The sequence below is a fragment of the Leucopleurus acutus genome (genome assembly GCF_964270905.1).
Source record: "Leucopleurus acutus genome assembly, chromosome: 16".
Lineage (NCBI taxonomy): Eukaryota > Metazoa > Chordata > Mammalia > Artiodactyla > Delphinidae > Leucopleurus > Leucopleurus acutus.
The window spans coordinates 31,489,210-31,602,663 of record NC_139158.1 but is presented as its reverse complement, the minus strand read 5'-3'; the positions used below and the strand labels follow the sequence as shown (position 1 = coordinate 31,602,663).

The 113,454-nt window shown below is 48.2% G+C and overlaps 1 protein-coding gene across 1 annotated transcript; it reads left to right on the top strand.

The window, feature by feature from the left end:
• Nucleotides 1–16,550: 16,550 nt before the first annotated feature.
• On the top strand, nt 16,551–104,869 carry ABAT (4-aminobutyrate aminotransferase). Its single transcript, XM_082858082.1, has 16 exons — nt 16,551–16,661; nt 66,210–66,324; nt 71,693–71,790; nt 73,494–73,523; nt 75,537–75,654; nt 80,106–80,155; nt 87,320–87,400; nt 88,016–88,108; nt 88,593–88,655; nt 91,103–91,166; nt 91,689–91,837; nt 95,463–95,600; nt 96,411–96,578; nt 97,817–97,963; nt 100,179–100,290; nt 101,632–104,869. Exons 2-16 carry the CDS (start codon nt 66,255–66,257, stop codon nt 101,751–101,753), a joined length of 1,503 nt encoding a protein of 500 aa, XP_082714208.1. The 5' UTR covers nt 16,551–16,661; nt 66,210–66,254; the 3' UTR covers nt 101,754–104,869.
• Nucleotides 104,870–113,454: the final 8,585 nt, after the last annotated feature.

The window sequence follows — 113,454 nt, the reverse complement described above, 5'->3', positions numbered from 1 at the left end:
TTTATGTTCTCTTCTTCTAACTGCTTACAAATGAGTTTAATACCAGCTTCACAGTTGCCGTAATACCACCCCGCAAAATGGGGCACAGAAGCCTCCTTGCCTTCCACGCTGCGTGTGCCCTGTCCCTGTCCCTCTGCTGGGGGCCCCTTCAGAGGAGGAGGCAGGAGCTCCCAGACTGGACGCCTCTGGCGGTGGCCCTTGTTTTATGTTTTAACCCTTTGTAACCAAAATCGGGCGTGCGTAGAACAAACATAAAAGCCACTCCTTTGGGTCCTGCAGCTGCCTAGGGCTGGGGTCCGCGCAGCCACCCGCCTCGAGGGCATTTCCCTTACTCGGCCTGGCCTTGTTCCCCCTGTGCCCTCAGTCTCTCCACCATGCGCCACCTGTGCACGTGTTTGTCTGTCTGTCTGGTTTTTGATCTTTTTGTCTGTGCCTCTGCTGTATCTCACCCCCTCCTTCTTGCTCTCCCCCTTTACCTTGTCTCTTTATGCCCCTCCCACCACCTCTCCCTCCTTCTCCTTCTTTCCAGTTAGGGTCCCTCCCACCCTCCCGGAGGCTCCATTTCCCCGCCTCGCTGCTCCTGCCCGCTTTCCACCAGGGCCCGGCATGCCCCTTCCCCGGCTGCCCCTGCAGCTGCAGCTCAGCTGCTCCTGCCCACGTCGCTTCTCCCCAGGCACAGGTCCGATTGCCAGGCCCGTCGTACCCCCCACCCCTGGTCATTGGCCTATCCTGACACCGTGGGCTAGGCTTTTGCAGGTCTCAGTTCATTTCATTTTCCCAACAACTCTAGGAAGTCAGCAGCCTGGTTAGACCCACTGAACAGTTGAGAAGACTAAGGCTCCAAAAGGGAAAAAGTCTCCATGAGGTCAGGGACCCTGTTTGTCTCATATACCAGTGTATTCCTGGCACGTGGTCCTGGCCCAGAGTAGGTACTCGGCACATGTTGTTGGTTTTTTTGGGTTTTTTGCGGTAGGCGGGCCTCTCACCGTTGTGGCCTCTCCCGTTGCAGAGCACAGGCTCCGGACGCACAGGCTCAGCGGCCATGGCTCACGGGCCCAGCCGCTCCGCGGCATGTGGGATCTTCCCGGACCAGGGCACGAACCCGTGTCCCCTGCATCGGCAGGCGGACTCTCAACCACTGCGCCACCAGGGAAGCCCTCGGCACATATTGTTGAATGAATCGTTAGTAGGAATTACTGCTTAGGATGGTGGTTTTCAGTTGTGGGCAGTTTTGCTTCCAGAGGCATTTGGCAAAGTTTGGAAACATTTTGGGTGGTCACCGCTCGAGGAGATGGGTGCCACTGGCCAAGGAAGCTGCTAAACATCCTGTCCTGCACGGGAGCCCCCCCCCAACAAAGAATGGTCCAACCCAAAATGTCAGTGGTGCCAAGGTGGAGAAACCGTGACCTGGAAGAAGAGAATTAGCTACTTTAGGAAAGAAAAGTGGGCCTCCGCCGTACCTGCCGTGAAAGCAGTGCAGGAGAATGAGTCCCAGCCCTTCCCTCTGGGAGTGGAAGGAAGTCTACACACATCATCTCTAAATCTTACAAAGATCCCAAGAGGAGGAAGTATCCCCATTTTAAATGTGAGAAATCTGGGACTTCCCTAGTGGTGCAATGGTTAAGACTCCATGCTTCCATTGCCGGGGGCACGGGTTCGATCCCTGGTCAGGGAACTAATATCCTGCATGCCACGTGGTGTGGCCAAAATAGATAGATAAATAAATAAATAAATGTGAGAAGTCTGAAGTTCAGAGAGGTTAAACAATTTGCGCACCATCACACAGCTGCCAAGTGGCAGAGTCAGGCTCCCAGCCCGGGCCTGTGCTCTTCCCACATCCCCACAGTGCGGTGCCTGGACCGGCAGCACCGGCGGCAGTGGCATCACCTGGGAGCTTGTTAAACATGTAGCAGCAACACGAGCCCAGACCGGAGTCAGATCCGCATTCTGACAACACCCCGGGTGATTTGTGAACACAGTGGTTTGAGATGCATAGCATTTGAGCTACTCCCACTTCCCAAGGTTCCCACACACATACAAAAATCCCTGATAGACTCGCCATAATCAGGCATAATCCCTGATAGACTCGCCATAATCGTGCAGATCACGATGGGATTTATTAATAACAAGTCTTCGAAATAGAACCCCCACCCCCCCAGACAGAGCCCCAGCTGGTGATGTATCAGCATTACCGGTGACATTTTCCTCGTGCTCCTGGGGACAGGCCTATAAATGTAATTGACACCCAGCAATAGAGTTTGTCACGCCTTTCACCTGGCACGTTAGGGCAAGTGCTTTAATGTCCAAACCACTTGGCCTGAAAGCTTCCTCTAAGTGGAGCCTGGAATTAATCTTGATTCACTATAGTTCAAGGCATCATCAGATTTTCACTTCTCAGAGTGGAAATGCACCCTTATCGCCGTGTTTTAAGGCTTTGCTTGAGCTTCTGTAAGCGCTTGTTTGGCAGTGCTATTTCAGAATCATCAAACCATCAAGGTGTTCTGCTAGAGAATTAACCCAGGCCATTGGACTCAAATTTTTTTTTTTTTACATATTCTAACATTTTCAGAGGATATATGGCCCAGGGAGGGGACTTGACTTGGTGATTCAAGCCTACACGGGAAAGATTTGGTAAAACCAACAAATAGTAACGCTGTGGGCCCAGCACTTCTGATTCTATGCACGTGAATCACCCAGGGGTTGTTTTTTTTTTTTAATTAATTAATTTATTTTTGGCCGCATTGGATCTTCGTTGCTGCGTGCGGGCTTTCTCTAGTTGCGGCGAGCGGGGGGCTACTCTTCATTGAGGTGCACGGGCTTCTCATCACGGTGGCTTCTGTTGTCGCAGAGCATGGACTCTAGGCGCGCAGGCTTCAGTAGCTGTGGCTCGCAGGCTCTAGAGCACAGGCTCAGTAGTTGTGGCGCACGGGCTTAGTTGTTCCACGGCGTGTGGGATCTTCCCGGACCAGGGCTCGAACCCGTGTCCCCTGCATTGACAGGCGGATTCTTAACCACTGCGCCACCAGGGAAGCCCCTTACCCAGGGTTTTGACAGACGCAGATGCTGACTCAGTCCCGGGTGGGGCTCGATGCTGCAATTTACCAGGCTCCCAGATGATGCTGATGCAGGGACCACACTGTGAAGAGCAAGACTGTAATGTGTCATCCCTGGTTAAGGGCACAAACTTTGGGGTTGGGCAGACCTGGGTTCAATCCTGGCTCTGCCACAGACCAGCCAGATGACCTTGGACAAACGACCTAGTCTCTCTGAGCCTCAGCTTCCGCATCTGTAAAATGGTAAGTCTCCCCCTCTTCATGGAGTTACTGTGAAGATGATATTAGATAATCTGAGTAAGATGCACTGGGGAAATTTTCAGTAGATTGCAGGTATTGTCCTAATGTAGAGTTGTTTGGTTTGGGAGCATCTTCAGTTTGTACACCGTGGCCTGGGTGATTTATAAGGTCTGGTTGTCTGTCATCGTCACCTGCTAGAGGAGTCACTGAGAGCCATCTCTACCTCTCTGTGTACATAAAACGGATCCTGGGAATTCCCAGGCAGTCCAGTGGTTAAGACTCGGTGCTTTCACTGCTGTGGCCCGGGTTCAATCGCTGGTCGGGGAACTAAGATCTCACAAGCCACAGTGTGCAGCCGGAAAAGAAAAAAAGAAACAAAACAAAACAGATCCTGTGTGTTACCTATCCTGCCACAATAGCTGGGCAGAGAGCAAATTTGAAGTCATACTGAACAGCCCTGCCTTAAATTCCAGGCTCCGTGTTACACACAAAGGTCACTTTGGAGGACCTGAGTGGCCCTCAGAGGAATAGGCAAGTCACCCTCAACACCACTGGTGGGGGAGACCACTGCCTGGGGAAGCGATCTCAGGGTCCAGGTATCTCATACAGGGTGGAGCTGGAAGTGGGATGTCGTGTCTGCCCCATCCGAGGTGAAAACTAATGCATGGGGCTGACCCTAATTCGGCAGGCAGATCCTGGCCCTCCGTGACTCTGATGTAAAGCATCCTGGCAGGAGCCCCAGCTTGCTGTGTCTCTGCATCAAGGTGACCCGTAGGCCTCTGGGCTCTGGGCTGCAGCAGCCGTACTGGGTACCTGGGCGCTGGTCCTCCCGATGGGATGACGACACTGTCGTCATGCTATGACGACATGCTATGTTCCCTGCCCTGCAGTCTTCTAGAAAGCTACGCAAGTGTGGTATTAGATCTCAGGAATGTGACTGCGAGGTCGAACCCACCTCGGCCAGCGCACGGGCTGAGGTGCTGAGCAGGTGGTCACACTGCAGACAGTGGAAGAAGGCAGGGGTTCACCCCTGGTCCCAGCTAGAACCCAGGACACCTCCCAGACTGTGCCGTTCCCCACCCGGCGTGGCAGCCCCGTGCCCCAAAGCAGGTGTCAGCCAGGACTTGGTGACCCAACACTGCTGAGTGGTTTTTCTCCACAACACTGGGGCAGCCAGCTGGTGGTTCTGAAATCCATGAACTATTCAGTGATGTTACAGTCTCTCTACCAACAGACTGAGAAATCAACCTGATGGTTTTGTGCATTTTAACCCTCTGTTAAAACCACAGGGAATTCCCTGGCGCTCCAGTGGGTAAGACTCCACGCTTTCAATGCAGAGGCCCGAGTTCAATCCCTGGTCAGGGAACTAGATCCCGCACGCATGCCGCAACTAAAAGATCCCTCATGCTGCAACTTAAGACCCAGCGCAGCCAAAATAAATAAATAAATATTTAAAAAATAAATAAAAATAAAACCACAAAGGGACAGGGTCAGCCCCGCAGACCAAAAAAAAAAAAAAACCTGTGGGCTTGGGTGATGGAAGATGCCCTGGACGCTTGGGGGCAGCCCTGACCTCTGTCCCCACATGGACACTCTTCTCGTCAGAGCAGTCTGGCATCCAGTGAATGTGAGTTCTGTGCTGATAGGAAAAAAATCGATGGGATGATTGGAAAGAGCATAAGAATCAGAGGAAGAAACAGTACCACCATTGGTGATTAAACCCGTGGGAAATAAAGCTAAATGCAGTGCAGTGGACAAATAAATGAGTAGAAACACCAATCTCTATTGATTGATAGATGCCTGGTCAAAATGGGTCTTGAATTAGTTTCCCATGGGAAACACTAGGTGATTTTAAGCAGCAGAGTTGTAATGATTAAAATCTAACTTTATTCTTAGCTGCCATATGTAGTAAAACCTTAATTAACTAGAACTCAATTCATTAAGCCTGCTTCCCCATCACTTCCAAGGCTCAAGCCACGGGGAGAATTAAGCATAGGAGGGAACTTGAAGAAGGATCACAGCACATCAACACCCTCCCCTAAGCACCTGGGCAGTGAGGAACCACCTAGAAAGATGATGACCTCAGGGGAGGAGAAAGCCTTGCTTCAAAACCAGGCCTGAGTACGATGCTGCTGTGGGAGCCCTGGAGTAACAAGGTAGTAAAAGCCAACTGTTCTGAACACTTTGGAGGTGTTAGCTCAGTAAATCCCCCGGCATGCACATGAGGCAGGTAGTATCAACCCCACTTTATGGCTGGGTAAACTAAGGCATGGGGGCAGGCCAGGTAACCCTCCCAAGGTCACATAGGTGGTAAGCGATGGAGTCAGAAATTGAACCCAGGCAGTCTGGACCTAGAGTCTGAACACACCCACACGCCATCCACCCCTCCAAGTAATCTGCCCACCACGGCACTGCTTATAAATGGCAACTCTAAGGTATGTGTTTCTACGTGGAAAGTTACACACTGCACCACGGGCTTGGGTTAATCCTGGGGCGTGGGATTGAGGAAGGAGTTGATAAGAGACTTTGCCTTTTGTACTGTGCACACCTACACCTGACCTTTGAACAGCACAGGTATGAACTGCCTGGGTCCACTTATTCTCGGATATTTTTCTATAGTAAATACTACAGAACCTCACAGTCCATGGTTGGTTGATCCGTGGATGCGGCAGGACCGCGGATACCGAGTGCCGACTAGAAATTAATTATACTTGGATTAATTCCCACATTGTTCAAGGGTCAACTGTACTTTGTTTTTACAACCAGCGTGGGGTATTTTTGTGTTTTTCTTTTTTACTGCAAATAAAGATAAAAGATAATTAAGCTCACGCACGTGCACCCACGCACGCGCGCGCACACACACACGCACACACACGCACACACACACCCTCAAATGCTGCCTCCACCAAGAGACACATTTGAATGCAAATGGGTCAAACCATGCTTTTGGAATGTGGCTCAGTAGCCAATCTCGGAAAATAAAATCAATTTTGACCCAAAGGCTCTAGAAAGACTTAGAGAAACAGTTACCCGTGTGGAGGCCAAATCATGCCTCAGGTGGCTCTGGGGCTGCAAGTCCCTGTGCTCCGTCCTCCTCCAGCTGAGACCCAGATGACAATGACACAGAAGGAGAGGACTCGGGGCCAATTAATAAAGCTCCACTTGTCCAGTTTTCCTGTTTGGGAATTTGGCATATCCAAGCCCAGGAGAGCATGGCCACCGTCTGCGCTAAAGGCTGGAGTCGCGCCATAGATTTTATCCACATTTCTAGCCCATTACTTTTTCAAGGAGAGCCCTCACGGACATGGCAGCAAACTGAAGGTGGGCGTAAATCCAGCCACCACAGGGGGAGTGACTCAGACCTCTGAGCCTCTGCCCAGTGGCTGGAGAACACTAACATAAGCGAGGCCCTCTGTAGAGAGCACAGAGGTTGTATTAGTTATCTATTCACTGCATAACAAAATAGCCCCAACACTTAGAGGCTTAAAACACAAACATTTATCCTCCTACAGTTTCTATGGTCAGGAATCTGGGTTTGGCTTAACTGGGTGCCTCTGTCCCAAGCTTTCTCACAAGGGGTTCAGTGTCTTTGCTCTTTAGGACATTAACCAAATTTATGTCTAAAATGGCAACTTCATCTCACCATTTTCCCAACTTTGAAAATCTCCGGTTTTCGTATCCTCTTTTGAACCAGCTCATCCTGCTTAGTCCCTCTTTAGTGAATTAAACAAGGTTCTGCAGCGTGCTCGCTATCAATTTGAAGAGAATTACCTTTTAGTGCTTTGAGAATTATAACGTCCACGGGGTTGATAAGCGCTACGAAGAAAAGTAAAGCCATCTAGTAGAGCGTTAACGATGGGGGAGGTGATGGGGCGGGTCCTGAAGACAGAGGAGCCGGCAGTGCAGAGAAAGGAACGGAGGAATGAATGAATGAATGAACCGCAAGGGAACCAGAGCTCTTCGTCCTCCTTGCTCTGCCCCAACCGGAGGTGAAGACGGGGGCTGGAGCTACTTCTTAGAACCCGCAGGTCCTTTTCTCCTCCCACCTCACCTCCAGGCTGGCTCCCCGGAGGACTCTCGCCGCGAGGTGGCGCCCCAGCCTCATGAATCGACAGCGGGAACTGCAGCGAGGAATCAAGGGCATAGTCATCTGTCCCCTTGGCCACTGGCAGCCGCTCCCAAGTGGACCCTGGGAGTCACGAGGGACTCTCTACCCAACCTGCGCTACATTATCCGATGGCACATTAGTTCTGAGAGCCGCCAGGGCCTAGTTAGCCCCACACCCTAATTCAGGTCAAACCCACGTTTATTAAGCACTTACTACTGCTCTCATTTATCAGTACATCAACCCTGAACCCATTTTAGAGGTGGGTAAGCTGAGACTCAAAGAGCACACGTAGGCTGTCCGAGGTCCCAGGACTCAGAAGTAACAAGGGTGGGATCTAAGCCCGGGTCTGCCTGGCTCTGTAGTCAGCATTCTTACAATTACCCCCTGCCCAGGGTGGGGACTGTTTGTCAGGAGGCAAGCAGGAGCCCTGTGGATCAGAGAGTTTGCTATGCTATTTTGCTGGGATAGATCCAAGGGTTTGATATGCGAGGACTGAGACACCTGCCTTAGGCTTTAAGAAGCAGTGCACATTGGAGCCATACAGGACCGTTTCTTTGGGGGCAGCAACGTCTGGATCAAGGAGTTAAGCTCACAAATGGGTTGCATGGGCAATTGCGGAGTTTCCAGCTTCCAGCTTACCAAGAAGAGAGCCTGGAGCTAATGGTTTGGATGCTGGGGCCAGGGACAAAAGGAACTGAGCTTTCCCCATACACCCTCTTCCACTGAAGGCTCCTGAAAGGCAATAAGCCTGGTGGTTAGAGCATGGCACCAGGTGTCTGAACTGGGCTCAAGCCAGCCCTAAAACTCACTTCTCCAAGCCTCGGCATTTGTGTCTGTAAAAGACTGTACTTGATAATGCATATAAAACACGTGGCACATAACCTGGTTCAGGAGAGATGCAAGAGCTGGTGGTCATCATCATCATCACTTGCATCACCACCGCCATCAGCATCATCGCCATCACTATTATTAATTGTTCACTGTTGCATTTCTACTAACTGCCTGTCTCAGTGGGGGATGGAAACTCCCCAAGCAGCTGCCTTGCTCAACAGTTAACGATGCTAAAACAATCTCACTTGCCTAACCACTTCGCCTAAGTGTTATTTGACTGACAGGATGGGTTATTTTGGGGAGAAAAATAAATCATAGGAGCTCTTGAATGCACCATCCCTGAAAGGTTTCCATGACAACCCACACCTGGATGTTCCAGGGAGAAGGCAGCCATGTGGGGAAGAGTGAGAACTAAACTCGAGAGATGGGGAGGGGGCATCCCCCCAGTCCTATTTTTCTGGCTGTGTTTGTACAGTAGGACTCTTTACATAGGTTCTCTCTTTTAAACCTCACCACAATCCTATGGGGCTAAGTACTATTATTCTTACCCCCATTTTACAGATGAAGAAACTTCGACTCAGAGAGGTTAAAACTTGCCCAAGGTCGGTCTTGTCAAACTAGAGGAGTTATACTAGAGCAGGGTTTCTCAGCCGCGGCACTGTTGACTTTTTGGGCCAGATAACTCTTCGTTGGGGCCTGGGCTGTGCACTGTTAGATGTTTAGCAGCATCTCTGGCTTCCACTCAATTGATGCCAGCACCTCCCTCCTCCCCTGGTCATGACAACCCAAACCGGCTCCAGACCATGGCCAGGTGTCCCAGCTGGTCACCCCCAGGCTAGGCTAGTAGTCATTCCTTACACTTGTAGGGTGCTCTACATGTATAATGCTCTTTCACAGGACCTGTCTCATGGGATCACATGTAATCATGTAACTCTGAGGTCCTTAATGGCGAGGATCCTGGGATCCTGGGACCCAGGGTGTGAGCCCAGTGGCTGAACCAGGGGAGGGACCTGGGAAATCAGGGTGAAACTCAACCGTCTAACCTCCTCGCTGAGCAGACACATCTTGCAGTACCACCCCGTTTTATGGGCAGGGAAAGGAGGGTCAGAGAGGAGGGGGAGCCCCCAAGGATCCCGGGGCCTGTGAGCGGCAGTGCTGGGTGAGTGGTTTCCACTGTAGACTCTAAGGACTCCAGATCCCAAAGGTCACATTTGTTCAATAGGCTCGCCCAGCTCAGCTTGCTGTGCTGTATCACAGACTTGAGGACGGACTGAAGCAGCCTAGAGTCACAGGCACCCCACTCAGGACCCAGCGTGGCAGACGTCAGGCCCTCGGTCACACATAGGACCGTGGCATGGGGGGAGGGCTGTCACCTGCCTGCGGTTACAGAGGAGAGTGGAGGATATTTCAGTGAAAGTAGCTTTGGTTCGGTGGTCCTCATAAAGAGGGTGGGACCTCACGTGATGCGAACACTGATTTCCCAAGCTGTATGCACAAGCTACCACATTTAATCCTCTCAACACCCAGCGAGGAGAAATCATCATCCCCACTTAGAAAGCTGAGGCTCAGAGAGAGCCAGTGACAAGCTCAAGGTCACACAGCTGGGAAGTAACAACCGGTCTGGGACTGGAACCCTGGTGAATGCAGGTAAGGAGAGGCCCGGGAGCTGGCATGTCATCTGGTACCTTCCAGGCAAGGCTCCTCCCTCCACTGCCTGTGAATTCAGCAGGAGAATGAGTACTTGCGTGTACTTCATGTCTGCAAACTCCCAGGGACCCCCAAGATTCGTTTTCATGAAGACCTTTTCTGTGGGAAATGTATTTGAAACATCAGTCAACCAAGTGTCCGCTTCCCACAAACCCTGGATTTTTTTTTTTTAATTTACTTATTTTTGGCTGAGTTGCTGCACGTGGGCTTTCTCTAGTTGCGGTGAGCAGTGCAGGGGCAGGTGGTGCTACTCTTCGTTGTGGCGCACGGGCTTCTCATTACGGTGGCTTCTCTTGTTGTGGAGCACGAGCTCTAGGCGTGCAGGCTTCCGTAGTTGTGGCATGCGGGCTCAGTAGTTGTGGCTCGCGGGCTCTAGAGCGCAGGCTCAGTAGTTGTGGTGAACAGGCTTGGTTGCTACATGGCATGTGGGATCTTCCTGGACCAGGGATCAAACCTGCATTGGCAGGCAGACTCTTAACCACTGCGCCACCAGGGAAGCCTGGATCTTTATGGCCATGTTCAATTCAGGAAGAATAAAAAGTAAAAATGATACTGTTTCCTCTACTTTGTTTCAGTTCAATTAGATACATACTGAGCCCTGCTCTGTGCTCAGTAAGCCAGGCTGGCTCCTGCGTTCCCCAGCGGAATGCCTCTCTGCTCGCCCCGTAGAAACCTTTTTATCATCCACCTTTCCTTCTCTATCTCACCACCCCACCCTGTACTGGGGTCTCCTGGGATCACTTCCCAGATAAAGCTATCAAATCCTGGTTCCAGGAGGAACCCACACTGACTGTGATGATTTGATGATGTTCATAATAATGGCTAATATCGTGCAGTGCTTACTGTGTGCCAACCATTCCACTATGTGCTCTGCAGACATTTCTCCCACTGAACACTCAGGGGACCCCGGTCATGCAGGCATCATGATCATCATCCCCATTTCACAGATGTGGAACTGAGGCTGGGAGAACTTAAGTTGTCTATGTAAAGTCATACCCCTCTTAACTGTCAGAGCCAGGATATGAACCCAGATCTCTGTTGAGATTGGCTGGGACCTGGGACCTGGGACCCTTAACCAGAGTGCTTGCACTTGCAGGAGCAACTAAAAATAACTGCATGCATGCGCGGTTGGGGCAATTAGGAACAATAAGGTACAAAAAGGCCACAAACCAACTGTCATTTCTGAGGTGCTGGGTGCAAAAGCAGCATACTACCCATGATCCCTGCACAGCACCACTAAGAAGGTGAGCAGACCACCTAAGGCCACACCCCTCTGGCCCAACCCACCGATCCACCCCTACCCTCACCTCATTTACAAAACCAGCTCCCAGGGCTTCCCGGGTGGCACAGGGGTTGGGAGTCCGCCTTCCAGTGCAGGGGACACAGGTTCGAGCCCCGGTCCAGGAAGATCCCACATGCTGCAGAGCAACTAAGCCCAGGTGCCACAACTACTGAAGCCTGCACGCCTAGAGCCCGTGCTCCGCAACAAGAGAAACCCACCGCCGTGAGAAGCCTGCGCACTGCAATGCAGACCCAACGCAGCCAAACAAATAAATACATACATACATACCTAAGAATTTCACACAGAAAAAGGAACCAGCTCCCTCCTCAGGGAGCGAGCAAGGGCACATGTTCCTTGCGGTTGTTTTGCTCCCTTGTGCTGCAGTCCCAGCAAAGCCTGGCCTGAACTTCTCGTCTGACCTCTTATCAATTTCTATTGATTAAAGAGTCCAAGGACCTGAGTCAGTACCGAGGGGAGGATGAGGGGGAGAAATGACTTTGGAATTGCTGGTCCTGCGGGAAGTTTGTTCTCACTTTGGGTTTTCTCCTCCTCATTAGGGAGTTGTCAGGGCCAGGTATTAATAGAGTGCCTACTGCATGCCAGGTACTGTCCTCAAAGACCTCAGGAAAGACCTAAATGCTTAGCTATTTTCTCCAGCAGTGGAGGTTAGGGGGCAGCCACACCCCTCCATCTGACCCCCAGACATGCCCTTGTATGTATTCACCAAGAAGAATTGGGATGAATAGGAGGACGTCTCCAGCCACAGGAGGAAGGGACCTCGTACACAATACGTTCCTTCCATATTCTGGGAACGACATAAACATCACCTAGCACTAGGTTTCTCAGCTTCGGCACTGTTGACATTTGAGCACGATGATTGTTCTCAGGGGCTGCCTTGTGCATTTCCTGCCTCAGGGAAGCTCTGCAGGGCATGGGGCGGTGGGGGGCACTAGGGAATGACACAGTCCCCCTGATGTTTCAGCGTGTCCGGAGCTACCAGGGTAACTGCACTGTCGTGTCTCTTTCTGGCTGGCAGCTCTGAGGGGCCCAGACATCACAAAGGCAGCAGAATAAAGCATGTCTGTGACATAGCAGATGTGGCAACTGCTTCTGTTGGTTGTGGCACACCTCCCCACACTGTCCCCGTTTTACCTGTCCTTCAGGTAAGGGAAGTTGCAGGCAGCCCTGGGTCTTCCAGGAGCCCAGCACAAGGAACAAAATGTATGGGAATCAGTGCAAGGAAATCCCATCCAGGTTTGCATTCAGGCGTCCACTTATGTCCCAGCCTTCCAGGTGACCTCTGGCCATCATGGCTGACGTACCTGCTCCCACCCTGGGAACATCATCCTGTGTTTGCTTCTAAGAGTTTTATAGTTTTAAGACGTATTTAGGTCTTTGATCCATTATGAGTTAATTTTTTATATGGTGTGAAGTAAAGGTCCAACTTCATCCTTTTACATGTGGATCTTGTGGTAGGTACTTTAATTACCCAGTTTACAGATGAAAACACAGAGGCTGAGGAGGGGTAAATGACTTGTCCAGTGTCACATGGCCACTGGAAGGTGAAACTGGAAATCAATATCAAGTCCCAAACTGGTCCCCTTTCCCTTATACCCAAATGCCCTCTATGACACCCCTTTATTAGTTTGTGAGCAGGGAGTATGGAAAGCACAGACCTCAGAAATAAGGCACACATTTTAATCTGTCTCTGGGCAAGTTCATCCTCATCTCTGAGCCTCAGTTTCGTTTTCTGTACAGTGAGTTGCTGATTGCTGAGGGTCTTTCCTGCTCAGAGCCCCAAGAGCCTCAGGCTCCATTGTCCTCATTTCTCCTCTCAGGAGGTGCAGTGGGAACCCTCACAGGCAGAGCTGCTTTTCTGGCAGGAGTTCCCATCCTGGGCCTCAGCCAGCCTCTGGAAGACATTCTCAGCATCCCCTGGAAGACACCTGCAGCCCCACAGGAAAGCCTCAGAGCTGAGGAAAATGCAAGCAAAAAAAATGCTAACGTGAGCAGGGCTTTCTCTACCTGCTGACAGTTTTCTTCATAAGTGTTACAATGAAGCTATTTGAGAACCAGCTTGCAAAGCCCCTCGCTCTAACTATCCCTCTCACACCCTCCCTGAACCAGAAACAACGCAGCACCTCCTTGGATGCCCAGCACCAGGGCCTAACCCACAGTGGATGCGCCGTACACAGACGCATGAATGAATGAACAGATGAAGATGACTCCACACACTTTGTCTCCCCTGACTGCCTTAGACCAGGGCCTGGCAAACTTTTCTAAAAACGCCAGATGGTGAATATGTTTGGCTTCGCAGGCTGTGTGGTCTCTGTCGCCAGTAGTCCTCAGCTCTGCTGTGGTAGCACAAAGACAGCCACAGACATGCAGAAGTGGGTGGGGATGGCTGTGTTCCAGTAAAACTTTAGGCACAACGAAATGTGAATTTTACACAATTTTCTTGAGATACAAAATATTCTTCTTCTTTGGACTTTTTTCTACTATTAAAAATGTAAAACCTATTTTATATCCTAGCTTGCAGGTCATATAAACAGATGGTGGGTTGCATTTGACTTAGACTTCTGCCTTTTGTTTTTCATTTTAAATACTTTTTTCTTAGCACAGAAGCAATATATATTCATTATAGAATAATTAGAAATTAGTGACATGCAGATAAAGTAAAATTATAATCATCCACAATTTCAACATAAAGAGGGAACTACTTCTGGGCATTTATGTTTTCAGCCTATCTGTCTATCATCTATCATCTTTTGGTGCTGTCCAGTGTGATAGCCACTAGCCATGTGTGACTATTTAACTTAAAACTAAAATTAGGGAATTCCCGGGCGGTCCAGTGGTTAGGATGCATGCTTTCACTGCCGAGGGCCCAGGTTTGATCCCTGGTTGGGGAAACTAAGATCCCACAAGTCGTGCGGCACAGCCTAAATTAATAAATAATAAAATTAGATAATATTTTAAAATTCAGTTTCTCATTCAACTAGTGACACGTCAAGTGTTCCGTACCTACCTATGGCTGGTGGCTACCATATTGAACAGCACAGATAAGAACATTTCCACCATCACAGAAAGTTCTATTGGATAGCACTGATTTATCTGTATCTATTTATATAAATTTACCAAAAATAGAACAATACCAAATAAACTTTTTAGGTGAATATCTTTTACTCACTTAATACTTTGAATCAACCATTCAACATCCAATACTATGTTTTATTCAATTCCATACCATTCAATATTCAACACCTATGCTTTATTGGAGGCATTCAGTATCATGTAACAGATGTCCCTTCCGAGTCCCTGTTGTACATTTAAGTTGTTTCCAGTTTTTTGCTACAAGAAACAAAGTGACAGTAAATCACTTTATCACTAAACTTATGCATCATTCATTGTTTTAGGATAAATTCATAGAGGTTTAACTGCTAGTTCAAAGGGTAAGCTCATTTTTAAGATTTTTTTAAATAGGAGTACTCAGTTTCTTTCCAGAAAGGCTTTGAACATTGATACTCCCAACAGCAATTTATGAAATTGTCCACTACCTTGAAACCTCCACAAATAATGGTAATTATAATAAAAACGAGGCCATTTTTGTAGATGAAATTTTCCATCTCTTTAATTTGCCTTTCTCTGACAAACTTTATTTCCTCCCATATTTACTGATCATTTTATTTCTTTGAGTGTGTCTTGGGCAATAAAAGGGATTACCTGTGTGGCTTAGGTTTTAAGGAAAAATTGCTCGATTTATACCCCAGGCCTCATAAAGTTCTGCAAGGTGAGAGGATTAACATACCAAAGAGACTGGCAAAGCTCAGTTTTAGTAGAACTGTAGATCAATTATACTTTGTCTATTCCTTCGTATTACTCTTATTATTTCTTTTGGTGCCTACAGTCACAGACCACACTAGGGGTCAGGTGGTTTGTTTGAGTTGTTTTTTTTTTAATATTTATTTATTTGGTTGCATGAGGTCTTAGTTGTGGCAGGTGGGCTCCTTAGTTGAAGTATGCATGTGGAATCTAGTTCCCTGACTAGGTATCGAACCCAGGCCCCTCGCATTAGGAGCGTGGAGTCTTATCCACTGCACCACCAGGGAAGTCCCTGTTTGGCGGTTTTAAAATGTATTTGTTTGCTTTATATTTATCTTAATTCCTAGGACTATAGTCCTGCTCACCTAATCAGAGATAGGGCAGCCTGGATTCATGGAAGGCAGGAAGGAAGGACCTCAGGGTTTTGCAAGATTCCAGCAGACTAAGGAAATAGTTACCTGATCATGCTGAGTGGGAAAACCCAAGCTGTATTCTTCCTTGGCCTTTTAAGTTCTGGAATCCCCATTCATCCATTCATTATGAGCACTTGGTCATCTCATGTTGTTCTGATGGGTAGTTTCTTGTGTTTTGATTTTACCATTGAATGAACGCACCCTCTTTCTAAATACCTTTAGAAAGCTACCGGGCTATCAGTCATTCACACTTTAGTATTAACTAGTTTTCATACAGCATTTTAATTTTTATAAAAGCACCTTTATCACATCTACCACCTCCCTCATGCCCATGAAGGAGGTACTATCACAGCTGTCTCCACTTACTATTGAGGAAATTGAGTATCAGAGGGGCGGAGTGACCTGCCCTAGATCGTGCAGAATGAACCATGGACTCCTAGTCCAGTGATCTTTGCATTGACCCCAGGATGCACTAGCTATTCGTCTTCCGGAGTCGATGGGCTAGGAGGTGTTAAGTGAATGGCAGCTCTTAGGGCAGAGAATGAGAGGGCCCTGAGCACCTGCAAGGGTGGGGGGGAGCACGTGAGGCGGGGTGGGGTGGGGGGGTACGTGTAGGCAGGGGAGGGCCCGATGCTCTTTCCCCTCCCTTTCATACGGAACCTTGTCTGACTCCGAATCTAGGTTTCCAGAGCCCGGAATCCGGGCCGCAGGGTGCAGATGGGGCAGCTACACTAGCCCGCAGCCGCGAGGGTCCAGAAAATGGTCAGGGGGTGATTAAAGTCTAGGTGAAATCAAACTATAGAGCCACCCCGCTTTTAGAGACGGGCTCCCCACCCCTCCATCAGATAGGCTTGGTGGGGGCTCCTCGCGGCAGCCGCCACAGTCCGGACCCTCGCTCCCGGCCCTCGCAGTCCCTCCTCCAGGCCCCCAGTTCTTCCGCCCCCGGAGGCCGGACTGTGCCCCCGTCCCTCCTTCCCCCTCCCTCCCGGGGGCGGTGGCCCGTGGCGGACGCGCTGATTGGCGGCGGTGCGAGCGAGGGCCGGAACCGGCAGCGCTGATTGGCCAGAGCCTCTCGGCGGAGCCACGGAGCCCGGCGAGTCGCTGGGGGAAGCTGGGCAGAGACCGGGAGGAACCGGAGCTCAGGGCGCGGATCCCTCAAGTCGGTGCCTGGCAGGTCGGAGTCCGAACGTTGAAGCAGGGGCCTGGAGGTAAGGACCTGGCGCCGGGTCGCGTGAGACGAGCCCTTCCGCGGGAGCTGAGACGGAATCCTTCGGCCCTGCCCCAGGGAGCAAAAACGGGGCATCTTCTCACAGAGACGGAGCCCTCATCTTCCCGAGACGCGGGTCTTCCCCCCCCCCCGAAAAGAGAGGGTCTCTCACCTCCCAGAGAGCAAAATAGTTTACTTTTCCCTTCAGAAATGGGCCTTTCCTTCCTGGCCCCCGGCTCTAGAGATAGGATTCCTCTTCCTACTTTACCCCTTGGAATGGAACGTGCCCCCTCAAAGTGGGTTCCAGCCTCCCCAGGTATCTAGGGCCCCTTGATCTCTTTGGAGACCCATGCCCCTTCCCCTTCCCTAAAAAACTAAGTTTGGATTCTTCTCCCCACCCAGCCTTCTCAGCTCATAGATAACAGTGTGTTTCCTCCAGGAGGGGAAATAAGCCCCTCCCTAAGAGAAGGATATCCCTCTCCAGAGATTCTGCATGTCACCCTCAAACGCGATACAGACCTCCCTGGGCCCCCCAACTCAGAAACTGGACTCTGCGATTTGCCTTCAGAGGTGGATGATTACCTACCTCCTCCCACCCCCCCATCCGTAAGAGAGAGACGACGGTTGGTTGTCTCAGACACCTCCACACTGAAGGCATTTGGGGGATTTCCCCTCTTTCTCCAGTCAAGATGTAACAGAAGGGGTTTTCATACTCAGAAACAGGGCCAGGGTCTGGTCACCAGTCTGGAACAGTCACCCACCTCAATCCACCCCTCTGTAACCCTTTTACACAAACCCCATCCAACTAACACCCCCCCGCCCCCATCCACCAGTCCCATCCTTCCCACCTAATTCCATCTCACCTTTCCTCACCCACCCTGGCCAGAGGTAAGGCCAGAGGATGAGGTTTAGTAAGACTGAAACTCTTAAAGCTGGGATCCTGAGCCTAGAGATCATTCCAGGAGCCTCCAAACTGCCAACAGAGATGGGCTCTGAGGCAGCAGGACCAGCAGGGACCACCCCCCGCCAACACACACACACACACACACACACACACACACACACACACACACACACACACACAAAGGACTGTGTTCAGAATATCCTCCCCTGAGGCAGGCCAACCCCTCTTCTAGAGAAGAGGGTGTCAGTGCATACAGAAGGGCCCCAATTTGCTCCCTGGGGCTGCCCCTCCCCCAGCTCCTGTGGGCATTGCCTGGTGGAATTCCCTAGGCCCTTGGCCAGGGGAGATGCTGCAGGAACCATCCGTTGGGCTGGCTTCAGTGAAGCTGGACTAAGGGGCAGGATGTTGGTGACCTGAGCGGGGCTGGGCACCGCTGTAATCTGGCAGGCCAGGATGGGGGCGGGAGGCAGGGGAGAGAAAGGCAAGGAGCTTTGCTTTGCTCTTTGGAGTTCACCCTAGAGGTGGAGGAGGAGAAGCGTGTGTCCTGGACGCCCAAAGAGGTCAGCCCTGGAGAGAGAAAAATGGCCCAGTCGGGAGTCCTTAGACCTCCCAGGGACTCCAGATCAAAGATCTTGCTCCTTCATTTGACAGTTGAGCAAAGAGAGGCACGAGGAGGGGAAGAGACTTGCTTAAGGTCACCTAGCCAGTGGGTAGTGAAGCTGGTCACAGCCTCTCCGGGACTCCTGGGCTAGCGGGGTCCTGGACACTACCTCTTGCCCTCATATTTAGAACCGGGACTTCTGGGCACTGTGGTCCCCACTTACCAGAGGTGGTACAGAGGCTCTGCCAATGTCACGCAGCTAGGAGCAGACAGAGCTGGAACCCAGCGCCGTCCCCCAACAAGCCACCTTGTAGATCCATTCCCAGGGCTTTGCACTTCACCACCCAGCCCTTGGGATCTTTGTATTGAGCCCGCTGCCCAATCTAGGCTTGCCAGAATACAAATGCACTCGGGATAGCAGATGAGATCAGTTGCAACAGTCTGGAGCCGACGCTGCTGCAGGAATATCTGCTGCAGGTGAGGCTTGCTCCAGGCACTTTGGGCAGAGCTCCCCCCGAGACCTGGAAGTCACGGCCCCTCCCTCCAGGGCCCCCCGCCTCGATCCCTGCCTTTTCCCTCCGGCCCCGAGTTCCCTGCCGCAATGTCGCACCCCAGCTTAGAGCCCGCTCCTTTTCCTGAGGCCTTGGATGCCCACCAGCCCACTGGGTCAACAGCAACCAGGTCCCTACAAATGGGAGGGTCTTGAGGCAGAAACTCCCCCTGCCTCCAGCGAAGGGGTTGGCTATTGTGTTCCAGTTTAGAGCAGGGATCCAAGTCCAAGGTGCCGAGGTGAAAGTTCAGAGTATGAGGGAGAACTGTAGCGCATGGGGGTTGAGAGATGGGTCTCTGAACCCCTCTTATCAGGGTCTAGAGCCCAAATCTGCTACTTAGTATGTTTCTTGGAGGAATTATTAAATTCTCTGTGACTCAGTTCCCTCAATGTCCTTATCAGGGTAAAATGAGCTAATCTTTGTAAAGTGCATGGCACAGGGCAAGTGGGCAGAAGCAGTGATTATGATTACAAGTCATAAAACCTCTAAACCTGGGTAGGGAGGTTGTGCTTTTAGGTAAAACTTATGACTCACTGTGTAGATAATCTGTCAGGGGTAAAGGCAGCGAACAGTCAGCCCCTGTTTGGAGACAAGGGTGATGTCTTCCCAGAGAGACCGTACAGTATTTGGAATGCACCGCAGACCCTAAAGTCAGATGGAGCCGGGAGTCTACTCCCATTACTGCTGACGGGGGACCTTGGGCAGGTCATCCACCTCTCTGAGCCTCAGTTTCCTTATCTTTGAATTGGGTTTGTTGGGGGGTAGGCATCAGGTAAGAGAGAGGTCTAGAGCAGGGTTTCTTATCCTCAGCAGTGTTGCCGTTTGGGGCCGGATCATTCTTTGTTGCGGGGGGCAGGGGGCTGTCTTGTGCACTGTAGGATGTCTAGCAGCATCCCTACCCTCTACCCAGTAAAGCCACTTGCAACCATTTCCATTTATGACAACTAAAATCATCTCCAAGCATTGTCAGATGTCCTCTGGAGGGGGGCGGCAAAATTCTCCCCCCTTGAGAACTGCTGATCTAATACAGGTGCCCCACTCATAGTGGATGATTGACATAAGAGAGCATCCTTCTTGTTCAGGTTCCTCGTTCTGGTTTGTGCGTCATGGAAGCGGTGTGTTCACCTGCTGAGCCTCCCGATATTGAGGGCAGTATTAACCCCTCACGTTTCAGCAGGAAAGTCTGGAGCACCTCCATGTATATTACTGTAGGTTTCCCATTTTACAGGTGAGCAAACGGAGGCCCACAGAAGTGAAAGGACTCTTCTAAAGGCATTACCCCCTTCCCTGCTAGAAGTCGAAGAAACATCCATGCAAGAAACAGTTTTAGAAATCACTTAGTTCTGGGGCCTTCTCAGATCCTTCGGCAGTCTCTTTCAGAATTTAAACTGCGTGCCCTTGGGCCCGGCCATCCCACTTCTAAGAATCTCCTGTAGAAATGCTCACACAAGCACACAGTAGAATGCAGGAATGTTCGCCTCAGGGCTTGGCAATCCAAGATGGGAAGGGGTTCCATTACATGGGAATATAAGCCGTCTTTTTAGAAGAATGGGGGAGAGCTACATTCCTGACCTGGAAAGACATGATTTAGTGAAAACACTAAAGTTACAGCATCAGTATATACAGTATTTTAGTAAGTATATGTAAATACATACAGGGAAGCAAGGAGCATGAAATGGGCCTGTGTGTCTGTGTATATACCTATACATATATATGTAAATGAGTCTATCCAGGGGGGAGGAGAAGGAAGGGAATCCTCTAGCCAGCTTCCTGTGCATTACAGATGAGCCAAGCACAGTCCCCGGAGGTTGAGGCTTGCTCAGGGTCCCTCAGCCAGGAAGGATGGCAGGGGGACTGTAGCCCGAGTTCTACAGCCCAGGCTGGGGCTCTTTCAGCTGCCTGGCCCCCAGGTCAGTGTGGCGGGCGGGGTCTGAGGACTGGACATTCCTGCATACCCTGGTCCCTCTCTCCTGGGAAGTGGTCAGGCCAGAAGCTGCCAGTGGCTGAAACTCAGGCCTTTGAGCTTCCTAAGAGTTCTGGGGCCAGGAGACAGGAATCTGAGGCCTCATGTCCACAGGCCGAGCCTCTGCCCTGGCCACAGCGGATTCTTTCTACCAGCATCCCAATGGGTCTTGAGGTCACACTGACCGGAGAGAGGGAGGAAGGAAGGAAGGAAGGAAGGAAGGAAGGAAGGAAGGAAGAAGGAAGGAAGGAAGGAAGGAAGGAAGGAAGAGGGAGGGAGGGAGGCAATGGTAGAACCTACCTCTGGGTTACTCTGAGGATTAGCTGAAACCCTGTTCAAACACCTGGTACGTGGTCCCCCTTAAGTAATGTGAGTGCTGGCTCTCTCCATCTCTGTCTGCTTGCCAGCCCCCCTTGCCAGGATGCAGGGGAAAAAAGCCTCGTGGGAGCCTGAGGGCTTCAAGAACGCCCAGGCTGAATCACCAACCCCCCTCCCTCCACTGCATCCCTGCAGAAAGTCCGGGAGGGGTTTCTAAAGGTGTCTGCACTCCTCCCTCTCCCTTGTGTCTGACTAGCCCAGGCATCTCAGGCATTAAATTGTCTTACCCATCCCCGGAATGGCATAGCGTGATATGGCCTCTAGTCATACATTCTTTCCATAGTGGGCTCGACTCCCCAAGGGCAAATTGCCCTCCTTCTTCAAAAGCTCTCTCCCTGACCCTCCCTGGCCCCAGCCTGGAGATCGATTTTTCCTCGGAACTCCCAGCACTTAAATCTGAGGCCTCCTTGGGTCCATGACTGTTTGCTGTCTTTTCTCCCCTTCTGTATCCCTGGGGAGTAGAGATCATACAGTCAGGTCTCATTCCCTTCTGTCCCAAGTACAGAGCACCTTTCCTGGCACACAGTAGAGACTGGACGAGCATTTATTGTGCAATACATATAGCATAAAATTTGCCACTTTAATCATTTTAAAGTGTACACTTCAGTGACATTAAGTACATTCACAGTGTTGTGCATCTCTCACCACTCTCTAGTTCCAGAACTCCTTTATCACCTCGAAAGGAACCCTTGTCACTCCCTTCCCCCAGCCCCTGGCAACCACTAATCTCTTTTTTGATTCAATAGATTTGTCTATTCTGAATATTTCATATAAATGGCATCATCCAATATGTGGCCTGTTGGGTCTGGCTTCTCCACGTTGTAGCACGTATCAGTACTTCGTTCCTTTTTATGGCTAAATAATATTCTGTTGCATGGATATACCACAGTTTGTTTATCCATCTGTCAGTTGATGGACATTTGGGTTTCCAACTTTTGACAGTTGTAAATGCTGCAGCTCTGGGCATGTATGTACAGCTTTCGGTTCACAGATCTGTTTTCAGTTCTTTGGGAAGTGGAACTGCTGGGTCATAGTAATTTTTTGCTTAACCTTTTGAGGAAATGCCAGACTACACCATTTTACATTCCCACCAGCAATGTGTGAGGGTTCCAATTTTTCCACATTTTTATCAACACGTTATTTTCTGATGACTGTTATTACAATGTATTATTGTCATCCTAGTGGATGTGAAGGGGTGTCTCATTGTGGTTTTGATTTGCGTTTCTCTGATGATTAGTGACGCTAAGCATCTTTTCATGTGCTGGTTGGCCATGTGTATGTCTTCTTTGGAGAAAGGTTCATTCAAGTCCTTTGCCCATTTTTGAATTGGGTCGTTTGTCTTCTTGTTGCTGTTGTAAGACTTCTTTATATACCTACGTATATCTTTGTGTTGCCATTTCTTCTTGCATTTAAACATTTGCTCAGCTCCTGGGGGTCACGCACTGTCTTGTGACCTCGGGATGTCAAGGTGACTACACTATAGTTCCTGCCCACAAGGGGCTCCCAGTTTATTTATTTATTTTTATTAATTTTTGTTGGAGTATAGTTACTTTGTGTTAGTTTCTACTGTACAGCAAAGTGAATCCGCTATACATATACATATATCCCCTCTTTTTGGGATTTCCTTCCCGTTTAGGTCACAAGGGGCTCCCAGTTTAGAGCAAAGTTTCTTGACAGCACTAGTGCCATTGCTGGGGTGCGTTTGGGGGTGCTGTCCCTGCACTATAGGATGTTTAGCAGTATTTCTGGGTTTTACTCCACTTGGTGACAGTCGCATACTTCCCCCCAAGCTGTCACAACCAAAAATGTCTCCAGACATTGCCAAATGTCCCCTGGGGGGCCACTTGTCCCCTGGCTGAGAATCATTGGTTTAGAGGCTTAGACAGTTGTGTGTATCTACAACTTCAGTCATATGTCTTGTGCCTAACAGGGTACATAGTGGGCATTCAGGACTTATTTGTTGGATGTTGGATGGGGGGATGGATGGATGGATGGATGGATGAAATAATGAATGCAATTTACAGGGTTTGGACATGTGCCTGAAACTCTAATATGTGAAACAAAACACTCTTCTTCCGACTGGAATATTCTACCCCTTTCTGCCTAGCGCAATGGTTCTCACACTTGAGCATCAGAATCCCCTGGAGGGTGTGTTAAAACAAAGATTGATGGGCCCCACCACCAGAATTGCGGTCCCACCACCAGAATTACGTTGAATCGCTGCCCCCCAGAATGCTCCCAACCCAGTTTCCATGTCCCTTGGGAAGCCTGCACCAGACTCCTCCCACCTCCGCCAGCCTGTCCATCCTCAGAGGTCTCACAGCCTTAACTGCCAGCATCTCCCACTTGGGTGCTAACATTTACTGCTTTGGACGGTCAGCAACATGCTGGACATCTGTCGCTCAGCCACTGCATTGAGAATTCCTTCAAAGCTGGAACCCACCATGTCCTAGCACCCCTAGAACCCTGCTACGCAAGTGTGGTCCAGTGCCCAGCAGCATGACATCACTGGGGAACTGGTTAGAAATTCAGGCTCTTGGGACCCCCTCAGGCCTACAAAATGCAGTCTGCATTTTAACACCATCCTGGTGGGATGGGGGGTTCATGTGCACATTCACGTAGTTTGGGAAGCCTGTCCTAGGCCGTCTCTACAACCCTCACAACTCAGAGCTAATCCCTTGCAACTTCGCTGATGTGTTATATTGACAGCATCTGTTACACTGTACATGGTGTCTGGGCTGGAACATCATTAGCGCGTTACTGGCCATTCATCTCTTTGCCTGATGTATTTTGTCTCTTGGAATGGCTAAACTGACCTTGCTTTACCCCCTGGAAAACCGGAGGGGCAGCGTCTCGCTCAAGATCAAATGAAGACCGTGAGGCAGAACAGAGAGACGGCCATCCATTCCTTAGCGGAGAGCAGTTGAAGCACCATGGTGGTGACACATGAAAATATGGGGTGGGAGGGTAGCATTCTGAGGCTACTAGGTTTGCTTTTCAAACGTGGAGAGCTGGGAGATGATTCAAAAGTAGGCCAAAAACAGGGGCTGAAGTGCTATCTTGCCATTTATTCAACAAATATTTATTGAGTACTTCGTAGATGCCAGACATCGGCATCACGTGTGTGGTATTAACAAGGAATACAAGGTCTCCCTCTTAGTGGCTTCTGTCTAGGTGGGCAGTCTAGCCATCTGCATTCATTCATTCCTGTGAGCGTGCCCATTTATTGCACAACTTCCGTGTTTCCTGACAGAACTAGTGGTGTGTGTGTGTGCGCGTGCGTGTGTGTGCGTGTGCATGTGTGTGCATGGTGAGGGAGAGATGAACACCCAGCTACTACACCAGAGGATCTTCTAGGCTAGCTGTCAGGGGACAGGCCTATAAACAACGATTCAGAGAGATGAGTGCCAGGTGTGTGTGTGGGAGCGGTTAGTGGTCAGAGCTCAGAGAAGGAAGAGGTTCCCTGTCCCTGGGGATGCTGGGAAGGAAATTTCAGGAGGAAAAGTCAGAAAAGCCAGGAAAGATATTCTCAACAGATAGAACATGAACAGGGGCTCAGAGACTTCATGGAAAACTGTCAAAAGAAAATCTTCAGGGAAAAGGTGCCGGGGGCGGGGAGGGGGGAATAAAATCATGGTTCCAAATACAGATGCAAAAACAAACACTTGTCAGTGATTTTAGTAAGCTCATTCAATGAGAGAACCAAGCAGATGTTGGAACTGGTTCAAAGGAAAAGTCAAATAAAGCACAATTGTCTACCGAGTCAAGGAATGCTTAAATGCATTACAAATGGAGACAAAATAAAATGGTTGGACAAGACGGAATTGGCTTCTCTATCAGATTCCTACAACTTACAAAGAGTTGAAAAAAATAGCTCGAAGATAATGAACAGGGCTAGAACCAGATATCTTAAAAGTTTGTGTTGTATGCAAACGATGCATAGTTTTCCATGGAGATGCAATTTTTTTTTCTATAAAACCAATGTTCAGAGGATGGGGGAGGCCTATGGCGGAGCCCGCCCAGGGTGGATGGGCAAGGAGAGGGAAGCTGCAGGGGGGCCAGATCATGGACAGCCTGGTGACCCTAGGTAATGAGTTCAGACTTGACCTAGAGACCCCTGGGGAACCTGGAAGGGTTTTAAACAAGGAGGTGACCTGATTTGATTAGCACTTGAGCAATATCCTTCTGGAAGATTCGTGGAGAGTGGACTGGTTGTAGAAGGAGCAGACAGAGAAGCCTGTTAAAAGATGAGGTGGGGGGGGCTTCACGCAGAGTAGGGCTCGGCAAATATTTTCTTTAAAGTGCAGGTAGTAAATATTTGAGGCTTTGTGGGCCACACAGTTACGATCGCAACTGCTCAAACTGTACCGTGAAATGTAAGTGAATGGACGAATCTGTGTGCTAATAAAACTTTATCTACAAAAACAGGCTGGGGGGCCAGATGCCCCCCCACCACAGTTTGTCAACCCCTCATCTAGAGCAGCGTTGGAGAGGCTAGAGCTGTCCATGGTTTTGACAGGCCTCCTGCATCCCTTCCTCGAGATGTTTAGAGGCCATTGGCAGCTGTTGGTGGGAGTCCAGGGACACTGCTCCCCTCCCTTTGAGTGTGGGTTCCCTGAGGGAATCAGACAATCCCTGGGGCGGATCACTGGCCTTCTAGCAAAAGCTTTCAGGACCTCGAAGCTCCTTCAGGGCAAGATTGGCCAAACAGCCTCTTAAAGCAGCCAAAAGAGCAAGCCGTCACCTCAGCAGGGCTTTCCTGCGTAAGATCAGAGTCTGCCTCCCCTCTTTGCCCAGAGCTGTAAATAGCTCTCTGCTGGCTTTGCAAGTGCCATTCTGGGGACAGGCTGGAAATGAGCACACCAAGGAGCATTTGTGCAGATTACTGCCTGCATGCGAATTTGCATGCTTGGCATCCTGCCCCAGCCCTAAGTGCACAGTCCTCCCAGGGGCTGAAAGCAAGACTCAAAGAAGAGCCACACACAGAAGAGCATGGACGTTCTGACCTGGGGACAGCGTCCAGGAGCGATCCAGAGTTGGGCTGCCAGGGTAATGATAAGCTAGAGGGACAAGAGGAAACATTCAGAGGACCCTGGACGGAGTTTCAACTCAGGCTCTGCCCATCCGAACGCAATGTCCCATAAACAGTGGCAACTCATATTTGCTGAGAATTTGGTGGGTGCTAGGGCTATTCTGAGGGTTTTATGTGTATTTTGTTCGTCCCATTGCTCACAACAACCTAAGGAGGAAAGACTGGTCAGGTTACAGAGGTAGGAAATGGAGGCTCAGAATGGATGACTGACTCCCGGGCTCTCATAGTAAAAGCAGCAAGTCTAGAGAGAAACCCAGGCTTACAGACCCCGACCCCTGCTGTCTAACACTAAGCCACACGGATGCCTCTGGGTATGCCCACTGCTCTTGCTGGCCTCAGTTTACTCATCCATCAATAGGAATAATAATGTCTTATCCCTTGATGATCACAGCAGAGTTTGGGAGGACCAGCTGCCACAGCAAATGAGAAAGCATGGTTCGAAAGTCAAAAATGCTGAATAAAACTGGTGGTGGGTGGAGAAAGCCCAAAGCACTTCCAGCAGCAGCCGCCCACCAGCAACTCGGATCATTTGCGTAATTGATAGATTCGACCCTGTGCAACCCCTCAATGTCCTGCTGTGGGCTTGGGGTGGGGTCTGTTTCTTAGACCCTCCTATGGGGTCAAGGAAGAAGTCCTGTATTTGGAAAGCAGCTGTGTTGCTGGCCCCCTGAGCGCCCTGGAGGTTGTGACTTCTGGGTCTCAGTTTGTTCATCTGTAAAATGGCAACAATACTGCCCTTTGAAACAGCGTATGGGTGGTTATTAGATTGGATGATAAGGGTGAGTGGTTGAATGCTTTCTACCTGCCAGGCACTGGGCTCTATTTGGATTATCACATTTAATGCTCCCAATAATTCAGATGGGGTTGACCTTTCTGTGGACATGGAAACAGAATCAGAGAGTTTTAAGTTTCTTGGCCAAGTTCACAGAGGTAGGAAGGGCCAGAAACTGGACATGTGAGACATAATTCAGTCCATAGCAAGACTACTATAAATTGTGTTGCCATGAACATTCTAGAACAAAGTGTTTTAGACTCCACCAGCAGTGTGTATGAGGGTTCCACTTCCTCCATACCCTTTCCAGCTCCAGCACCTCTACTTGCTATTATATTTTAGCCATTCCAGGGGGTGTGTAGTTGTGGGGGGTTTTTTTGTTTGTTTGTTTTATTTTTGGCTTCATTGGGTCTTCGTTGCTGCGCACGGGCTTTCTCTAGTTGCGGCGAGTGGGGGCTACTCTTCGTTGCAGTGCGCAGGCTTCTCATTGCAGTGGCTTCTCTTGTTGCATGCAGAGCACGGGCTCTACGCACGCGGGCTCAGTAGTTGTGGCTCGCGGGCTCTAGAACACAGGCTCAGTAGTTGTGGAGCATTGGCTTAGTTGCTTCGCGACATGTGGGATCTTCCTGGACCAGGACTCGAACCCGTGTCCCCTGCTAACCACTGTGCCACCAGGGAAGCCCCTGTAGTTGTTTTAAAAATTTCTCTACTAACTGAATTCTATCACCTTTTCTGTATGTCTGTTGACCATTTGAAGTTTCTATTTCATGAAGTGCCTGTTAAGATCTCTTGTCCATTTTTCTTTCTTTCTTTCTTTTTTTTTTTTTTGCGGTACGCAGGCCTCTCACTTTTGTGGCCTCTCCCGTTGCGGAGCACAGGCTCCGGACGCGCAGGCTCAGCGGCCATGGCTCACGGGCCCAGCCGCTCCGCGGCATGTGGGATCTTCCCGGACCGGGGCACGAACCCGTGTTCCCTGCATTGGCAGGCGGACTCTCAACCACTGCGCCACCAGGGAAGCCCTCTTGTCTATTTTCTTTTTCTTATAGCTTTGTAGGAGTTGTTTAATCATACTGGGTAGTGATCCCTTTGCCAGTTATATGTTATTCTACTTTGTGGCGTGACTTTAGTTTTCAATGGTGACTTTCGGTTATTGGAATTTTTAATTTTTACATATTTCATATTCATCTTTTTTCATGGTTGAGGCTTTTTGTGTTCCATTTAAGAAATTTAAAGTCATTCATATTGCCCCCTCAATTTTCTAGTAGCTTTCACATTTTGCGTTTCATATTTATCTCTATAGTCTGCCTGGGGTTGACTTTTAGGTATCGAATGAGGCAGGATCATGATAAATTTTTCTTTCCATATGGATAATCCCATTGACCCAATATCACTGACTCTTTATAGGAAATCAAGCATTCATATAAGTGTAAGTCTGTTTTTCTGTTCTCTATTTCATTTGTGAAGTGTGTTTCTTTGCCCCACGCCACATTGTCTTAACCACTGTAGCCTTAGAATATGATGGAACATTCCAGATTGCCTCTAAAGAGGCTGAACCAATCAACACTTTTACTAACAATTCAATAACGGTATAATTTATGGATGTATGATCCTAAGCATAGGCACAGCTTAAAGAAGTTTACAGTTTTATAAGTGACCAGACATGACCCAAATAATTATACAACAGAGGTGTCCTGTAAATGGGGTGCCACAAAGAGGGAGGTATGTGGGGCTGAGTGTGCATGGGTGGGCAGGGGCTTGGGGGAGGTTTGATCTGGTGGGAGAGAGATCAGGGAAGGCTTCCCAGAGGAGGTGTGTCATGAATCAAAATTGAGGGTTAGTAGGAATTAAGAAATCAGAAACAAGGGAAAAGCATTGGAGGCAGTGGGAACAGCAACTGCAAAGTTGCTCTGGCACAGAAACCTACACAGGATGGACACTAGATCCAAGTGGCAGAACCTAGAGAGAAGGGGAAGTTGCCGTACCTGAAGGTGGGAAAGGTCAGAGGATCCAGACCTCAAGGCTTTTGAACCACATTCAAGAGCTGGTTTTTATACCAAGAACAACTACCCTAAGAAAAGAACAGGAATCTTCCAGATTAAGGGCAGTTTCAAGCACCTTCTCAGTGCAGCTAGAGTTGCTTGTTTGCAGGAGAATCTGTGTGACAACCTCTGTAGTAACACATGGGTCCTATAGCCTCATCCCACAGTTCCTGGCACTGAGCGTCTGGGTTTTCCTGGAAGTGACAGTTTTACCTTGCAGGCAGCCCGAGTTCTGCCGGCAGCAGCATCTGCCCAGCTCCATATCAGGTCTGGAACCCTTCTCTCCCCAGCCTGGAGAGTGTATCCTGCCTGCTGGGCATTTGTGGGATGCCAGGCCCTGCGCCATGGACTTGAGCCATTCCTCTTCATTCATCATCATCTCTACTCATCACCCCACAGATGAGAAAACAGCAGCTCAGAGAGCTCAAGTCACTTGCCTAAGACCACACAGCTTCCAAGGGGCAAACATGACAGTTTTCAGCTCTCTATGAATTTTATTTTCTAAACTTGAATGGTACTTTTTTTTCCTTTTCGAAATAGTGGGTGAGATTCTTCAGGAATTTCACCTGCAGAGTTCCAACACTGAGTCTGGATTTTAAAATATCCCCAGATCTGTGCCCTGAACTGAACCGATGAATACCCAGGCCTAAGACCCCTCATTCTGCCCTTGGCACTGCTTTTTCAATTTGGTAGCCAGCATGGGGTTTTGGTTCTTTCTGCACTGAGTAGAATAATTGAGAAGGTTTTAATATGTCAAGATATATGTCTGCTGGGGTTTTACAGAACTGGGGGAGGGGGAGAGAGCTATATCTACACCAGCACTTAAAATCTCATCAAATGGGTCCGTCCCTGTTTCAGGATGGGAAATCCAGACAGGGCCGACAAGATTGATGATGTTTTCATGAATCTGGGCATCTATTGTGTTCCTTGTGGGTTTTCAAGGCAGGAATTTGCTGGCAAGAGAATGAAGCAGCCAGGAGCTTCAGAGAGGTCTCAGAGCCTGGAGAGATGGTATAGTTTTGGAACAAGGATTGGCTTTCCCCTCCACAGTGGGGTATGCTGGGGGGTGGGGGTGGGAACAGACTACGGATTTCCCTTATTCCCTCCCTTTGCAAGCCGCGCTCCCCGTATTGGCTGACACTTCTGTTTGCTGAGCACCTTCTCTGCACGGCAGTGTGCTGAGGGCTGCAATTACCCTCTCTTGGGACCCCATAACAACCCTGGGACGGGATTTCAGACCCATTTTACAGATGAGGAGCTATTAACAAAACTTGCAACAACTCCCAGAAACTGACTGCGGGAGTTGGGATTTGAACTGAGTCGCCTGACCTGCTGCATTAGTCTGTCAGTGGTCAGGAATCCCCTTGGGGCAGACATAGTTTTGATTGGCATTTCTCTGTTAATTAGCGATGTTGAGCATCTTTTCATGTGCCTGTTTAAGAGTAGGGCATTTCCAGTGGGGCAGTTGTGGCCCCACAGGGGACCTTTGGCAAGGTCTGAAAACATTTTGGGTTGTCACAGCTGGTGGATGGGATAGTACTGGCATTTAGTAGGCAGAGGCCAGGGACGCTGTTAACATCCTGCAGTGCACAGGACAGCCCCCAACCCACATACAGCAAAAAATTGGCTGGCTCAAAAAGTCAATAGTGCTGAGGCTGGGAGACCCTGCTTGAGAGCACGCCTTTTCCACCCCCTTTCGAAGGTTTTCTTGGGAAGTTTCTGTAAGGGGACGCCTCTCTCTCTGACACATTGTGCCTCGGGACTGGTTCTTACCGGGTCTCTGGGTGTTTCTTCTGCTAGGATGGCATGGCCTAGGCTCTGCATTGGAGTCAGTAAAATGCTTTAGATAACATCCAAGAAGGAGGCGGCAGCTGAACTCGTGATGTTCAGCTCAAGATGGGTTGTTGTTTCTTTTTGGCTGTACAGTGCGGCTTGTGGGATCTTAGTTCCCCGACCAGGGGTTGAACCCGGGCCTCCTCCTGCCGTGGAAGCGCCAAGCCCTAACCACTGGACCGCCAGGGAATTCCCACAATTTTAAAACCCACCATTCTGGATCCAGGGCATTTCCAGTACTGCCAGTTCACCCCTGTGTTGATAGGGGGTTAAGAGAAAAATCCCCCCATGGGGGCCTGAAACTCAGGACACTTGCCGTATTATATTCTTTTCCTTCTCGTGGGAACGCAGCACATGAATGCATTCGTGCCGAAGCTACTAAACACATGTGCCCGGGGTCACCGCACGTGTCCGGGTGAGATCCTGCGTGTTTATCCTGGGGGATGAGCAGCTGTGCAAACTCTCGCCTTTTGTGTGGGGTTTTGCTACGTTGCCCAACTGAACAGTGGAACACTTGGGCAAGTTAGTTAGCCTCTGTGCCTCTTCTGTAAAATGGGGTTAATAATCACATCTGATGAGGCATCAGACAGATTGCTTGTCTTCTCTGAGCCTTGTTTTTTCGCTCTGTTAAATGGGAGGGTTGGACAAGATCTCTGAGGTCTTTATCCAGCTCTGAAAGTTTTAAATTTGAGATGCCCAGTTGCCACTGCCACTTTGCTAAAAGAAGAGCTTCCGGTGGAATAGTGGACTTGGCCGTGACTGGTACACCCTGAAGGCTGAGCCATCCCTGGAGTAACTTTAGAAAGCTGGTCTCGGGTCAGGCACTCACAGGCAGAGAAGGAAAAGGAAACTCGGGGAGGCCACCTCATCCTGACAGAGTTCCAACTGGGGGCTTTCGGGGGTGAGTCCCCCAGAGCTCCATGCCCCCTTCCCCACACACACGCTGTGCATCCCCAACCTCCTTCCGGCTCCCCACGTATTTCCTCACATGAACACAAGGCCCAGTAGACGGTGTTCTGTGGGAGCTGCTGAGCCCGGGAGCCGAGCTGGTACCAGGAACACCGGCATCCAGCCTTGTCTGACCAGAGCCCATATCTCCGTGAGCTCTTTTTTCTGCATCTCTTCAGATCTGTGAAATGAAGAGTCCCAGGTTTGCTTGGGGATGTCCTTTGGAAAGAAGAATGGCATGTTGACGCCACATGGTTATTGGGGAAAGTTGCTGAGTCTACAAGACATCTCTGCACTTGAGTCGGCATTGGATGAGAGACAGGAGAACTCCTCAGAGATTTCTGTTAAAAGACCAGAATGAGAGGCAGATGGTTCATGGTGGCTGCGATAAGAGGCCGGTGACTTGGTGTACTTTTCATTTTCTGCAGGAGCCAAATGATGGTAGAGATTGCATTTCTCCGCACCTGTAGAATCGCCCCATAGCACCATGCTCGTGATTCTGCAGAAAAGCCAGGCAGCCAGACAGATATGGGTTCAAACCCCAACTGTCAACTTATTCGATACAAGAAGGGGGGTGAGTTTTACTTTACCTTCTGTGAATCTGTCTCCCCATCTGCAAAATGGCTCTGCCGTCTCATCACGAGATGTTTAAATGCATCAGTGATCAGAGAGGAGAGATAAAGCCTGACCCACAAAAGGGTGCTTCAGATTTCTTTGCCTTGGTTTTCTTATCCACTAAATGGGAAGACGTCTTCCATGTGATGGAGTGGTGTTTTGTCTCTAAACAAACAGCACTCGTGGTGACAGAGAGACACAGGGTAGTTACTGGTGACAACCAACCAGAGCAGTTTGCCCCAGGACACCCGTCATTCCTTGGACAGTGGACCCTGGGGAGTGGACAGTCCAACAGGGCACAGAATCTCAGAACCTGGGACCAGGAGGAATCTCTGAGCTGATCCAGTCTAACCGTGATGCTTGAAACTCCTCTCCTGCATCCTAGATGAGAAGACGCCCAGCCTGTGGAGTCGAACCCACTCCAACACGAGGAGCTTCCTTAGTTATTGGCCCGAAATCTGCCCGTCCTGGTTATTTCTCTCTCGTTTTGTGACTTACCCAAGACGGCAGCCATCGCACAAGGCACAGCCGGCACATGAACCCAGGTCTCCGTGCTCAGCTCGTGCCCATAGCCCCCATGTTATTCGGGATCCTATTGCGGCCTTCTGTTCTGCCCAGGTTTCTGGGCACACAGCAGGGCTGGTGTGACTGTGCAGGGGGACTCCCGGGGAGAAGGCTGCTCTCTACCTTGAGAACTCTTGGGAACTTTGGGAGTCAGCAATCTGACTGTGTCCCTGAGACCTGGTCAGCCCTTCTCATCTGCAAGTGCTGACCGGCTGATGGGACTGTCACAGGAGAGACGGGGGAGTGTTCCCAGCAGCCGGGTGCGCTGGGGGCAGACCTAAGGAACACTGGTCTTGGATGGCCTGTCCCAGCTGACCCAAGGCCACCTACTTCCCCAGGAGAAAGCTGCCTAGGTTGAGGAATCGTTTGTTCTCACTCTTTTTTTTTTTTTTTGGCCTCACAAAGCTGCAAGATCTCAGCTCCCCAGTCAGGGATCGAACCCTGGCCCTGGCAGTGAAAGCACTGAGTCCCAACCACTGGACCACCAGGGAATTCCCAATCATTTGTTGATTTTAGTTTTTCCTCCTACAAAGTCAGCATGCTGCCCCCATTCCCAGAGGTGTCCACATCCCAAGGACTTAGCAACATTCAACACATAAATTATATTTCATGTCCATGATGAAACAGAGGTGAAGAGGAGCTTGCATTCCGGGGCAGGGAGACGAATGCATCAATGAACAAATGGGAAACTGTGAAGGGCCTCAACGAACATAAAATTTGGCAAGGTGAAGTAGTGGAGTCTGGAAGGCCTCTCTGAAAGTGTGATTTCTGAGCTGTGGAACGTGCCACCCATTCAGAGACAGGGAAGTATGTTGGCCGGGGTTGGGGGGGGGCGGGGCTCTGTACAGGAAGTGCACGGCAGGACCCAGGTCCAGGGACTTTGAGGTTGTAATGAGAAGGTTGTGTTTTATTGTCTTTGCAATCAAACACCATTGGAAAAAAAAAAAAAGAAAAAAAAAACCCACCATTGGTAGGCTATTAACCAGGGAGTGACATTGGTCTGTTTTGGCTGCCCCATGGAATGTGGATTGAACAGGGCCCCAGGGAAAGCTGCTGTGGCTTGGAGGTGGCTTGGATTCGGGTGGAAACAGAGAGAGAGGATGTCCTGGAAATGTCTGGAATGATGTCAGGACCTGAGGGAGTGGCATCAGTGCCTGGGTTCAGATCCCAGCCCGAGTGATGAGCATACGAGCTTGAGCCTTCCTTTCCTCGTGTGTAAATTTTAAATGAGAGGAGCCGACGATTTGTGAATTGGAGGTGATGAGAACAGTGCCCATCTGTCATGACTGTCAGAAACATTCATTGAGAGGATGCTGTCGTAACAAAGTATCACAAACTGGGTGTCTTGAAACAACAGAAATTTATTCTCTCACGGTGCTGGAGGCCCGAAGTCCAAAATCAAGGTGTCAGCAGGGCCACGCTCCCTCTGGAGGCGCGAGGCCTCCAGCTCGGTCTGCCCGAGGGAGAATGGAAGCAGCTGAGTCCACAGCCGGGAGGTACCTTCAGTCCCCTCCCCCCAGGGCCCCTACAGGTGACCCCATCATGGTCTCTGAGCGAGGAGAGCCAAGAGGTAGGCAAAATGGGACAGTGTCCCAGATATATCTTCTCTCCCTAGAACCACCTGAGAAATGCGGTGTGCCCAGGTTTGAAGGAAACTGAGGTTCAAAGAGATGGCACTAAGCAGATATTGACTAGAAGAGCCAATATTTGAATTGCAGCATCGTGACATAGGGCTTGTGTACTTTCCTTCCGCCCTTCCTCACCAGGGCTCTCCCTCCATCACACTAGCTCCAAAAGTGCTGAGACGTGGACAGAGCCTCTCAAACTGAGTGTGGTTAATACAACAATTGATCATTCTCTCCCCCACTTCTGTGGGTTGGCTGGGCTCAGCTGGGTGGTTCTGGCTGTGGGTCTCTCATACAGTGGTGGGTCAGGTGCAGACGGGATGGGAGTCATCCCAAGACTTGACTGGGCTGGGTGTCCAAAGCACTACTTCTCTCCCAGGCCTGGCCCTGTGGTGCTTCTGGCCTTTCTCTGTGCACAGCTCTCAGCCTCCAGAACCTCTCCCTGTGACTTGGGCTTCTCATGCATGGCTCGGAAGTCTCAGAGAAGTCCGTTTGCTTCCATGGAGGCTGCTTCCAAGAGGTAGGAAGAGGCTCTGCCTGGAACTGGCACAGCATCACTTCCGCCATATTGTTTTGGTTTGTTTCCTGGAGGCTCCATTAAGATATAATTCACATGCCATACAATTCACACATTCATTTCACAATTCAATGAGTTTGGGAATATTACGTTATTAGTGTTTTTTAATTGTGGTAAAATATATATAATGTGAAATTTGACATTTTAGACAGCTTTAAAAGTACAATTCAGTGACATTAATTACATTCCCATTGCTGTGCAACCACCACCACTATCTAGTTCCAAAACCTTTTCATCCCCCCAAACAGAAACTCTGTAACCAATAAGCAATAATTCCCTTTTCTCTCCTCCCCCCAGCAACTGGTAACCTCTAATCAACTTTTTGTCTTTATGAATTTGCCTATTCTAGACATTTCAAATAAGTGGAATCATATACTATCTGTCCTTTACTTGACTCCTTTCACTGAGCATGATGTTTTCAAGGTTCATCCATGTCGTAGCATGTATGAGTACTTCATTCTTTTTTATGGCTGATTCCTATTCTGTTGTATAGATAGACCATATTTTCTTTATCCATTTATCTGTTGATGGACACTTGGGTTGTTTCCACTTTTTAACTACTATGAATAGTGCTGCTGTGAACACTGGTTTACAAGTATCTGTTTGAGTTGCTGCTTTCAGTTCTTTGGGGTATTTACCTAGGCGTGGAATCGCTGGGTCGTATGGTAATTCTCTGTGTACCTTTTGAAGAAACAGCCAAACTGTTCTCCCTAACGTGCCATACTGTTTTGGTCAAAGTAGCCACAGTAGCCTTTCCAGATTCAATAGGTTGTAGAGACAGACCCCTACCTCCTGAGGGGGGAGCAAGGTCACAGAGACAGGATGTGCAGGAGGGGAGACACTGCAGTAGCACCTTTGCAACAAGCAAACTGCTGCACGGACGGGGCATTGGTCAGTCCATTTATTCATTCCTTCAGTGAATATTTATTGATGTTGTCTGTGCCAGGTGCTGTGCCATGGTGCGGATACAGGGCATCCAGTGTGTGGTTCTTGCCATCTCAGAGCTTACAGTTACTTGGAGAGAGTCCTGAACTAAAATTATGCAATTGATTTTGGAGGAAGGGACCTGGGTTTTCTTGATATTCCTTTTCTCCTTCCTTTCACCCTTTTTTATGTTTTAAATTGTTATGATCATCTTTAAAAAATTTTTTTATTAGAGTATAATTGATTTACAAATCAGTACATGTGATTTACAGGTGTATGGCAAAGTGAATCAGTTATACATACACACATATCCACTCTTTTTTTAGATTCTTTTCCCATATAGGTCATTACAGAGTACTGAGTAGAGTTCCCTGTGCTATACAGAGGTCCTTATTAGTTATCTTCTCCTTCCTTTTACCTTTTTTAAAATGGATGAATAGCTTAATATGGCAAACTGCACTAACCTTAACATACGGCTCCATGAGTCTTCACCTATGTAAACACACACAGGACCAGCACCCAGATCACAATACGGACCATTCCCAGCCCCCAGAAAGTTCCCTCGTGCCCCTTCCCAGTTAATAACCCCCAGAGGGTTACCGCTGTTTGACATCTATCAGCAGAGATTAGCTTTGTCTGTTTTTGAACTTCATCTGAATGGGATCTGCAGGAGATGCCCTTTGGTGTCGGGCATCTCCCTCCTGCTTGTGAAACCCTGCAATTAATGCTTTAGTTAAAAGCTGCAGTAGGGCTGTGAGCGCGTGCAGTAGTGAGACAGAACCAAATCTGGGGAGAATCATATCAATACTGACAACAGAAAAGCTTGCCTTCTGTTATTTATTATGCTTGCATTGGCAAGCATAATAAATGCCTGCGAAGCATTTATTATGTGCCAAGCCCTGCATGAAATTATAATGGGGGCAGAAGTCAGAAGGCCACGGGCTCTGGGACAGTTCCCAACAGGGTTGGACTCCCACCTCTGCTGTTTATCATCGGGTGTGACTCTGGGCAGGTTCCTTAAATCTCTCTGTGCCTTCGTTTCCCCTTTTGTAAAATTAGAATGACCGTTGCTGTATCATGTCACATATCTCAGTGATCAAAATAGACACGAAGCTCTGTATTTAGGGAGCTCGAATCCTTATGGGGATGTGGGGAAGATAGACAGCTTTTTTTAAAATTGAAGCATATTTGATATACAATATTGTCTTCGTTTCAGGTGTACAGCATACTGATTTGGGTTTTTTGCAGATTATGTTCCATTATAGGTTGTTACAAGCTGTTGGGTATAATTTCCTGTGCTATACAGTAAATCCTTGTTCCTTATCTCTTTTATGTATAGTAGTTTGTATCTGTTAATCCCATACTCCTCCTAATTCATCTCTCCCCTGCTCCCTTTCCCCTTTGGTAACCATAACTTAGTTTTCTATGTCTGTGAGTCTGTTTCTGTTTTGTATATAGACTCATATTATTTTTTAGATTCCACATATAAGTGACATCATATAGTATTTTTCTTTCTCTGCCTGACTTTACTAACATAATATTCTCTAGGTCTATCCATGTTGCTGCAAGTGGCATTATTTCATTCTTTTTTTATGGCTGAGTAATATTCAATTGTGTATGTGTGTGTGTGTGTGTAGACTGCAAATGCTGGCTCTGGAGAAACACGCACCTCCAGTGCTGCCTACGTGTTAGCAGGAAAGGAAACACTGTCTGCTGCAAAGAGTGACTCCACCAAACCAGGGTTTTCGCGCTTTCTCTAAAGACTGCACTCTGGACGTGGATGCACACGGGTCACTGTTGTGTCGTTAGGAAGATAGGACCGATCCGTGGTTTCAAGGCTTGGAAAGCCTAGATCAGCGTTCAGCAAACTTTTTCCGCAAAGGGCCAGATGGTCAATATTTTCTGCAGTGTGGCCGTGTGATTTCTGTTGCAGCTACACAGCTGCCTTTGTAGTGCTTTGTAGTAGCCACAGTGGCCGGAAATAAACGAGCAGATCTTCATTTGCAAAAATCACGCAACTGGCCACACTGTGCAGACTCATAGCTTAGAATTTGAATCCCTGGGCAGCCAAGCCTCAGAACATCCTCTTTCCTGGCCTTCCAGGAATTCCGGGCTTCCTGACTCCAAGCTTCCCTTTCCTCCTATGTCTTGGGATGAGTCGAGAAATTTCACTTTGTGTTGACGACATGTGCCCTGAGCTCCTTGACTGTGCTGACCTACTTTCAACTTTCAAGTATTTACAACTGGGATTGGAATCCGGTTTGACCTGGTTCAATGCCAGGAAACAAATGTCCCTTTTAGAGTCCATTTGAAGGCTCACCTCCTCCTCCCACATCTTCAGAAACCAACTCGAACACAGAGATCAATGTTCCAGTGTCTGTGAGGCTCTCTGTTAATGCCGTGTCAATTTATTCAATACTTGTTTTCCTGTAATTAAATGTCTAGACACATTTTGCTGCCATCAGCTGAGGCTACCCTAGCTCTCTGTTATCATTTCTCTGTATATTATTAGAGAGAGAGGCTGCTTTCAGGTCATTAGCAATGATTCAGAAAATACCAAAAGGTGGAAAAAAGTAGACTTCCACTTCATAGCCCCATATCCAAGACAAAATGGTGTTGAACAGAAAATCCATTTCTTTCCAGCCTTCCTTTCTCGTGTATTGGTTTATGGGTTTGTTTTGGCACCTCTATGAAAGTATAGCCAGACTGCATATAAAATTTTACGGTCTTTTCTCTCTCATTACATCACTTCAAAAATCATTCCTCTGGGGCTTCCCTGGTGGTGCAGTGGTTGAGAGTCCGCCTGCCGATGCAGGGGACACGGGTTCGTGCCCCGGTCTGGGAAGATCCCACATGCCGCGGGATCCCACATGCCACTTATTGAAGAGGCTGTCTTTTCTCCATTGTATATCCTTGCCTCCTTTGTCATAGATTAGTTGGCCATAGGTGCGTGGGTTTATCTCTGGGCTTTCTATCTTGTTCCATTGATCTATGTTTCTGTTTTTGTGCCAGTACTATATTGTCTTGATTACTGTAGCTTTGTAGTATAGTCTGAAGTCAGGGAGTCTGATTCCTCCAGCTCCGTTTTTTTTCCCTCAAGACTGTTTTGGCTATTCAGGGTTTTTTGTGTCTCCGTACAAATTTTAAGATTTTTTGTTCTAGTTCTGTAAAAAATGCCATTGGTAATTTGATAGGGATTGCATTGAATCTGTAGATTGCTTTGGGTAGTATAGTCATTTTCACAGTATTGATTCTTCCAATCCAAGAACATGGTGTATCTCTCCAGCTGTTGGTATCATCTTTTTTTTTTTTTTTTGCGGTACTCGGGCCTCTCACTGCTGTGGCCTCTCCCGTTGTGGAGCACAGGCTCCGGACGCGCGGGCTCAGCAGCCATGGCTCACGGGCCCAGCCGCTCCACGACACGTGGGATCTTCCTGGACTGGGTCGTGAACCCGTGTCCCCTGAATCGGCAGGCGGACTCTCAACCACTGCGCCACCAGGGAAGCCGTGTTGGTATCATCTTTAATTTCTTTAATCAGTGTCTTATAGTTTTCTGCATACAGGTCTTTTGTCTCCTTAGGTAGGTTTATTCCTAGGTATTTTATTCTTTTTGTTGCAATGGTAAATGGGAGTGTTTCCTTAATTTCTCTTTCAGATTTTTCATCATTAGTGTATAGGAATGCAAGAGATTTCTGTGCATTAATTTTGTATCCTGCAACTTTACCAAATTCATTGATTAGCTCTAGTAGTTTTCTGGTGGCATCTTTAGGATTCTCTATGTATAGTATCATGTCATCTGCAAGCAGTGACACTTTTACTTCTTCTTTTCCAATTTGTATTGCTTTTTCTTCTCTAATTGCCATGGCTAGGACTTCGAAAACTATGTTGAATAATAGTGGTGAGAGTGGACATCCTTGTCTTGTTCCTGATCTTAGAGGAAATGCTTTCAGCTTTTCACCATTGAGAATGATGTTTGCTGTGGGTTTGTCGTATATGGCCTTTATTATGTTGAGGTAGGTTCCCTCTATGCCCACTTTCTGGAGAGTTTTTATCATAAATCGGTGTTGAATTTTGTCAAAAGCTTTTTCTACATCTATTGAGATGATCATATGGTTTTTATTCTTCAGTTTGTTAATATGGTTTATCACATTGATTGATTTACATATATTGAAGAATCCTTCAATCACTGGGATAAATCCCACTTGATCATGGTGTATGATCCTTTTAATGTGTTGTTGGATTCTGTTTGCTAGTATTTTGTTGATTTTTGCATCTATATTCATCAGTGATATTGGCCTGTAATTTTCTTTTTTTGTAGTATCTTTGTCTGGCTTGGTATCAGGGTGATGGTGGCCTCTTGGAATGAGTTTGGGAGTGTTCCTCCGCAATTTTTTGGAAGAGTTTGAGAAGGATGGGTGTTAGCTCTTCTCTAAGTGTTTGATAGAATTCACCTGTGAAGCCATCTTGTCCTGGACTTTTGTTTCTTGGAAGGTTTTTAATCACAGTTTCAATTTCATTACTTGTGATTGGTCTGTTCATATTTTCTATTTCTTCCTGGTTCAGTCTTGGAAGGTTATACCTTTCTAAGAATTTGTCCATTTCTTCCAGGTTGTCCATTTTATTGGCGTAGAGTTACTTGTAGTAGTCTCTTAGGATGCTTTGTATTTCTGTGGTGTCTGTTGTAACTTCTCCTTTTTCATTTCTAATTTTATTGATTTGAGTCCTCTCCCTCTTTTTCTTTTTTTTTTTTTTGCGGTACTCGGGCCTCTCACTGTTGTGGCCTCTCCTGTTGCGGAGCACAGGCTCTGGACGCGCAGGCTCAGCGGCCATGGCTCACGGGCCCAGCCGCTCTGAGGCATGTGGGATCTTCCCGGACCGGGGCACGAACCCGTGTCCCCTGCATCAGCAGGTGGACTCTCAACCACTGTGCCACCAGGGAAGCCTCAGGGGTTTTATCTTGTTCCTTCATCTGGTACATAGCGCTCTCCCTTTTCATCTTGTCTATCTTTCCGAGAATATGGTTTTTGTTCCACAGGCTGCAGGATTGTAGTTCTTCTTGCTTCTGCTGTCTGCCCTCTGGTGGATGAGGCTGCCTAAGAGGCTTATGCAAGTTTCCTGATGGGAGGGACTGGTGGTGGGTAGGGCTGAGTGTTGCTCTGGTAGGCAGAGCTCAGTAAAACTTTAATCCGCTTGACTGCTGATGGGTGGGGCCGGGTTCCCTCCCTGTTGGTTGTTTGGCCTGAGGCAACCCAACACTGGAGCCTACCTGGGCTCTTTGGCGGGGCTAATGACAGACTCTGGGAGGGCTCACGCCAAGGAGTACTTCCCAGAACTTCTGCTGCCAGTATCTTTGTCCCCATGGTGAGCCACAGCCACCCCACTCCCGCCTCTGCAGGAGACCCTCCAACACTAGGAGGTAGGTCTGGTTCAGTCTCCCCTGGGGTCACTGCTCGGTCCCCTGGGTCCTCATGTGCACACTACTTTGTGTGTGCCCTCCGAGAGTGGAGTCTCTGTTTCCCCCAGTCCTGTCGAAGTCCTGCAATCAAATCCCACTAGCCTTCAAAGTCTGATTCTCTAGGAATTCCTCCTCCCGTTGCTGGACCCCCAGGTTGGGAACCTGACGTGGGGCTCAGAACCTTCACTCCAGTGGGTGGACTTCTGTGGTATAAGTGTTCTCCAGTCTGTGAGTCGCCCACCCAGCAGTTATGGGATTTGACTTTACTGTGATTGCGCCCCTCCTACCGTCTCATTGTGGCTTCTCCTTTGTCTTTGGATATGGGGTGTCTTTTTTTGTGAGTTCCAGTGTCTTCCTGTCGATGACTGTCCAGCAGCTAGTTGTGATTCTGGTGTTCTCGCAAGAGGGAGTGGGAGCACGTCCTTCTACTCCGCCATCTTGGTTCCTAGTCACAGACGCTATTTCTTGAGTATAACTGTGTGCTAGCGAATTGGCCACATTTCTTGGCAGAATGTCTAGACCCTTTGGATTAGAACTTTGCATACACGAGGATGTCAATAATTTTTTTCTTTTCCATTATAGTTGATTACAAGATATTGAATATAGTTCCCTGTGCTATATAGTAGGACCTTGTTGTTTATCTATTTTATTTATTTATTTATTTTTGGCTGCATCGGGTCTTAGTTGTGGCATGCAGCATCTTTGTTAAGGCAGTCAGGATCTTTCATTGCAGTGTGTGGGCTTCTCTCTACTTGTAGCATGTGGGTTTTTCTCTCTAGTTGTGGCGCGCAGGCTCCAGGGTGCGTGAACTCTGTAGTTTGCGGGACGCAGGCTCTCTAGTTGAGGCACACGAGCTCAGTAGTTGTGGCACACGAGCTCAGTAGTTGTGGCACGTGGGCTTAGTTGCCCCGTGGCATGTGGGATCTTAGTTCCCTGACCAGGGATCGAACCTGCCTCCCCTGCATTGTAAGGCGGATTCTTTACCACTGGACCACCAGGGAAGTCCCCATCTATTTTATATATAGTAGTTTGTATCTGCTAATCCCAAATTCCTAATGTACCCCTCCCCCCTCCCTTTTCCCTTTGGTAACTGTAAGTTTGTCTTCTATGTCTGTGAGTGTGTTTCTGTTTTGTAAAGAAGTTCATTTGTATCATTTTTTTTAGATTCCACATATAAGTGATATCATATGATGGCTATCAACAATTTTTTTAATATAGTTGTGTCATTTGGAGAAGTTTCTTTTCTTCCAAGCCCTCAGTGCTCTCATCTATAAAATGGGAATAGCAAGAATTCACTCAACAAATAGTGAATGTGCGCCTTGTGTGTGCCATGCACTGTGCTGGGCGCTCACCCCATCTCTGGGGAATGGGGAATATCCTGGAAGGCATGGAGTAAGAAGATACACAAATGTATAAGTGCAAGCTGTGATAAGTGGAAAGGAACAGTAACACAGGAAGCTGTAAGAAATTACAGCAGGACAAGCATATTTCCATGAGGTTCCATGAGGAGATAACACGCAATGATTGAGACCTGAAGGATGCACAGAAGCTGGCCGAGGAGGCCTGAGGGAAGCAGTGCAGGCAGCAAGAATGGCCAATGCAAAGGCCCTGAGGCCACAGAGCTCTGTGCTTTCCAGGATTCAGAGGCCAGAATGGCTGGAGACAGTGAACAAAAGGCAGTGGCAGGACATGAATTAGGAGAGATAAACACGCGGCTTCGTGAAAGACTGGGAACCAAATTGTCCTTAGCTGTGGAGTGACAAGCTGAGAGTGTGGAATTAGGAAGATGACTCTGTCCCTGCAGTAGACCTGCCGAGAGATGCCCAGGCTGGAGCACCTAATGGAAATGGAGAGAAGCAGATGAGTTAGAGGCAGATTAGAGTTGCCTTTCTTCCTCCCTTCTCTGGTTTCATCCTCAAGCTGATGACCAGGTAATTCTGGTCACATTCAAAGAATCAGCACCAAGGTGTGGTTGACTTTTATGCTGGTTTACAGCCTGCATTTCTGAGGCAGCAGCCACACCATGGAGCCAAAGAGCTGGCTGGACTGAACTCCGGTGCATCCTCGCCAGGCATTAGGGATGTTGGCAGCCCAGGTCAGGTATCACTTGTGCTTCAAACTGGTCCAGGATCATCCAGGACCAGTCGTAAAATCACCACCACCATCCCCATCCCCAGTAGAATACAGCCAATCTTTGCATGTCATAAGTAAAAACCCGGGGGAGGAGCAAGCTCTTATGACCTCACAAAAGAATGACGCCACCATTGTGTCCGACAGGGAGCTGCTTTGAGGGGTAGAAACTTGAACTTGGTCATTCCCTCTAATTCATATCCCATCGAAACAAAAGGAGGCATGCTGGTGGGGGATTCACAGTCTGGTTTGCTATCCATTTTTTTTTAATTTGAGATACGCGGGCCTCTCACTGTTGTGGCCTCGCCCGTTGCGGAGCACAGGCTCCGGACGCGCAGGCTCAGCAGCCATGGCTCACGGGCCCAGCCGCTCCGCGGCATGTGGGATCTTCCCGAACCCGCGTCCCCTGCATCGACAGGCGGACTCTCAACCACTGCGCCACCAGGGAAGCCCTCCATTCTTACGGTCCCACGTTGGTTCGGAGTTCAGAGTGCGTTGCATACTTTTTAATGTTTATTTGATCGTATATATTGATTAATCAGATTGTTTAAAATTAAGTGCCGCAAGTCAAATCCTTTTTCTCGGGAGTTTAATTTTTACAGACTGATACGTTGTAAGAGGAGATCGGACATTAGCGGGTGGCCGTGAGGGGCCAGGTTTCCTCGGATAATTAGCTCCATGGTCTTGGGCTTGTCACCTAAACTACCCGAGCTTCATTTTTCTCCTCTGTAACTTGTAGGAGCGCCTGCTTTCCGGGGTGGAGAGAACAGTGGAGTTAATATATGTGAAACACTTAGAAGAGGGCCAGGCATCTAGCAGGTGCTCAGTAAATGGTGACCAAAAACATTATTGAAGGTTTAGAGTCATTCTAGGTATGTAAAGGCACCACCTAAGCTGCCACACACGACTGCTGAGCACCAGAAACGTGGCTCACCTGAACCGAGATGTGCTGTAAGCGATTCTAAAGATGCAGTAGACCCAAAAAATTAAAATGCCATTAAATTGTTAAAAAAAAAGAAAAGAAAAATATGCCATTAATTAGTTTTTACATCGCTTATGTGTTGAAATGATATTTTGGATGTATCAGGTTAAATAGAACATACGACTAACATTAAAATTTCACTTCTTCCCCTTTTTTGATAACGTGTTCAGTAGAAAAAAATTTTTAATGGGAATATTCAGTAATTTGGGTATGGCTCTGGTCTTTTTTTGTTTTTATTATTAGAGAATAGTTGATTTACAATGTTGTGTTAGTTTCTGGTGTACAGCAAAGTGAATCAGTTATACATATACATATATCAGTTCTGGTCTTTATCCAGTCCTATTTTGGATGTTAGGTGATCCATGAATTTACCAATGGCTATATCCATTTTATTTTTTTTAATTTTATTAAAGTACAGTTGATTTAATAGAAAATTTTAAATTGCATACCTGACTCGCATTTAGAGTTGACCCTTGACCTACACGGATTAAACTGCACGGGTTGTTTTCAATAAATGTAGTACCTATAGGGACATCCCTTGTGGTGCAGTGGTTAAGAATCCGCCTTCCAATGCAGGGGACGAGGATTCAATCCCTGGTCAGGGAACTAGATCCCACATGCATGCTGCAACGAAGAGTTCACATGCCACAACTAAGGAACCCGCAAGCCACAACTAAGGAGCCCGTGGGCCGTAACTAAGACCATGTGCAATCAAAGATAAATAAATTAGTTTAATTAAAATTTAAAAAACTGAGTCTATAAATATATATGTGTGTGTGTGTATACACACACACACACACAAATATATATAGTACCTATATTTCCACTTTCCAGATCTTTGGATTAACTAAGTGTGACAGAGAGTTTGTATTGGATTTAGAGATCACAGTATGTGGAATACAAAAAACTAGGGTTTGAGTCCTGATTCTATTCACACTGTTTCAGCTTCCTGCCCTTGGGTGAGTCATTTATCAATTCCTTTGTTTTTGAGGCAGAGAGAGCAGTACTCGGATTTTGGACTGTGGAGGGTTGATGCCCCTAACCACCACGTTGTTCAAGGGTCAAGTGTATATTTTCAACAACACTGGTCTAAAGGTCTGATTTAAGAAGGTGGAATGATTAAGAAGTGGGAGAAACATGAACTTTGCAGTCAGAAAGATTTGGGGGTATCTGGGTAGCATCCCTCTGTATTTTATCAGGGAAGCTACTTAACCTCTCTGTGCCTCTTTCTCATCTGTAAAATGGGAGCAAAAATCCCTACTACAGGAGAGTTGTTTTGAGGCTTAAATGAGATCATACAAGTAAAGTGCTTACCTCAGTCCCAGGCAAAAAATAGGCACTCAAACAGAAGCAACAAGTATAGCTTTTGTTCCAGGCACTTAAGGGGTGTTTAGTATTCAGAAGTGGGCTTGAGGGGCTTCCCTGGTTGCGCAGTGGTTAAGAATCTGCCTGCCAATGCAGGGGACACGGGTTCGAGCCCTGATCCGGGAAGATCCCACATGCCGCGGAGCAACTAAGCCCGTGTGCCACAACTACTGAGCCTGCGCTCTTGAGCCCGTGAGCCACAACTACTGAAGCCTGCGTGCCTAGAGCCTGTGCTCCACAACAAGAGAAGCCACTGCAGCAGAAAGCCCTCGCACCGCAACAAAGAGTAGCCCCTGCTCGCTGCAACTAGAGAAAGCCGGCGCACAGCAGTGGAAGACCCAAAGCAGCCAATAAATAAATAAATAAAATCTAAAAGAAGTAGGCTTGAATACACTATGGGAAACAGTATGGAGGTTCCTCAAAAAACTAAAAATAGAGTTACCATATAATCCTGCAATCCCACTCCTGGGCATATATCCAGATAAAATGCTAATTCAAAAAGATACATGGACCCCTATGTTCATAGAAGCACTATTCACAATAGCCAAGACATGGAAGCAACCTAAATGTCCCTTGACAGATGAATGGATAAAGATGTGGCACACATATAAAATGGAATATTACTCAGCCATAAAAAAGAATGAAATAATGCCATTTGCAGCAACATAGCTGGACCCAGAGATTATCATACTAAGTGAAGTGAGTCAGACAGAAAGACAAAAACCACATGATATCTCTTATATGCAGAATCTAAAATATGACGCAAATGAACCTATCTGCAGAACAGAAACAGACTCACAGACAAAGAGAACAGACTTGTGGTGGCCAAGGGGGTGGGGAGAGTGGGAGGGAGGGGGAGGGATGGAATGGACTGGAAGTTTGGGATTAGCAGATGTAAGCTCTTATATATAGGATGGATAAACAACAAGGTCCTACTATATAGCACAGGGAACTATATTCAATATCCTGTGATAAACCATAATGGAAAATAATATTTTAAAAGAATATATATAGGTATGGGCTTCCCTGGTGGCGCAGTGGTTGAGAGTCCGACTGCCGATGCAGGGGACACGGGTTCGTGCCCCGGTCCGGGAAGATCCCACATGCCGCGGAGCTGCTGGGCCCGTGAGCCATGGCCGCTGAGCCTGTGCGTCCGGAGCCTGTGCTCCGCAACGGGCGAGGCCACAACAGTGAGAGGCCCGCGTAACGCCAAAAAAAAAAAAAAAGAATATATATATGTATGTATAGCAGAATCACTTTGCTGTACTGAAGAAATTAACACAACATTGTAAATCAGCTGTACTTCAATTTAAAAAGAAGTGGGCTTAGTAGATCTGAAGATAAACTAATAATAATAACTCTCATTTGTGTAGCAAGATGACTTTGCCATGCTGTTTTCACCTCCATTGCCACCTTTGATCTTCAGAACCCCTCTGGGAGGTATGGTCAGCCCCTTGTAGATCTGGGGAGACTGAGGCACAGGGACCCTGCGAGGTTTGAGCAGGACCTAGAGCCAGGCGCCTTCCTGTCAACCCCATCATGCTCCCTTGAAACTTGCCATGCCTCCAAAGTGTGTTCCAGTTTTTGCTTCACCCTCTGGTTAGGTATTTTCCACAGTCATCCCTGGAACAGGGGAGAAGACCATCACCTAGTACAACCAGCCCCTACAGGACTGACCTTACCTAAGGGTGCTGCTGGGGTGCTGTGTGTTACCTGGGGAGGCTTGAAAGGCTGGGAAGGTATTCCTGGTGAAGAGCTAGCGTTGATACTTGTGACAGAGAAGAGGCAGCTCATAAAAGCACGTTCCCTGGACACATTGGTCCACTTAAATCTCAAACCAATGTGATACCCAAGTGTAGGAACTGCTGGGGACTTAGGAGACATTGCCCCATACATGCTCCTTTGCAAATTCTTTGACTTAGATTTTGATAAATTGCTCTCCGAGGTATTTGTATAAATGTGCACCCCCACCAGCATGGCCAGATATTTCATGAAGATAAATCAGTGTGGAGAAAGCAGAGGGAGAGTGAGATGGCAGCCGGGAGACCAGCCAGGAGGCTGGGGCAGCTGTCCACCTAAGACATGAGGGGTACCAGAACTGGGACAAGAGGAGAGGCTGGAGCCCAGAGCTAGTGTGGAAGTAAAATCCCAGGGCATGGTACCAAGTGAAGGTAATGGGAGGGAGGAATCAAGGGTGTGTCTCAAGTTTCTGGCTTGAATAAATGGGGAGACAGTGGTTCTGCTTACTGAGGTGCTGAACACAGGAAATGGAATAGGTGTGGTGAAGGGAAAAAATGATATTTAGTTGAGAAGGTATTGAGCTTAATGTGCAGGACCTCCTGTTGGAACAGGGAGGAACATTCAGGGATGGTGAATCATTCATGGAAACCATGAGTGTGCATGAGGTCTCCCAGGGATGCTCAGATGGATGGATGAGTGGGAGGCTGGGTGGGTGGATGGGTGGAAGAGAAGGTAGATGGGTGGATGGATGGATGGATGGATGGACAGCTAGATGACAGAAATCTAGATTTTTTTCTACTTAGATTGAATCAAATTAAATTGCTGTTTTGTTCTTTAAAATGATCAAATATTTAATTTTATTCACGCTGAAGTATTTGAGGGGGAAGGGCACTGATGTCTGCAGTTTACTTTGAAATGCATCAACAAATCAGGAGGGTTAATGGATGGAAAGAGGGGTGGATATGTGAGAAAGCCATCATGGTAAAAATGTTAACAGCAGAAGCTAGGCAGTGAGTGGACAGGTATTCAATGTCAAATTCAACGTTGGTGTACGTTGGAAATTTCCATAATAAATTCAGGGGAAATGTTTTTCAATGGTCAAATGTTGACATTTTTCATGTGGTTTCACCGAATGTTTACTCTTCATTTGGCCAAAAGATCCTTCCAGGTTTCCTTTCTGTGGCATCAACAGATCTGCCTTGCTTAGACTCCTTTGGCCTTACTCTTCCCATAGATGGGGGCTGGGGGTCAGCGATCCCCACGCCACTCCCAGAGTTCAGGTTAAATTGCCCCAACACGCTGATTACCGCGCCAAGTTCGCCGGTATCTGGCTTGTAATAATTATAGATTTCCTCTGCGATTTGAGCCCATTGGTTGCCACGGCAACGGCGTAATAGCTCAACTGAAGCGCTGTCACGATGATTTAGAACCAACTCGTCTCTCTCGCAGCCTCCAATCTGGGTGCCCCCACCCCCTTGCCGTCGTCATAGCAACTGATGAGCAGCATGTGACCAAAAGCTCTGTGTCACCCGCCCACCACTTGCCCTCCCCATCTTGTGACCATTCCCATTTCCTCTTCTGGGCCCCCTGTGGACAGGCATTGACCCCAGCTTGGTCTATAATGGGGAGGCTAGAGTAATCCCCCAGACCCTGCCCAGAGAGGGGGTTAGAGAGGGACTGGAAGAGACAGGGCAGCCCGTCAGCCCTTGGAGGTCTTGGAGATGACCTGGCGCCCCTCAGAGCCCCTCAGGGCTGTGGCCTCATCATAGGCTGGATCTGCTGTCGCCGCCACCGAGTCCTGGGGAAGCCATTTAGGAATCTGAAGCCTTGGATCTCTGCTTTGTAGCTTCAGGAATTCCTGAGCCTGTTAGAGAAAAATCTAGGGAGAGACCCCCGACGGGTCAAGGGGAGAAAAACAGTCTATTTCAGAAAGTCCCAGAGCAGGTGTTTCGTGTGGATCTTTTCCTTTCTGCTTCTGTCTGGAAAGCTCTCTCTCTCTCTCTCTGAATCCATGTCTCGCTCTCCCCGCCCCTCCTCCTCATCCCTTCTCCCTCTAAGCACTTGCTGGGAACCAGCTGAGCGCGTCCTTTTCCAGATCTGCTTTGCTTCCTTTTCCAAATCTGCTTTGCTTCCGAGGAGCCCTTTTCTCCCTCCAGTATCTGAGCCCATGTTCTGGGGACGGACGGCCTGGGAGTCTGGAGCATCCTCCCGAGGGGGGAGCTGGTACCCGGTGGCGCCTCTTAGGATGAACCCGCTGGCCGCGTCCCTGGGACTCTGCAGGATGGCATAGAGGAGGCATTTTAAGCAGGCGGGAGCTGGGCTTGCTGCAGGACCCTGACGACCAGGCGCTGTGAGTGTAGACGTGTGTGTGTGTGTGTGTGTGTGTGTGTGTGTGTGTGTGTGTGTGTGTCCATGTGTTTGCATGTATCTGCTGACATGTGGAGGTGTGTCACTGTTATCTGTGGTGTTTGGCGTACAAGTGTGCCTGTGTGTGACTTTCTGTCTGAAGGACACACAAACCTACATGACAGATTTTTCAAGGATATTTTGTGGAGAGAACACAGCAGGATGAGCCCCACCCCTTTTTATTTAATTTAATTTTTTATTGAAGTATAGTTGACTTTTTAAAGTATGGGCCCCTTTCAAGTGGGAACAAAATAAAGACAGATGTTAAAATGATAAGTAAGGAATTTGCATTTATCAGTAGGTTGGCAGAACCACTTCCGACATGCGTCTGCCTCCTGGCCCCAGGAAATGAAGTGTGGGTCACCTTGAAAGGGCATTTTCACTCAAACCCCCCAAAGAGATCCTTCCTTTCTGTCCTAAGGGTTAAAACAGCATGCGTGCACACACACACACACACACACACACACACACACACACACACCTTTCTGTCTGAAACTGGAAAAATGGAAGGCTCACGGGGCCCCATCAGCGGACATTTCACTTTCCTCCGCCACAAGACGGAAGGATTTTGCTTGACAACCTGGAGGGCTTAGTCAAGGAGACGTGAGGAAACTTTGGATGGCAACCTCCTCACATGGTTTACTTCCGGTCAATTAGAAGTCCATTTTGAATTTTTTGAGCAAAGCAGCCCAAGCCCCAAGAACCAGCAAGAGGCAAGCAGGTTTAGAAAGGGAAATTTCATTTGCAGGGCGAGACGTGGGAATCCTGGTGACTCGCCGTCACCCCTGGAAGGGAATCCTTTGTGCTTTGCCTGTCCCTGAACTTCTGGGAAGCTTGGTGGCCAGTCGCTCTGGATGAACACTACCTGTGGGCTGGGCAGTGCCCTTGGCATCTTGGAGGAGAAGACAGATCCAGAGACAAGGACCAGCCTCAGGAAGGTTCCGGTCCACGCAGGCGCAGACCCTGCTTATTCAGTGTGGTGCTCTCACCCTCAGAGGCGTTGCTGCCACTGGTAATTCCAAGATGCCACTCTCGTTCCCTACACTATGGCCTCTGTCTGCAGTGGCCCCGCCACCTTGGTCCACCTGCTCAAAGCTCAAATCACCTTTAAACATCCTCTGTCATTGCTTCCGGGAAACCTCGTACTTAGACCGAGGTAGAGCTGATGCTGTAGGGGTAGAGGGTAGGGGTAGAGCTCTGCCCCGCCCCCAAACCCCCTGTACCTCTACCCTATAGGGCACTTCCTCCATTTGCCCATGGGCCACAGTTTATTTTACAAGGACTTAAAAATATATATATTAAGACTTTCAAAGCGACTGGCCTAGACTCTTAAAATGTCAATGGCATGAAAAGCAAAATGGCTGAGAAATGGTCCCAGGTTAAAAAGAGATGAAAGAGCCTCGCACACAAATGTAATGATGAGTGATCCCGGTTTGGAGCCTGGAAAACAGAAACAGCTGCCAGAGACATTTTGGGGACAAGTGGGGGAATCTGAATACAGAATATATTAGATAATACTATTATGTCAATGGTGAATTTCCTGAAGGTGAAATACCTTGTATCTCAGATAATTTGTACTGAGGTTAATATAGGACAATGTCCCTGTTCTCAGACTATACAGGCTGAAGGATTTAGGGACGAAATTCACAATGTCTGCAACTATCTCTCAAAGAATCCAGAAGAGAGATAATAAATACATAGACTGATAAATAGATGGGTTAGGTACACATGTGGCCAAGTATTAACAATTGGTGGTTCTGGGATTATGGGTGGTTGTTGAGCTATGCTTGCATCTTTTCTGTACTGGCCACATGCTGGGCACTCTGCCTAGCTCGGCACGTGGATTGCCTCATGTAATCCTCAGAGCAGCCTTGGGATGGGAGAACTCTATCATACCCATTTTCCAGTTGAGAAAACAGAGGCAGAGCCAGATTCCAGCCCCAGCCAAAACCCACATGATGTCACTGCTCCACTGCCACCCTTCTTGTGAAATTACGAAGGATAACTCAATAGTCTTGCCCACTTCCAGTTTGAGTCTGAGTGACTTCACCTCTTTACTGTGGTGTAGAGGTTAAGAGCGCTGGATCTAGAGCCAGCCTGGGCTTGTATCCTGGCTTACCTACTTAGTGGCTGTGTGTTTCTGGGCAAGTCACTTAACCTCTCTGTGCTTCCAGTTTCCACCCCATCCCCCCCCTTTTTACGGGGGTTGGTAAGAGAGGAGGATCATTGTAACTGCTTCAGGGGATTGTTCTAAAAATTAAAGGCACTATTTATGGAAAAGCTTAAAAGAGGGTTGGCCCGAAGTAAGTGATCACTAAATACTGTTGTTGCTGTTATTCTTGTAATCCCAGCACCCCTGCCTCAGCCAGGGATGGATGAACCTGGAGGGTCTTTCCCTTCTGCACCCAGGGCTGGCTTTCTAGAGCTAGCCTCTGGGCAGGTGGCCCCTAGTGGGTACTGCAGAGATCTTGGGGCGGGGGGTATGGTAAGAGGCCTCCCTATCCCACCTCTTCCCAACAGAACTGCCCTCCTGCTTTCGCCTGGCAACGAGTTACTCAGGTGTGCTGTAAAGACCTCCAGGGAAACACACGTTTAGTCAGAGCCCATAAGCCCACGAGCTCACCAGAGCCTCCGAAGTCCATCCCAGAGGGCTGGAAGCAGCCTCCTGTGTTTTGTCTGTTTTGTGTTGCTTTCACCCCTTGACATTATGGGGGTGACTCTTCAGGGTGATCAAGAAAGAACCCAGGTAGGGAGTGTTTATCAGTTCACTCATGGCCTTTTGGTTTTGTGAACCAGATGTTCGCACACTTGAAAAGTCATCCTGAGAGCAGACTGTGGTGGCCAGCGGGTGCGGGGGTGGGGGGAGCTGTATCTCAGTCCTGAGCAGCTGGGGCGGATCCTCAGTCATCCTGGTCCCCATCCACTGCCCCCTTCCAAGGGGGTGGAAAGGGAAGGACTGTTGCCATAGTGACCGCAGAACCCAGGCTGCCTCGGTGGAACCCTGTGCTCAGAGCATCCAGCTCTGGGAGCACACAGATGTTTGCTGGGCCTCCTCTGCCTCTGACATGTGCTCAGTGCTGGAGGTGATGAGACAGGCGGGTTGATGGCTGTCAAGTGTTGCTGATGACCCTTGTCACGATGTGAAATTGTCTTCCTTGTTTACTTAGTTGTTGTCTGTCTCTTCCGCCGGAACAGAATGCAGGGACTCTGCTGTCTGGTCCCACCATCCCACCTGGGTCCTCAGGATTTAGTGTTGTGCCTTCAGGCCATAGGCTGTCAGGACATAGCAGTGCCTGCTGGCGGGCCCGTGAGTGAATGAATGAGTGAATACATGAATCTCACAGGCTAAAGGCGGAGACAGAGATGTGAACAGATACAGTACAGGTGAACAGGAAAAGAATATGCAGATAAATCTGTGGCTAATCTAAACACGACAGATGTTGACAGTTGGAACAAGGTGGTAGGTAGAGTCAGATTCATCTTGTGTTTGAAATTTAATTATTTATTTATTGGCCATGCTACGCAGCTTGTGGGATCTTAGTTCCCCGACCAGGGATTGAACCCGGGCCCCAGCAATGAGAGTGCCGAGTCCTAACCACTGGACCGCCAGGGAATTCCCCTAAAATATTTAAAAAATAATAATAAAAGGAAAGATTGCTGGAGAAATACAGATGAGTGGCATCTAACCCTGAACTGAGAAGCAGGAAGGCTTCTTGGAGTAGGTGGCCGGAGGTGGCCACTCTGAAAAGGTACACAAGAGGTAAGGGAATATGCACAGGACGAGAGGCAGAAAGGACATTCCAACAGACAGGATCATGTGAGTGACAACCCGGAGGCAGCAGAGAGCGGAGTGTGTACAGGTCAGCGTCCAGAGGGCAGGACATACAGGTTGGGGGCAGGGGGTACCCAGCCAAGCAGCTGGGCTTTATCCTGCGGGTAGCAAGGAGCCAAGGAATGCTGGGGCATTTCACATTTTTTAAATGTGAAAAAATAAGATGGTTTCAATAGAAAGCCCTCAACTCATTCCTGAAAGCCTTATCTTTTTGCCTGGAGGATGGCTGGGGGTTTTGTACATGTCTCAAGGAGTATCATTTTAGAGATTTTCTTTTTTTAATTAGCAAGTTTGTTTTCCTAAAACTATCAAAAAGCCATAAAATGGAGGCATTTTTCTCAACAGGAGGGAAGGCAGAGAACGCTGTTGATGAGAGAAACCCGGGGAGGTTTGGGCACCTGGGTGGGTTTCCTCTCCAGGGAGGATGGCAACCAGGAAATATTCCATGCCAGTTTTATTTACTCTGCGTATCTGGCTCTGTGTGGACAAAACACCGTGGAAGTGATGGATGTTTTGCACTGGATCAATGCTCCAGCCTCACGTGTTGATAATCACCGGCAGCTGTGATCAGCCTTCTTCCCCAGATTCATGTCCCAGCTCTTTCTTTGGTGCTATATGTTGTCCTCCGGGGCCCACTCCTTTCAATAAACAAGCTAAACAAGGCATTGTGAGCTGTAGGGTTAAGGGCTCCAGCCGTCTGCCCTCTGTGGTCCCGTGGGAAGACTCCCTAAACAGACAGATTACGTTTGATGTCTCAGATGCTGCTAGATCTTTGGGGGGGCGCGGCAGGTAAGGCTGGCATGAGGATCTTGGAAATCAACACACAAGTGCCATCCAGAAGGCCTGACTGTTTGGCCAGGATCATATGACTGATGGCCATTGTGCCACATCAACAGCAAGGGGTGAGCCTGCTTGATTGGCTCGGAAGGCGGCGAATCGGCTGCTTTTTCATGACTCTATCTTTGGACCTCCCCTCCCCTTCGCTGTCTCTCCTGCACCAAAATGTTTAAAGCGTTGGCTAGAAGAATTAGGACGCAGGAAAATGTAGGCAAACTCTTGGGTCACATATTGATGTTTAAAACATGCAGTTAGCATTCTCTGTTACCTGGAGCTGTCCTAAGTGCCATGGAGTCATAAAGATGCTGCTTCTTCCACGCCAAGGACCTTACATGCCGTAGGGTGGGATGGGGCGCCTCGTGGAATTTGGGCCTCTGCACCCTGGAAGGGACTGTGGGACAAGCTTTGGGGTTTAGGGAAAGTGCCACGTGTGGGCTGAGGTTGGAAACGAGTGTGTGGCTAAAAGATGAAGGTCTTGGGACTTCCCTGGCGGTCCAGTGGTTAAGACTTCATGCTTCCAGTGTAGGGGGCGTGTGTTTGATCCCTGGTCAGGGAACTAAGATCTCACATGCTGCAAGGTGCGGCAAAAAAAAAAAAAAGAAAAAGAAAAGATGACGGTCTTCAGGAAGGCTGCAAGCAGCGGTAACTGTTGAAGTTTTTTGTCCCTGTAAAGGAGGTGTGTGTATGTTGGTCTCTGTGGATTGATGAGCTCTCTGGGTAAGGATCACAACCACCAAACTGATAATATACCCAGATCTTAGTCTTCAAGCGCAGAGGGCCGTGGTTCTAACACAGCTCCACTATCTCCAGCTTTGTGTCCTTGCGCAAGTGGCAAAACCTCTCTGAGCCTATTCCCTCACCTGAAAAATGGGAGCGTAGTAGTTGCCTTCCAGGAGTAGATGAGATAGTATGGGTAACGCTTGGCACAGGAGGGATTCATTCATTGAATTGTAGCAGACCCTGCATCACGCATCAGTGAAAGATCCTTTGAATTTCTGAAAAGTTAAAATATTTCCAAGGGATCGTAGGAATACTGTCGGGCACACACTGTAACTCCAGTCACCAAAAAAGTGCTTCCAAGTCGCCTGTGGTGCAGACCTGGAAGGAAATAAATGGCTCATTTGTTATACGCTGTGGTATTTGCATACTTAGCAGTTCCTGGAGTCCTTAAAATGATTTGGTTTCTCTAAACAGGAAGCACGTCTCCTCTCATCACGCTGACCTTATCTGTTGCTTGTTGGCCCCCCGCTTGGGAACACTGGATCCTGAGGACAGAGCAGGGCATGTGCTCGCTCTGCAGGCACGTGCCGGCTCAGTGCAGGCGCCCCGTAAACATTTGTGAAGTTGAGCAGACTCGCGTACGTTGGCCTGGGTCAGCTTCTTCAGTGCTGGCACAGCATCCTTCCCAGCCCAGATTCTGCTTTCTCACTCCTGCTCCCTTGTGGGGTTGGAAATCCAAAACTAGCCCAGCCATTCCAGGATGCGTCTTTACACCTGTTTCCTGCCCCCAGAATAAAGCCTGTGTCTCTCCCATTCAGAGGACTTGGACTTGAAGCCTTGTCTGTTCTTTCCTCCCTTCACTCTGTTCTAGTGATGCCGTGTTCATGCTGCCTGCATGCATGGTTTAAGTTCACCTTATGTTTCCTGATGGAGCCTGGCGGACTGGGGCAGGCAGGTGAACTGGGAGACAGGAGCCTGAGGATGGGAGATATTGAGGCAGACCAGCTTCTGTCTCGTGGAAGCTGGATGTTCAGGCTCAAGCAGAGCTAGAGATTTGCACGTGCAAATGGTCCCTCCCAGCACTTGAGGCTGTAGAAGAAATACCTTCCCTGCAGAGGAGGGGTCTTTGGAAACTGAGAACATGGCCTGCGAGGAGCCTTCTCTTCTACATCTTGTGTGTAGGCTTCAGTTGGCCGGAACCAAATTCTGTGCCTCGTGACCACATGGGTAGGTTTTATTCTTCCCATTTTACAGATGAGAAAACTGAGGCCCTGGTGAGCTGGGCAATGGTTTTTTAAATTAATTAATTAATTAATTAATTTTTAGCTGTGTTGGGCCTTCGTTGCTGCATGTGGGCTTTCTCTAGTTGCAGTGAGCGGGGGCTACTCTTCGTTGCAGTGTGCAGGCTTCTCATTGCAGTGGCTTCTTTTGTCGCGGAACACAGGCTCCAGGTGCATGGGCTTCAGTAGCTGCAGCACGCGGGCTCAGTAGTTGTGGCTCGTGGGCTCTAGAGCGCAGGCTCAGTAGTTGTGGTGCACAGGCTTAGTTGCTCTGCGGCATGTGGGATCTTCCTGGACCAGGGCTTGTCCCCTGCATTGGCAGGTGGATTCTTAACCACTGTGCCACCAGGGAAGTCCTGAGCGACTTCTTTTTTGGCCATGCCACACGGCTTGTGGGAACTTAGTTCCCCGACCAGGAACTGAACCCCAGGCACTCACCTGGGCCCTCGGCAGTGAGAGCGCAGAGTCCTAACCATTAGACTGCCAGGGAATTCCCTAGTTGAGCAACTTGCCCAGAGTCATCAAGCTAATAGACAGCACATTTGGGCCCAATTTCTGGCTTACGTTACTTTCTCAAATGAACCCTTAGTCTGTCTTAGGAGTCAACACTTGCCTGTTTCTAAGAACAATATTCCTCTCTCCTGATACAAGCCACTGATGATAGTATCATGCTCCATGAGGCAGGTTCTTAAAGGAAATCATGAGTGCAGGGTGGGAGGGCCGGGGTCTATTTTGCAGAGAAAACCAGGGAGGGGGAGTCACAGGAGTCGGGGCCGGAGGAGGGAAGCCAGGTCTGAGATGAAACCTTCTGTCCCAAGGCCACAATCACAGGCCCATGAATGGGGCCCTGTTAGCCATCTGTAAAGGCCAGGCCTCTGGCTTTATTGGTTGCCATGACGACCCCTGGCCTTGACAATGGAGGCCCACTTAGCTGAACGTGTCATTGTGTCCCCATTGAGTCTGCAGAAAAGCCGACGGCTAGGGCTGCAGATGGGAAAGGAATGTCCCCAGCCTCTGCCAGCCCCTTTGTCTCTGTCCCTAGAGCAGATAGAAGAATGAGAAAGAGCATCTTCAGGGCCTCAGAGAGGTCTGGGGCTTCTATCTCTAGCTAATGACACATGCAAAGATTTGGTGTTCATAGGGCCTGGGAGGCAGCATGGTGGAGAGATGAGTCCATCTCCGTAGGATGGTTCTGGAGTGTTTATTATTTATTCAGTGATTGTTCTCAGCCGGGCACTGGGGCTGGGGATACAGCAGGGACCCAAGTCCCAGGTCTCAGTTCACCCTCTGCTAGCGCATGAGTTAGGTGCAATTGGTATTGTCCCCATTTTACAGAGGAGGAAACTGAAGCACAGAGAGGTTACTTAAGGTGCCCAAGGTCACACAGAAGGCAAAAGAGGCTGGTTTCACATCAAACACCCTGCATACCACCTCCCCAAAGGGCCACCTTGATCTTCTTCTTTCTCTTCTTTTTCATCTTTGGGATGTTTAACTTTCAAAGTCGGAAACCATTTCCAAGGATTTGGGGGCCATGCAGACCTGGGTCAAGTGCAGGGTCCACCGTTTACCCCTTAGGAAGGCGGTTCCAACCCTGCCTCGGGAGCTTCACCAATGCCCAGGTCAGATCCGTGGGTGTGCCCAGGGCGGGGGTGGGGGGTGGGCATCGTAGGTGGAGAGCTCCCCTGATTCTCACGAGCAGCATGGGGAAGAATCACTGGCTTCTGAGACCCCCAAATCACTGGCTTCTGAGACCCCCAAATCACTGGCTTCTGAGACCCCCAAATCACTGGCTTCTGAGACCCCCAAATCACTGGCTTCTGAGACCCCCAAATCACTGGCTTCTGAGACCCCCAAATCACTGGCTTCTGAGCTTGGGAAGCCATTCACCTCTGAGCCTGTCACCTGAGGTGGATACGAAAAGTAATATAGAAGATACAGGGCACACAGCAGGTGAGCCATAAACAGCAAGGGAGGGGATGTGGTGATACATGTATACCTATAGCTGATTCAGTTTGTCATACAGCAGAAACTAACGCACCATTGTAAAGCAATTATACTCCAATAGAGACGTAAAAAAAATCCAGCAGCCAGTACTTTTGACTTTTTATTCTTCCTCCAAAGCAAATTGGGAAGGTCCCCCCCCATTCACCTGAATTCCTCTCCCCCTATTGATTTAAACATCGCTTTCTCCCAGCCCTGCCCACCTTCAGTTGCACCAGGCAGATAAGAGGGAGCAGAGAGAACTAATTAGCATTTTAATTAGAGGAAAAGGGATAGGGAGCAGTGGGTGGAAACCCAAGGGTTTCAACTTGTTTTGACTGAAACGCACAGTAAGAAACAGCATTTATTGTAGGGGCTCTGGGTGTCTGAAACAAAGTTCGCCCCCATCTGCTGCGTACTCTGATGGTTCCTATTCTGTCTAATTTATTGATTGATTGAAATTTCTCTTTAGGTTTTGTCAAGGAGAAAAGTCCCTGTCCTCCTTTAACACCTGTCTAAGAGCTGGTGGTCTCCATGCCAGCAAAAATAGGGGGCCTGGCCGAGGCCGGAAACCTTGGGTAGTCAACTGCATCCAGCTTTTAATTTAACAACCTGTTCTGATTTTCTTACATTCTTTCCCCCATCACCTTTATTTGCCCCAGATGAAACTTTGAGGAAAAGGGGCTGGGGAGTGATTAGTAAGGGTTGTAGGAAAATAGCTTTATAAAGTTTAGAAAGCAAGTTGATTTCGGGGCTTCCCTGACAGTCCAGTGGTTAAGACTCGGAGCTTCCAAAGCATGGGGCACGTGTTTGATCCCTGGTCGGGGAACTAAGATCCCAGGCGACTCTCGGCACAAACAAAAAGTTAAAAAAAAAAAAAAGATATAAAGCAAGTTGATTTCAAGAGGTACGTTAAGTAAATACATGTTGTACGAGATTAAGAATGTGAGGGAGAAGTAGTATGCTGGGAAGAGGTTTGGAAAACACAGAGGGAGACGGGATTTTAGGGACCAGCGGTGCCTGCAACCAGCTTGTTTCCATTCAGAGTCTGGGATTTCTCCAGCCCCGCCTTGGCCACAAGCCTCAGGGTGTGCCAGTGCTCAGAAAGCTCCCGCTCAGGCCCGGGATCCTTCAGGTCACCTCCTCCTTTTTCCAGATGTGCCGCAGATGGCAGAGGGCGTGGCGGGAGGAACAGGGTGATGCTGGGACCCCTTCTGGGGTAAGAGTGGATGGAGGTGGGGAGTAGTGCTGCCAGGTATTCGGAGCACACTGCTCGCCACATGCTTCTTGGGGTCAGAAGGGGCCTTAGAAACAATATGATCCAACACCTACATTTTACACACGAGGAAACCGAGGCCAGGAGAGTGATGTGTCTTCTGTGCCCAAGCCAAACAAGGGCTGTGGTGGACAGTCAGTGACACAGTGACTTTAGATTTGAGGGGAGGGGGATGTTATTGTTAAATTGTTTTAACACAAATTTCAGACCTGCTCTCTAATTTTAAATATGATCTACCTTAAAAGGTATGTGGGAATGTCTGCCTTTCACAGTTCAAATGCGGTGAGTCCGGGAGCTGTGCTGAGCTCCGGGTACCTGGTGAACAGGAAAAACTCCATCCCCACTCTCTCGGGGTTTGCATTTTTCTAAGTGTGATTGGAGGGTTTTAGGCAGGAGAGTGATGTGAGATGAATTATCCTTCAAAAAGGTCAGAAACCAATTAGAAAACAGAAGGAGAGGAAGAGAGAAAGCCAGGAACCCCCTGAGGGCATCATTGCCCTGCCAGGTGAGAGACGGGCATGACTGGCCCCCAGCAAGACCCCTGGGCACCCAGCTGTCTGCTGTCACTGTTGCTGCTTTGGGGTCTCCGCCCGGGAAAGGGAGCCCCTCCTGTGACCGACTTGCATCTGAGGGGCCCCAGAGTGAGTCTGCAGGGAGAGTCTGCCTGTAGGCTGTCCCCTTTCCTCAGTGACCCCAGAAACCTCCAGGGATCTCAGACCACAGAGCTCTAGAATCAACGACTGCACTATTACAGTGCACGTGACAGACATCACTAATCTATCACAGCTCTTTTAAAGCTGGGTCTTGCTCTGCATTTCATCAGAGTGCCTATGCACGGTGCCTGGCGTATCACAGGGGCACAGGGACATCTGCTAAGTGAATGAATGAAGCAGATGGGTCAAATGACAACTTGGGATCACACAGCCTGTAGTGGCAGGAATTCAAATGCAGGCCTCTATGATCAGGATGTGTCATTCCCCTCTATGCCCTTTTCTGGTCCTCTCTCTCCCCTCTGTGAAAGAGGAGGGATCACTCAACAATTCTCTTTTTTATTGAGGTCAAATTCACATAACAAAATTAACTATCAACCATCTTCAGTGAACAATTCTGTGCCTTTTAATACATTCACAATGTCGTACAACCGTCACCACTATCTAGTTCCAAAATTTTTCATCACCCAAAATAGAAATCCCGTGTCCATTCAATAGTCACTCCCACTATCCTCTCTTCCCAGCCCCTGGCAACCACTGATCTAAGTTCTATCTCTTTAGATTTACCTATTCTTGAAGTTTTATATATAAACAGAATCTTACAATATGTGACCTTTGACGTCTGGATTCCTGCATTTACCATAATGTCTTTGAGGTTCATCCGTTTTGTATCGGTGCTTCTTTCCTTTTCATGGCGAATAATACTCCCTGGTATAGATAGACCGCATGGTGTTCATCTGCTCATCCATTGATGGACAGTGGGTTGTTTCCAACTTTTGATGATTGTGAATGGTGCTGCTGTGAACATGCATGTTTATGTATTTATTCCTATTTTCAGTTCTTTTGGGAGTGGAATTGCTGGGCCGTATAGTAATCCTACGTTTAACATTTTGAGGAAGGCATAATTCTTAAACCACCATCTCTAAGGCTGAGGGTTTAGGAGCTGGTCCCTGGCTGCTTCCTCGTCATCATCTCCCACCCTGGTTGGTGCCCTCCACTCAGCTCACCCCAGCAAGCCCCCCTCCCCAGCTCAAGGATGACCCCAGTGTCTCATTGACACACTGAGTACTCATTCCCTCCCTGTCCTCTGGGACTTGACTGAACAGGATCCTTCCGGATAAGACGAGCAGCTGGCACCCTCCCTCCTTGACAGGGTCTCCAGAGGGCTCCATCTGGCGATCAGCTGTTTCTGCCCCTCATCTTCCCTTCCACCACTCTGTGATTTCTTGCCTGAATCCTTGGCCATTCCACGTCCTTTCATGCCTCCGAGCATTAGCTCAGGCCTTACCTCCCCTTTCTTCTGTGACTTCTGAACTCTCGCAGCCTTTCAAGGGGCAGCACGCCCCCCAACCCAGAATTAATTTCTCTGTTCCCATGGTACCTTGCTTATACCAGCAAAAGTCAGGCTTCCATTCTGTCTTATACAGAATTAGTTGTTGACAGTGAACTGGAAATTTTTTCACCTGCATATCCTGCCAGGTTATTTTAAGAATTTATCAACATGATGCGTAAAGCAGCTAGTACATTAAATTCTCCCATTTTTTTCCCCCTTCATTCCTCTGACACTAAATTATGAGCTTCAGAAACAGAGGAGCATTTTATCCATCTTCGTTTTCTCCTATGCCTAAATAATGCAGTGCCTTGCCTGAAACAGGTGCCTAATTAATTTTGTTGATTGAATTAGTGGGCCAGGGACAGGGGATGAATGACATTAATTCTTCTGATTGTTGGAAATATATTGTGCTAAGAACTAACGTCTGATAGAGATCAGGTTTCGTTATAAGGTCAGTTTCAACTGCGGGCCACTGAAATATCACTGAGATATATTTCCCAGTGTGACATTTTGTAATTGAAAGTGTATAGATGTGACTTTCACTTTTGCAGAGCATTCAAATGTTAATATGCTAGCTCTCCGAGATTCTCGCATTTTCAAAAACACATCTAGCATTTTCAAAAACACGTCTAATGGAAATTGAACTGTGTGGAGTCTTAAGTGCTCCCGTTTGAGACCAATGCTCTTTAATGAGAGACAGCAACTACTCTTTCTACCTAGTTACCAGGCTGCTAAAAATTAACAGGCTTGCATTGAGTTGGCTGTTCTGGAATAGATCAAAATATCCATTGAGTTATCAAGGAAAGAGTCTGGTTTCTCAGTTAATTTAAGGTCGCACCTTCGAAGCCCATGCTTTTCTCAATAATATTTTCTCGGGTGAAAAGCAATAAAATTTCCCCTCTGAACTAGATCATTTGTATTCATCAAGCCCCGTTGCTTCTACAGTAGGTGTTTTGTTATTCACTGACTTAATCGATGTTGTAATGAAGGGTTTGGGGTCAGGCAGTCCGAAGCAATCCTATGACCAAATCCAAATACCATAACTCCTCCGAGCTTCCATCTCTTCGTCTCTGAAACGGAGAGATACACTACTGCTGGTTGAGCAGACTGAGGGGAATAAAGTACCCTTCAGAACAGTCACTTCCACCCTGGAGGAATCCCGATCCCCCACTGGGCAGAGAAGTTTTGCCGCCCAGAAGACTTCATCCTTAGCCACCCTGCAGGGCCTTGCTCCACCTGCAGTGCTGAGTAGAAGCAGCATTATTATGGTTTTGTTTATCATTTTCTTTTTCTTTTATTGGCTGTGCCGTGTGGCATGTGAGATCTTAGTTCCCTGACCAGGGATCGAACCTGCACCCCCTGCAGTGGAAGCATGGAGTCTAAGTCACTGGACCACCGGGGAAGTCCCAGAAGAGGCATTATTATTCCCAGTGCACTCCCAAAATTTGGGGCTCTGACGCTCTAACCATGCTGTTAGCTAGGATTCTGTTTGCAAGCAACAGAAACCCATTCAAAGTAATGCAAGCAAGCCCCGAAAAGTGGGGAAGGGGGAGGCTTTCTGGACTTTCTTACCAAGGCACTATTAGGATGGGAACACTTCCCTCACTCCTGATGTTTCCTCCCACGTGGAGGGACATCTTTGAGCGTAACACTCCTGGCTCTCCCCTGCCCCACCCACTCACCCCACCCCCACCCCCCCGCCCCCGGGAAGGTAACTCAGGTCTCCCCAACAGGTTCAGAAGTGGGTGCTGCACTCATGGCCAAGCTGAGCTGCAGGCTTGAGATGGAACCAGGGAGTCCCCCACATGCCGGACCCACTTTCTCTCTCCTGTGGCTGCTTCTCTCTAGTGCACAAGCCACATTCTTCTCCATGAAAAGACCCTGTTTGGGGACTTCCCTGGTGGTCCAGTGGTTAAGACTCTGCTCCCAATGCATGGGGCCTGGGTTCGATCCCTGGTCAGGGAACTAGATGCCGCATGCCGCAACTAATGATCCCGCACACGGCAACGAAGATCCTGCATGCCACAACTAAGACCCAGCGCAGCCTAATTAATTAATTAATTAATTAATTAAACAAAAGACCCTGTTTGAACGCCAACTCCTCTTACAAGGTAGATAGTGGCTGACCCAACAGCTCCCAGGACTCTGGCCCAGCCGGGACCAGTCAGGTATGACCAGTGGGGCTGGGTCACACAGAACAGACCTGGCTGCCATGTCTACACCCGTGTAGATGGAGGGAGAAGTTTCTGAGAATGGTGAATGGTGACATTTGCTGACCCTGGACTCAGACAGCTGAGTTCTGTTTTCAGATCCACCATTAACATCTATGTACCTCAGTTTCCTCATCTGTAAAAAGGGTGTGATATAGCATTGTTGTGGGTGTTAATAATAAATGTTAATAATACTGTATGTAAAGTGCTTAGCACAGTGGGCAGCATGTAGAAAGGACTCGGGAAACAGAGTAATAATGAGAAGTGAATGCTTCCGTCGTTGTTCTGAGAAACAGTACAGGTCTATACCCAGTATTGTAGGTACGCAAGGAAAATACATGTGCCAAGTAACAAAGCATGTATTTAGTGAGAAGACCCACAAACAAAAAGATGCACAGGGAGTATGTTTGAATGGTGGCCTGGGGAGAGGGGGATGGAGGGGGGAGAGGTGATAAAAAGAAGCAGATAAACAATGGGGGAGGGAGGCTTTGCTCCAGGCCCATAGCGCAAAGGCAACTAACAGAGCTAGGTGCCGGGATTTGGGATCAGGGCTTAGGAGCAACCTGGAGAGAATCAACCAACACACCTGTAAAGTGGGAGCTGGGAACCCTGACTCCCTGGGGCTGCGTAGAGTAACTATCTACTGGGCTCTGGGCCTGTTCCAGTTTCAAAACTGAAAATCCCACGTTCCAGGGACCCCTCTCAGTCCAGAACAAACTCGGGAGAAGTACAACCCCCAAAATGGGCCACCGGATACGCCTCTGGATCTGCAGGATTCCCAACCACCGATACTCTGTATGTGAACAGGGCAGAGGGAGCTCCCTGCTTCCCACATTGAGCAGTCATCATGACGTCTGCTGTGAAGTTTCGTCCGTCTGGGTCTTTCCATCGTGTAGAACACAGGCCTGCCTTGCTTATCCCAGGTGGATGATGCCCTGAGCTTGCCAGCTCACCTACAGAGAGCTCTCAAGCCAACTCTGTCCCCTCTCTTTGTTTTTCCATCTAGAAAATGGGCATAATAATCCTACCTGGCTACAAGGTCAAATGAAAACATGTGAACAGGCTTTGATTTAAAGTGTATATTCTGGGGAATTCCCTGGAGGTCCACTGGTTAGGTCTCAAAGCTTTCACTGCTGTGGCCTGGGTTCAATCCCTGGTCCAGGAACTAAGATCCTGCAAGTCACGCGGTCAAAAAGTTTTTTTTTTTAAGTTTATATTCTGGGCTTCCCTGGTGGCGCAGTGGTTGAGAATCCACTTGCCAATGCAGGGGACACGGGTTCAATCCCTGGTCCGGGAAGATCCCACATGCCGCGGAGCAACTAAGCCCATGCGCCACAACTACTGAGCCTGCAGTCTACAGCCTGTGAGCCACAACTACTTAGCCCACGTGCCACAACTACTGAAGCCCGCATGACTAGAGCCCGTGCTCCGCAACAAGAGAAAACACCACAATGAGAAGCCCGCGCACCAAAACAAAGAGTAGCCCCTGCTCACCGCACCTAGAGAAAGGCCACACTCAGCAATGACCCAACGCAGCCAAAAATAAATAAAATAAATTTATTTTTTAAAAAAGTTTAGGGCTTCCCTGGTGGCGCAGTGGTTGAGAGTCCGCCTGCCGATGCAGGGGACACGGGTTCGTGCCCCGGTCCAGGAAGATCACACATGCCGTGGAGCGGCTGGGCCCATGAGCCATGGCCGCTGAGCCTGCACGTCCAGAGAGGCCACAACAGTGAGAGGCCCACGTACCACCAGAAAAAAAAAAAAAAGTTTATATTCTGTATAAAAGCAAAGGATTTCATATTAGAAGAACCTTCTCCACTGTGTGGGGAAATTGTGGGGAGTGGGATACTTGGCCAGCAAGGGTGTGGTCTTGGTTGGCGTGACTCTGTGCTTCTGTTTTCTTTCAGGGCAGGAGCGTGTGACAGGGGTCTCTGTTGCCGGTGGAGGTGACCATGGCCTCCATGTTGCTCACCCGGCGGCTGGCCTGCAGCTTCCAGCACAACTACCGCCTGCTGGTGCCCGGTAAGCCCTAGGGGGGTCTCGGCAAGAACTGGCCCTAATGGAAGACACAATCCAGACTAGGGATTTGGGGTCTGAAAAAGTCCTGGGGGATAAAGGGATCCACTGTCCCACCCACCCCCATAAAACTGTCCCCATCGCCACACCTCCCATCTCCACCATGTGTTCCTGTCCCCAGGTGGACAGCTCTGCAGTGGTCAGGGAGCTGATCCATCCTGAAGCCACTCTGCTGGCACGGAGGTGGTGGTCCCAGCAGCCAGAAGGGCCCAGCTGGCTGCATAGGGATTGCTGGAGAAAACATAGCTGGGTTTACTGCGGAGAAACAAGAAAACTACAGAAGTCCTTGTAATTCACCTGAAAGCTTCAAGGGCACTGGGTGGGAGGCCCCATCCCAGGAATGTCCACCCCACCCTCGCCCTCACCTCCACTCACCCTGCACCTAACCGGCCAACAGCACTGGCTCATTCTGCTGCCGTGGTCTCTCTCAGATGCTTCTACTTCTCTCTGTCTCGCTGAGTTCAGTGTAGCCCAGTGAGCACCCTGCCCACGTGATCTCAGGAGACCTCCCTCCCTATAGTCTAATGAGGAAGGAAAGCGTGAATCCCATTTTACAGATGAGAAAACTGAGGCTCAAGAAGCAAAGTCACGCAGCCCCTTGAATGCAAGTCAGTCCGGCTCCAGACACTGGGTTATCATCACCACTCCCCCACGTGCCTCCCAGCAGCTCTGGGAGAGGCAGGCTTGCAGTAGCCTCCTTTGGACGCCAGCCCCTCCAGGCTGTCCCCAGTTTTCAGAGCCCCGTGCTTGCTGTCACAATGTCCCCTTCTTATTGTCAGTCCTGTCTGCCTTCTGAAGACAAATTGTTTGCCGAGGCCTTGATTTGCATGTTGAATGTCGCAGGTGTTTATATCCTCAGTGCGATAAAAAGCAGGAATGTTCTCTCCTCTCCCACAGGTTTTATTTTTAAATAAACATTTTCTTTTGGAATATTTTAGGTATGCAGAGAAATTGCAGAGGCAGTACAAGGAGATCCCATATGCTCCTCACCTAGTTTTCCCCAGTGTTAGCATCTTACATCACCAGGATGCATTTGTCACAACTGAGGAACTGACCTTGGTACGTTGCTCTGAACCAAACTGAGACTCAGAGAGGTTATGTAAGTTTCCCAGAGTCTCAGAGCCTGCCAGTGACTGAGCCAGGCTTTGAGCCGAGCCAGGTTGCCCCAGGACCCACACCCTTAACTACATATTAATTATCTATTGTGATATAACAAATACCTGCAAACTTAAGAGGTTAAAATAATGCACGTTTATTATCTCACAGTTTTTGTGGATTATGAATCCAAGGCTCGGTGGATGCTCTGGGTCCAGGTCTCTCATGAGGCACAGCTGAGCTGGTACCAGGGCTGTGGTCCTGTGTGAAGGTTCACCGGGGGAGCCGGGGATCCACCCTCAAGCTCAGTCACGTGGCTGTGGCTGGATTCAGTGCCACGTGGATGTCTTCATGCAGCAGCTCACAACACGGCAGCTGCTTCCTCAGGGTGAGGGAGAGAAGTGGGTGCCCAAGTGGGGAGACACAGGCTGCTACCACCCTCACTGTGTTCAGATGCTTCCGTGCAGTGCCTCCACTCACTGGATCACTGCAAAGCCATTAAACATGCTGATAGTTCATGGCCTGAGACACTGTTCCCAATGGCATCGTGCAAAGCGTTTGTAATCTTATATCAGCAAGTAGAGCACAGAGACCGGGAGACCAGACAGCAAAATGGTTCTCTCTGGGTGGTGAAATTAGACGTGTTTGTTTTTTCATTGTTGCTTACTGATATTTTCCTAGTTAAGAGTAAGTGGGGTGGACAGTTGAGGGGAGGGATAAGGTATGTTGTTTTGTTTTTAAACAAAAGCAGAGCAAACAACTCCAGTGGAACGTGACCTTGATTTTGGTCAGGCTCACATACAGAACCCTTGCTATTTGGGAAAATGACATTCATTTATTACTCTCAGCAGAAGATTAAGAGGACGTTGAAAACATTGGATGGCTGCTTTTACAGTTTAGAGTTAAAAAATGACTGTGTGGATTGGCATGGCCACAGAGGGCTGGGCTGGATTTACCCGCTATGCCTGGTCTTGTGCGTCAGGGCACACCCCTGGCTTCTGGGCGTGCTGCTTTATTCATGAATGAAAATGCTGGATCATTCAATATTAATGCAAACATTTTTTGGCTTCCTTGTACTTTTGATAGTAATTTGCCTCTGGGGGAAGTGAGTCGTTTTGCTGCAAACGTTTCATTTGAAAGACCCACACTAGATGAAATGGAAGATACATCAGTTACATTCACAGTATCTGGGAAAGGAGAGGTCCAGCGGACAGATTTCCAGCTTAGCCACTCAACAGACGTGTGACTTTGGGCAAATTAATTGACCTTACTGAGCTTTAGTGTCTTCTTTAACATGAGAATCATAATAACGTTTACCACCTAGGGGTTTGTGAGCGTTACATGCAGTAATCCATGTAAATTGCTCAGAATAATGCCTGGTATGTTCACCATTAGTGCTCAGTAAATGGACATCTACTTATGCAACTTGGTATAAGCAATCCCAGAAAAGGCTTCCTTGACAATTTAAATCTTGTTCTTTTTTTGTGTGTGGTTTATGGCATTATATATCATCAAGAGAAAATTTATCGTATTGGTATTTGGTTACTTTCCTCTACAAAAAATCAAAATTGAGATATAGTGGGAAAAGCACAAGTATTCTGGATTTAGGTTCTGGCCTTGCAACTCACTAGCTGTGTGACCTCAGGAAAGTTGCTTAACCTCTCTGATCCTCATCTGTAAAATGGGGACAACATCATCTCACAAAAAGGTTGTGGATTAATTAAAACAAGAGGTGAGCGTTTGCCTAGGTAGGGCCTGCCTAGCACAAAGTAGGGACTGAAACTGTGTTAGCTTCCCCATCTTCCTTTTTCCGATAGCACAGTTGCCAAAAAACTCACCCGACTCTGATTTTCAGGATTTCTGCCCAGAGGTTTTGGCCCTCTTCCATCCACACCCACAAAGACTTGGCACATGGTAGGAACCAGTGCAGTTCTTGACCCAGACCCATCCGCCTTGCACCTGGCCATGGCCTCCCCGCCTCATGCCCCATTGATCTCTGCTCCCAGTGGAAGGATCCTTCCCCTCTATCCACTGCCTCTCCTAGCTCCTACCCCAACCCCACCTCCCAGTCCTGTTTACTCATGGTCTTGGCATCTTCATAACCGTGACTCCACATGACCCCACACGCTCCCTGTCATCAGGATCCTTTCAGCTGCAGGTCCCACTGCTAACTCCCTCCATTCCTGGTATTCCTGCTTTCCAACCCCCAAGAAGTCTGATTCCTACAATGCGATGTCAAGACATTTTCCGGAGAAAGGAAGGGAGGACTTGTGTATCCTCATGAGAGGACAACTTACTACTCACAAATTTTTCACTTTCCCCCTTTGCTGGAGACAAAGCAAGACCAGCATTGGTTAAGAGCTCTTTATATCCAAATAGGCATCCCTGTTGCATGCAGGTCTAGTTGGACTCAGTCTTGACCAGTAACCCTGAGCTCTGGAAGAGAGAAAGAGTTTACAGTTTTCTTAAAAGTCATCAGTGTGTTCCATGACCTTTAACTCTCTGCTAATGGAATAAATGGGAATTCACTTTTCATTGTAAGATCAAACAAAAGATAATAAAAGCTGGTACCTTCATGCCTCAAAATAAGGGTAGTTTTGGATTTTAACTGGATTTTACGTTCAAAGGGCTACACTTTATTGCATAGTTAATTCAGAAACCTTCTTTGATATTCAAAGCAATTATGAAAAATTAAGAATGAATTTAAATATGTTTTCTAATATCATGGCTTTTTATAGTTTGGCGAGTTGTGTGTGTGTGTGTGTGTGTGTGTGTGTGTGTGTGTGTGACGCAGAGAGAGAGAGAAAACAGAGAGAGATGCTAGCATGTTTTAGTGTTAGTTTCCTTTCCTATGTAATGCAAACAATCACAACTTACCCCTCAGGGTTGTGGAAAGATAAAATAAGATCACACGTATGATTTATATGAAGCATCTAGAGATTCCCTAGTTTGATGCAAGTATGGCAACCCGTGTAAGAGGAACTCACATTTGCCAACCACCAAATATGTGCCAGGAAGATGAAAGATGAACAGGGACATTAAAAGGATTTCTAGGGGTTACTGATTATAAATCATTACACACTTATCTTGGATTCCGCACAGCCGTCTTTTGCTTAGCGATCAGTGAGACTTGGAATTGAAACTACCCTTCATTTCATCAAGATGCTGAGCTAAAAAGCTCTGTGAGGTTAGCCTGGGAACTCAAGTTTATTTAACCCTCTACAAGTTTATTACTATGCAAAAAATGTGAAATCAGTTTCAAGCAAATGACTTGTGCCCCAAATATTTTTTAACCAAAAAAATCTATAAGTGAGGACCACCTGAATTTAGACATTTGATTATTCTCTCCTGGGTGATTTTTGATCGATGCAACTAGGGGCACAACTCCCGGGTGGGTGCTACTGGCATCTAGTGGGTGGAGGCCAGGGAGGCTGTTAAACATCCTACAGTGCCCAGGGCAACCTCCCACAGCAGAGAAGATACAGCCCACAGTGTCAACAGGCCCGAGGCGGAGACACTCAGGTCTATATATACATATGGATACAGATTAAATTTTTTACAAAATTTGGATAATTTTTATTATGGGTACATCATATTCCCAGTATTCCGCTGTCTGTGAAATGGTAGAATGTGGCATATTCTATTCAGCAACTCTCCATTGTTGGACATTTAGGTTGTTTCCTCTTTGTTGTTGTTAGAAACAATACTATGACAAATATTTTTTGTGTGTTTTTGCTTTTTTTCTTTTTTCTTTTGGCCTCCCTGTGCTGTATGCGAGATCTTAGTTCCTCGACCAGGGATCAAACCCATGCCCCCTGCAGTGGAAGCACGGAGTATTAACCACGGGACCGCCAGGGAAGTCCCAATATTTTTAACCTATATCTTTGTGCACTGCCCCCGTTATTTTCTTGGGATGAATCCTAAACACTGAGATTGCTCACTCGAAAGGAATAGGAAGCCGGCATCAGCTTATCCTCACACCAGCAGGACGTGAGCATGCCTTCTTGCTTACAGCTTCACTGGCACCGGGCTTTCCCATTTCTTTAAATCCTCAGGGTTCTTGTGGTGCCCACATGGCCACACTCAGAGTTCTGGGGCAGTCTGGCGGGGATGGGGCTGAGGTACTGGCACTGCCTCTGTTAGGGACATTAGGTGTTATAAGGGCAGGAGTCTCACATCTGCTGTCCCCAGGGGTTCTCACCATCTTTGTTTACTGCAGGATCCAGACACATCAGTCAGGCCGCAGCCAAAGTCGACGTTGAATTTGATTATGATGGGCCTTTGATGAAGACGGAAGTCCCAGGGCCTAGATCTCTGGTGAGTTGAGCACAGCTGAATGGTGTGTTTCAGAAAAGAGCAAAAAGTGTCCGTGGGGCAAGAACACAGCCAAGCTGAGGGCCCCGTATCCTTAGCTGCTTTCAGAGAGTTCACCATTAGAGATCCTGAACCTTAAACCAAGCCATTCCTTCATAAGAAGCCAAAGAAGTCTTCTCAGAGGAGATGTATCAGTTGTCTATTGCCACAGTAATGCTGTGTAACAAACAATCACAAAACCTCCGCAGCATACAAGTTGCTCATGCATCCAGGGTTAACTGGCAGTTGGGTAGGCAGCTCTCTTGGGCTCATCTACATGCCTGAGGGATGACTGGCTAGGCTTGTCTTGGGTCACTGTGGTGACTTGGCTCTGCTTTGTGCATCTCTCATGCTCCAGCCAGCCAGGCTGAGCTTGTTCTCACAGTGAGCGAAGAGGAGCGCTTGCTATAGGTCTCTTGAGCTAGGCTCCACACTGGCCCACCATCATTTCCACTTCATTCTGTTGGCCAAAGCAAGTTACATGGCTTGCTTTGAGTCCAGAGTCAGGGGCTGGGGCACAGCATTCCAACAACAGTGAAGGAACATGACGATGTGATATGGCACAGGGCGTGTATAGCACATGCCCCACTGAGCTTGATCTTAAAGGGCCACAAGGAGGAATTGGATGAAGGAGTGCATTCTGTTCTAGGCAAGGGGAATGGTGTACAGAGAAGCCCTCAGGGTGACAGTACAGGGTGTATGAGAGTAGCTCTGAATCCCTGGAGTTGATGTTAGCCTGTGAGATGGAAGAGACACAGGTGAGTGAGAGGTGTTGCTGCTTCTCCTCAAAGAAGCTACAAAACCTGCATACAACACAATTTGGAAGGCTGGTTAACCTTGATTCTGTGTTGTAATGTGCAATACTATTTCTAATGTTTGCACCTAAAATATAACAGTGTAAACCTTTTTAATACAAATTTATTTTCTTTGCATATTTTGCAGATTTTATCCACAGTGTCTTTTTTTTTAAGTCAAAAGCTGTCTCTTTTGTCATTGAAACTATATAATAAATACAGAAATCTTTGTACCGATGTAAATGATTGTAGTTATTTTGCATAGTCTTTTGCTGACAAAAGACTTTTTTCATGCATATTTCTATTGGGGAGGGTGGATTTTAATTTAATAATCATAAAATACTTGGAATAAATTTCATATTCTTGTCATGAATATTATTTTGTATTTTTACGTGGAAATACATAGTTTTATGACACTTGTTTTTAAAGAAGAAATCCTTGTAATAGTAAAACCACGAGTTTGTAATTCCCGGTTTCTATGTGGAATTGTACAAGCGGGGTGTTCAGATTATAATTATAAATGGTTCTTTGATGTGCAAATTTCTATTTTCAGTTAATTTTATTTTCCTAATGGGTGTTAAAGCCTTTTTTTACCCCTTAATAAAAAGAGAGCCCATGCTTTTCTGGACATTAGATAAATATCTTCAGCTTAAATTTTTTTGTTAAATAGTTTATTTGACTGTAATCTTTGAAGTGTCTAAACCTCCAGCCTGTCTGTTGTACTGGTAATTTAACTAGCAGGAATTGTTTCCTGCCAAATAATTCTTTTAAGCAATTTAAAAATATTTATAATATTGGGAAAACATGAAAGATTCTAAGCTGCTCTGGCAAGCATGTGTCCTTGCTCTAATGCATTTCTCTTCTCTCCTGCAGGAGTTAATGAAACAGCTGAATGTAATTCAGGTGAGTGGGGATGAAACAGCTGAATGTAATTCAGGTGAGTGGGGATGAAATAACAATCCTTCCATTGCTTCTTTGTTACAGTTTCACCAAAGGAGGCAAACACTTAATCTGTGCTGGCTCTTTTTAAAAACATGCAGCTGACTTTTTTTTTTTTTTTGCGGTACGCGGGCCTCTCACTGTTGTGGCCCCTCCCGTTGCCGAGCCCAGACTCCGGACGCGCAGGCTCAACGGCCATGGCTCACGGGCCCAGCCGCTCTGCGTCATGTGGGATCTTCCGGGACCGGGGCACAAACCGGTGTCCCCTGCATCGGCAGGCGGACTCTCAACCACTGCGCCACCAGGGAAGCCCATGCAGCTGACTTTTGATCTAAACATTTTTTTTCTAATTTCCCTTGTGATTTCTTCTTTGACTCATTGGTTATTTATGTGTTGTGTAATTTCCACATTTTGGTGAACTTCCCAAACTTCTTTCTTTCTTTCTTTTTAAATTTTTTAAAATTTTATTTATTTATTTATGGATGCGTTGGGTCTTTATTGCTGTGCGCGGGCTTTAGTTGCAGCGAGCGGGGGCTATGCTGCTTTGCAGTGCACAGGCTTCTCATTGCAGTGGCTTTTCTTGTTGGGGAGCACGGGCTCTAGTCATGTGGGCTTCAGTAGTTGTGGCACGCAGGCTCTAGACTGCAGGCTCAGTAGTTGTGGTGCACAGGATTAATTGCTCCGCGGCATGTGGGATCTTCCCGGACCAGGGCTCGAACCTGTGTCCCCTGCGTTGGCAGGCAGATTCTTAACCACTGCGTCACCAGGGCAGCCCCCCAAACTTCCTTCTGTTATCGATTTCTAATCTCATCTCATTCTGTTGGGGTTGGAAACTTATTTTGAGTGATTTCAATCCTTTGAAATTTATTGAGCCTTTTTTATGGCCTAGCATATCGTCTATTCTGGAAAATGTTCCACATGCGCTCGAGAGGGACATGAACCCTACTGTTGTTGGGTGGGGTGTTCCATGCATGTCTGTGAGATCTATTGATCTGGAGTGTATTCACGTTAATCTTCTGCCTGTTTGTTCAATCCATTGCTGAAAACCAGGTACCGAAGTCTCCAACTAGTCTTATAGAATTATTTTTCCCTTCAATTCTGTTGGGTTTTGCTTCATGTATTTTGGGGCTGTGTTATCAGGTGCTTATATGTTTATAGTCGTCTTAGTGGATGGACCCTTTTGTCATCATAAAACGCCTCTTTACCTCTAGGAACATTTTGTTTGTTTTACAGTCAATTTTGTCTGATATTAGTAGACACCATGGCATCTTTCTTATGATTGCTGTGAGAATCATATATCTTTTCCCATATTTTTACTTTCAACCTCATTTGTATTCTTGAATCTAAAGTATGTCTCATGTAGACAGTGTATAACTGAATCTTATTTTTTAACTTTTTTTTTATCTGAATCTTTTTATCCAGTCTGATGGTTTCTGATTTTTTTTATTGAATTGCTTAATCCATGCACAGTTAATGTTATTATTGGTGTAGTTGTATTTACAGCTTCCGTTTTATTTTTTGTTCTCTCTCTGTCTCATGTCTTTTTTGTTCCTCTCTTCATTTTCTACTAATTTTTTGTACATAAAGTGAATATCTTCTAGTGTACCATTTTCATTTCTTTCATAATCACTATATATTTTTTAGTTTTCTTAGGCCCTAAGGCTTACTATATACATTTTAACTTTTCAGAATCTTCTTCAGAGTTATATCTCAATCTTTTTTGTTGCGATATATAAAACACATAAAGAAAAAAATCATAAAATACAAATCCACAGCCTAATAAACAATTATAAAGCAAATCACCCATGTAATTACCAGCAGGGCAAAAAAATCCAACACTGCCAGCACCCACAGATACCGTCCATGTGTCCATAAATGGGCAGGACATGGCTTACTTCATCAATTCAAGCTTAATCCTGAAAGACTGAGGGTCTAAGGAATTGCAGTGAGCCTGATCCAGTCTCTCCTTTCCCCAAGAATGCAGAAGCTGTGCACTTTTTCTGCAATTACGAAGAGAGCCGAGGCAATTACCTGGTGGACGTGGATGGCAACCGGATGTTGGATCTTTATTCCCAGATCTCCTCTGTCCCCATAGGTAAGAGCTGGAAAATCAGTCCCTGAATGTAGCCTGTGTCTCTGTGTAGTTGTGGCTCTCCAGACTTCAGCCACTCCTTCCAAGATGTGCATCCGTGTGTGCAGCCAGACACTTCCCTCAAGGGCAGAGAAAAGGAACAAGTCATTCGTAGAGCATGTGTTACTAGGGACTTTACATGTCTTTTCTCATTTACTCCTCCCCCAAACCCCACAAGTATGGATCTGGGTACATATGTCCATTTTGTAGGTAGATGAGCAAAGCTTGGAGAGGAAGCATAGGTAGAATGTGAACCCATGTCCAATGTCAGCAGTCTTAGGATTCCTGGAAGAAGATGCTGAGGCAGGGATTTGGTGCAAGTGGTTAACTGAGGGAGAGCTCTTGGGAGAAAGGGCAGGGAGGGAGAGAGCAGAGGGCAAGGGGAAAGTAAGAAGGATGAGGTCTCAGCCAGAGACCAGCCACAGCCTGATTCCACGGGGGTCTCTGAAGCGGGCATTGCACCCCAGAGTCGGTCCCAGACCAAGGCAAAGAGGCTGGCCTTTTGGTACCCCTGGGCCAGTCGGTCCCTGCCCATCAGCTGCCAGAGGGAAGGACTTGTGTCATCTCTTGGGCGAAGCAGCTTCTATTCACCAGGGGCAATTTTCCAGAGAAGGAGGCAGCTGGAGCCATTAGCAGCGCTGCCCCCGCCCCCCCGCCAACACACACACACAGAGCAGCTGGGAGAGGGGTGGCTTGCCCAGGAAAGGTGACCTGGAGGGGCACCAGTAGCCTCTGCCTTACCAGGCTCCCGTCCTGGCCATCCAGAGCGAGGCTGTGCTGCTGCAGGAGGGCATGGCAGACGGGACAGACAGGGCTATTGGCACGTGCAGGTGGCTGCTGTTTGTAGCTCGGACGGTCGATGCTTCTTGGGTCAATGGATTACCCATGGCATCCGCTGGTTTGTAGGCTGAGCGTCGGATGAAACCTGTCCCTTAGTGGATGATGGCAGACATCCTGGGCTCCCCATCAACAGCTCCCCACCCCCCTCCAAGCCCCTGCACTCAGCCACCTGGGGTCTTTCCCCTGAGACCCCCCTTTAGGTCCCCATGCCTCTTCTGCTTTCCCCCTGCCCAGTCCCTTGAACCTATTTATTTCCCATTAAGATGAGATTCTATGGGAAAAGAATCTTAAAAAAAAAAAAAAGGGGAATGGATATATGTATATGTATAACTGATTCACTTTGCTGGACACCTGAAACTAACACAACATTGTAAATCAACTATATTCCCATAGGGGACTTCCCTGGCAGTCCAATGGTTAAGTCTCCGCGCTTCCACTGCAGGGGCGCAGGTTCGATCCCTGGTTGGGGAAGTAAGATCCCACATGCTGCGCAGTGCGGCCAGAAAATAAAAAATAAAAAGAATCATACCAAAAAAAAAAAAAAGCTATACTTTTTTTTCCCAATAAAATTTTTATTTTCCAATAAAAATTAAAATAAAAAAGAGATTTGGGGAATTCCCTGGTGGTCCAGTTGTTAAGACTCAGCACTTTCACTATGGAGGCCCAGGTTCGATCCTGCTTGGGGAACTAAGATCCCGCAAGCTGCACGGTGAGGCCAAATTAAAAAAAAAAAAAAGGATGAGATTCAACAGTTGGCAGATGACTCATTGTTTGGGGGAAGTTCATCATTCAGAGATCCCTTGGCCTCTGAAGGCGATTTGGAGTCCAAGATTTACAAAACCCTCTCTCCATATCCTGTTGGAGTGAACGGGATAAGATCTCGAGTTTTCCTGGGACTGTGGGCCAGTCTCTTCCCAGCTAACCTCTGCATCCTTCACACCACCCCCCACCACAACCACCCGGGGCTCCTTCTGCTTCAATCCCCAGCCAGCCAGCATCTCTATGGGGGGGTGGGAGGATCAGGCTAGCAGTAGCTGTTAAAAGACCAGAAGTTCTAAAAAATTCCCTCTCTGGCCACCTTTTTTCCCACATCTGTAGTCAATGAGATGATTTTTTTTTTTTTTTTTTTTGGGGGGGGCGGTACGCGGGCCTCTCACTGTTGTGGCCTCTCCCGTTGCGGAGCACAGGCTGCGGCCATGGCTCATGGGCCCAGCCGCTCCGCGGCATGTGGGATCTTCCCGGACCGGGTCACGAACACGCGTCCCCTGCATTGGTAGGCGGACTCTCAACCACTGCGCCACCAGGGAAGCCCGAGATGATTTTTTTAAACTAATAATTATTGAGAAATTACTGCCTGCCTTCCATGTTATCTCAGGTAATCCCTAAGACCGTCCTATACCATCGGGTCTTTTACCATCACTTCCGGTTTATTGATAGGGAGCCAGGTTTCAAGGGGTTGCAGCTTCCCCCAGCTGTCCAGGGAGCCCAGGATTTGAACCAATGACTCTGCCTCTCAAGCTGACTTCTGTAATAGCAGCCTCCCAGACAGCCGCCCCTGCCCTGCGGTGCAGGGGCCCATGGCATCAAAAGCCCAGGCATAGGATTTCCTGATCAGCGGGCCAGCTCTGCTTTCATCTCTCCTTCTGAAGCCAATAGGAAATGCTGCATCTGTGGCTTAATTTGATTCCCTGAAACTGTCTTATCTACTGAGGCAGAAAAGTCATAAATACCCAGGCAGCGTGATAAAGAGTCAGAGCTGGAAGACCTCTAGCCAAAGGTCAGTTGGAAAAGCCCCACAGAGTGTTCCTTCCTTGAGTACTGAGCACTCCCCAGCCTTGGTCCCAGCACAGCTGTGAGTGGGGCGGGGAGGGGTGGAGTGGAGAGGCAGAGGAACAATGTTAATTACTCTCTCCCTTGGTCCCCACATCACTGACCCAACCCACGCTCCCTGCATCCCGCAGAGTGAAACCACAGGCTTTTCAAATCTGTTCACTCTTTGATTCCATCAGGAGAGAGTCTCCCCTGGGTGATGCTGGGTCTTTAACACCTGAATCTACACTTGTTAATCTCTTGTTATGGAGGAGATCAGGCCCCAGGTTCAGAGCCTTGGGCAGCTTTCTTACCCTAGTGATAGAAAGTGTCCGTTCAAAAGTAAATCTTTTTTTTTTTTGGCTTCTCTGCAAAGCTTGCGGGGATCTCAGTTCCCGGACCAGGGATCGAACCGAGCCATGGAAGCAAAACCCTGGAATCCTAACCATTAGGCCACGAGGGAAATCCCAAAGTAAATCTCTTTAAATTAAAAAGTTAATTGGTTTAAAGAAAGTAGGTGCAAAATATGCATGATAAAAAAAATGTGATACTTGAAGACTGGGGGTTTTTCTCCAAAGTCTGCTTCCTGCTGCAAGAGTCACTGATGTGTTTTCTGATCTGTAACAGTTTTGAGTTCTAGCCTGTGTTACTGTATCTTCACATTGTTCCATCATTCAACCAATATCTATCGGGCTGAACACTTGGCATCTGCCTTTGAGGGTCCTGCATCTGGTCTCCTGACTTCAGTGCCTCCTACAAACTTGGCCTTCCTGCGCAAGTTGTTGCCAGGATTAGCAATAAGGAACAGAAAGCCCCCTGCACACAGATGCTCAGTAAATGGCAGTAAAGGCTCTGCAGAGCCCAGGACATCTGGCTCCAGTGCTGTGTGGGCTGGTCTTACTCTTCCCTCCTCTATAATCTCCCATTTTATCGAGCATCTACTATGTGCAAGAGACTTTGTGTTCAGTATTGCTAATCCTGGCAACAACTGATCTGCTGTTGATGGACATTAGGTTGCTTTCAAGCCTGCAGGTGTTGGCGAGTCACCATGAAGATAGGTATACACAGGTTTTTTGGGTTTTGTCTTTTTTTGCCGTGCCACCTGCGGCACGTGGGATCTGAGTTCCTTGGACAAGGATCAAACCCACATCCCCTGCAGTGGAAGCACAGAGTCTTTACCACTGGACCCCGAGGGAAGTCCCTACATGGGTTTTTATCCACGTGTAGGATAAATTCGTAGAAGAGCAATTTTGCGGAATCAAAGGGCATCCTCGGCCTTGTTGCGGGGTGGCAGGCCCAGGCTGGACATGAGCAAATGTGTTCAGGCAGCACCGGTTGTGCTGGTCGCAGAGTGCAGCCAGCATCCTTCCCTCCCTCAGTCCCTGACCGAATGCCTGTTGAGATTTGACTCAAGCGGTGGACACCGGCGGGGAAGGCAAGGACCATGTTTGCAATTCGTCACGCAGGCCTGGGGAACCCTCCCAACCCTGGTCACGAGTTAGCTTTAACCTTCATTCACTGTCTGTCTAGTCCAGTGTGTCTCCCACCTGAACATCAGAGTCATCCAGAGAACTAGTGGAAGATTTGGGGGCCTCACCCTGAGTGATCCTGAGTCAGGGGAATCTGGGCTGGGTCCCAGGAATGGGCCTTTGTGTGTAAAGAGAGTTGCAGGGTTGGAAGGGAAGGGAGGGGGCAGGCAATGGGAGGGAGGGGCATGGGACCCCCGGATCCGATGCTGGTCTCTAACCATATCTTCCTCTCCCCAGGTTACAACCATCCTGCTCTCATGAAACTCATCCAACAGCCTCAAAATGTGGTGAGTGCCCGGGTTATGCAGTGTTCACAGAGATTCAGAGGATCACTGGGGCAGCCTTTGGAAATAGTCCATCCCTTCAGTCATCCCTTAAGTTTTTATTGAGCACATACTATGCGCTAAGCGCTTGGTACGCCTTGGGTGAGCCCTGCTCCCATGGAGGCAGCCAGTTAGCCACACACATAAGTAGAGAACTGCAAACATACTAAGTGCTACAGACCGAGGCAGTCAGTGTTATGTGGGCATAAAACAGTGATAATGATAATAATGAACAATATTTACGAGCATAATATGTGCAAACACTGTGGCTGGCACTTCACAGATTGAATGTTGCCAAGTCTATGAGGCAGCTACTGTTGTTATCCCTGTTTTACAGAGGAGGGAACTGAGGCACAGAGAGGTTAAGTATTTGTCCAAGGTCACACAGCTAGAGGAGGTGCTGGGAATAAAACCCACAGGAGCTGGGCTTTCTGGGGATGGAGGGGCCGGGGGTCAGGGAAGAGCGGTCCCTGCAGGGAGAGGAGGGTGGGAGGGAGAGGAGCAGAGAGCTTCAGGAACAAAAGAGGACAGCACAGCCAGGGCAGAGAGGGCCAGGAAGGATCCAAGTATGACTGGAGTGGCAGGCAGGGGGCAGGTGACACACAGTTTCTCATCCTCGGCACTGTTAACATGTTAACATGTTAACACTGTTAACAGAGATTCTTCTCTGTTGTGGGCGCCGCTGATGATTGATGACACTGGCTGTAACACACACGTGGAGACATGCCTACATGCTGAGTGTACTGCTGAATGAATTTTCCCTTGTAACCCAGTGTTTCCCAACTTTCTTTTTTCAATTATCGCTCCATTAAGGAGCTTTTTTAGACATTAGTTTCCTGTTGCTGCCATCACAAACTGCCACCAGCCTAGGGGTTTAAAACGTCACGCATTTATGGTTTCACAGATCTTGTGGGTCCGGAGTCTGGCCGGCTCAGCTGAGTGCTCTGCCTTGGGGCTCACGAAGCTGAGGTCAGCTCTCAGCTGCAAGCTCTGGGGGAGGATCCGCTTTGGGGCTCGGGCAGGTCGTTGGCAGGGTTTGTTTCACGTGGTCCTTCCATCGTCAAGCCAGCAACGGCTGGTCCAATCCCTCTCTCTGCCGCTGCCCTCGGCAAAGGGCTTGTGTGGTTGCACGAAGCTCATCCAGAAAATCCAGAACAGCCTCCTTTCTGAACTGAATATGAAGCTTACTTACGTCTGCAAAGTTCCCTCTGCCACGTGATACTGGGTTGACCAAAAAGTTCATTGCGATTTTCCCAGAAAAACCCGAACGAACTTTTTGGCCAAGCCAATATATTCACAGTCCCGGGGATGGAATGAGGGTTGGGACATCTTCTTGGGGCATCTTCATAATTGTGCCTACAACACACCTATGGGGTGTGGTGTATATGTATACAATGTGGTACATACGTAGATAATAAGCACCATAGAGATGTCTGTGCTTTCTACATCACAAGGGTAAGATGCTTTTCACCCCCACTGAATTCAACATGCCCTGACCCAGTTCCTATTCCCCCAGACCAAATTAGGCCGACCACTCCCGTTACTTCTAACGGCACATGAGTAGAATTGTACTGGCTGTGCCCTTTATCACGTCTGGCTTATTTCACTCAAAATCCATCTGAAGATGCATCCTTGGTAGCCGCAGAGGATCCATCCTCCTGGCTCTAATCATTCCATTGTGTGAACACGCTGCAATTAACATCCTGCCTACCACTGATGAGCATCTGGGTCGCTTGCTACTGTGAACCTTCCAGCGTGTCTTTCAATGGCACATTCACGCGTCCCATGATACAAGGCCAGTCCATCTCTGGCCATAGTGAGCGCACACAGTTGGCCTCAGCAGATCCTGCCGGACAGTTTTCCAAACTGGGGTGGGAAATCTTCTCCCTCCAGCAGTGTGAGAGCTCCGGCCACTCCCCACCCTCCCGGGCATTGCCTGTCATTGGGGCTTTCATTTTTCTCAGGTGTGACATACGTGTCCACACATGACAAAGAGTGTGATTCCTAAAAGGAAATCAAAGAAAAGCAGGGGGCCTGAGAGCCCGACCACGTCAGGAACCGACTATCCAGTCTTAAACGTTTTCCCTTGAATCTGAACAGCAGAAGATAATAGGAAAGAACTCGGGTCCTCTTTACCTATGGGTGTGCCCGCCTGGGAGGGGCCTGGACGTGGTTCTCACCTCCAATTAGTTGACAAGTCTAGGGGCTGCTCCAGCAGAAGCCGCGTCCTCCGGAGGGTGTCTGGCGAGGCCCGTCGGTGGCTCCAGGCATGTGTTTACATTCAGAGCCCCACTTTGTTTCGAAACGTTCTGCGGATCCCAGATGCCTCAGCAGTTGGTGCTAAAAAACTATGTCAACAAACACACCAGACACATTTGCAGTGTCAGCTGCCTCCGGAGGCACAGTTGCCCAGCAGCACGTGACTTCCAGGCCCAGGGATTCTGATTTCGGGGGATGCCCTGCCCCCACCCATCCTGCCCGGAACCTGGACCTGGATGCCACCCCCCATCCTCCCTTCTCCCACCCTGTCCTGGGCCTGTCCTGGCTCTGCCCCCAACTTCCACTTGGAGTTTCCTCAACAGCCCCTCTTCATCACTCCCTCCCACCTCCACGTCTATTCTCACCTCTTCCAAACCACCCTCCAAGCTGCGCTGTGCCTGGAACCCTCTCCTGGTACCTACTGCCTTCAGGATGCATCCCAGCTCCTCCACTGCAAGTGTAAAGCCCTTTGTGATCTGGCTTCTGCTTCTTCAGCCTCACTTCTTGACATCTGTTTGCTTACTGATGGACAGAGTGCCTACTATGTGCTGGGCACTGTCCTTGGTGCTGGATTTGATGGCGAGATCACAGTCTAGATTACAGTCCAGAACAGTCTAGACCACAGTCTGGATCACAGATTAGATCCCTCTAGATCACCACCTAGACCGTAGTCTGGATCATGGTCTAGATCACAGTGTGTGCTGACGTCCTGCAGAGGGCACGGGGACCGGCACAACCTTAGAGAAGTGACAGCTGACCGCCACAGGCTCAGCAGAGTATATCTGGGGCATCAGACCAGACGACCGTTGATTGACATCTTGGGTCTTCCAAACTCTTAGCGGGAAATGCGCTCAGGTGGTGGTCAAGGTATTTTACCTGTCCTGGGCAGGCTCCTGCCAAGTCATTGAAGTTCTGAGAAGGGCTTATCAACCCTTTTGTACCCCAAACACATCATCCATTATTCATGTGCCATGTCACCTGGATCCAATATCTGGGTTCCAGTTAGAACTTCTTACGTCACCAGGGCCATCTCATTACATTGCCCACAGGTTACACAATAATTTTGGGGCATTGCACATGCCCCGCCATTGCAATGTGTGATGAGTGCCAACTGACATCCGTGGCACCTTGGCTAGGCTGGCTGGAGGGCAGCTCGCCTGGTCAGCTGAGACATCAGTGTGACCTCCAGGCCTTTTCACCTGCGTGATTCTGTCCTTCAAGACTGAGCTCCTGCCTCATCTGTATGTTGTGTTTTCCCACTGGCTCCTTCTGAGCACCCAAGAAGGGATCCTCATGTTTGCAAATGAGGATTCTAAGGACCAGAGAGGTTAAGTGACTTGCCTCAGGTTGCACAGCCACTTAAACCAAAGCTCATTCTCTTCCCGCTACAGCAGGTCTGATGGCGAGGATTCTAGAAACCTGTCCTCAATTCTGCTACCCAAAGTCCCAGGTATCTTCTGTTCTTCATGAATATCACGTTTTGCCAAACAGGAGTACCACCTCCACATCTTCCCTGGGCCCAGATAGGCAGCCACGCTGCCAGCCCGGCCATCCCCTCTGTGAGCCGCTTCCCCCGCTGCCAGTGATGGCAGTTCGCCTCCACCCTGATCTCGTGCTGTGCTTGATTTCTTTGGAGCCCCATTAATAACTCGAAGCCAAAACAAAAGGCCCCTCGGCAGCCCCCACAGGCCACCCAAGGGCTCTGGGCTGTGCCAAGTAAACTCGTGTCCGGCACTGACATTTTTGGGTGGAGACTGCTTGCGGCGTCTGGCAGAGGGTGGGATCTGAAGTCAGCAAACCTGGGTTTGAGTCGTGGTTCTGCCCCTTCCCGTCTGTGTGACTTGAGACAGGATGCTTGACCTCTCTGGGCCTCCGTTTCCCCAGCTCTACAGTGAAAACGGTTAACTCCCTCCACCGCTTATCCTAGACCCACCCGGCTGGTCACAAAGAAGAAGAGGCAACAGAGGTATGAGCCTGCCATGAACTCTAGTGGGCCACGCCAAATCCCAGTGCCACCAGAAGGATGAGTGCTGGGGCCTCCCTATCCTTGGGTTTCCTCCGATGGAGTGATGCCCCCATTTGGATTTGCACTGAGTTTATTACACGATTGAGTCCGAGAGAGAGAGGGGTGCCTGAGAAGTTCCCAAATCCCAGGCTCAATCAAACCTTCCATACTTTTTAATTTGATGTTTTTATTTTTATTATTTATTTGGCTGTGCGTCTCGGCTTGCGGGACCTTAGTTCCCTGACCAGGGATTGAACCTGCACCCTCGGCAGTGAAAGCGCCGAGTCCTAACCACTGGACTGCCAGGGAATTCCAGACTCAGTGTTTTTATTTTTGACTAATTTCAGATTTACAAGTTGTGAAGATAGTTCCCATCTACCTTTTACCCAGTTTCCCCCAAGGTTAACACCTCACCTCTCTATGGTACCCTTGTCAAAACTAAGAAATTAACATTGGTGCGTTGCCTACCACAGACTTCATTCAGATTTCCCCAGTTTTTCCACTAGTGTCCATGATTTTGGTCCCCAGAATCCAATCCAGTACGCTGCATTGCATTTAGTACAATCCCTTTCTATTACCCAAATCCACTTCCTGATGACCTCATTGCTTGTCCATTGAGCAGACAGACCCCTCCCAGACTCTTACCAAGCCTTCCAGGGGGCACTGGCTAGACCTGGAGGGACTGGACCGCTCTATTCTTATCCCCATTTGCATTTCCATTTGTGTCTTTTCCATAATGGTGGACACGTGTCATCATTATACATTTATCAAAACCCATAGAAGGTACAACACTCAGCGAACCCTAAAGTAAAATTGTAACATTCTTTTTACACGACATTTTTCTGGCAATACATCACCTTCAGTTAATGCGCCTTCGTTTACTTAACCTAACGTTGGCATTTAGAGTGGTTCTCTTTTTTGTTGTAAATAACACTCCCTCTTTCCTGGGTATCAGAAGCGAGTGTCTGTTTAGCGTCAGGCTTGCATTGTTGATTTCCTTACAGAGGGAAATCCTTCTCTGGACGCACATCTATCAAAATGGTGCGGGGCGGCGGTGGGGGGGGGGAGGAATTTTTCTAACACTGCTTTTTCATATGCAGCTCATTCATTTATTAACCAGCTCCCTCATCAGATTGCTCTCCTAAGGCTCATTCTATATAGAAATTGCAGAGCTACTGAAGCCGCTTTTTTCACCTTTTTTTTTTTTTAAATTAAAGTGTAATTCACATGCAGTCAAATCCATCCTTTGCAGGTACAGTTCTGTGGTTTCAACAAATGCATAATCTGGGAATTCCTGGTGGTCCGGTGGTTAGGACTCCACGCTTCCACTGCAGGGGGCACAGGTTTGATCCCTGCTCGGGGAACTAAGATCCCACAAGCCACGTGGCCAAAAAATAAATAAATAAAAACTTAAAAAATTTTAAAAATGCATAATTGTACAGCCACTGTCAAAACCCGGACATTTGCACACCCATATTCATACTGTTCACAGTAGCCCAAAGGTGGAAGCAACCTAAGTGTCCATCAGCAGATGAACAGATACAGGAAATGTGGCATATCCATACAGTGGAGTATTATTCAGCCTTAAAAAGGAAAGGAGAAAAAAAAAAAAAGGAAAGAAAATCTGCCATATGCTGTAACATGGATGAACCTAGAGGACATTATGCTAAGTGAAATAAGCCAGTCGCAAAAGGACACATAATGTTTGATTCCACTTATTTGAGGTGGTTAGCGGCCTCAAAATCAGAGACAGGAAGTAGAATGCTGGTGGCCAGGGGCTGGAGGGAGGGGAGAATGGGGACTCAGTGTTTAGTAGGGGCAGAGCTCCAGTTTTGTAAGATGAAAGAGTTCTGGAGACGGATGGTGATGATGGTTGCATAACGATATGAATATTCTTAACATTACTGAGAATTATATGCTTAGAAATGACTAAGATGGTAAATTTTATGTTACTTGTTTTTTAACCACAATCCAAAAAAATCCAGACACAAACCATTCATCTCCCCAAACATTCCCCTGAGCCCATGGGTAGCCGATCGCACCCCAGCCCCTGACAGCCATGAGCTGTTTTCTGTCCCAATAGTTCTGCCTTTTCCAGAATGTCGTAGGAATGGAGCCCTGCAGTGGGTGACCCTCTGATTCCAGCTTCTTTCACTCGGCATCGTGACTTTGAGATTCTCCCGTGTTGTTAAGTGTGTGGGTAGATTGTTCCATGTCATTGCTGAGCAGTGTTCCATGGTGTGCCTATACCACGGTCTATTTATCGTTTCCCCAGTGGAAGGACATTTGGGCTGTTTCCATTTCTTGGCAACTGAAGATAAAAGCCACAACAAACCTTCATATCCATTCACATCTTTGTCTGACATATGCTGTCATTTTTCTCTTAGGTAAATACCTCAGAGCGAACTGCTGGGTCATAGGGTGTGTGTCTGTTTAACATTATAGGAGACTACCAACCTGTTTTCCAAAGTGGCCGCACCACGTTACATCCCCACCAGCCATGAATGAGAATTCTCACCAGTAATTGTTATTGTCCATTTTTTGTTTTTCAATCATTCTGATTTTTTTTTTAAGATTACAGATTCAGAGGGAGGTGCAAAAAATAGTACAAAGAGGTCCCATGTATTTTCTATCCAGTTTTCCCCAATGGTAGCATCTTACCTAGTGATAGTGCAATATCCCAACCAAGAAATTGACACTTTGTTTTAAACCCAGAGCAATCCTAGTGGATTTCTCTAAAAACGCAGGGAAGTATTTATATCATTCCCCACAGCGTGGAACACATCTACTCTGAAAAGCATCGCTGGTGGGTGGGAGCTGGGTCAGGTCGAGAAGTCACTGCTGGTCTCCTGGCTTTTTTGCAGAGCACATTCATCAACAGACCTGCCCTCGGAGTCTTTCCTCCTGAGAACTTTGTGGAGAAGCTCCGGGAGTCCCTGCTCTCAGTGAGTCTGTGGGGACAGCTTGCCACCGTGAGAACCCACCTCTGCCCTTCACCACGCTGGCCCGCAGCTCTGGTCTCCAGGAGGCTGGAGCAGCAGGGAAGGAAAGAACTGAGATCCATAATGATTAAGGATGGGATGTTTCTACTTCAGTCTTGCTCTTCGTGCTGTTTCTTTCATGAAGAGTCTTTTTAATTTTCCTTTGCAAGAAAAGCTGTGATCCCTTGTGTGCGGGAAAAAGGGAACCTGGGGAAGTTAGTATTGATCCCACGACAGGGCCTTTGCCTGTGCCCTTCAGTCCTCCTTTGGGTTTCAGTTGCTACAAGGATTAGAGTCCTTCAGAACCCCGAATTCCCACCTGTAAAATGTGGGTGTCTCTGGGCAGAGGTTGCGTCAGGAGGGATGTCTGGGCTTTTCTTCGCCTTTTTTCCTCTCTGGGCTCCAACCTAGGGCCTTTTGGGGCCTCTCGACCACCCCGCCCCAGTCAGACTGCCTCCGGGACTGCATCCCTGTTTCCCTCACAGCCTCCCACAGCCTCCAGGGCCCAGTGTGCAGCCCCTGCAGAGGCCCCGCTCCAGCTGAGGGGGTGGGGAGCCCACAGCTGTTTCCCTCCCACAGGTGGCTCCTAAAGGCATGTCCCAGCTCATCACGATGGCCTGCGGTTCCTGCTCCAACGAAAACGCCTTCAAGACCATCTTCATGTGGTACCGGGTGAGGTTTGGGGCTTGTATGCATGCAACGTGCACACACACACACACAGGCCCCCCAGCCCCCAGCCACACACTCATCCCTTGTCCGACTGTTCATCCCAGCTGGCCAGAGTACTGGACATCAGTGGCCATGGTTGAAATCCAAGGAGGGCCACTGCCTGGACCGGGTTTTCCAAACATCCTGGCAGTGTGTAGTGTAAAACCTCCCCAGTGTTATTATACTGTGTTACCTGAAATAACTACCATCTCACAGATCTTCATTGTTGCCAGTAGAATAGTAAAGCAGCTTATTCATCCATCTATTTATTTCATCACAAGGACAATGGATGGTCTCATGCTTCAGTCGATACGTGTAATGTCGACGCGTATATGATCAGCTTTTGAGAAAGCATCCCCTCGTTGACTAGATGTTGGTTTGGGTGGAAAGTGGGAGCCCTTCCTGCCCCAGAGCATCTCTGAGAGTTTGTTCTGTTCCATTTTATCAGAGCAAGGAAAGGGGCCAATCGGGTTTCTCCAAGGAAGAGCTGGAGACGTGCATGATCAACCAGGTGAGCCCAGCATCCCCTCCTCCTCATGCGTGGGGGCCTGTCCTCCTCAAGTAGGAGGGTGTCTTAGTTAGCGCAGGCTGCCATAACAAAACCCCTAGACAGGGTGGCCTAAGCAACAGACATGTATGATGTATTTTTCTCACAATCCTGGAGGCTGGAAGTCCAAGGTCAATGTGCTGGCCAATCCAGTTTCCCAGGGCAGGCTCTCTTCCTGGCTTGGGGATGTCCACCTTCTCACTGTGTCCTCCATCTATCTCAGGGAGAGGGATCAGGCTCTCTGGTGCCCATTCCTATAAGGGCACTAATCCCATCACAGGGCCCCAACCACATGACCTCGTCCAACCCCAAGTACCACCCAAAGACCCCATGTTCAGATACCATTACACTGGGGGTTAGGGCTTCAATATATGAACTTGAGGGTGACTTAAACATTCAGTCCACAACAAGGGATCCTCAAGCATTCCAACCCCCTAGTCCATTCCCTTGGTGTCAAGGCCGGCCGAGTGGAACTCTTCCGACTAGCACTCATCAGTTTCCCAGGACAGCTGCCTGTATTTGACCCGTCTAAAGTGGCATTTCATGTATTCTCTAGAATAATCCAAAATGTCAACACAAATGTATGTGCAGGGGTGTTCACTCGTTGGTGTTTAGATTGGCAACCACCTGTATATCCAGTAATGGGGAAAGATGGATTAAGTGTAGGGGTTCCAAGTGGAACCCCAGCAGTTCAGGGAGGCACCAAGGGGGCCAGTGTTGGGGTACAACAGTCGGGGGTGCACGGGGAAGACCAAGTAAGGCTCCAAGATTCCCAGCCAGCTTCAATCAGAGCAGGCCAGTCCTTCCCCTAAATCCCACTATGATTGAGGCAGAAGTGTATACCGCTTAGAAAAAGGGGTGGGGGGGGCGGGTGTCTGCAGATCGAGAGCCACTGAATTCAGTTACCCACTGTGTCCAGACACAAAGTTCTGCAGCTAGAATAATCACAAAGGGTTTCTCTTGGCCTGGAGACACGTGTGCTATAATTTAGTGAAAACAGTGGGATGTAAGTTGCATAGGCACTGTGCTCTCAACCATGTAAATCAGCACAGGGGCACACCTCAGAGATATTGGGGGTTCGGTTCCAGATCACCCCGGTAAAGCAAATATCGCAATAAAGTGAGTCACATGATATTTTTTAGTTTCTCAGTGCATAGAAAGTTATGTTTATACTATACTGTAGTCCATTAAATGTGCAATAGCCTTAACGTCTTAAAAAAATGTACACACGTTAATCCAAAAATACTTCATTGCTGAAAAATGCTAACCATCATCTGAGCCTTCAGGGAGTTGTAGTAGCAACATCACAGATCACCGATCGCAGGTCACCATGACAAGCAGAATAATAACCCAAAAGTCGCAAATATTGTGAGAATTACCAAAATGTGACACAGAGACACGAAGTGAGCAAATGCCGTTGGAAAATGGCTCCAGAAGACTTGTTCCATGCAGGGTTGCCACAAACCTTCAATCTGTAAAAAAGTGCAACATCTGTGAAGTGCAGTAAAACAAGCTACGCCCTATATATCACATTTGGAGACTAACAAAGGCATGACGAGAGGGCATTCTGGGATTTGTGGGAAGAGGTCTTGGAGCTTTTCCCGGGGGTCTCAGGGACCCAGTGGAGATCAGCCGGCCTGAGAAAATGCCATACAACCTCCCAGAGACTCAGGGGCCCCCAAGGTGGCCTCTGCCGTGTCCCCAACGGCTCCTGAGTCACTGGAGGCAGGTCTGATTCCCTTGCCAGCTGGAGGGTCAGAAGGCAGTGCTGCTGTGCCATTTGCTTGGGGCTGGAAGAAGACTGGGGTTCATGAGTCCCTCCTGAGCTCAGGGGCAGCCCTGTGGGGACAGGGAAAGCTGGGGGTCCCACCCTCCCGCTCTGGCCCAGCAGACCTCATCCAAAGCCTGGGCGTGTCCTGTGTGGGGCCCAGCTCAACCTCAGGTCACAGGAGGCAGGTACCACCACCAGCACCTGGCCCATCTGTGGGCTGTGGGAGCAGTCGGGGGGGGGGGGGCAGGGGGATTGAGGCAGGGGAGTTTGAAAAGCCTGCGGACGCCTGCCAGTGATGGAAAGGAGAAAGGTGGGTGGTGAGGGCCCAGGGCCAGCGTGCCCGCCCACCTTCAGGCTTGACCGAGAAAAATGGGCCCACGTGGTGCAGAACTTGTGAGAAGACAGAGGTTCAGGATCTCTTGATAAAAATCTCTTGATAAAAAACAAACAGAAAAACAAAAAAAACAAACAGAAAACACCACGTGTGGGCTGGATACAGACCTCTGGAGTCCAGTTTGTAACTTCTGCCTGAGAGGGGATCCCGGTTCTCCTGAGACTTTCGTACTCCTCGAGGTTCGTGGGGGCCACCATGTGGGTCCCCAGCTCACAACCCTGACTGACGGCTGTTTCTTGGTTCCAGGCCCCCGGGTGCCCCGACTACAGCATCCTCTCCTTCATGGGTGCCTTCCATGGGAGGACCATGGGTAAGGAGGGCCGTGAGATCCCAAGGTGGCAGGTAGAGTAATAATAACAACAACAACAATAGTGACGGCTGCCTCTGATCTGACGCTGGCGGCTTCCACGTATTGTCTCATTGATTGCATACCGTTCCCTGGAGACTGGGGATGGCTGTTGCCACTTTGCAGATGTGGAAACTGAGGCTGGGCAAGGGAAGGAACATTCCAAGCCCATGCAGTGGCCGAGCTAGGATTTCAGTCCTTGTCTCTCTTCCTTCAAAGTCTGTGTTAGTCTGTGATAGATCAGAAAGCAAAGACACACACACACACACACACACACACACACACACACACACACACACACACACACAGACACACACACAGACACACACAGATTAAGACACATGGGTGCCACTTCAGCTTCAGGATGTTCCCAGAACTGGGGTTCTGCAGGCACCGGGCCTCCCTGGGCTGCCCCGTCTCCTCCTCAGAGACCATCCATCCTCCTTCCCTGAGCCAACCTCTGCTCTTCTGTTGTGCTGGGCTTAGGTTGCTTAGCGACCACGCACTCCAAAGCTATTCACAAGATCGACATCCCTTCCTTCGACTGGCCCATTGCACCATTCCCACGGCTGAAGTATCCTCTGGAAGAGTTTGTGAAAGAGAACCAACAAGAAGAGGCCCGTTGTCTAGAAGAGGTAACCCCCAGGTCCTCCCCTCCCCTCCCCCTCAACCCCTCACCCCAAGACTTAGCCCCGGGGAAGAGGAACACACAAAGAGTTTATCCAGGGACCCGCGTGGCGCTCCCTGGGTGGGACGGAGGGACGGGGGCGCTTCGTGCCCCAATGTTCCATGTTAGGAAAGGTACTGAGACATTGATTTTGCCACCCAGCCTCCATCACCCCGCTTCTGGTACCAACTTCTGTATCATGTGAGTTTCTTTGGGGACAAGCTTCATTGCCTCTGGAGTAAGAGAAAATGAATTGATGGAAAGAATACAGGGCAGCTCACAGGAAAAACAATTCCATGGGATCCTGTAGTCCACTGTGTGTCAGTCTTCTCCAGAATCCTGGGGCTTTTTTGGGAGCCCTGGAGGTTGCAGTGGGGGCGGGGAGGGACTAAGGATGGGCAACTCTGGTCCCCGTGCCTCCACTTCAACCACAACAGCCCCCCTTTGATCTGTCCCATATATTGGGGTTCCATGTAAGACATTGGAAGGATTCTGTTGCAGGGTGGGGGGTGGCGGGGAATGGGTATCACTCTTCAGATTTGGATTTGAGCTCACATAAGGCTGGTTTGCCTCTCAAGCTCATCATTCTTTTTAATTAATAGTTAACACCTACTAGGTGTAAAGCAAGGTGCTAGGCGCTGGGTATTTAGTGGTAAATAAAAGAGACAAGGTGATGCAGTCCAAGCAAAATGAGGCAAGCTAAATGTCACTACAGCTTTTCTAGTAACTACATTTTTTAAAAGTAAAAATAATTGGGTGAAATTAATTTTAATAACATTTTATTGAACCCAGTGTATCGAAAATATTGTGTCATGTCATTAATATTTAAAAATCATTGATGACATGTTTTTATAGTCTTTTTTTCGTGTTAGATCTTTGAAACGCTGTGTGTGTTTTACACGTAGAGCACATCTCAGTTTGGACCAGCTACATTCCAAGCGCTTGCTAGCCACACGTCTTTCCTGCATCCTATCAGAGAGTATAGGGTAGTCAGAAACACAGCACTGGACAAATAAGCAAGAAAATAGCTATATGATGACAAATTGCAGATGACACTGATTGCAAAGAAAAGCATCTTAGAGCTTCCCTGGGGCAACTGGTGAGACCGAGGCTAAAACTGCATCATCCAAATAGAAGGTTTTTCCTTAATTCTGCATAACAGGGAAAGATTGTACTTGTTACTCTATCCAGGTGTATGGTTTGGGTTTTTTCAATTATGTGTAATTATGAAATTATTTAAAAAGTATCACAATTATTTTTTTTATTTTTTATAAATTTATTTATTTATTTTTATCTTTGGCTGCATTGGGTCTTTGCTGCACGCAGGCTTTCTTTAGTTGCGGTGAGCGGGGGCTACTCTTCATCGTGGTGCACGGGCTTCTCATTGCAGTGGCTTCTCTTGTTGCGGAGCGTGGGCTCTAGGTGCGCAGGCTCAGTAGTTGTGGCTCGGGTGCTCTAGAGCGCAGGCTCAGTAGTTGTGGCGCACGGGCTTAGTTGCTCCACGGCATGTGGGATCTTCCCAGACCAGGGGTCGAGCCCGTGTCCCCTGCATTGGCAGGCGGATTCTTAACCACTGCACCACCAGGGAAGCCCCAAGTATCACAATTATTAGTCTTTAATTATCTGTAAGAAGATGCCCATTTTAGAGCAAGAGTTCAAGAAATATAACCTCTTGGGGAAAATAAGATGCTTTTCTCACTGTTAACTGTTAAACATTTTTTTCTTATAATGACCTATAATGGAGGAGAATCTGAAAAAGAATATGTGTGTGTGTGTGTGTGTGTGTGTATGTAACTGAGTCACTTTGCTGTACACCAGAAACTAACACATTGTAAATTAACTATACTTCAATTTTAAAAAATAGTTTAAAAAAGTTAAATTTTTATTTTTATTTTTTGGCTGCGTTGGGTCTTCGTTGCTGCACGCGGGCTTTTCTCTAGTTGTGGCGAGCAGGGGGCACTCTTTTTTGCGGTGCGCGGGCTTCTCATTGCGGTGGCAAAGTGATTCAGTCATATATATATGTGTATATATATGTATATATATATTCTTTTTCAGATTCTTTTCTATTATGGATTATTACAAGATATTGAATATAGTTTCCTGTGCTATACAGTAGGACCTTGTTGGTTATCTGTTTTATATATAGTAGCTTGTATCTGCTAATGCCAAACTCCTAATTTATCCCTCCCTCCCCACACTTTCCCGTAAGTTTGTTTTCTATGTCTGTGAGTCTGATTCTGTTTTGTAAGTAAGTTCATCTGTATTTTTTTTTCATTTTTTTTTGGCCACACCGTGTGGCATGCGGGATCTTAGTTCCCCAACCAGGGATCGAACCCATGCCCCCTGCAGTAGAAGTGCAGAGTCTTAACCACTGGACCACCAGGGAAGTCCCTGTATGGTTTTTTAGATTCCACATATAAGCGATATCATATGACATTTGTTTTTTTCTGTCTGGCTTACTTCACTTAGTATGATAATCTCTAGGTCCATCTATGTAACTGCAAATGGCATTATTTCATTCTTTTTTATGGCTAAATAATATTCCATTGTATATTAATACCACATCTTCTTTATCCATTCATCTGTCAATGGACATTTAGGTTGCTTCCACCTCTTGGCTATTGTAAATAGTGCTGCTCTAAACATAGGGGTGCATGTATCTTTCAAATTAGAGTTTTCTCTGGATATATGCCCAGGAGTGGGATTGCTGGATCATATGGTAACTCTATTTTTACTTTGTTAAGGAACCTCCATACTGTTCTCCATAGTGGCTGCACTAATTTACATTCCCACCAACAGTGTAGGAGGGTTCCCTTTTCTCCACACGCTCTCCAGCATTTGTTATTTGTAGACTTTTTAATGATGGCCATTCTGACTGGTGTGAGGTGATACCTCATAGTAGTTTTGATTTGCATTTCCCTAATAATTAGTGATGTTGAGCATCTTTTCATGTGTCTGTTGGCCATCTGTATGTCTTCTTTGGAGAAATGTCTGTTAGGTCTTCTGTCCATTTCTTGATTGGGTTGTTTGTTTTTTTGTTACTGAGTTGTATGAGCTGTTTGTATATTTTGGAAATTAAGTCCTTATCAGTCGCATCATTTGCAAATATTTTCTTCCAGTCTGTAGGTTGTCTTTTCCTTTTGTTTATGGTTTACTTTGCTGTGCAAAAGCTTATAAGTTTGATTAGGTCCCATTTGTTTATTTTTGCTTTTATTTCTATTGCCTTGGGAGACTGATCTAAGAAAACATTGCTACAGTTTATGTCAGAGAATGTTCTGCCTATGTTCTCTCCTAGGAGTTTTATAGTGCTGTGTCTTGTATTGAATATTTAAGTCTTTAAGCCATTTTGAGTTTATTTTGTGTATGGTGTGAGGGTGTGTTCTAACTTCATTGATTTACATGTGGCTGTACAGCTTTCCAAGCACCACTTGCTGAAGAGATTGTCTTTTCTCCATTGTGTATTCTATGTAATGATAAGACACTATGACATTTTCAACTTAAATTCCAGGGGTCCACAGCACCCCACATGCCCATCCTCCGAGGCTGCCCAAGAGCCTCCACGAATCCTTGTCATGTCCCCCTTTGGAATCCAGGTGGAGGACCTGATCGTGAAATACCGGAAGAAGAAGAAGACGGTGGCGGGGATCATAGTGGAGCCCATCCAGTCTGAGGGTGGAGACAACCACGCATCGGACGACTTCTTCCGGAAGCTGAGGGACATCTCCAGGAAGGTCAGCACACAGGGCCAGGGCTGGATGGGGCCATGGGCCATTTCCAGTTGGTTTTCCAGAGCAAAGGGTTAGCCTGGGGTCCTTGTAAACTTCCAGATGTTCAGAGGCTGCCTGTCGGCCTCATGGGTAGAGAAGTTGGGGGTGAGGGCAGGACGGGGGATTCTCCCCTAAAATCTTATTCCAAAGTCAGTCTCCAACCTGCCGTCCTAGTCGGGGACATTCCCAATCACGAGAACATGCTGGGGAAAGCCTAAGCCTCCTCCCTTTTCTTTCTAGGGATCCCACCTCATCTTTCAGCCCATTGTGGTCCACACTGAACAGAAGCCAAATGAACAAACTTCATGTTAATATCATGTCTATTTTAATGTGTCTTGCACGTATAACTGGCCTGTCCAAGCAGTCAGTTCACGGATAAAGGTGACATGACACGAGTTGATTTAAACACAAATGCTAAGTAAATAATAGTCCGGGTGATGAGCAGAGCTGACACTGCACCGGAAGTTTGGGAAATGGGGCTGCCTTACAGTTGGGACACCCTTCCTTCTGAGCACGTCAAGTTGCTCAGGGACCGAAGCCGATGGTTCAGGGAGCATTTGATGTTCCGTTTCGTACCGGCTGAGCAATTTGAGGCCACGTGCAGACACAGCCCTGCTGGAACTGCCCTCCTGCAGCCTTAGTTTGGTTTTGCACAGCCCAAGAACACAGGCTTGGTTTGAGGTTCAGAAAGCAGTGGCTCTTGGGCTGGATTTGGGGGTCCGAGGTGGGCGAGTTGCGCTGGGTGTTTATTTCTCCTTCATTCCATGTCGGCAGCACGGCTGTGCCTTCTTGGTGGATGAGGTCCAGACCGGCGGAGGCTGCACCGGCAAGTTCTGGGCCCACGAGCACTGGGGCTTGGATGACCCAGCAGACGTGATGACCTTCAGCAAGAAGATGATGACCGGGGGCTTCTTCCACAAGGAGGAGTTGAGGCCCAACGCTGTGAGTGTGGACCCGCTCCTGTCCAGGGCAGGGGAGGGAGGCAGGGCAAGGGGCATCGACTTCTCATTACTGCTTCTTTCTCACCAACAAGGAACCAAGTGAATACCTAATGTGTCACAGAGGTTTCCTAAAGCCTAGTTCTTATCAATTTAATTTAAAGCCAATGATTACGATTACCCCAGCTCTCTCTGCAGGGCTGACTTCATAGCAGTCCATTGTCAGGCTTCTAATTTTTTGCTTTGTGCACAAGCAAAAATATTGTTATTAGCTGCTGCTCTGAATGGAGCATTTGCTCTGTGCCTGGCCCAGTTCTAAGTATTCCTCTTGTACTTTTAATCCTTACAACAGTCTAACCAAGTAGATGGTATTTTTCTCTCCCGTTTTGCTAATGAGGAATCAGGCACAGAGAGGTTAAGTAAGTTGTCTAAGGTTACACAGCCTGTTAAGTGACAAAGTCAAGATTTAAACCCAGAGCTCATACTCTAAACCATTTTACTGTACTGCCACTTGTACGTATGGATTCTCATACACACACACACACACACACACATGCACAGAGTCATCAAGGGCCCAGGATCGTTCCTTCCACCATTCCTGCATGTAGCTTCTACCCTCAAGGTCACTTCATGATGCAAAATGGCTACTGGAGCGCCGTCTCAATTTGACGCAGTAGGAAAGAAAAAGGAGGGAAGGATAAAGTGGCCCCCTTCTCGTCTTTAAGCAGCCTTCCCAGAAATCCCACAACATTTCTGTTTCTACCACTTTTGACTAAGATCTGGTCACATGGCCACTCCTAGCTGCAAGAGAGGCTGGGAAGTGTGTTTTAGTTGGCTGCATTGACACCCTGAAGGGGGAGTAAAGCGGGTGGTCTTTGAGGGTCAGACTGCCACCAATCCACTCCCTCCACCACCTAAGGGGCCATATTTTCACAGACAAATCACTCAACCGCTCAGCACCTCAGCTTCCTCCTTTATAAAATGAGGATTACGGTAATTAGGGGCCAACCGTCTCGGTTTCCCCAGGACTGAGGGATTTCCCAGGACCTGGACAAGTTGGTGTCCCTAACAGTAGTACCTGCCTACAGGGTTGCTGTTACGGAGCGATTTTGGTGAGCCCATATGCGATATCCTCCCAGCACTTAGCAGCTACTCGCTGGGTTAGTCTCTCTCCTCTTAAATGGGGAGGAGTGTGTCTGGGGTGTGCCTGGAACCCTTCTGATGCCCTGTGTCTTGTTCCAGCCTTACCGGATCTTCAACACGTGGCTGGGGGACCCGTCCAAGAACCTGCTGCTGGCTGAGGTCATCAACATCATCAAGCGGGAGGACCTGCTGAATAACGCGGCCCATGCTGGGAAGGTCCTGCTCACGGGACTGCTGGACCTCCAGGTACTCCGCCCGGCCCTCCCGGATCCCCGTCCACGGCTCCCCACGGCCCCCGCGGGCAGCAGCTGAGCTCTTCAGTATAGCATCTCACCCGCTGCCCCAGCGATTCTGAATAGGCTGCGCCATTTCTGTAGGGGACGCCTTCCCACCGCTCCGTCCCAACCCCGTTCCCAGTTCCTGAACTCCCGGTTTTCTGCTGACACTGAGTTCAGGCATCCCTCCTTTGAGAAACCTCCCCAATGTTCCCCATCTCTCGTTCCCACCCATTTGCCCACTATTCCCTCCTCTGGACCACCTTCTACATCCTGATCACTCCGTAGCAGTGCTCTCCAGGGGAATAGATTGCTAGCTATGCACATAACTTCAAAGGTCCTAGTACCTATACTAAAAGTGAAAAAGAAGGAGCTGAAATTAATTTGAATAATATATTTTACTTAACCCATCATATCCAAAATATTATTTCAACATGCCACCAATATATAAAATAATTCAATATTTCTTATTCTTCTTCTCATAATAAGTCTTTGAAATCCAGTATGTACTTACTTACAGTGCATTCCAATTTGGACTCACATTTCAACAGCTACGTGTGGCCACCTCATTGGACAGTAGAGCTCTTTATTATAATTATTTGTCTTTGTTATGTCTACTCCCTGCCCGACACGCTCTCCTAGATTTGGGGACGGGGGATGCTGCTGGGAGGAACCAGTGTTTCCAGGACTGGCCAGCCCAGCCCAGGAGTTAGGAGGAGAGATGACCCTAACCCCTGAGGGCTGGATACAAAGAGCCCTTCCTTGAAGCACCCAGTTACCAGTGAGCTGAGCAGATCCACTGATGGTGGTGGTGATGGTGATGACGAAGCGAGGAGGGATGGTGGTGATAACAGCTTCCATTTACTGAGAGCCTGCTCCTGCCAAGTTCCGTAATAGGGGATCTCATACACTCTTAAGTCCAACGGTAACGCTGTGGGCGTAGACACCACTATGATCCTTATTTTACAGATGAGGAAACTGAGGTGTGGCGGGTTATTAACTTGTCCAAAGTTACACAGCTTGCACTGGGGTTTGAACCTGATTCTTGTAGCCTTCAAAGCCCATGTTCTTTTTTTTTTTTTCTATTTTTTGACGAGATCTTAGTTCCCCAACTAGGGATCGAACCCAGGCCCCCGGCAGTGAAAGTGCCAAGTCCTAACCACTGGACCACCAGGGAATTCCCAAGCCCAAGTTCTTTGCCAGCGTTTACCTCTCTGACGTGATCAAGGACATAACAATAATTATTATTATTATTTATTATTATTTCCATTAATTGAGAACTTGCTCTGTGCCAAGCATTATGTTAGGTGCCTTATCTCATTTAATCCTCAGAATAGGATTGCTGCATTTAGGGGGGAAAAAAAGCAGGTCCCCCCCGCAGTTAAATTTAAATTTCACAAGTCTGAAGCCCAGGAGGGAAGGGCAGACACTGGACTTGGTTCCAGTCACAGGGCAGAGGCAGGAGCTTCAGGGACCACCGTCTTCCTCTCCCAGGTAGGGATGCCAGGACACCCGGTTAAATTTGAAAGATGGCAACTAATTTTTTTTCTTTTTAGCGTAAGTATATCCCATGCAATGTTTGGGACATATTTATACTAAAAAATTAGAAGTTGCTTATCTGAAATTTAACCGGGTGTCCTGTTTTTCTTCTGGCACCCTTAACCCAGAACAACTTGAAGTTAGGAAACTATAATTCTCCTCATTTTCTGGATGAGAATGGAGAACTTTAAACCCAGATCTACCTGATTGCAGACTCAAGGCGCAAGTGTGGCTGCTGAGATAGCTGAGAGCCTCTAACTGTGCTGTAGCTCTAGGGGGAATTTCTTTTTCTTTTCTTGGGCTGGATTTGCATTTAGACTGAGGCTGGGCAGGGGTAGGTGTAGGAAAAGCCTCTGGGAAGGGTGGAAGTATTGGGCCCTTCCCTCCTGCCACAATGTTCCTTCCCCTGTCACCAGCGTGGCAGGAGAAATGTCAGGCGCTTACTTATGTCCCCTGGGGGGACAGATGCACCCTGCTTGCAGTTGGTGCTGGAGTATGGGACGCGCCAGGGCCGGGCTCGGCAGGGATCTTGTTGTTCTGAGGCTCTCACAAACGCAGGCCGCCCCTGTCCTGAGTGGCCATGAGGTCCACGTGGGCTGATGGCTGCCTTCCTTGGCTTTGATGCTGGCCTTGTGTCCCCACTGCAGGCCCGGTACCCCCAGCTCATCAGCAGAGTGAGAGGACGAGGCACCTTCTGCTCCTTCGACACGCCAGATGAATCCATACGGAATAAACTCATTTCAATAGCCAGAAACAAAGGTAAGGCAGCCAGGGGTACCCACATTTCCTGGTGGGGGGCCCGGAGGGAGGGGGAGGGGAAGGTGATTCACAGGACTAAAAATAGTCTGAATTGCCTTCTCAAAAGAAGAGAAAGTTACCAGGGAGCTTTCCTTATACATTTATTCATTCAACGATATTCGCCAAGAAGGTGAGCAGAAGGTGAGAGGTACCAACTCTGGAGAGGGTCAGGAGAGCCAGGGTCCCTTCCTTCAAGGAGCTTGCAGTCTAGCAGGAAGGGGTGACATCAAAGAGAATATTCCATAAACAATCTATTACAGTTATAAGTCCTAGAACAGAGGAAAAGGAGTTAGAGAACGAATAGCTGGGGAAAATGTCCAGGAAATCAGGGAAGGCTTCCTTGAGGAAGTGGCATTTTACCCTACATCTTGCCGGATGAATAGGGATTGGCCAGGTGAAGAAGGTGAGAAGGAGCATTCCAGGCAGGGGAAGGGATGTGTGCCTTTAGCTGGGCAGAATGGGGCATACAGAGGGAGAAAACAAATGCATGGAGTGGAACGAGGGACAGACGGGTGGCAGGGGTGAATCAGGTTCACGTCAGCCTGGGGATGAGGTTCGAGATTGTGGACTTTCTCCTAAGAGCTAAAGGAGCCATGGAAGTTTTAAGTGGGGCGGATCAGAGAGCCTACTATGTGTCAAAGCTGGTGTCTTTCACCTGGACCATCTTAGAGAATCCTGCAGCAGCCCTGAAGGGCAGGGGTAATTCACCTCCTCTTGAGAATGAAAAAACTGAGTCTCAGAGACGCTATACAACCCAGCCAAAGAGCCCCATCTAGTCAAAGGTGAAATCGCCCTTTAAAAGAAGCAGATTCCGAGAATTCCCTGGCGGTCCAATGGTTAGAACGCCACGCTCTCACTGCCGGGGCCCCAGGTTGGATCCCCGGTTGGGGAACTGAGATCCTGCAAGCCACGAAGCGCGGCCCAAAAAAAAAACCAAAACTCAGATTCCATCCTTCATAAGCGCTGCTGACCTGCCCACACTTGTGTAATTTACTTCTTATTTTCTTTCCCTGCCACACCACGAGTTTCTGGAAGGCCAGGACTTTGTGTCGGGATTTCTCAATCAGCAGGCCTAGCTCAGGGGCAGCAGAGCTGGCCTTCAAAGTTGGAAGGGAGGGAGGGGAGAGAAGGGTGGCTGAGCGGGGCGATGAGAGAGAATGGGAAGGAGGGCTGGACGGGTGGCTGCAAGGAAGGACAGAACGGTTCGGACGGATGGGGTAGCCACCGTGTGTGACCCCGCCCGGCTCCCCGGCCCGTGACTCCGAGCCCAAGCCCCTAACCCACCCCCGCCTCTCCTTTTAGGCCTGATGCTGGGGGGCTGCGGCGACAAATCCATCCGCTTCCGTCCCACTCTGGTCTTCAGGGACCACCACGCACACCTGTTCCTCAATATTTTCAGCGACATCTTAGCCGACTTCAAGTAAAGAAGCCATTTCCTCCACGCTCTGAGGAAGCCCTGATCTCACCCCTTGTCAAATTGATTAGTTTGCCTAATTCATGTTTTCACTTAAAGTATCAGAGGTGAATGCATAAACTGGAGGATTATTTGTGGGGAGGGGATGTTTTTCGTGGCTTGGGGGGAGGGGAGGGGCTGGTTTGCTCTCTCCCTGCAAAGCCAATGGCGCACATTGGTTTTAAGCCCAGAAATTCTGCTTGAGCCCTGGACATAGTCTTAGGTTGGGCCCCGAGGGTCCTGGCCAGGTTATCTGCCACCCTCGACCCCAACGATACCTTTGGAAGCCAGTCAGGGGAATGATACCTGCTGCTGGGGCTGGTGGCTGGGACTCCTGGGTTCCATCCCTCTCAAGTGACACGTTCTGAACGGGGAGGATGCTGGCTCCCCCTGCCCTATGCAAACAGACATGCTTCCCCCTCGCACCCAGGCCCCGAAGCTCTGAGCATGTCCCATGCGCAGTCCAGTGACGGGCAGGACAGAGCATATTAAGGCAGGAGAGTAGGGACACAGCATTGAGCTTGGGGGTGTGGGAAGGGGGTCTGCTGGCTTCCTAAAGAGTAGGGCCACTCCCCCGATCCATCCGGGGATTCCTCTCCAAACTGTGAATTCTCGCCTTCATGGGGCTTCGTCCTGGGAGAATCTCTGGGTGGCATCGCCAACAGGTCTTACTCACCACCCTCGTTCCCCAAATTCCCTCCGTCCCGTTAAACGTCAGCCCAGACCTCTGTGGAAAGAAAGCTGCACCTGATCATCCCAGGGACACATGCCCAGGAGTGTAAGCCCAGGCCTGGGGCAGCAGAGACCCCTCCTGTCCCCACGGCACCTAGGGTCTGACTTTGGACCCCTCGCCCCGGGACCCTTTCTCTAGCTCTGCTCATCCACCTCTGCTCCACTTCTGAGCCGTCCCGGGAATGGCTTTGCTGCTACATCAAAGCTGGACTAGGTGTCTTCTTGCAGGAGGCATCATGAATTGAGGGCGCCACAGTTCCATGCAGGAAAAAGTAGCCTGTTGGTGCAAGGTGGCTTCCTTGTCGTTACCCCTGCAAGTCAGAGATTTTCCTGCCATGAGTGACTGTGAGATGACCAGGCAGGTGATGCTTAGAGGCTTAATTGGATGAAGGCTGAGGCTAAGGGGGTCTCTGCTGGAGGCGAGACCATTTTGGAACTGATTTGACCTCAGATGCTCCTAAAAAGAGCATTTGGTCGTCCTCCAGCAATGAGTGTTGTTTAGCGGGTAGATGAAGGAAGTCTGTCCAAAAGGAAGCCACTTGGTCTCCTGGTGCCTTGGTTGACTATTTTGGGAGCCGGGCAGATCAAGATTCTCAATTCAGCACTTTTCTCTTTTAATAACTAACCATCCAAAGATCTCAAAGTGGTTTGGTTTTTTTCTGCTTCTGCTTTTCAGCAGATTTGGTCATCATCCTATTTTTGCCAAGAATGAAAGGCAGTCACGTGTTTAACAGACGAGGGGGAATCCCTGAATCCCGGTTCACCCTGCATTCCTGCACTCAGTGCTAATCCATTGCTTTTAAGGAGCTCTGCCGTGTCCAAGGGCATTCGCACTGCCAACTAAATGGAGCCTCCCTCTCTGCAAGCTTTCGCTCATTTGTATATTCATTTATTTATCCAGTCATTCATTCATGAAACTTGCATTAAATACCTGCTCTGTCCCAGGCCCAGTGCTAAGCACTAGACAGACATACAAAGGTGAAATAAAACCTAGTCCCTGCTCTCAAGGGACTCACATCCCACTGCGGACAACAGAATCTTAAACCAGCAATTAATGCCATAATAGTTGTATGTGTAGGAACATCAGGAAATCAGAGGGAGTGGCCCAATCCACCTAAGGGTCAGAGGAGGTTCCAAGGAGAAAGTGACATTTGAGCAGGATTTTGCAGGATGAACAAGAGTTCACCAAGTAGACAAGACAAGGAAGAGTGTTGCAGAAAGGGAACAGCATATGCAAAGACACATGAGTTCACAGCCTCACACTTTTCACTGGGGATCCAGATTCCACAGGCAATATCCCAAGATTCAAGGCCTTATTTAACAAACAAGCAAAATGCAAACCAAACCATAATTCATGTATGCTTTCTCCTGAGAACTTTAGCATTGGACCCAAACATACAATGAGATTGCTGGAGTCCAAAAGGTTTTTAAGCCAGGGCACAACCAGAAACGTTGGCTCTCTTGGGTGGAGAGAGTGGCTCCAGTATTTTGTTCTCTCCCCACAGGGCACTGACAGAGAAATGAAATCTTTTTTATCTGGAAAGTCATTTCCAGACTTATTCACTCCTTATCAAGGGAAGTTACTTATAAAACTTTTTAAGCCATTTATCAGCCAGTCCTCGTTGACTCAGGGCATAGTGAGTTCCTGAGACGTTCTCTTTTGGAAGTGGAGGTGTAGCTGCGAGAATTTCAAGGAAAGCATTCTCAGCAGCGCTCAAGAAACTTGCTAGAGGTTGGTGAAAACATAGGGAGCCCAGAGGACAGGGTGCTGGCTCAGGCAGAGCCCACGCAGAAGAACTTCTGTGGCCGACGGTCCGGAAACGAATCCATCACACATTAGTGCCATAGAGTTTAGTAAATGTCGCCAGCAAATCTCATCACTTTTACAGAAAACAAGGTCCAGTCATGGCAAATCTTAGCACATCCTCACTTTTATTATAAATGGGTGTTTTTTAAATAATTTTTACTGACACTCAGTAACCATGCAAAATCGTGCACAACGTTAATATAATCTGTATATCTATACCTGTCTATATCTATCTGTATATCAGCTCATGGTAGAAAACCATAGCTAGGGAGCCTTGCCAACTTACGCATACAAAGTGATCTTGTTTACAGTATTCTGTTGACAGTGCCAATAAATGATAAAGAAATTAACATGTCACAGTGTAACTGATGACCATATGCGCAAGTCCATGAACTCAGTCTGTTTCCTGTGTTAATCAGTATTCTTAAATTAAAAACAAAATATTTATAATGGAAACATCAGAGTAAATGTGGTCTTTTTGGTTGGAAATGGTTTTGGTAAGGACTTCTTTCACAAGTTCTTATGAAGCTCCTATGATTAAGCACCTCTTAGGGATGTCTTGGAGGAATTCTCTTCCTGCGTTAAGTCTGCCCTGGGCTGAGAAGTCTGGTGAGGCCATTCAGTTCATCAGAGTTCATCCAAGACATGCCATGTAATGGGGATGGACAAGGTGTGGTCCTTACCCTCAGCTCACCTTCCAGTGGGGCAAAGGTCACAGCAACCCAGCGTAAGGACCAGGATACAGGAGGATATTGTACATGAACAAAGGATAGGCCCAAGTCAGGGTGGAGGTTAGGCCTCTGAGTTTCAACTTCAAGGTTGAGTGGGAACTGCTCCAGTGACTCAGAGGAGGGGTGGAAGGCATTCCAGACCAAGAGGACAGCTATAGCTGAAGGCACGAAGGCAGGATGCAGCAGGGACTTCTACAGCGTTCAGCATTACTAGATCACAAAGACAAGGAGAGCAGAAGAGCCTGGAGACCAAGCCAAAGAAACAGGCAGGGCTCGGACCTGGAGGGCCTCCTGTGCCAGTCTGGGCCTTCCATGAACTGATGGAGCAGGGTTTGGAGCACGGGGGTAATCCAACATGCATTCTAGAACGATTGTCCACTGTGAACAAGAGAGACTGGGTGATCAGTCGGAATCTGTGGCCATCGAGATGACCAGGTGGCCCAACCAGGACAGCGGTAATGGGCTGGATGGAGAGGGAGGGAAAAGCACAAAATCCACTACATCCAGGACAGTGACATTCAACACTAGAGGCACTTTGGAGTTGCCCTAAAGAACTTTGTAAATATCCTAATGCTCAGGCCCCACCCCAAACCAATTAAATCACGTTCTCTCCCTCACGGATGGAGGTGGTAAGCTGATGACTGATGGGAATCAGCCGGGAGGCAGGTGCAGCGTGGGAAGGCACGGAAGAGATGCTGAGTCAGCACCTGTGGAAATAAGCTGGCTCTTTGGTCCTCCTGCTATCCTGACCTAGAACCGCGGGCTGTGGGCTCCTGACTCACCTGCACCCAGCTGTCTCAGTGGCCCTCCATGGCCCTTCTTTTTCTCACCTGGAAAATGTATGGTTTGGACCACGTGATTTCCAAGGTTCCTTCTGGCTGGGACACCGAACAGGTCTATGAAATAACTGACTAGGAAAGCAATATCTACCATTAAATATGCTTTTAAGAATAATCACATATAGTGATAATATTTATCATTTGTTGAGCATCTGCTATGCACAAGCATATTCTGCTGGGGCTTTGTCATGTTCACAACACACCTGTGAGCCGTGTATGTGTCTGCCTGTTTGTGAGATGAGGAGCCTGATGCTCAGAGAGATTGGGGAACCCGCCCAGCATCACACAGCCTGGAGGCCAGGATGTGAGACACACGGGTGTGTGTGAATGAGCACATGCAGTCAGCATGGGGTTGGTTGAGGATCAACCACTCGGGACCCTTCTCACCACCAGCCTGGCCACTGGCCTGGGAAAGTGAACTTGAACTGGTCAGCATTAGTGTGAGCTCCTAAGCGTATATCCCTAAGGCAGGTGGGTGGAAGGTGCCAGGACCTTTGTTAAAAACAGTCACTGTTTCCATTTTCTGTCCTTCTTCCCCCTTCTCCACCCCCCGGGGAGGCAGGACAAGGCAGCAGAATGACCTAACTCTGCTGCTTTCTAGCTGGGTGACCTTGAGTAAGTTACTTCACCTCTCTGAGCATACCCGCAGAGAGTGATCACAGGAAAGCAGCTGACACTTACTGAGGGCTTCCCTGGACCAAGCGCTGTTTTTAAGTGCTTTTCATATAGTAAGTCAGCCCCTTCAACTACCCTCGGTGGGTGCCTTTATTATCATTAATTCACAGATGAAGAAACCAAGGCACAGACAGTGATTATATTACTGGCCCACAGTCACAGCCTGGGAGTGGCAGGGCTGGGGTTCAAGCAGGTAGGAAGTCTTGCTTCCAAACCAGGTGCTTCACCCTACACCTGCGACCTCTCTCCGGTTCTCCAATTCCAACAGCTGCTGGGAGGATTCAAGAAAATCACGAAATCAGGACTTCCCTGGTGGCGCAGTGGTTAAGAATCCACCTGCCAATGCAGGGGACACAGGTTCGATCTCTGGTCCAGGAAGATCCCACATGCCGCGGAGCAACTAACCCCATGCACCACAACTACTGAGCCTGTGCTATAGAGCCCAAGTGCCACAACTACTGAGCCCACGCACAACAACTACTGAAGTCTGCACGCCTAGAGCCCGTGCTCCACAAGAGAAGCCACCGCAATGAGAAGCCAGTGCACTGCGACGAAGAGTAGCCCCCGTTCACCGCAACTAGAGAAAGCCCACGCACACAGCAACGAAGACCCAACACAGCCAAAAGATAAAAATAAACAATAAATAAAACTAAAAATCATGTAATCATCTCCTGACTCGTGGTAGGTGCTTAATACATGATGATTCCTTTTGCCACTTGATCTCTGTGAACCTGGCTCACGTATAGTTCTAAATGTTAAACCTACTTCCCAACACGGGGACAAGTCGCACTAGATCCCAGAGCAGATTACAACTGTTAATCAGTAAAACGGATGTTTGTCACTAGAGTTGGTACAAACGTGGCCAGATGGTATCGACCCTGCCTGATTAACCCTCATCAGGCATGATTTTATAGTTGAATGAATGCTGCAGGATCAAAACAGGGCCATAAAAGTTGGACTCTGCCCAGGTTTCAAAGGGACCCGGTGGCTTTCCATCTGGGGACTCACAAGACCTGAATTCTTAAAGCAGCCAAGGGCAAGGTCCTAGTTATTTGGCTAACTCACCCCAGGCTGGCCCCCTGCAAGCAGCTAAGCCCATCAAATCTGTTCTGGGAAGTGCACTAAACATTTTTATTTATGATGGGCTGGGGGTGGGATATCTGGGCCTATGACCAGGTAAGGCTCAGTTCTGGTAACCGGTGTAGGAAGGACAATGGCTCCCAGCCATGCACACTGTGAATGTCTCCAGTTGGAGCAGACCTCACCATGGTCTAGAGGACTACCTGTCTCAGCTCAAGCTGCTCTAACAGAATATCAGAGATGGGGCAGCATAAACAGCCAACATTTATTTCTCACTGTTCTGGAGGCTGGAAGTCCAGGGTTGGGTCCTTGGTGAGGGTCTCTTCCTGCTTGTGTCCTCACATGGCACTGATTCCATCGTGGGGGCCCCACCCTCATGACCTCATCTGACTCCAATCACCTCCCAAAAGCCCCATCTCCAAACACTATCACATGGGGGGCTATGGTTCAACATATGAATTTTAGGAGGGGATACAAACATTCAGTCCCTAGCAACTACCATGTGAAACGGACATGCTACAGGTTACCCCATTTCCTGCATCTAAATAATACACAGCCCAGGGCAGGTGGGGTGCCCAAAGTCCAGATGGTTCTCAGCAGATGGGAATGAAAACCAGTCTACAAAATACAAACACGGTTGTATCACTAATGCTTTTAATGACTGTTTCCTACTGTCCACCCAGCTTCCAAGTCCAGAATGGAGATTCATGGTTGAGAAACTTTTCTCTTTACCTCGAAAGCTGGCAGGAGGGTGAAAGGATGGCAAAAGAGATTGTGTTTAGTACAGCATTTTACTTCATTTGTTAAGATGGATGACATGATCATTACGGAAATTTTAAACAATACTAGAAGGCCATAAAGTTCAAAGTAGACGTTTTCCCTCTGTCTCATCCACCTGAATCTTCTCCCCAGAATTAACGACTGTGAAAAATTTGGAATGCGTTTTTTTAAATCACAAATAGGATCATACAGAACTATGTTGTTCTCTGATTTGCTTCTTCCACCTGACACTACCCCATGATTATCCTGTCACCTCAGCAGATATGGTTCAACCTCACTCTTTTTAAGGGCATGTAATATTCCATAGCTTACTTAACTGTGTTGCCTACTAATGGCAACTTAGTTTACTTCCTGTTGTTGTTGTGTGTTTGTTTCACTATTAGAAACATTCAGTGAACATCCTCATATACATGCTTGAGTATTTCTATTAGATGACTATTTTGGAATTGTTTTCCAAGGGGGAAATCACCAATATAACCACACACCACCTGAATCTAAAGACCGTTTCCATTTTCTGAGAAGCTGCTTGACCATCAGAGAGGCATGGCTCTTGGGAAGGCCCAATCCCACACAATGATTCTCAAAACCTGGGGTGCCTTGGAATTACCTGGGAAGCATCAAAATACAGATACCCAGCTTCTGCCCAACCAGAACCTGCAGGGTTGAGCACGGGCGAGTTTTGTTGTTTTTGTTGTTGCTGATCTGGAGCATGGGAACTGGGTACTACTGCCCTGCTGGTGCACTGCAGAAACCCTAAACTGTTTCCCTTGTCACATGCAATTTTAGCTTGGAAATAAAGGGATAGAATAATGCATTTGCTCTGTGTGCCCTCTGCTGGTATGAGCAAACCACACATCCAAGTGGAGGCTCTTTTGTGCCAGAGCCGGTGAGAACTGGGGCTGTCACCTCCCACTGAACTGACACTTCTGGGCAGTAATTGTCAAATCAGGCTACGCATGAGAATCCCCTCTAGGGAAACTGGTCATGGGCCTGGGCAACAGTATTTTTTAAGAGGTGTCCAGGTGATTCTACACACGGAGCCCAGGCAGAGAACCTATTCTGTAGGGAAAAAAAAAAAAAATTGGCCCAGGGACACAGAGGCATGTGTCATTCTGGTGGTGTCCACCCTGGTCATCTATTTCAGAAATTCCCAGCATGGCTGCATAGCAGAATTAGCCTCAAGCTTGACAAAAAGACCGATTCTGGGGATCCACCCCAGACATAATCAGAATCTCCAGGGGGTGAAGCTCACTCAGGTAAGTGCTTACAGGTAGCCCAACAGGCCTACTTAACTTTTGGTTTTAATAAGTCAAGGTCAGATCATTAATCCCTCTTAAGACATTTTATAGGCACAGACTGTGTCTTTGGGAGAAGAGGTTCACAGGAACTGAAGTCACTGACAAGCAGATGAGGGAAAGGTAGGGAAGGGAACCAGCAGCTCTAAAGATTATATAATCGAGTCTTCTATATAATTGAATCCTCAGTACAACTTCTTGAGGATAAATAGTAACACCCCTGTTATACAGAGAGAGAAACTGGAGACAGACAGATAGACACTTCTATGTAGATACCTAGGGAGAAAGGCTTTTAGGCAGAGGAACTGTCAGTGCAAAGGCCCTGAGGCTGCGGGGTCCTTGATTATTGGAGGAAGAACAAGGGGAATATAGCTAACTGAAGTGGTAAATGCAGAGTTGTGGATGAGAAGAAAGCTGGGGGTAGGGGCGGGGCCAGGCCATGCTGGGCCCTGTAGGTCACAGTAAGGACTTCAGCTTCTACAGCAGTGATGTGATTCTCTTTTTTAAAAGGATCACTTTGGCAGGACTTCCCTGGTGGTCCAGTGGTTAGGACTCCGTGCTTCCACTGTAGGGGGCATGGGTTTGATCCCTGGTCAGGGAACTAAGATCCTGCAAGCCACAAGGTGTGGCAGGAGGGAAGGAGGGAAGAAAGAAAGGAAGGATCACTTCGGCTGCTGCGAGAACAGGTTCTAGAAGGGCAAGGATGGAAGCAGCAGGTTGCAATAATCCAGAGGCTATGAGGGCAGCTTGGATCGAAATGGCAGGGCTGGAGCAGGTGAGAGCAGTCAGGTTCTGGTTGTACTTTTAGAGTAAAGTTGGTATAAAATTAAGTCAGTGGAACCACATGCCATTTACCCCAAGAGCCGGCACTTCTGAGTGGGTCTGCGGCTCTCTGGGAACCCCCAGGCCCACAACCGGGCTCTGGGTCACACTGTCCACGGCACGCACAGCCCCTCTATCCAGACAGACCCTGCAGATATACGCCAGCTGACAATGGGAGCCCAGCATTCTCAAACATCTGAGGGACATGGTCACACACTCCCCAGACCATTGCCTTCAACTGGCTGGAATTAACACACGATGGGAATTTAACAGAGGCAATGACAAATCCATAAGTCTATGCCCTTTCATTTGCATCTTTAATTAAAAACAAATACAAATTAAAAGCTGTTTCCTCTTGTTCTTAAGAGCTCCCAAGCTTTCTTTCCCTGACCTTCAAAGGCTCCCCACAGTGATTTGGATCAAATTCAGGGTCCTCCCCTTAGCAAAGGCACCCACCCCACTCCTGTCCAGGGCAGAAACGCACGCTTGTGTCCCCTCAGCCTGAACAAGCAGTGCTCATGTCCATCTCCTCCACACACCTGGGGTCCCCTTCAAAGTCCCGGCCCCAGGCCTCACCCCCTCAGGCCACCCCACTCTTCTCTCTCCTTGCACTTTCCCCCATTTTATTCATTTATTGGCTGTGTCGGGTCTTGGTTGCAGCATGCGGGACCTTTTGTTGCGGTGCGCGGGCTTAGTTGCCCCGTGGCATGTGGGATCTTACCCTGTCCAGGGATCAAACCCGTGTCCCCTGCATTGGCAGGCGGATTCTTAACCACTGGACCACCAGGGAAGTCCCTCCCCATTTCTAATTATACACATACACTTAGCATCCGCCCTCCCTCCCCACCAAGATGCTGTCAGTCCAAAGGCCCAAATCCTCCCCTTTTATGAACCGTGGTGCCTTCAGCACCCAGCGGAAGAGGTCTGGGATGATTGGCTGATTTGGAAGCCTGCAGGCACAAACTGCCTTGAATTACATGCTTTACTTGCTTCTGTGAAATGCAATAAATTGAGAAGATCTAACAACTTCTTTCATGTTATCGTCATTATAAAGTCACTTTTCTCAAAATGCCATTTGCAGTCTACACAAAGGAAAGATATCTCTCCATATAGCTGGCATTTATCACATTCTTTATAGCACTGAAAAAATGGAGATCATTTAAACAAGAAAGGTTATAGAACCAGCTACAACCACTCAGTGGAATATTTTGCAGTTACCGATTTTTTTTTGCATAAAAAGTATTTAAATGAAAAAAAATCAAATAATCGGGGCCTTTTGTTTTTATCTATTTATAAGGTATGCTGCCCATTTTTTCCAACTTTATTAAGATATAACTGACATACAATATGGTATTAGTTTAAGGTATGCAACATGATTTATATATGTATATACCGCAAAATGATTACCACAGTAAGTTAACATCCAGCATCTCACATAGTCACAAGGTTTCTTCCTTGTGACTGAATATTTTAAATGAATATTTATAACTGACGTAGTCCTATGTTATAACATGAAGCAAAAAAAAGCCAATTTCAGATACAGGATAACATCTATGTTTTAAGTAAATACTGAAAGCACAGTGAGATACACACCCATTAGGATAGCTATTATATATTTAAAAAAAAAGATGTGGATAAATTGGAACTCTGATGCATTGCTGGTGGGAATATAAAATGGTGTAGCCACTATGGAAAAGGTTGGCAGGTCCTCAAAAATTAAACTTAGAATTACCGTATGACCCAGTAATTCCACTTCTCAGAAAATACCCAAAAGAATTGAAAGCAGAAACTCAGATGTTTGTACACCAATGTTCACAGCAGCATTACTCACAACAGCCAAAAGGTGGAGACAATCAAAATGTCCATCAAAAGATTAATGGATAAACAAAATGTGCTCTATACATATTATTCCGCCATAAAAAAGGAATGAAGTTCCGATACCTGCTACAACATGGGTAAACCTTGCAAAATTACGCCAAGTGAAAGAAGCCAGACATAAAAGGCCGCACAGCGGATGATTCCATTTACATGAAATATCCACAACAGGCAACTCCACAGACACAGAAAGCAGATTAGTGGTTGCCAAGGGCTGGAGAAACGGGGTGTTGGGGAGTTACTATTTAATGGGTGCAGAGCTTCTGGTTGGGATAACGAAAAAGTTCTGGAAATGGAGAGAAGTGATGGTTGCAAAACACTAAATATACTTAATACCACTTAGTGTACACTTAAAATGATTAAAAGGATAAATTTATGTTTATATTTTACTACGATTTGAAAATAAAAAAAGACTGGAAGGTCACAAAACAAAATTTAGTTATTGACTTCTGAGTGGTAGAATTAAAGATCATGACTTCTTTCCTCTTTGTTACAAATTATATAATAAGCATATTGCTAATTACGGGGGACATTACATATAACTGGCTTTATTTGATAAAGTATCACACCAGCATATAGTTCATCTGACTTTATCACACTGCAAAGCCTTCTGATGTGAGAGCCCCTAGACCTCTGGGCGGTGAACTTGCTCGGATTACAACCTTGCCCCAGTGGCTGTGCAGCTACCGTGCTGGCAGGATGAACGACCCAGCTCTAGGCTTCATCCTGGTCCCCCCGCCGCCGGGTCCACAAGGGGGCGCAGCACAGGGCTGGTGAAATCCCTACCCATTGCCTGGAAGCCTTTTGCGGCGCCATCACCTCTGAACTAACAATGACATTTATTGTTTATTCTCACACCCATCCCAGGAGACAGGGAGGATTTTTCCACTTTAAGATGTGAAAACCAAGGTTCTGAGAGACTTGATAACCTGCCCCAGGACAGGGATTTGGAAACGGACAGACCCAAGTCTTCTGGCTCCCGCCCCCAACCTCTCTCTGGTTTCACAGCAGTGTAATTGTTCGAGAGAGCTTGGCA

What these genes read in the sequence shown, in the direction of transcription:
- ABAT (XM_082858082.1), top strand. Translation starts at nt 66,255, where the DNA reads ATGGCCTCCATGTTGCTCACCCGGCGGCTGGCCTGCAGCTTCCAGCAC. An exon ending in TCCAACAGCCTCAAAATGTG is followed by an intron (nt 80,156 to 87,319) that starts GTGAGTGCCCGG and finishes GCTTTTTTGCAG; the next exon opens with AGCACATTCATCAACAGACC. An exon ending in TGAGGGACATCTCCAGGAAG is followed by an intron (nt 95,601 to 96,410) that starts GTCAGCACACAG and finishes CCATGTCGGCAG; the next exon opens with CACGGCTGTGCCTTCTTGGT.